The 142,674-nt window shown below is 44.8% G+C and overlaps 7 protein-coding genes, 3 long non-coding RNA genes and 1 pseudogene across 14 annotated transcripts; 5 read left to right on the top strand and 6 right to left on the bottom strand.

Annotated features, from left to right (window-relative positions):
* Positions 1-31,981: 31,981 nt before the first annotated feature.
* On the top strand, positions 31,982-34,225 carry LOC120640787. The gene is made up of 3 exons (XR_005661993.1): positions 31,982-32,146; positions 33,192-33,263; positions 33,781-34,225. It is a non-coding gene; the product is annotated as an uncharacterized LOC120640787 (long non-coding RNA).
* Positions 34,226-37,117: 2,892 nt separating this feature from the next.
* LOC120640786 lies at positions 37,118-43,434 on the top strand. The gene is made up of 13 exons (XM_039916704.1): positions 37,118-37,378; positions 37,503-37,628; positions 39,229-39,326; positions 39,935-40,021; positions 40,193-40,323; positions 40,403-40,475; positions 40,558-40,603; positions 40,691-40,800; positions 40,926-41,033; positions 41,135-41,194; positions 41,630-41,691; positions 41,843-42,155; positions 42,786-43,434. Exons 1-13 carry the CDS (start codon positions 37,189-37,191, stop codon positions 43,005-43,007), a joined length of 1,626 nt encoding a protein of 541 aa, XP_039772638.1. The 5' UTR covers positions 37,118-37,188; the 3' UTR covers positions 43,008-43,434.
* An 11,363-nt stretch (positions 43,435-54,797) lies between these two features.
* LOC120640785 (protein TIFY 9-like) lies at positions 54,798-57,555 on the bottom strand. Its single transcript, XM_039916703.1, has 5 exons — positions 57,368-57,555; positions 57,094-57,236; positions 56,906-56,999; positions 56,658-56,715; positions 54,798-55,292 (listed from the first exon to the last, which is right to left on the bottom strand). The coding sequence occupies exons 1-5, from the start codon at positions 57,492-57,494 to the stop codon at positions 55,190-55,192; spliced, it is 525 nt and encodes a 174-aa protein (XP_039772637.1). The 5' UTR covers positions 57,495-57,555; the 3' UTR covers positions 54,798-55,189.
* Positions 57,556-62,479: 4,924 nt separating this feature from the next.
* On the top strand, positions 62,480-81,232 carry LOC120640784. 5 transcript variants are annotated; one of them, XR_005661992.1, is made up of 10 exons: positions 62,480-63,263; positions 63,355-63,429; positions 63,533-63,756; positions 63,874-64,069; positions 64,586-64,687; positions 64,830-64,996; positions 65,098-65,143; positions 65,962-66,481; positions 80,410-80,504; positions 81,001-81,232. It is a non-coding gene; the product is annotated as an uncharacterized LOC120640784 (long non-coding RNA). The 5 variants fall into 5 exon arrangements; XR_005661989.1 differs by having other exon boundaries at positions 63,355-63,756; XR_005661991.1 differs by lacking the exon at positions 62,480-63,263 and having other exon boundaries at positions 63,274-63,756; positions 65,962-65,992.
* A 4,127-nt stretch (positions 81,233-85,359) lies between these two features.
* Positions 85,360-87,972, bottom strand: LOC120640782 (annotated as a pseudogene).
* Positions 87,973-88,040: 68 nt separating this feature from the next.
* On the top strand, positions 88,041-93,084 carry LOC120640783 (histone H2A.Z-specific chaperone CHZ1-like). Its single transcript, XM_039916701.1, has 2 exons — positions 88,041-88,818; positions 92,757-93,084. Exon 1 carries the CDS (start codon positions 88,257-88,259, stop codon positions 88,791-88,793), a length of 537 nt encoding a protein of 178 aa, XP_039772635.1. The 5' UTR covers positions 88,041-88,256; the 3' UTR covers positions 88,794-88,818; positions 92,757-93,084.
* Positions 93,085-104,752: 11,668 nt separating this feature from the next.
* On the top strand, positions 104,753-109,930 carry LOC120640780 (transport inhibitor response 1-like protein Os04g0395600). Its single transcript, XM_039916700.1, has 5 exons — positions 104,753-105,036; positions 105,948-106,849; positions 107,474-107,963; positions 108,046-108,868; positions 109,470-109,930. The coding sequence occupies exons 2-4, from the start codon at positions 106,398-106,400 to the stop codon at positions 108,826-108,828; spliced, it is 1,725 nt and encodes a 574-aa protein (XP_039772634.1). The 5' UTR covers positions 104,753-105,036; positions 105,948-106,397; the 3' UTR covers positions 108,829-108,868; positions 109,470-109,930.
* Positions 109,931-110,247: 317 nt separating this feature from the next.
* On the bottom strand, positions 110,248-111,953 carry LOC120640082 (cysteine-rich and transmembrane domain-containing protein WIH2-like). The gene is made up of 4 exons (XM_039915972.1): positions 111,899-111,953; positions 111,754-111,819; positions 111,206-111,410; positions 110,248-110,751 (listed from the first exon to the last, which is right to left on the bottom strand). The coding sequence occupies exons 1-4, from the start codon at positions 111,951-111,953 to the stop codon at positions 110,697-110,699; spliced, it is 381 nt and encodes a 126-aa protein (XP_039771906.1). The 3' UTR covers positions 110,248-110,696.
* Positions 111,954-112,284: 331 nt separating this feature from the next.
* On the bottom strand, positions 112,285-115,684 carry LOC120640779 (sec-independent protein translocase protein TATB, chloroplastic-like). The gene is made up of 6 exons (XM_039916699.1): positions 115,289-115,684; positions 115,018-115,139; positions 113,802-113,861; positions 113,607-113,727; positions 112,882-113,001; positions 112,285-112,764 (listed from the first exon to the last, which is right to left on the bottom strand). The coding sequence occupies exons 1-6, from the start codon at positions 115,449-115,451 to the stop codon at positions 112,619-112,621; spliced, it is 732 nt and encodes a 243-aa protein (XP_039772633.1). The 5' UTR covers positions 115,452-115,684; the 3' UTR covers positions 112,285-112,618.
* A 9,411-nt stretch (positions 115,685-125,095) lies between these two features.
* On the bottom strand, positions 125,096-126,854 carry LOC120640778. Its single transcript, XR_005661987.1, has 2 exons — positions 126,368-126,854; positions 125,096-126,261 (listed from the first exon to the last, which is right to left on the bottom strand). It is a non-coding gene; the product is annotated as an uncharacterized LOC120640778 (long non-coding RNA).
* A 4,916-nt stretch (positions 126,855-131,770) lies between these two features.
* On the bottom strand, positions 131,771-138,109 carry LOC120640777 (uncharacterized protein At2g33490-like). The gene is made up of 11 exons (XM_039916698.1): positions 137,764-138,109; positions 136,643-136,715; positions 136,460-136,537; positions 135,970-136,031; positions 135,761-135,829; positions 135,568-135,596; positions 135,286-135,493; positions 134,963-135,193; positions 134,228-134,281; positions 132,727-133,687; positions 131,771-132,145 (listed from the first exon to the last, which is right to left on the bottom strand). The coding sequence occupies exons 1-11, from the start codon at positions 137,869-137,871 to the stop codon at positions 132,135-132,137; spliced, it is 1,884 nt and encodes a 627-aa protein (XP_039772632.1). The 5' UTR covers positions 137,872-138,109; the 3' UTR covers positions 131,771-132,134.
* Between the last annotated feature and the right edge of the window lie 4,565 nt (positions 138,110-142,674).

Below are 142,674 nucleotides of genomic sequence, written 5' to 3'. Positions count from 1 at the left end.
ACTACAGCAGTAGTATGGATGGAAGGTTGTTGCGCCTGTCTGTGTTCCGGTGTGGCTATCGTACGGACGTGCACAGGACAGTGTCAGTGTGGATCCTGGCAATTAAGAATTATCTACGGTACCGGCCGTCATTGTCTCCATACATTGGCCCTGTTTGGATACTCTAACTTGGTTAGAAGTTAGAGTTAGTTTCTAGCTCATGACTAACACAAAACTAACTCTAACCAAAAACATGTTTGGATGCAAGGGTTAAAGTTAGATTAAATATACTTTTCCAATCATTTGATCTCTCTCTAGCAGGATTTGGTGTGGCCAGCTTTGTGTGCCCTCCTCCTAGCTCCTCTCTCCCTCCCACACCACCCCATTTGCTTGGCCGCAGAAGGAGAAGGCGCACAACTGCCCGCGGTGCGCCTCCCTCCCTCCCCTCTTCCATCGCCGGCGATCCTCCTCCCTCGCTGGGCCGGCTGTCCTTCCTTCTCTCTCGCTCTCGCTTCACCCGCGCGCCCCCTCCCCTGCTCCGGCCCTCCAGCAGCGGGACCCCGGACCACCTCGACCTCGCCGGCATCGAGCTCGACCGGATCCGCGGCGCCGAGGTCCTCCTCCGGCGCCTGACCCTGCTCCCTGGCAGCGAAGCTCCAGCGCGCGGGCGGCCGCCCGTCCCTGCCCCGGCGGCCGCGCACGCGTGGCCCGGCGCCTGCCCCTGCCCCTGCCCTTAGGCGGCGGAGCCTCCCCGGTGGAGCTCGTGGCGGCCCGGCTCGAGCTCGAGCTCCGCCCCGGCGGTGGGATCTCCGGCCGGCCGAGTTCACTCCCCGTTCCGGCGCTCCCTCCACATCCGGCGCGCGTGGACGGAGCTGGCGGCGGCGCGCGGGTGGAGCAGGCTGCCGAGCGCGGGTGGCTGCGCGCAGGCCGAGCAGGCGGCAGCAGGCGCGCGCAGCAAGCACGCATGGCGGCGAGGGCGCGCCGGCGAGCGCGCAGAGCAAGCACGCCGGTCCCACGGTGCCTCCCTCCTCCCTCTCTCTTCTCCGGCCGCCTCGAGCTCGGCCGCCTCAAGCTCGGAGCGGCGGATCTTGCGGGGCAACGCGGGTGCTCGGAGCGGCCACCGGTGGACTAGCGCACGCGGACGGCGGCGCTCAGAGTGGCGACCGGTGGACGAGCGCACACGGCGGCGGCGAACGGCGGCGCTCGGAGCGGCGACCGGCGGACGAGCACACTCGGAGGAATAGCGGGCTGGTGGCGCCCCTAGGTCCGGATCGGGGATTCGGGGTGCGGTGTGGAGGGGGAGGGCGGCGGCCACAGATGGATCCGGGGAGGGGAGAGAAAGAGGAAAAAGAGTGGGCCCCACCTCAATCTAACCCAAATAAGCACCCCTTAGAGGGGATTGTTTTTTGGGGTGGGTTAGATGCATCTAACCCACTCTAACCCACTCTGTTTGGCTACTTTTGGGTTACATGACTCCAATCTAACCCAATCTAACTCTAACTCATGGATCCAAACAGGGCCATTAACAACTCCAGTGCCCTATTGTGATTTGGCCATGTTGAACGATCCCACTTCACGTCATCCAAGACCAAGTGGTTGGCTGAGGGCTGGTTTGGTTCCAGGGATTTTTTTTAAGTCCCTGGAACTTTTTAGTATTTAGAAGTATTAAATAAAAGTTAATTATAAAACTAACTGCAGAATTCTGGGGCTAAATTGCGAGACGAATCTAATGAGGTATATTAATTTATGATTAGCGGATGGTACTGTAGCATCAATGTAGCAAATTATGAATTAATTAGGCTCATTAGATTCGTTTTGATGTGATAGGTACTGTCAAAAAACATTTATAAACAAATTTATTTAATACTATAAAATAGTAAGATTCTTTTGATGTGATAGGGACTTATGAAAAAAAAGTTTCGAACCAAACAGTGCATGAATCCGAAGCGAATGCGACGAGCAAGTTGGTGATGACATGTGACTCGGAGGAGAGACCCACCATCATGTGTATTATCGACCATGGTGATGTTCTCATCAGGAAATGTCCCGCTATATTGGTAGTGTAGAGAGAGTCTTTTCATCATCTAAGATCACTTTTAGCACCTATTTAACCCACCTTGGAGGTTCGAAAATCGGCTATTGTATTCTTTTATTTGACACGAAATTAACATGCGAACACCATATATGTGCATATGCAGCAACTCCATTCTGGAAGCGCCCTTTCACCTCGACAGGACGATCGACAGGTCGACGAGACGTGGAGTTCCACCACATCAGTCGGCATCGATCGATCCATCACGCGCGCGTGCGTGATGGCCGGCCAGGCCAGGCCCTCATCGGCTACCGTCGAGAGCGTCGCCGTCCATGCACGCGGCACACACAGGACGGAGAGCCGTTCATGCTCTCGATCCGTTCATGGGAAGCCGGCCCGGCCGGACGCACGTCATCATGCGTGTGGCAGGAGGCATAGGCACAAAATAAGTTGCGAGTGTGGCAGCAGTGAGCAGTGCAAACACTGCTCTCCTCGATCGATCTCTTGCTCTGTTCAACGAGAAGAGGACAAGGATGCACGAGGGTGGCTCTGTTCAATCATGAGGAGGTACAGTCCGATGTACACATGTACTGCCGCCCCGATCATAGAGAAGCATGGCAGGTCGAAGTTCCCACGGTTGCAGTAATCAACACTTGACATGTGAATACTTGGATCGGTCGTTCTGTAGAAAAAAATGCTGTGGATTTGTTTTCGCTAAAAAAAGGAATGTCACTGACTCACTGTGTACTAGCGTGCCAAGATAAAAAAACGGTCTCGAGCAAAGTTAACAATACAGCGGGATGCCGATGTCGTAGGTAGCTTAGCACGCTCGTATAGTATTTAGCCCTTCATTATGAATACATGGTCCACTTGTCTCTCGCAAAGCTTACAGCCCGCTACTTTACCTCAGCGTTCAGCCTATTTATTACAGCAAGTTATAATACTTGCTCTTAAACAAAAGTATAACATTAATTGCCTCTTCGGAGGAGTCTCTTTGATGTTGCCTTGTGACCTATATTCTCGAGGAGGTGGTGATCATGGCAAGGTGCGCGTATTCCGCGCACCTAGCATGAAAAACCCAAGTGCAATATTTATTATATGTTCGCATGATTTTAGTTTTCAAGCAGGAACCTTATGTAAAAAAGTGTAATCAGATCGCATCGGCGATTCTTTTAGTGTATTACCAAGGGTATAAAAATGTCATCTTGGTAGTATCCATAAGTATTAATATCGACGGCTCTAAATTGATGAAACCAGGTTGAATGGTTAATCATGTGCGCACTAGGTGATTTTTTCAATTAATAGAATCAAGTAGAGAATAAATATTTGAGTCGGAATCTTATTACTACTAATTGGAGACTCTTTTGAAGTTTCCATGTGAAGCCACCAAGAATCTTAGGTAGATACTCTAAAAAAATAGAGAAATTCTCACAAAAATAAAAAACATCTTGTCATCAGTCCGACAACTATAATCATAATAGTCTCTGGATCTGTTACCTTTCCTAATAAATAACCCACCTCTATCATTATGAAAATAGACTAAAGTAAAATATGTATCTAAATTACTCACCTCTGCCATTATAAATAAAATATAAAGTAACCCCTAATCTTTATGTGAATTACTCCCATATGCCATTACAAAAATAGACTAAAGTAAACCCTAAACATGTATCTAAATTACACACCTCTTCCATTATAAATAAAATATAAAGTAACCCCCTAATCTTCATATAAAATACTCACATGTGCCATTAAAATGCAAATAATTTTCTAAATTTGCATATAAATTATTCAAATATGTCATTATTAAATGTTAAATTTACCCTAAATGTGAATCTAAATTATATAATTATAACAAAATGTTAAAGTCTAGCAATACAAAATTCTAAATTACTATTTCTATCATTATTAATATATTATTTAGATTATTATTGATATAAAAAGACTAACCACAACTATGTGTCACCATATATTCATATATGATGGAAGAGACAAGAATATCAATTCACAAATAAATGGTTCAATTAAATATATATCAAACGTGTATGGAGGTGTGATACAAAATAAAATCTATTGAAACTAGATAATGATAAATATATATATGTGTGTGTTAGAATATTTATTAGGTGAAAAAGGATGGGAGATAGGTAATTACAATTATTAGCTAGAAATTTTATTTTTATATTAATTATAATTAACCTGTGTGGAAGCACGAGTTGATAGGCTAGTATGATAGAATCAAATAGAGAACAGGTATTTAAGTGAGAATAACCTATAGGGAACCTCAAAATATATAGACCCTTGGAGTGATTTCTCCAAATTTTCTCCCCTTTCTATGTTTGTCGATCGGACAAGCCAAGGTTAATTATTGCCCCGTGGGGAATTACAGAATCACCCTTGGAGCTCTGCTGATGTGGACGGAGGCTTGTAACATGCGAGTCTGACTGGGACAGAGAGGAGAGCTGCTGCCGCAGGTGATGGGCACCAATGTGCGTGCATGAATGGTCCGGACCCGGAGCAAGTGAAATGAAAACAAGGTTGACCGCTCTGCGTCTTCCCGTCACCTTCCTTCCTGCAGCTGCTGTAGCTGTAGGATGCTGCTGTAGCTGGTGGCGATGTGACATGACCAGATGACCTCCTTCCTGCTGGAGAGATGGAGAGAGACAGAGGTGTGCGCTCTGACCCGACCTGAGCGCGCGAGCGAGCGATCCATGGACATGGACATGATTATCCATGGCGAGCCATGCACTCGATGCATCACCTGCTGCTGCTAGGCAATGGGCAATCATTATATATATATGGCCGAGTACTAGTACGTAGTCCTACAGGGTAGAGCAGTTGAGGACCCTGCGCCGTACCCCCTGCCCTGCTGCCTCTATGCTCCATCTATCCTGGTAAAGACACGGAGGAAGCAACCCTTCTCTATTCTCTCTCTCTCCAAATTATTACTACACTGAAATTCATTGCGTATCAGGTAGTCAGAGAGGGTCAGACCGCACCCGGACCCGGTATTGCTAACAAGTTGTTGGTTTTGATACTGCAGTATATTACGTTGTTACTTGACAGATAATGTTCAATCATGGATTAATTAGACTTAAAAAATTTATTTTATGCTAATTAGTTAGACTATATAATTAGTTATTTCTCAACTGCATTTAATGTATGTGTCTAAACATTCGATGTGAATAACATTTTGGCCCCCTTTAATTTTCCGTGTCTTGACGCTATGTCTATCTATGCTTGTCTAACGCTCTTGAGTCGTGACTTTCTCAGCGCTCGTCTCCACCACTTGTTATTAGCTCGCCGCCTTATTTTTGAACTCCACGTTCCCACGCCACGCGCCGTACGTATTCTTTCCGCATGTATCGCTGCAGTTTCTCGCTAAATAAACAAACAATGAATGATAAGTATATGTAAGCAACGATTTGGCACCGAAGTTAAAAGGAGCAGACACGCACGGTCGGCGGACCATCTGGCAATGTGTGAGCGTGCTATTTATACTGACTTACTGTACTGCTCAAATCACAAGTGTGATCGCTGACAATAAGTCGACCATCTGGGGGCATTTGTCACAGCCAGCAGGCCGACCATGCAACAGCAGGGTGCAGCTAGATCGATCGATCGAGCCGCTCGCTCATCGGATCAGACGAGCCGCATGCAGCTAGCTAACCTTCTCTGCTGCCTGCAGATGAGCAGATCCATCCGCGAGGCGCCCATGGGTGTGTTTAGTTCCCACCAAATTTTTAAACTTTCCATCACATCCATCACATCTCCTATCACATCGATACATTAAATATAGCAAATAACCCATGCATGGAGTACTAAATATAGTTAAATAAAAAAACTAATTGCATAGTTTTGATGTACGTTGCGAGACGAATCTTTTGAGCCTAGTTAGATCATGGTAGAACAATATCTACCACAAACAAATAAAAAGTGATACAGTATGCTACAGTGACTGATGTGATTTTTTCTCCCATTTTCACCTCATCTAAACACAACCCATGCCGCCCTGCCTGCACTTGCAGTAGTGCATCTACTACCGGAAGTCTGCGTGTGTCTCTAGCTCCGAGCCTCTAGTCCCTTAATTGCCGCTGCAATTTTTTTGAAATAAAAATTGCCACTGCAATAACCGTCCCGGCCGGTCATCGTCTACATACGACCTAGCTACTACTGGAAGCAGTGACAGTGCCGCAGCATGCACGCCCAGCGCGCCATCTTGGAGGAGCTCCGGCAGCATGCCCCTGTCCGGCCTGTAGCGGCGATCCATCCTTCTTGCCGGCCCGGCCGCCCTGCGTGCTGCCGGCTGCGGTGGCGCCGCCGCTACCTAGGTCGTACTAGCCTCTATGGTAGCTTTCCGGCCGGCCGGAGAGCCCGAATGGTGGCAGTGGTGCGGGCTCGAATGCTCGATGCCTCGATGCAGCATGCATGTGTGCAGGTATATATAGTACACGTAGCATATATAGACGATCGATCGGATTCATATCTGTACGGGTGTACGTACACCTGGCAGTGCGCGTGCGCGGCTTTGGTGCTGCGCTGCTGCATCAGGATCGGCATCGATGCAGGCAGGCTGCCACGCCCCCTCGACTTGTATTGTTTCAGGTAGGTACTAGGTGGGTAGGGACGTAGGCCGGGTAGCCTTTCGCACAGAATTCTAGGAGGGGAGCAGCCCGCGCTGCGAGTGAACTGGGCGTGCGTGCGCGATCGAGCGCGCTGCCGATTGGTGCACCTCATCTGTCAACTGTCATGATCCTCCAGATGCAAGGAATTGCACAAAGTCCACGCCACATCTCAACAAAAAAAAACATACGTCGATCGTTTTTTTTTTACATCACGACCCACCGTTTATAGTTTTTCAGTGCACCTAAATATACGTTGTAGTTTCTCAAAAAAAAAACGTTGTATCTAAACTAGTAGTATGTATCTAGAAAAGATATCAAAAACTTCTTATATTAAAAGTGAGGGAGTAACAAATCTACGAGCACCATCTGAACATCAAAACGAGATCCAATATTCCTTTCCTTTTTTTGGGATTTACCTTAACATCTTTTACTTCTAATTTTCGGTAAAAAAAGAGGATGCATTGTTTTTCAAAAAAAAATTCAAAAGCTAGCAGCAGGGCTGCCATATCATTTAAGAAGAAGAAGAGTGTTCAACAGTTACGAGACTGATATTACATAAATAACTAGAAGACTTAGAAGAAGAAGATTGTTTTTCAATTTAACATAATCCCAGCCCTTGCTTGGCAGGAAAAACCAACCCCATAACCTAGCAACAGTCATATCCCAACCCCGTTAGCTTCCTCCATTCCTCCTTGCCTGCTTGCCCGCTCTCTCTCTCTCTCTCTCTGCAGCCAGCCATCGGCCACATGACATGATGGAGTTCTACAGGCCAAGCGAGTCCTCCATCTCTGCCTTTGTTTGTGTGCTCCCTTGGGCCGGCCTATCTCTTCTCTTTTGTCCCTTCTCTTTCGTCTTCACCCCCTGAACTGCAGGCGCGCGGGGCCGAGCCGCGAGACACGTCCACGCATCTGCTTTTCATCAGTCGCCGGCAGCAGGCCCCAAACCCCCAACTCGCAACGACCGAGCTCATCGAGCATAATTGCTACTACTGTATTTGTGTGTAAATCTGGAATCATGTGCCTCCACATGGATGGAGTGTGCGAAGCTGCGCCTTTCTTGAAAAGAAAAATAATAGTGCAATCTTTTGAAAAAAAAACAAATAATGAACAGCTCGAATAATGTATCCGGAAAATTCCTTGCATAACCAATTGTATCGCAGAAATTAGACACCCCGAAAATCACTTGATTATTATGACCCAATCTTTAATTGAAGCGCATTTACCACTCTACAAGTCCAGCCTTGTCATTCCATGACCCACTCTACAAGTCCAACTGAGCACTTTTGCATTGGTCCTATTAATAATGCCCCTGTATATATCCCCACAGCAATCATGCATGCCATGCTTCGGCTCGAGCTCAATCATTTCTACCATCCACTCCATGCAAAAAAGAAAAAGAGCACCCATTTTTGGAAGCAGCAGAGAGCTGGGGAGATCAAAAGGGGTTCCCCTCTTCCTTCAATTACCTGAGAGGGAAAAAACGAGCATATGCAGGAGTTGATTGGATGCTCTGGTATAAGGTCACTAGCTAGCTTAGGGCAATGCCACTGGGACTCATCAGAGAGAAAAGATAAAAGGTGTTGTATTATTACATATAGCAGGGTGGGCCATGCAGATGCATGCATGCAACACTGTAGTAGTGTAGTAGTACTGTAGTAGTACTGATCTAGCTGAGGCCACTGCATGCCCCATTGTCCATTCTCATCATCATGCAAGCTTCCCCAAATGGCTCCTCTCCTCAATCATCACGGGAAATTATAGCGGTGGGTCTCCCTCTCGCTGTAGCTAGCACTCACCCTTTTCTCATTTATTAGTATGGCGCCGACTGGGCGACTGGCCTTCCACTAACTCCTTGGCTCCAAACAACAGTCCTCCGGCCGGGAAAGAATGCAAGTCTAGAATTTCTCACGCAAACCAATAAACATGTGGAAAGACATATATACCCCTAGTTCATTATACCCCTAGTCCATTATTATTGGAACGTGCGTTTTCTGGAACACACGAGAATCGTTGCAGACCGTGCGATGCGATGTTAGGCTGACCACAGCGGAGGGAGTAAGAGCAAATTTGCTCCCTCCTTGTTTCCCACGTCTTCTCTGTCTACAGTGACAAACAGTGCATCTACAGTGGCAAACAGTGTATTTGCCTTTTCATTTCCTCCTTCCACTGTGGACGGTCTTAGAGCCTCTATTGGCTTGTTCTTTGCTGGTGGGAGAGGGTATCGTGATGCTTCTTGCCAGCTAGTGGGTCTGGAGCTTGTGGGACCTATGTGGCATCGTTCGTTCAGCTCAGGGGTCATCGTTCGTCAGCTCAAGGGATGTGCACCATCTGGCTGGTTGCTCTAAAAAAGGTGGATCCCATGCTAGATGGTTATATTTATTTTATCAAAGTTGCATTCTTTTTTGGACAATTTTTGAATGCTAGACTTGCATTCTTTTCCGGACGGAGGAAGTATCATACATGCTTGGCAAACAGTATGTAGCCAGTACCACATGCTGACACGCACCAATAATATTGCTGACATAGTACCTTCGTCTGTCTCAGTCTTTCAGAATATATCTATTTTTGTATTTTCTTCAAGTTAAATATTTTTAAACTTTGACCGACATACTACCTTCGTCCCCGTCTTTCATAATATAGCTATTTTTATATTTTCTTCAAGTTAAATATTTTAAACTTTGACTGACGTACTACCTTCGTCCCCGTCTTTCAGAATATAGCTATTTTTATATTTTCTTTAAATTGAATATTTTAAACTTTGACCGTGCACTACCAGAAAACGGAAATTTCATGACGGTGAAGTATTTTCGTGAGAGGTATTAAGGAACCGTCATGAAAATTTTTATTTTCGTGAAGGCGCATCAAAACCCACCATGAAAAATATTTTCGTGGAGGTGTTCCATACATCGTCACAAAAATGTACTATGTTCGTGAAGGTGTGCCATATACCGTCACAAGAGTGTACTATTTTCGTGATCTTATCGTGTCAACTCTCATGAAAATAAGCTATCCCCCTCACGGAAAAAGTTAACTGATTGAGATGAGGTGATGAGGAACATAGAAATGGTTGGTCTTTCTCTTTTTAATTTAGAACTAAAACTTGTATATAGTATTTCTCTATCATAGAGAATCCAAATTTGATGATTCTTTTTTAAAAAAAATCTAAAATCAAGCTCTTTCATTCAATAGATTTTGTTTGTATAGAATTATTATTCCCCAAATTTTTTTATGTATCTTCTTTTTTCTTCTAACTAATTATAAAATAGAAAACATTTTATGGAACAATAATTGCTAATGTAACTTCATATTTTCTAATACTAAGATAAACATAAGGTCGTGCCAAAATTTAAGGAGCATACAAGTTTTAAAACGTTCCAAGATGTGAAAACTATATCATTTAAGTTCTAGTATATGAAACTATAAAAGAAATGTGTCCTAGATATGAACACTGTATACTCAAATTTTTGTAAAATCTTATGAAACTTTTATGGCAACATTATGGGCGGAAAATATGTTGTCACGTCAATTTGTAGAATTTTATGATCAAATTTAGATATTATGTTAATTATTATGTGGTGACTTGGATATATAAGTTTGAATTATTCATAGAAGATAAATGTATTTTTGATCTATCTCCAAGATATGAGATGTAATGGAACATATTAGTCTAAATATAATTTTTACAGAATTTTTCAAATCTTATTGGAGGTTCACGTAGTTAAACTTGAAATTACTTTTGATAAGGACACAAAGTCATTTAAATGATGGAAAATATCAGATCTACTTAATAATTATTGAAACTCCTACGTAACAACGTACATATTGTGTATTATAGGTAAAAAATATATTGATATGTATAATATTATTATTCTATGTGTTACTTCATAACAGTGCAATAAATAAAAGAAGAAAAAAAGAAAAACATTGACTAATTAAAGCACATTTCAGCTCTAAAGGGCCCAACTAATTCTGACCGTCCATTCCCGATCCACGGTAATCTAGTGGCGAGGGCCCACTGTCATCCACGGTAAAAACCCTAACTTTACCCACAGCAATCCCACCTCTCCCTGAAGCCGCCGCCACAGCCCAAGTCCCCAACCCAAAAACCGCTCGGCCCCCTCCCTCCACCCCCCCGACCGCTCGCCCCCCCCCCCACCCGCCCTCCCGCTCGCGCGAGCGCGAGACCGCCGCTGCCCCCCTTCCCGCTGGCGCGACCAGAGCCGCCTTCTGCCGCTGGATCTGCTCTCGCTCCTGCCGAACCTCGTGCTTGCGCCGCCACCTACTGCTGGTGCTCTCCCGCTGCCTCCCGTCGAGCAGGGCTGCCGTCGCCAAGGTCCTCCCCCCTCTCAAGCAGCCTCTTCGCCAAGGTCGCTGCCAACTGCGCCGTCCGACTTCGCGCTGGCGACCAGAGACCTCGCAGACGGGACGGACAGAGGCGCCCTCCTCGATCTCTTCACACCACTGGTTCAGATCCCCTTTTCGCTTGCTTGATTTTTTTCTGATTCATTCATGGGCGATGCAACTTGAGGTCAAGAGGAGGATGGGTTAAGGAAATAAGAAGTTAGTAATCTTTTTGTTCTTTGCTCATGAAGGTTCCCTGATATGGTTACAAATTATTAGCTAATTTGGCAACTGCAGCTTCCTTATTTCTATTGTTCCAAAGGGTTAGTATTGACCATCTTTCTTTGTTTTTGAAACAGATATGTATGAGCTGCGGCTTATCCACACTGATCTGAAGTCAGAAAACATACTTCTTGTTTCTTCTGAGTATACAAAAGTTCCAAGTTCAAAGTACTTGTTCTCACCCATTTTTAGTGATCATATGCTATTTCATCAATAGGCTTACTGTATTAGCAGTTTTCTTGAATGATTGCTTGGGGTTGTACAGAAGAGTTCGCAAGATGAGATGCTATGTTCTGTTGCACTTCACATTTAACACTGTTTTCTCCTTCTATCGACCCCTCTAGCCTTTTGTAGTACTTTTTTCAAGTTTTTAACCTTTGCTAAATAGTAAATACTAAACCTACATATATTGTGCAGCAATATAGAACAGAAATTTAATGTTTTGGGAAATAAGAGTGAGGTTATGCCTTTTCTTCTTTCTTTTGTGAAACTTTTTATTTGTTTTATATCCAGAAAAGCCGGCAGAGTTTTGGATAGGAGCGCTTGAAGACTAGCTATCAATGTGCTTGAACCTTGAACTTATTTCTTTCGGGTTTCATCTCTAGCCTACCCCAACTTGCTTGGGAAAAAAGGCTATGTTGTTGTTGTTATCAGGTTGATGAACTCTACTCACTTGACCTGGATGTGCTCAGTGATCTACAGTATGTTATCCTACATCAAGCATTACCGTGCTGCTGCTGCTTCTTTTTTTTCCTTCTAAAGCATTGAGTATAGTAGCTTTCTCTGAATTCTTATGTAATTATGCTTGGAGTCAAAAAAGAACTTCACTAGGAATTATATAAATATGTTAGTTTGGATTCTAACCATTGTATTTGATTGCAGATTCTTTCGATGAACCTGTGGATTGGCTTGCTTCCTTCTCGTGTGAGATTGCGACTTAGGAAATAGGACATTCTCCTAGGATATAATAATCTATTATTCTTTTGGGCTCTTTTGTTCAGAATGAATTGATCTAACTACTTCTGGTTGAACTTAGTTGATCCTAATGTTTTGCTATTCTAGTTGCTAATGTAAAAATGGCATTGTGGCCTTTATTAGGCACGTGTGACTTGTATGCCTTAGTAATGTAGGAGCACTATCTATATGGACCTATGCTGGAGGGTTATGTATTCTGGAATAACAATTGGATCATACATATATATTGTACGAGATATTGATCATTTATCTTTCCCTATAAATTATATTATTGTGTGCTGTTTAATTTATTGAAAAAATGTTTCTTGTTGGATCTATATGAATTTTCGTGGTGGTTTAACCACTCACGAAAATGAAGGGTTTCCTGGTGGTGTCATGTTTTCATGGCGACGCAACACTCACGAAATTGAAATATTTTGTGACAATGTAAATATTTTCGTGGCGGTTATGAACTATCATGAAAATATTTTCGTGGCGGTTAAGAACTCATGAAAATATTTTGGAAACCTGATGATGGCTCATTTTCGTGGCGGTGAGTCCCCGTCACGAATTATTTTCATGAGGGTTTACTCCCACGAAAACTCTATTTCGTGGCGTTGTGTTCGTGAGGGTTATTGTGTAACGGGTGGCCGCCACGAAACAATTTCGTGACGGGATTCATAGTTTTCGTGACGGTTTTTCACTCCCACGAAATTATCATTTTCTGGTAGTGGTGGATGATAAAAAAATAAAGGTTGACAACATATAAGTAATATTAATTTATTCGTAATGAAATCAATTATCATTTCTATTTAATAGTAATTATTTCATAATATAACATTTCTATTTAACATTAATTATTTTTAAAGATATTATTGATCAAAGATGAAAATATTTGAATTGACCAAGTTCAAAAGCTGCTATTTTTTTAGACGGAGGTAGTACAAATTATCGTTAAATAGAAATGCCTCCGTAAAAAAGATAGTGATCAAAATTATTTTTTAGACCGTATCGATATCCGAAACAACTTGGTTTACCAATCAAAAAGAAAGGAGGGAGTAAGGAGTTGTTTGATTCTAGAGACTAAACTTTAGTTCATATCACATCAAAGAGAATTTTAATATTTAAAAATATTAAATAAAAATTAATTATAAAATTAATGGCACCGTATCCCATGGAAACCAAGGTACCGGTGGAAACTATGAAAACTCCAACGAATGCCACAGGATCCCCATCTGAGGGCTAGGGGAAGAGTTGGGGAAATTTTGCATTTTGACGCCCGCCTCTCCCCCACCGGCCACCATTGCCTGGTACTATTGCAAATCACCCCATCCATCCGACGCGCCGTCCGCCGTTCCGTCCGCACCCATTCCGTCTCCCCCAGGCAGGGCCTTCCCTAGGCGCCGCCGCCCTCGAGCTCCAGCCGCGCCGCCGTCACGTACGACCTCCAGCACGTTCGCGGCTCCTCCAACGCCGCCTCCCTCGGGTACAAGCTCCAGCACAACCGCATCTCCCCCAGGCCTCGCCTCCGTTCCGGTGTGACTGCCTGCCCTATGTCGTGATGGGGCGCCCTCGTCTCGATTTGCCGCCGCCGCCCTCTCGCCGCGCCGCCGCCGCCCCTTCACCAAGCTGCCGCTGCTGCTGTGGATTTCGCCCCATCGCTGTGCCAAGGCCCCCATTGTAATACCCCGGGTGTTTACACAGTAATTTAATTAGGTGCCTGCACAGTAATTGTGTAGGTTTGCTATACATTATGTGCTTGATTTAAGTAAAAAGGATCTTTTTGTAATTATGAAAGGTTATATGTGTAATTATGATTTTATGTAAGGTCCTTTCTGCAGTTGTGTTGAATAGGTTGTGTATTTATAGCTTTAGTGGAGGGTGTTTTTGCAAAATTGCAGTGCATTTAATGCATGGCAGCCATTTTTGCTTTTGAGTCTAGAGTTGAAGTGATTTTGCGTTGAAAAAGACAAATTTCCTAGAATTCAAAATCTCTTCAATGATTTTAATTTTAGCTCTTGAATCTTTAGTCAAATAAATTTTTGCACAACATCAAAGTTGTAGATCTTGAAAAGTTGAACAACTTTCATGTTGGGCACTTTTTCATTTGAGCTTTAGTTTAAAAGTTATTGCTTGTTTATAGAGAGGTCCCTGGAATTTTTGGTAATTACAAATCGACCCTTATGACCATCTCCCACCTCCCTGCTCTGCTTCTCGCCGCCGGCGCCACTGACAGCGCCGCTGCCGACGCCTTCCCGGCCATTCCGGCCATTACTCCGCCGTGCGCTGGCGCCCATGCGTCGCGGACGACCACCTCCCCCTCCTGTTGCCTCGCGCTGGCCCTCTTCTTCCCTTGCCACGCACCCCGCCGCTTCCAGAACCACCCCGTCGGCTGCCACCGCGACGCCGCCGTGGAACGGCCGCTGCAGAGCACGCCGCCCTCTTCTAGCGAGCGCCTAAGCACTACATAAACCCCAGCAGTCGATTTCGTTCGTCCCTTCGCTCTCTCCTCGCTCCCACGCCGCAGAACGCCTCCGCCGCCCTGCTTGAACCCCGGCGAGCTCACCCCGCCGCGGAGCCGCCACTGCAGGCCAGCTCCACCCCTACAGCCCCCACCATTAGCGCCGCCTCGTCCTAGCGCAGCTCCCAGGCCACTTCCCCTCGCCCAAACCTCACCGGAGCTACCCCGCCGCCGTGCTCCGAGCCCGCAAGCCACCGCTCGCCGTCGACACCCCACCTCCGACCGCCCTAGCCTCGATTCCAAGCACCCAGAGGTGCGCCTTGCACCCGTGAGGCTCACGCACCCCTCCACCCTCGCCGCCGGTGAGCCCCTCGCCGGGAAACGGCCGGTCAAACCCCGCCTCCCCTCTCTGACCCGGCCGGGGACGTCGGTGTTAGAATTTGGAAAAGCCCAGGGGGCTGTCTGCGAAGCTCTAGACTCAGAGGAATAGTGCTCTAAGGACTTGTTTGAAATAGTTTGCTGTGATCTTTGAAATTCAATATCAATTTGTAGAAAATTCGTAAAATAGCAAATCTTGATGTTTTGGAATCCTCTTGAAGAGCTCTATGCAGTAGAACCATAATATGTTAGGCTTTAGTTACAAGTTTTTGCTGTAGATTTTGTTTTGTGTTATTAGGTATATAAATACTTGTTCTTTAATCTTTTTCTTATCTGATGCTTGAAAGCTTGTATTGCTCTGAAATTTTTGTGGGGGTTGAATCATGTTACACTAGTTTTTATATAAAAATTTCATGATCAGTTCTTTGTTGTAGCTATTTATTTGATTTAATCCTTGTTTAGTATACTTTATTTATGATAAATAGTTTCTGTTCTTGTAAATCCTGAAAATATTCCTGAGTGTTCATCTGGAGAATATTAGCTTGTCCAGGAAGTTTGAGCCTTAGTTCATGACTAGAACAGGAGCTAAAATTGAAACTTGCTAAACTGATGTCTGTTTTGTTTATTTTCTCAGAATTAATTTCTTGTAGATAAAATCATGAAAAATTCACAGTAGATAAATAATCCCTGTGTAGATCTTCTGTTAAATATTGAGCCTCTTCTTGGCTTTATTTTGATCTGTATAATTCAAGATTGTGCTAGGTGTTGCCTGCATAAATGATTTGTTGTGATTAAATGGCTACATGTCTTGGCATGATTTTTACTGGGTAGCTTAGTATGTTCATGTTCTGTTTAGTGTAATTTTGGTAGAATTTATTAATATTTGTACTCTGAGTTGTTGATTTATTTGCAAACCATGACTTAATCGTATAGGAAATCACCCCACTTGTTTATGAAGTTAGTCAACTTCATTTGTGCCGTTAATCATGATGCCTTGTGTAGTTAAATTTGGTATTTAACTACTCTATAAACGATTGCCCATGTATGTTTATAATGTTGTTCTTGCATTACATATAGACACGACTGCCTTATCAGACGGGACGTACGAGCTGATCCCGGAATCTGACGGAGGTGATCTCGAAGCTCAAGTGAACACTGCGGAACTAACTGAAGCCCCGGACCAAAGTTCGGAAGAGCCTAGAGCTGAAATAGTTAGCAATTATCGAGAAGGCAAGCCCCGGACATAACCTATACTTCAAATTAATATCATTTACTGTATTATTTTACTTGCGCATTTACAGTTCATAGGAGTTGAATTGAAACCCTAGATGCATGATCCTAGGAACCTATGTACTGAACACTAGACTTGAGTTCAAATAATTGCTAAGCTTATAGGACCGGTAAAAGTCGAGTGATTGTCTGTCGCTCGCGAGCTTTATAGGAATTAATTGTTTACTTTCTGTTATCAATATAAGGACGATGGACGGGGTTGTGATGACCTTATGTGATACCCCGTCTATGTTGATGAACTTACTAAGGTCGCGGTGTGTGGTAGTGCCGGTTAAGTTTTTGAAAGTACTAGCCACATGCCGTAAATATGGTACGCGGCAAGCCTAGTAGCCGATTGGACCGGGGAGTGGATATACCTTTCACTCTCTCAGTAGGGATAGGTTTTATTATTATGTTGCGCAACACTACGACTTCAAGGGACAAGGTTCGGCCTTGGAGCCCTGTAGTCGGGGAGAGTGACACTATCCACAAGCCGGAAAGAAAGGTCAACGGTTGTTTGGGAATGACCCGACGGTGTTCCAGACGTGTGTGTTAGGTTGTCCTTGCAAGGTTGAATTTCGATTCAGAATCGTCCGCCTCTCACGATGAAATGTGACTGCTTAATTGATCTGCCACACAGAGTAATAAGAGCAACAATATTCTTATTAATCTTGATGTTTGCTTAGAAGTTCCACCATGATTGGTTAGTAGCTGCTTACATAGAATGGTTAATCAACTAGAATCTTGAAGCTAAAACTTGAAAGTAAGGACATACTCTTATTGCTTTTCAGCAAAAAGGAATACCAGAGCCTCACAAAACCTTGCATAGTCTAGTTAAAGTGGGCTACTTATACCCGTTGACGGTTAAGTCTTGCTGAGTATTAGAATACTCAGCCTTGCTGTTGAAACCCTTTTTCAGGTATGAGTTTTGAGGATCAGATCGCTAGCTTGACCTATCCTTGCTCGTTGCCTCCTGGCTGGTCCGTAGAATGGGATACGTCTTCGGCCGGCAATGACTATGACGAGTGATACCATGCTTGGGCTAGCTTGGTATACTTTTGCGACGTGTTGTAGTCATCGTGTTTCATCTTCCGCTGTTTAGACTCTGAACTTATAATCATAGCTTGTATAACTGTTATTTAAGTTGGCTTTGTAATAATGTGTTTAACTGGTTTGTAATCGTTATTATGCCTGAGTTGTAAAATTGTGGTTGTAATATCTCTGAACTCGCCTTCGTGCGGGGTATGCTTGTTCGATCCGAGAATCGGTGGTTGTATCGGGACGTTACCCGACAGACCAAAAATTGTTCCGTTTGAAGTGCGTTTAAGCTAATGTTGCCTTTATGGTGATGGTTTACGCACTTGAGCCGGGATAATTTAGGCGGTTCTGCCACAGCTGGTATCAGAGCTGCAAGCGTACATCAGAGGTGTTGGAACCTTAAAAACCATTTTCCATATAAAATTGGAACCATAAAGAATTTCGGAAAACTACGTTGGATTCGTTAAGAGTTGTGTTTAGAACGTAAAGTCCTAGGGAATTTACGGGAATTACTAGGTGGTTATTTATGTATGGTTTATGTTATCTGACTTCCAGCACTTTACTTTTTGTCAAACCATACTCACAAGCAACTCTTAATTCATGTAACGACGCACCTACGTTGAGGTAAGATGGTAAGGATCCTCAGTCAGCTGAGGGAGTCTGACCTTCTCGCCGGCGATGCGAGCCGAACGCTGCCCTCAAGCAGTGGCTTACTTGAGGTGCTTCCAATATACCGACTATTAGTTGACTATATTGGAAGTAAAGTGTGCTCAGTCAGCTGAGAAAGTCTGACCTTCCCGTCGGCGATGCGAACCGAACGCTGCGCTCAAGCAGTGACTTACTTGAGCTGCTGCCAATATACCGATCTCGATCGACTATATTGGGAGTAAAGGAACTTGTGAATACGCCTCTGAGTAGCGTATGTTAACGTTGGCCATACGGCGGAAATTGTATGGCTGCCGCTTCTATAGTGAGCGGTAATGTTTGGGAACGCTTTCATGAGTGCTGGCATGAAAGGTTCATTGGGTATATATATTTATGTTCTGTCAATCTTAATGCAGGTACGCTAACCACGATTCGATAAGATAAGAACGGTTAGAATGTATCGACTAGCTATATAGGGAGAGCCGTATTTATCTATACCACCGTGCTAACCACATAAGCCCAACCATAGTTTGCAATTGTTTATCTTGTGAGGTCGGTCAGGACGTGCATGCATATTTGGTTGATGTTTGATTGGTTCATAATAGTTGAAGTTGCTACATGAGCTTGTTGAGGAATTTCTAGTATGAATCCTTATAAGATAAGTGTTAGTGTGCTTAAAACATGAGTGAGTGAAATTCTGATTTTAGTAGAATGCTTGTAAAATGCTTAGGCTGCCAATCTCATTTTACCAGTGAGAACGACTGAAGAATTGAAGAACTGAACGACAGAACAACCGAAGAACTGAGCATGGCTTCTCAATTCATCACATTTTCACGACAAGCCTGATATTGTGGGAAGATAAACAATACATGACAATTTCACGTGAAACATTCAGTCCATCATAGTATCTACCTTGAGCAGCCTCATTCAATCAGTGACTGGCCTGCTGGAACTGTCACATGATCATGGCCATGAACAGAAGAAGATGGTCAGCATTTTTGCTTTACTGTCCAGCAATGCAGGAGGGAAGAAAAACTGAATCTTGCTGAATCAGTGGTCTTGTGAACTAAAATGATTGTCCCGGTGTTTGTACATTCAGTCCATTTGTACAAAAAGGAAAACAGAGCTATTAGGAGTCCATTTGTACAGTGAAGTTTGTACTATCTCGTGAATATGAATGAAATTTGTCCAAAGGTTTAGATAATTTCATATTGCAGTGGATGCCTCCAAGGATGGAACAAGTGCATGATGAGGCAGTCGAACAATACTTCTCCAAAACCGTCGACCCGCAGTGGGATGACTTCAACCTACCAGCCAGACGTTCCCATGGAAGAATTTCAAGTCCAAGTTTTGTGTTCAGTCCATTTGTACCAAAAAGAATTGATGAGATTGAATTGTGTTATGTCATTTGAAATGATTTAGATTGAATTGTACTATATCATCTGAAAATATGTAATGGAATTGTGTTATGTCATTTGATAATGAGATTGACTCAAGTGCAAACTAGATTCTTGCTTGTTGTGAGAGTTTTATACAGGTGAAAACATTCTGCATTAGTCTCATCATGAGGGGGGAGACAATATAACAGAATGCTAATAGGCTAACAGAATTTGTATTTTGTTATGTCATGTCAAAAGACACAGTACCAACCAAACTATATGAACAATAGTAAAAGAACAACTGTATATCGGTGTCCAACAGTACAGTGATAAGGGTCATAATGAATGTTTAAAAACATTCGGCAAACAGTATATTGCTTAACAAAAGAAAAAAAATAAGAGCCCAGCAACACATAAAAGAAAGGCAAACCATCCACCTAGCACCAATAAGGTTACAGGAAACTGAAAAATCAGCCAACCACATTGTTTGGGCAATTGCGTGTATCATGATCAGCTACTTGCTTACATTTCCTACACTTACGCTTCTTCTTACCCTTACTTCCACTTCCGGTCTTAGGCTCCTTGCTCTTCCTAATTCTTTTGGATCTCCCTTTCGACCTGATATCGTTTGGTGGATGTATATCGACTTCAGTTGGAATTCTATTACCCAGGAAAGATTCATATTCATCCTGTTTATCAACTCTCGTAGCAGGCGTGATCTTCTAGAGAGGTTCTACTAGGTTCGATAAATTCGAATATAAAAAGTACATCCCTTGTTCAGAGTTCTTGGCCATTTGGATAAGGTCTTCAAACTTGTTGCACGATTCTGAAATCTTTTTCCGCATTGCCACCTCCCTAGGATCCTTTGGCTTTTCATCCAGTAGGTTACCTTCATGATCATAGAATAGTTCCCTGTAAAATTGAAGAGGCCATTAAGACTGATAGTATAAAATATAAAAGGGGCTGTATATAAGGAAAAAAATACAACACACACCTTTTACATCTTGTCTCCCATCTCTTCAAAATATAACTCGATGGTACCTCATTTTGCTTCTCGGCGCGAAGCACTTGTATGATATGCCGACACGGGATGCCATAGGACTCATATAATTTACAGGAGCACCTACCGAACATGTTTGTCTTGTTCATCTGAACAACTCGCTCTTTTCCAGATAGGCTACTGATGGTGAAACATTTTATATCTTCACACTCTTCAATACCTTGAACAATGCAATGGTCTCTTGCAACTACGATTTGTTCCTGAAATTTACTAAAGACTTCATGTGTATATATCACACTACATTGCTTCTCCATGGGCCATGGTGTCATCATTTTAGGAGTGGTGTGAAGACTTACATTGTCGGCTTTCAACTCCTCTTGGCGCTGGCACTCCAAAGCTGTGTCAAACCTTAGCCAGAACTCAACAAAGCTCAACTTCCTATGAATGAAACGGTTAAAAAAGGAATTTTCACTCTCCGATCGTGATGTTGTCCTAAGCATTCCTGCTAGAGGTATGTCCAAAAAGTATACCGGAATCCATGATTCGCGAATGCTAAACCTAGAGGAAAACCAATCATTTTCCATTAATCCATAATCTGTCATGATAGAATTCCATTGTGACACAAATTCATCTGAATTCTCGTACCCCCAAACACACTTGTTTAGTCTTTCCCAAAACCCTTCATTTTCTCTTAAAGAGGGCCCGACCTTCTCAGGTACCTTTCCCATGATATGCCACATACAAAGTCTATGAGCTGTATATGGTAGAATCTGAGCAATAGCAGCCTTCATGCTCGCATCTTCATCTGTTGTGATTAGATGAGGTGCTACTCCGTCCATAGCCTTAAGAAAGGTCTCAAACAACCATACATATGACTCAATCTTTTCATCTTCTAAGAATGCGGCCCCAAGGAAAACACTTTACAAGTGATGGTTGACTCCAGTAAATGGCACAAATTTCATGTTATAGTGGTTGGTGGTATATGTCGCATCTACCGAAACCACATCCCCAAAAACACTATAGTTTTTTCTGCATATAGCATCTGCCCAAAATACACGAACAAGTCATCCTTCATCATCCACCATAAACTCATAAAAGAAGGCAGGATTTACTTCCTTCTTTCGCTCAAGTTGTGCCACAAACATTTGTGCATCTGCATCCTTGATTTTGATTCGGAGGTCACGATAATAGTTTTGTAAATCCCTCTTTGTGCACCCGACATTCTCAAACCCACCCTCACTAACATGGAGAAGTCGATATGCCTGTGAGGTGCCAATGCTAGCCTTATGACAATTGAACAACGTACTCTTAGCCCTCTCACTGACTCTCCGGTTGGATCTTAGCAAATGCCTTTTATCTGGCGACACAAACCCATGGCTGTGCTCCTCAACCATTGAAATAATTCTATACTTCTTGTCACTGCCAAGCTTGACAACAATATGTGCCTGACATCCACATCTGGTTTCCATCACATTGTGTGTCTTCCTTTTTTTTTCCTAGATTCATCACTTGCATTTGGTACGTTCTCCTTTCTATACCCTTCCCTTGAACAATAATACCTCTTGATTAATATTTCCTCATTTCCCTTCTTGTGCTGACCAACACGAACTGAGAAACCAACTTCATGTGCATACGACTTGTAGAATTCCTCCACATCTTTGAGTGTATCAAATATCATTCCAAGTTTTGGCTTCAAATGTTCTTTGGGATTTGTGTTGCTTCTGTCACTTGTACAAGAGACCTACGGAAGTGATAAATTGTATGAACTCATAATAAAATCACTCCATGCCATGAAGAGAACAGTAGAGGAACTTACTGCTGTACTCAAGTGTTGTGGTGTGCTTGGACGGTCAGGGTGGGCTTCAACTCCGTTGTCGACGTTGATGCCATCATGATCATCCACTGTAGGCATGCATGCACGTTAGCAATTATCAGATTAATTTTGAACAAAAAAATAATGCCGGCATGAATGGCTGTCACTACCAACGCCGAAGTTCACGTGGCTGCCGGCCGCCGGCTCCATGGCGGACGGCCGCTCCATGGCGGCGACGAGCTCCATGGCGGACGGGCGGCTTTGAATGATGGGAGCGTCGAGAGCAGCGCTGTTAGGTGGATGGCTCCATGTCTGTTGGGCGGCGACGAGGCTGTCAGAGTTGGCGCCTTCTCCCGAAGACGCAGCTCCCAACTCCATCGCGTTGCCGGCGGCCGGCGGTTCCATGGCCGACGGCAAGACCACGGGCCGTGCGAGAATGGACGTGGGCGAGGTGGCCCCGCTGCGGAGGGCGGCGGCGATCCGTTCCGGTGCCCTTCAGCCACGGGCGGCGGCGACCCGTGCGTACTGGCCTAGGGCTCGCGCGGATGTACGTGCCCAGGAATCGAGCTTCGAACTGGTCGAGGTACCGCAGGAACTCGAGGACGTGCGACCCCAGGGCGGCGACGAAGGCAGGTAGTGCAGTGGAGGGCGGCGGCGCAGTCGAATTCTGTGGCGGCGACCTGAGGGCGGCGGCGCCTCAAGGGAGGCTGCGGCGACCCAGTTCGAGTCCGGCGGCGGCGGCCGAAGGGAGGATCTCGGAACGACGCCTGGGAGTCCGACTCCCGTCGCGTGGATCCGTGTGACGGAGGGGTAACGGACGGACGGATGGGGGGATTTGCAAAACACAAAGGGAACTGTTGGGGGAGGTGCGGGCGCCTCGATGAAAAAAAGTCCCCAGCTATGTCCGCTGCCTTCGGATGGGAATCTAGTGGCCTCCGTTGGAGTTTCCAAAGTTTCCACCGATATCTTAGTTTCCATAGGATACGGAGCCAAAACTAATTGTCGGAAGCCAGCCGTCCACTACAAACCCATGCACGCTAGACCAGCGGAGGGAGGGCTGGGAGGCTATGGGAAGAGATCAGGGCAGGGCAGGGCAGGGCAGGGACAGTACACACTACAATTTGAATCCACAGGAAGCACAGCAGCAGCCAGCAGGGGGCGTGTACGTATGAAGAGATGAGAATGATGGCGCCCCTTGATTTGCGCTGCGTCCATTCACGCCAACCCCTGCCCTGCACCGCACTGTGCCAGCCGGCCGACCACAGCATGCTGCACCACCGCAGAACGCGATGCAAGCATGCATGCAGCGCCGCAGTAATGCACGCACTGACCACTAAGTTTATTTGATTTTTTTTTTAAAAATAGCGGAAACAAAATACATGCACACAGAACAACGCAAGGCATGCAGCACTTACATTGTGCCCACTGTGCATGTATGCATTTGTACACTACTGTGCAAGTGTGCATATATATGCTGATGTGTTTTTGCAATGACGTTGGTACTAGCTATAAGCTACCACTGTAGAGTACTACGGGGGTGAGCGTGTGAGTGTCTGTGTGCGCCTGCTCTGCGATGTGGCCATGTGGGTGAGCAGAGAGGATCTTCAGGATGCATGGCAGCTACATATACTAGCGCGTGCGTGCATGAATGAATCAATCGGGCCTTGTTTAGTTACCTTGTGTAAAATTTTTGAAAGAGTATTTTTTTATATTTGAAGTATTAAACATAGACTAATCACAAAATAAATTACAGAACTCGTCTGTAAATCGCGAGACGAATCTAATGAGCCTAATTAATCCATCATTAGAGATTGTTTACTGTAGCATTAATGTAGAAATTTAGCGTCTAATTACGGCCTAAATAGGTTCATTACATTCGCCTCGCGATTTACAGACTAACTGTGCAATGCGTTTTTATTTCATCTAAATTTAAATCTCCATGCAGGTGCCAGAAAAAAAATTGAAATTTTGAACTTTGCAAGTAAACAAGAGCCAGTCGATCGAGACCAACAAAGAGGAGGGTCAGAGAGCGCGTCAGGTGGAGGCGGCAGACACCAGCCAGCCCAGCTAGGTACTACAGTGAGAGGACGTGCCATGGCGGCCTCTAGCCTTGGATCGACCGATCTGTCGCCTTTCGCCTCGCATCGTCTACGCGTAGCCATCGATCTCCGCAAGCACGCTCAAGCAACTAGCTAGCCAACTACTAGTACTACTAGTAGCTAGCTTTGTGCCTCTACGGCTCTACCCTGTAGCTCTGGGCGGGTATATGCATCCATGCTTGCGTGTCCTACCTCCTAGTAAGTCCCGATCCGGCCGTGTGTTCGATCTCTTCAAGTGGAGTCAATTCCCTTAATGCCATTGAAAATTTAGTCAATTCCTTGAATGCCATCAAAATTTAGACCATTCCTTCATTGCCATTAAAATTTTACTCCGATCCCCTCAATACCATTACCGTTAGGTTTAGAGCAAAACACCGTGAAAACACTATGTTACACCGTTATAGTTCCTCTGCCAACTATTTTTGTTCCATTTTTACCCTTAGGAATCTTATCTTCAACCCCAGTCACATCTCACGAAAGGAATACCCTATCCTCTCGGGCCGATCTGCAGACCCCGCCCGCCCCCGACGAATTGCAGCAGATCCGGCGGGAGGGACGCACGCGGGAGGGGCGCCGAGACAGGGAGCACACGAGTTGGTGGTGCCGCCAGCCCCGCCATCCCTCCCCCTACCCTGCGCGCCAATCCGGCCCGACAGGGGCACCGAGCACCGAGCAGAGAGCCCGAGTGAGCAGGGGCGCCGACCGCTCGGCAAGGCGCTCCACCTGCCCGAGACCCTGCTGTTCTGCGGCGGCGGCGGCGACACGCTTCTCGGCACCACGTGCGAGGCCATCCTCTGCGCCTTCGTCGCCGCGCGGGGCTCCAAGCTCGCTGACATTGGCACGGCAGCGCCGGCGGCCACCATTGACGGAGCTCGAACAGCTCGCCTTCGCCGGCAAAATCCGCGCAGTTCCCTCTATGAATTTCAAATCCCTCGCACTCTAAGCTCCTTAACCTCCCTAACTCCCTCCACGAGCCCTCAGACCCGAGCCTCGACCCCACCTCGCTGGGAATAGAGGATTTCCCGGCCGTTGGCCTCCATTACCGTTCAAGATGCGCCCACAGTGGAACTCCATCGTCAGGCCACCGTTTCCTTTGTCCAATGGCTCAAATCGACCCTAGGTGATGCAGTGAAGCTCATGCTCTCCTCGTTCTTGCACGTTCCCGCAGTTTCCACGCTCGTTTTTGGGTGCCGCCGCTGTCGCCAAGCCATCGCCCGCTGCTGGCCGCCCCTGTGCCGCCCCAGGCCGCGCCGCCGCCTCCCCCGAGTGCGTTGGCCGCGGGCCTGTGTCGTACTGTGCCACCAGCCGCCGGCCTCGCCGCCAGTGGAGACAGCTTGCCACGCCGCCGACCATGACCTGTCCATGGTAAATCAAGAAGGGGGTAAAAAGGAAGGTTTTAGTCCTCCCTTTTACTTACACGTGGGGTCCGTAGTAGCTTCCGTTATGTTAATAGCAGAATTGGATGGAATGACATTGAAGGGATAAAACATTAAATTTTGATGGCAACAAAGGGATAGATTAATTTTCAGTGGCATTGAAGTGATTGATATAAATTTTGATGGCATTCAAGGAATTAACTCCTTCAAGTGTGCATGCGGGAAGCAAGGGAGCTTTATTTGGCTCCACGCAGGCGGCGGCACTTGCATGTTTTTTTCTGAGAAAAGGAGGAGAGAGAGAAAAAAAATGATTCGCACGCACAGAATGAATAATCAGGTATGTGGAATTAAAAAAATGTATTTTTGGCCAAAACCTTAAAAAAACCTGTTTTTGGCCAATATATAGAGCTATTAGTAAATAAATATACAAACCAAAAACACGTAAACTATCGAAAAAAAATTACCACGTGTTTCTCGAGTAATGATTTGTTTTAACCAAGCGTCTACTTTGCAGGGTGGCCATTGAAGTTTTTTGGTCAACCCGTGCGTATAGAAATATTATTACGCCTTGTGTGACCGGTCAACGTGCAATCGATGGAAATGGACAGCACGTATGTGTAACATCGATCCAGTGAGCAATCATAGTACAACAGCTCGGACAGAGACGCATGCGCGCAAATATGCCGTGGTGATGAATTCAGGGGGCCTTGCTGTGGGCCACAGTTGAGCTACACCTATCGCCGGAGGTGCCGGCTATTCATCCTAGCCAGCTACTCGTTGATCGCACGCACTACCACCAGGCACCAGCAACTCGTCTGGTCGTCGATCGACGTTAATGGACTGTACCATGCATAGTATGCACGCCCGGCCGGCCCCTCTTTATCTCTGAGCAAGATTCAAAAGCCGTTTGGAGTCATAGAAAAATGAAACGATTAAGAGCTTGCTTGGATGCATGTCTTATTAATTAATCTTGAACAAAAAAAAGCATGCATGTTCAGACCATTGATTAAACAAATAATAAAAAAGGGTTACTTTACTTGTGGCTATACAGTATGTGTGGCTTGCATGGTCACGTACGGACCACAAGAATTTGGCTTAATTTTTTGAGAATTAATTTAGCATGACAATCTATAACATTGGCATAATGACAAGTTTTTTTTAGATTACACAGTACAACTCAGACACTTACAACTACGCACACTCACACCCTATAAACACATATACGCAAACCTTACCCCTACGAGCATCTGAGTCGGTAAATTCTCGAGATTGACGAAGCCACCACAGGCGTCTCGCTGTCGACGGAAACGTCGCCTACCACTGAAAAATGCACAAAACCGTTAAATCCCAGAATATTCACTCCCACGGAGAATCGAACTCAGTAACTCAAATGCTACCGAGACTCTGGTAACCACTAGACTACGTGTCCTTTCGCAGGCACAATGACAAGTAACGAACGGAGAAGACGTAGTGTGCTGTATGCGCCGGCTGCTAGTGTAGTGGACTAGTGGTGGGCCGGGTCCCTGAGAGAATGACAACCCGCGGCAGAGTCCGCGTGCGCGCTGCTCCCTGTGCTGTTTGTTGGTTGTATGTGGCTGTGTGCGTGGGCCTGGGTCGTCGCCACTCGCCACGACCACGATACAGGTGTTGGGAAAGGGCCCCAGCAGGGCCCGTGGGCCCTCGTGGCCGACCGAAGCCCATGCATGCAGAGTCGCAGAGCACGGCGAGGCGGGTCCATCTGTAGGTGGCAGAGGGCGGCAGGTAGCTGCAGGGTCTGGGTGGTATTTAGGTCATGTTTGGTTTCCTATCATACCTATTGCACACGATTCTTGAAAAAAGAATCTTACATGCAAAAAGTACTAAACGAAGTTTATTTGAAAGCCTTTTTACGGATGAGTGTAACTTTTCACGATGAATCTAATGATAGTAATTAATCGATGATTGGCTACAGTGATGCTACAGTAACCTTCCTCTACTCGTAGGTCAAAGGTCTCATTAGATTCGTCTCGCAAAATAGCGCAAGACTGTGGAGTTAGTTTTGTAAATTACCTTTATTTAGTACCCCTAATTATTAGTCAAAATTTTTGTGCTATTTGTGCTAAACCAAACCAAACAGGGCCTTGCTAGACATTCCCTTTGCTTTCCCTTGAGGTCCCCTGCCTTGGATCCCGCCGCAGATCAGCCCCTGTGTCAGCCACCCAGGGCCGTGTTTGGTTTATGTGATTAAATTTTTTTCAAAAAAGACGAATGTGTGCATGAAGTATTAAACGAAGTTTATTTACAAATTTTTTTTATGGATGGGTGTAACTTTTCGAGATGAATCTAATAAGCCAAGTTTTCATCATGATTGGCTACAGTGATGCTACAGTAACCGCACCTAATAATCCCCCTAATCGTACGGTCGAAGGCCTCATTAGCTACTGTAAGTGCTACAGTACCATAGTTTTGGAGGTGTTTCGGTAATTAGACTTCATTTAGTAACTCTAATTAGTGGTTAAAGCTACTAAAAGTTTTCATGAAAGTTTTTTCACCGGTAACCAAATATGGCCCAGGCCTCCGGGCACCGCACCTGACCGGCAGCCGGCGGCCGCAGCCGGCCCCAGCTGCGTTGCATTGCGTGCGTGGATTTCCGCCACCGTTTGATCATCAGAGCTCGATCAGTGGCCCCGTCCGGTCCATGTGGTGAGTCAATGCGGTGTACGGTCCTGCAGCTTGCCGGCCGCCGGCATCTGCCGGAGGCAGAGGCTACGTCGTCGTCTACGTACGTGCGTAATGGAGCAGTACCATTATATTCGGATTCCATTGTCGCAGCTGGTAGTAATACTGTAGATGCACACAGCTGTTTTGATTATTATAAGGAACATAATTCTGGCAAATGAGACCTGCTTTATTAGTTTGCATTTCGTACAGCTGAATGGCGTCGACGACAGAGGAATGCATGCTCGTAATTCTACAAAATTTCCTCGATCGTCAACAGAAAGAAACTTTGGTTAGCTGATCTCTAAGGGGAAGAAAGAGAGCTTGACGTAGTACATTAGTTATTCGCTTGGATAAATCCTCGAAAGACGTACGGACCTGTCCCGGCCTGCATGCATGTCGATCGGCCGCCTCATGCAGCACAGCACAAACACGCACGATGCTAGCTGCTCCCCGCATGCAGCAGCTAGCAGTAATAATCTTTTTTTTTCATATGATGAACAGCAGGCGGATTAGTTTAATCACTGTGGAAATGGAAGAAGCATTGCCATTCCGTAAGCCTATATACGACCCACCTGCAGTGCGGGTGCCTGCACCTTTTTGGTCACGCATGGCACACTCGCTGTACGTCCTCTAGCAGCTAGTACTAGTTTAATCAATTAATATCGTGATCACAGCATGGCTGCTGCTTAATTGTTGCGTCTCGCTCAAGACGCCGACGCCGACGTACGTGTCTCGACCGCCGCATGTGTTGCATTGGCAGGCCGCCGAGAGGGCCGGGGGGGGGGGGGGGGGCGTACGTACACTGACAAGAGGGCAGGAGGAGTAAAAGTTGCGTTGGTCCATACATGCATGCGATTAGCAAGGAATCTTTTGTGGTGGCCGCGGCGTACGGACGCTGCAGGAACATCCATCAAATGCACCCACTACTACTACTCACTACAGTGTACTGTCGTCCAGTGTATCATTTCCTAATCTTAGCTTGTGTCCTGCTAGTAGAAATTAAGAAACCAGAGAGTGCAAAAACTACTGTCTACTAGGGCATGCACACTCCACCCTAGTAGGTCGAAAAAGTTTTCACTTTTACTACTGTACCATCCATCTCCCCCATGCATGCATGCATGCATGGCACTCATATACTACTACGGCTATCTAGCTGTTGGTGTGAGTGCATGCATGGATGCCAATAACCCTAGCTAAAGCAAAAGCTGGGCAGTGTAATTTTACTGCGTACTGATCCAACCGTGTCTTTGAGGTAGTAGTAGGTTGTTTTTGATCCATCTTTATATATCCATGGAAGTTAGTGCCCATAACTAGTTGAGTAACAGAAACAAAAAGCGCCACTGATGGTCTATGCGGGGGGGGGGGGGGGGGGGGGGGGTTGAGGGACAGGAGGAATATACTTATTTGCAAAGGGGCGCTTTGCTTAAAAAAAAGCTAGCGGGATTAATTATGCAAAGCCAGCAGACACGATGATTACCTGCACTCTGATGCATTGCATTGCATGCAGGCAGGGCAGGCAGGCAGGTTTGGGCCAGAAGCTAGCAGCAAGCTTACTACAAAACGCATGGATGCATGGCTGGCCGGCCGGCCGGCCGTCAGGGAATATTTGGGGGCCAGGCGCATTCATGCATGCATGCTTTTCTCTGAGGGCGAGCGAGCTCCCGGTCTTTTGCTCCCTACGATTAGCAGTAGCTCTCGTACAGAAATGAAATGTAGAGTACGTCCTCTACATTTCATTTCTGTGACACTGCCACTGCTGCTTGGATGCAGGTGCGTAATGCAAGGAAATTTATTACTGTTAACTGACAAGGTTGCATGGTACAGCACACAGCACAGTACAGTACGTACGTGTGCCGACACTGCAGCCCTGGGCCGGCAGGGGAAGAAATTACTCCCTCCGTCCCAAAAAAAATATAAATCTCGCTTTTCGAGGAGTCAAATAATTTTAAATTTTACCAAATTTATACAAAATAATATTAATATTTGTGTTACAATATAAGTATCTTTAGATTAATCATGTAATATACTTCTATACTACATCTATTCGGAAACACAAATGTTAGTAATTTTTTGAATAAATTTAGTTAAAATTGAAATAGTTTGACTCCTCGAGAAACGAGATTTACATTCTTTTTGGGACGGAGGGAGTAAGAAACAAGTGGTTGGGCCTGGCACCGGCAGTAGGGTTGTGTTTTTTTTTTTAAAAAAAAAAGAGGAAATGCCGCGGCGTGTATGCTTTCCATGCGAATGTGTGGGCTTTCCTGTGCATGGTCAAGGCCATGAGTATGGACATAATAGAGCTTTCCATCCATGCATGCATGCCTTTGTTTCTGTTGCATACTTGCATACTCTATTCCAGCCTTCAGTGGTTTGGTTTCTGATGTTATCGATGATCGCTGTCACACGCACATGTTGAGGTGCTTCATGTCGTCATCTTGCTTGCTGCTGCAAGTCTTGCCTTGCCAGCTTGAGTATCATTGGTTTGGGTCCTGCTGGTGGTCTCTTTCTTGGTAGTACTGGACCACATACTGCTTATATGTTGGATGTTGATCCGGGGGACCAGATTGAATTTCGCACTATTTGCACGAAGAGGTTGGTTTGCACTTGATATGTTCCCTGATATCTTTTAGAACATGGACTTATCATACATTAAGGATCTGTTTACAGTTTTTTATTACGATCCAACACAAACCTGAAGTAGAGTAGCAAGTCCAAAAATATATGTTAGCAAAAATTTGAAACAACTATATAACTCCAGAGGAATCGGCAAGTTTAGGGGACAGGGAACCACCCCTTTTGGCTAGATATAACAATCATCCCATTGGTGGAGAACCATAGGCGACATGCTTAAGATTCAAGAACGCACATGAAAGTCCCGTCAGACATCGTACCGAAAAGAAGCGCAGATTAATTGGTAGCTAGATATATAAAGCTGGGAAAAGACGAGCGTGCACACTGGGCAAGGAATAACCGTACCGGTATGTAGTGCCTTCTGATGTGGATGCTAGGGCTACATGCAATTACAAAAGAGCTAAATTCCCATCATGTGTTAAGGCGTAAAGCTGCTACTCCTTGCCCTGACGGCCCTTTACATTTGCTAGCTACTTAGCTAGTAGGTCAGTTGTGGTCGTCTGTGGATTCTTGGGTTGGGGACACACATACAGCATGTGGGTATGCATGCATATGGTAGCTCGTAGGTATGCATGCTGCATATGCATTGGATCAGATGACAAAAGGGGCGAGCAAGAAATAAAGAACAAAGATGAAAAAAGCTACTAGAGAAAGAGCCTTCCATCCACCACAAAAAAAAATCGGTGGGAATTGGATCAGCGTTCGTGGGATCGGTCTCTTCCCAGCAGATTTGAAATATTTTTGGATGTATCTTAACGCGTACCAAAGGGCTCTTTTAGTACCGGACCATGCAACCGGCTAGTACCAGGATACTATAAGGCCTCGTTCGGCAAGGCCCGGAACGGCCCGGAATGAGGCCCAATCCGGGCGGATTGGGACGGCCCGGAATGAAACCAGGTTTGGCCCGGAATCGCTGTTCGGTTGGCCTATCCCGGAATTAAACATGGGCCGGATCAGCCTCCCATTCCAGCTCCAAGGCCCGGAACAAAGCCGAACCTCCTCCCTCCCGGAACAAAACCACGCGAGGCGTCGCGAGTCTACGACGCGAAATCAGGAGGCGGCGGCGCGAGGCGACGGCGACGGCGCGGCGGCGCGGCGGCAACGGCGACGGCGCAGCGGCGCGGCACTCCGCCGTCTTCTCGCCGGTAACGCATCGGCCTCATCTTCCTTGCCATTTCCAGTGCTAGGGTTCTCGGGCGCTAGAGTTCTTGCCTTCTTGCTAGATCCGTCGCTAGGCCTGCCAGTCCGGGCTAGTGACGATGAGGTCCGGGCTTGCGGCTGCCTTGGCGTTCCTCCCTCTCTCTTGCTTTCTCTTTCCATCTCCAGCCTCGGGTGGGCTTAGATCCTTTGCAAGATCTGCTTGCTCGTTCCACCGGAAATATTCCGCGGCCACCACAACCACCACCGGCGCAAGGCAACAAGAGGACATGAGGACGTGTGTTGATTTGCAAGCGACTGCAAGCGGCAGCATTAGCTTGTAGCAAAATTGGACATGAGGACGTGTGTTGATTTGCATGCTTCCGTAGATGGGGATGGGATGGCTGCTACATTGATACCGGTGATGACTGATGAAATGACCAGTGACCACCACCATTGGATTAATATGTTATATCAATTTCTATACTTCTTCTGACAAGACACAACGAGCAATTGTTACCGTGGTTGTATAGTTTAATTTGCTAGGTCTCTAATTTGGAGAAACTGCTAGTCACCAGATCAAATCCAAACTAATTCAAATACTCTGCTCAGCCGTATACTCAATTTAATATAATTTTTCATAATTTTGATGATTCCATCACATAACTCATGCTTGTTTTCTAGAGAGTCCTTTTCAATCCAACCTTATGGCAACCTAGCAGCCATGCCAGCTTGATTCTCCGATTGTCGTCGAGCTATTTTAGATATTAAGATATCATTTAAATATATGACCATGTTTTCAGTTATTTACTCTTATGTACTAAATTGCTTGGCAAATTTTATTTTTTTTATCAAATTGCTCACTGTATTTTAGAAAATTATATATTAAACCTTGGCTGTTATGTTCCCCGGTCATACTGAAACATTAGAGGAGCTAGGTTAGCCGATCGATGAACTTGATGGACATTTTAACCTTTAGTGTTTATTATCTTTCCTAACTATAGATGAAATCAGAATAGAATTTTATTTAATTTACCTTGTGCTTTTATTCAGATTGTACCAGCAGTTCCTAGAATTGGTGAAGACGAGCCACCTCCTTCCTGGGACCCGTTTTGACTCCGAAAGGTACTCCAGTAAATATATTTTGCCCTGTTCTATATGACTGGCCTGTTCTCTTGTATGAGTCTATATATAACTGAGTTTTGTTTCTTGCATTCAAGCTTCCAGATAAATACGGTACACCTGCTAGCTTGCTGAATGTTTGATAACTGAACTGTAGGCAAACACACATCTCATTATCATATTCAATTTCAGATTTAACTATTTCCCTTCTATGCAAAATCTATAGCTCATGTCTGGTACATATTTGTTTTTGACTGGTGTTTTGCATAGATCTATGTTAATGCATAGTTTGGCACCTGAATGGGTCTTAGTGTTGCTGTCTGGTATCAAAGTGGATCACAACTCTGATCCACCTAGTGAACTGTACCAGCAAAAGTATTGTTTTTTATTTTACTATCTAATAATGACTTGTATCTATATTGACTTACATCTGCTTAGTGCTAGATTTCAGTTTCAGTGGTAGAAATTTACAATCATTAGTGCTATTTAATTTTTGGGTTCACTCTCTATTCTTGTGCAGCTCAAGAACACATCTGACAAGAAGAAGAGGTTTCAAGGTCTAAGTTATACCTTATCCATGTCACCTATATATATAGTGGGCTAAATAATGGAGCTTGTTTCGGCCGAGGAGTTCAATGTTACTATGTTTGCAATTTTGGATCAGTACGTTACTTCTCTAGCATATTGTCACCTCGTTGAGACCTAGTTCTGTTTTGCCATAACGTGCTCTTTCTATCTTTATACCTTATATGGCAGTCAAAGGTTTTCTTTCTGTAAACGAATGCTTGAATCATTTGTTGACTAGTGCTTTGATACTGCTTGCTCCAGGCTCAAATAGTGCTTGCTCCAGCATGTGTTTGCTTTGATATGGCAGTATGTATTATATATTTTGTGATCACTCCAGAATGTGCTTTCTTTGATAGTGCTTTGAATGCACTACGGAATGTGAAAGTTTGTATTATATAGTGCTTGCTGCAAGTGCCCGGCCGGAATGAAACCTTGTGTACGACCGGACAATAATTTTATAGGGGGTGGATTGAAACCAGTTGGAACTAAACCAGACCAGGATTAGTGAAGCCAGGAGGATTCACTCGATCCAGGCCTGGCTTGAAAACAGGCCTGGCTTGAAAACAGGGCTGCCGAACGAGGCCTAAAGGTTTCCCCCCACTAGCTAGTAAATTAAATAAAAGGCGGAAGGGATCCATCTCCAAAGATGGATATACAGCTTTCAGTTTGCTTTTGGCGCGCGGCAATATGCATGTCTACAACACGTACACGGATCGATCAAGCGTGCGTTGAAATGATCACATCCTCAAGTGCTACGGTATCACTGTATGTACCAGCAGTGAGATAGAGAGTGCTTTGCCAATCGCCATGCCCCATGCATGCCTCATTGCCACGCCACTAGCTCTACACCAATCACCAAATGGGCGCAGGAAAAAAAGAGCAGGCAAGAGACATCACAGCATTCCCCACTACTACTACGCTCTTCAGAGTCCAGACGCATCATAGGCCATCACTACATGCATGGAAAGATCGAGAAAACAGAGCGCAAGATAAAAAAAGGTGGGTCTCCATCGTTTTCATAAGAGAAAGAGACGACGCATCGCTATCGCTTTCGCTGGCCGTGCATATATAGCTGCTCATGCTGCTTGATCGTACAGAAAAAGGGGATCGGCCAGAGAGCTAGGCGAAAAGATGCTTGTGCGTGCATGGCCCATGCAGTAGTACTATACTATACTATCACTGCTAGAAAATCTCACATTAGTACCGGTCAGCAACCCTCATTTAGTACCGGGCGGCTGACCGGTACCGCTTGGCCGGTACTAAATGGCACACCATTTAGTACCGGCCAAAACGCCCGGCACTAAAGGGAATATTTAGTACCGGTCGGTAACACCGACAGGTACTAAATGGTTTTGCACCCAAAAATTAAAGAAAAAAAGTGTTGAACAGCTAGGTCCGTGGGAATTTCGCGCGAATTATGCGCGTGCGCGGTCCGTGGGAATCGAATTCACGACCTCCAGCCTCGCGCGAGCCTTCCTTACCGTCCCACCTATGCATCACTTGCGACTAGGTGGGAGAGGACCATTTAGTACCGGGCCAAGCCACCGGCCGGTACTAAATGAATGTGTCATTTTAGTACCGGACGGTAACACCCACCGGTACTAAAATGCAACATTTAGTACCGGCCAGTGGCTTGGCCCGGTACTAAAATAGTTTTGGGAGCTTTCAAATTTGAACCCGGTACTAAAGTGGCGTCGAGACAACTTTAGTACCGGACCAAAGCATGACCGGTACTAACTACTGGGGACGAATGAGCCATTTTTCTGGTAGTGTATACATTTTTGCATACATGCATGGCTCGCAAAAGATGCTACAAGGCATGCATTTCTTTATTATCCGATCCATAGATAAAATAAGGTTACTTTTTTTTAGATCAATAAAATAAGGTTACTATGTTTCGAAACGAGACCAAACACTCAAAAGCTAGCTATAGTCCATCTTTTTAATCCTCATGAGATGATAGGCTGGGCTGGGAAGCCCAAGATAAGCCAGGACAATTGGCCCGTTAAAGCTAAGCCCATGTCATCAATCAATAATAATATGATCTCATTTTTTGTACAATATATATACAGACTGGCAGCACCCTCCAGTGCCATGACGATTGATCTATCCACGCTCACAAAACAAATTAAACAGCGTGATTCTCAAAAAAATAAAAAATAAACAGCGTAATATATAGCATGGGAAAGAGGTCGCTTCTTAATTTTTTCTGTAGTACTCTGCTGTACAAAACAAATTGTTCTGAATGTCATTTCATCTCATCGAGTCTCTCTGAAGTACCCTGCACTGCATTTTTATGTTAAGTTAATAAGTTTATTAGTTGGACATCGAGCCCTATATGTACAATGCTTTAGATAGTGGCGGATTAGGATAATTTTTAGTAGGAGCTTATTTCCTCCTACAGACAATTTCAGTCTCTCCTCGCAGCGCATTCATGACAAAAAATTGTAGAAGAGATTTGGAAGGGGCTCCATAAGTCCAACACAAGGGACTTAGGAGGGCTCCATGAGTCCAACATGCGCATAAATAGCTGCACGTAGCTGTTGTATGTGGCAGACAATTTTTATGCTTTATTTTTTTTGGACCTTCTTGTGATAGATGATGCAGCCACAAAAAAAGCGCCTTTTAGCTTCGAAATCATCAACGCATGAAAATACCCAACAGTATTGGAAGAGTAACAACAATTTTTTTAGTTTTAGCAATGTATATACTTGTAAATGTTTTTCTTACTAATTGGATTTCAAACGCCAATGTAGAACCTCTAGTTTTTTTTTAATTACACAGTACAACTCAGACATTCACGACGCACGCATATTCCACACGTACGCAGACCACGTATCCGTATTTGTCCTGTTGGATCCATCGCCAGGAGTTTTAGGTGGGCGCTGCTGGGGTTACGCGAGTGAACCCCAACAGACTTATCACCCACTACAGATTTTATGTTGTTGGGCCTAAACTGGCCCAACAAACTAGCTCATAGTCTATTTTGTTCTGGAACTATTTTTTAATTGTTCAGTAATACAAAAAAATTGTTTGGAAACAAAAATTTTTTGTTTCAAAATAAAAAAAAATTATTAGGCCTTGTGCGATGGTTTGACTGCTAGTAACCCGAGCGACTCCTAACATTGCCGGTTCAGAGTCAAATCAAAAACAACGATGAACCCCAGCCCATCCTATCTACCAGCCCAGCCTACCCAAAGCCCCATCCCAGCCCATGGGCCTCAAAGCAGCCGGTTGGCAGAAGCGACACCGAACGAATTGGGAGGAGATCGCATATTCGCCGCCGCCTCAGCAGTCAGCTCTCGCTATCCACCCTCCTCTCCTGCGCCGCTCGCGTGCGCGCGCCGCCGCCCCGGTCGCGATGGCCCTGCGCCCCCCGGAGCTGCGGTGGCTGGGCTCGCTCACCCGGCCCGGCCGCCTCGCCCCGTCTCCGCTCGCGGCGCTCGCCTCCCCGCGCCGCCGCCGCCGCGCGCCGTCCCCGTCCCCGTCCCCGCCCCCCTCGCCCTCGCCCTCCGACTCCTCCACCCCGTCCACCGCCCCCGTATCCGCGGGTAGGCCTCCCCCGCCGCCGTTGCGGTTGATGGCTTGGCGGCAACGGAGAAATGCTATGGTTGGTAACCCCGAGGGTTTGCTTTGCTCCGCTTACCGGGTGTGGCCCGTGGGCATTCTGCGCAGGCGGGCCTGGCGCGGAGGGCTTCGAGGGGCCGGAGTGGAAGAAGGTCAGCGCCAAGAGGTTCGGCATCGAGGAGTCCATGATCCCCGCCGAGGCCTGGAACGTCCTGCATCGCCTCCGCAGCAGAGGTGCGGCCTCGGCCTTGATGGGGCCTGCCAGCGTTTGGTTTATTTGTTGTGGTCAATCCCGAATTCTCACTGTTGAAGTTGGATTTCAGCCCGAGGTCCAACGATTGAACTAGCAAACTCAATTATACTTAGGGCTTGTTTGGATGCAGCCCTGCAAGGCAGCACGCCGCCCAGGCAGCGATCCTGACCCCAGGCCACCAAAATCGGACGCCTGAGCTCGCTGCCTGGGCCAGGCAGCTTTGCCAGGGCACCAAGCAAACAAACCCTTAGTTACTGGTCAGCTATCATAGCAATTGCAGACTGGATTGAACACTCTGCTCATAGCCTCGTATGGAAGCAGAGTTAATACCTGCATTTGATTACATTAACTTGACCAGAACCTTCAGTTAGGTGTACTGTAACTGAATACAAATACTGCTTTATTGACTTTGCGTACAAATTTGAGTAGCATGAATAAAATCAATTTTAAGAGAGAAACATCTCTGGCAGACTTTATTTTTGTGATAGATACAAATGTTATTACTGGAGAAATGTCTAATTGGGTAGGAAACTGTAAACCACATTTGTATCCTGTTGGGTACCAGTAGTCAATTAATATGGGTAGTTCATAGTGCTTTTATATCATGTCAGATACAAATAGCCAATTAGTTTGTACGTGGAAAGTATTGGCATTTTGTGGTGTTATGGTTGTCAGAGGTCACAACATCGTCCTGAAATTATTGTTCAAGACCATACCTGATCCTGCAAGAGTACTATGAATGCTATCTGGTCGTTTTGTTCCTAATAATGTTCAGGTATTTTGATTTGGTGCTATTTTAGATGTTTCTACGAGTAGACTAGTGATTTCAACAATATGGCTATTAGTTGAACTTTTTGCACTAAAAAACTAGGGAAATAAAGATCAACTTGACTATTGTTTGTTTCTATAAAATTAACCACCCAGTACTCATTGCACAACTCAAGTCGAGGCCTATGACACATTGAAACACCTACATCTTACATAACATTATAGGATGTGTGATTTTACATTGATCCTACCACAACCTTGCTAGGAACAGGACTCTATTACAATCCTACCATTTACGGCTGATGGTATGGTTTATGTTGTTTTGGTGATGGGTTATAGGATCCAATGCCTAGTGTCATAATTGTAAGATCATTTCATTTTGATTTTCTATCTGTTGATTTGTAGTTGTGTGGAGATATCAGACTAATTGATGTTTTTAAAATACTTCCAAAATAGTTTTTTTTTTCCAATATGAAAGCTTGTTCATTCCTCGATTATATTGCTCCAGGAATTTGTGGAATCTAGCTTGTTATATGTATTTAATGTTAGCATGTTATGAGTTAAAAATTAATAAATTACATCTTGCTTATTTCGACATCTAGGTTGCATGAACCTCATGTCATTTGATGTAGGTGATCTAAATATATGCATGGAAGCTTTGAGGGATGCCTTGTTCCATAGTGTTGTATCCATCGGATGATTTTAGTTCCACTGTATTTTTCTCTCCATCTGTTAATTTGGTGCTTGAGTACCCTTATTGTTGGGGGGTTGTTGCACTACTGGTTTTGTTTATATGTTTCACTTTTTGTGCAGGATATGATGTGTACCTTGTTGGCGGTTGTGTTCGAGATCTCATAATGAAGAAGACACCGAAAGATTTTGACATAATAACAACAGCTGATCTTAGGCAGGTTATAACTCAAATTAAAAAGGATGCTAGCATGATGTAATTCAATTATTGGAATGAAATAGCCCGCTCAAGTTTTGGGGCATACATTTCTTGGAGCTATTGATTCATTGGATTGTGCAGATACCTAAATCTATTTTATTATTAGTTAAGTTTCTGTTATAGTTTTGCAAATAGCTAGTACTAAATTGTTGCTAAAAGCTATAAAGTGTGGCACAGTTGTGACTTATTTGCTGGCTTTAGCCATAGAGGTTCTTTTGGTGTATTAGGTGCAACATTTCTGTTTTGAAATGAAGATATATACTTTGACCTTGTATATACCCATATATATTCCAAAGCCATTACATATCAGTACGGCTTATGTACCAGTGCCAAATAAGTTATCAATGTGTATGCTTGTTTAAATTTATCCTACTTATGTAGTGCTTATTTAGTTATCACATGTTATTAATTTGGGTTAAAGAAACACCTTTTGTGTAGTTTGACCCAGATGGTGATCAATTCATTCTGATTGTGAAGTTTCATGTTCAGAATTTGTAGTTTAGCTTCCAAAGAAAAATTGCTTATACAATGTGTTTGTGCCAATTAAGATTATTATTCTAAACTCCGCAGGTGAAAGACACTTTCTCAGGATCAGCTGTTATAGTGGGAAGGCGTTTCCCCATATGCCATGTACATGAGAACAATTCCATTGTGGAGGTTAGTGTTACCCTTTAACCGATTCTAAATAGCATCACCCTCTGCACAATACATACCTCTAGTCGTCAGCTACTTCTTGGCAAACCGCACACTTTATTGTTGTCATTTGTTGATTCAGTTTTTCCATTTGCATTCGAGTATCCAGATATATCTCATTCTTCTTATTGGTAGGTGTCTAGTTTTAGTACTTGTGCAAGGGGGTCAAGTGGCAGCCCGGTTTACAATTCAAAGAGTCAAAACTGTAGCAAGAATGATTTTGTTCGCTGGAAAAACTGTCAAGGGAGGGACTTCACAATAAATGGGTTAGTGTTTCTGTATTTTTGAATGTAACTGGATGCCATATTGCAGGTTGTACTATTTTCTTTTGTTTTGAATGTGCAGGTTAATGTTCAACCCATATTCAGAAAAGATCTATGATTACTTGGGAGGCATTGATGATATTAAGAAAGCTAAGGTCTCTGGTAGTTGTTTGTTTCATTTACATTAGTTTAAAGTCCTTTTTCTGTGCTCATTTTACAGTCCTGTCCTTTCAACAGGTTCGTACTGTAATTCCTGCTGGCACTTCGTTCCAGGAGGACTGTGGTCAGAATCCAGAGTTTAAGCATTTATTTGATTGTTATTCTACTCTCTGTGTGATCATTGTCATTAATACAAGCATGTAATTAACAGCCCGTATTCTACGTGCAATCAGAATTGCAGCTCGGTTAGGGTTTAGCTTCCCCAAAGAAACAGCTTATTATGTGAGAACACTTGCCTGCTCGGTGGCAAGACTTGACAAGGTCTGATTCTGGCATGGACAATCTGGTTTCATTATATCAATGACACTTTGACTTATCTAACGAACTGCCATGAAGTTGCTCGTATGTTTTCCTCTTACTGATTAATTTTTTTTACAATTTTGCAGGGAAGAATACTCATGGAGATGAACTATATGCTTGCTTATGGTTCCGCTGAAGCTTCTTTAAGGTTGCTTTGGAGATTTGGTCTCCTTGAACATTTGTTGCCCTTTCAGGTAAGCCCATGGCATCAGGAAGGGACATATATTGAAATCAAATATCTGTTGAGCTTTTGGTTCTTGTGCTTTTGACTAAATGATTTGATTTGACTATACAGGCAGCTTATTTCGCTTCAACTCGTTTTAAGAGAAAGGATAAAGGAACCAATATGCTACTTGTAAGTTTTAAATTGGTTACTAGTTTACTGTAGTCATGTAGATATAAAGGAATTGCACTTGCCACATTATGATTGAAAATAATTCAAATCTTTAATTGACACGCTGTAAATGAAATTGAAACTTGTGTTTGTTTTGCTCTTCTCGCTACATGTCCCACTTTGCAGAGAACATTTCCTCATGTTCAGTAGAAATTGTGGCAAATTGTCATTCTTATATAAATTTGCATGAAGATTTTATGATTGCATATCTTGGTGGATTCAGATTGAATATTCAGTCAGCAGTGGCACTTTTTTGTTTTGTTAGCATGCTACTAATCCAAATACGCACTATAGATTTTTTTTAATGTCATTTTAGTTGCTGTTTATGTTCAATATGTTTTTTATGTACTTGGTAGGTTTGCATTAGGTTGATTATGTTATCAATTCTTTGCGCAGGTTTTATTTTCTAAGCTGGATAATTTTCTTGCACCCAACAGGCCATGCCATAATAGTCTATGGTGAGTAAATTATCCAACTTATTATTAGCAGACAAGGAAAAAATTTTCTATTTCATTTCTAGCTGATGTGGACTCTTTACATTGTCGAAACTGGAGTAATTGAGTTAGTTTTGTTCTTCCCTAACATATTCTACTTGCTCTATCACTACAGGATAAGCCTTTTAGCCTTTCATGAAGCTTTGGCACGCCAACCATGTGATCCTTTGGTGGTGGCTACTTTTGCACTAGCATTCTACCTGGGAGGTGATATGTCATTGGCAGTGGATATTGGAAAATCAATCAACCGGCAACATGATACTAGCTTTCGAGAGCTTTTAGAACCCCAAATCGGGGCTGATAAGCATTTGGTGGATGAGGTACAAAGCTTTGCTGCATTGATGAAGCGGGTGCTAGCTGAAATGACTGATGAATATTTTGTCGCAAAAGCTATGGCGAAAATTCCTCAAGCACCATCCTCAGATCTTGTAAGCACTACCAACTCTAGTCTTCCATTTTTAAGTTAGATGTTTAATGATTTAATCTGCAAGAAAGGTACATTGAAGTTATGGAAGTGTGACAGATATAACATTAATTCCCATTGTCAAAAATTGTAATTAGCATGAGAATTGAGTTGGCTTTCATTCTGTTAGTATTATTTTGTTCTAAGGTAAGCAAGTGTAGAATTTATTGTCGTTTTTGATGCTGTCAACTGTCCTGATCCTGTAGTTAAAGTCACTGGAGTGGGAAAGGCAGATACCAAAATAGTTAACATTGTTGAAAATAACAATGATAAACATGATAATTGAGGCTTTGGCTCTCATTTTGTCAATAAAGTAAGCAAAGAATTATGTGCTACACGTGATGCAGCTAACCATCCTGATGGTTGTGCTTAAAATTCATGGGAGCGGGGCAGAAATAAAGTTAGGTTACAATGTTGAAAATAACTAAGCAAGACATGAGAAATGAGTTTTTGGTCTTCATTCTGCTATTTCTTGTTTATTCTAAGGTATACAAAGAATAAAAAGTAGTGTTGCTGGTAACTGTGCAAGTGCTGGTTTATGACACTAACTGTTGTTTTTATTTCCTGTTAAATAATCGGCTTTATCCTACTCTAGGTATTTATACCGCTACAAGCATACTTGAAGGTTGTCAAATTCATTGAGTGTGTTCAATATGGCAAAAAGGAGCATGGCTATGAACCAAAAAGTGATGGGAAAATCAATTACCATAACCTGTCTTATGGTACACATGCCGAAATAAGAAATCTCTTTACACTGGTAGTTTTTGACACACTATACCCCACAGACATGGAGGGTCAACATGATGGCAGTTCTTGAAGGTAGATCGTGATTAGTACTAACCATTCAATGCATTCAGGAGACCTGAAGCTCTGCTACATCAATAATAGATTACCAGGGCCAGAAATTGAGCGGCTGCAGCAAAAGGCGGAATATCAGTTGCCATTGCTTGTTCTAATGCTGCTGGTATGTTCTCATCGTGGGCCTACGTCATGCTCCTCAGTCCTTACCGTGACATAGCAAGAGCTCAATCGTTCTGGGTGGAGTTGGTGGTTTTCTAAATAAAACAAACCCAATTGCAGGGGCTTTTATAATGTGAAAACCATTAATATGTTGAATTGGTTCTTGGACCCTTTCTGGACAAGGGATACGCCCTTCAAATTAGTCCCCAATTTTTTTTTTCAATTGCCAAATCAAACCCAATTGCATGCTCTATTCATCAAGTTATCATTAATGATTCTTTTTAGCATTTCTGGAGCTAGCCACCTAACCATCCAGCCCAAATAATTTGAATCAATGAGTCTTTGAATAATGTAACAGCAAGGGATATACACCCTTCGGATGCATTAGTTTAGGCCATTGTCTGAACAAGCTATGTGCCTATGTCAACGTCACATCTTCGTTGCAAATTTGAAAAAGTGAAATTGTTTGTGCACAGGTAAAAATAAAGTTTAGCAGCTCAATCACTGTTTGTGGACTGTTCTTTTGGCTGCGGGTATTGCTTTGACGGAAGACCCGTCGGAACATGGTGCCATTCCGATGGAGCACATGCGGGTAAAGTTTTAGCCCTCTGACGGATCGAAAAATCAACGACGCCTCCATCGGCGACCACGATAGGGCCGGTGGGATGTCCCCGAACAACTCTGCTCAATTCATCACCCAATCAAACGCTTCAACTCTGCTCAATTCTGAGGGACGCGACCAGAGGGCGGTGAATGGGAGCCAATTAAATTTTTTCTCAAATCGGAAGTACGGCTTAAGATCCCAAGTGTGCACCCAACCCAAACCTCCTAGGTGAAGTGCGGAGTAGTTATGGAGAAGCTACACCAACACAAAGCAACTTTAGGAATAAGCGAGACAAAACGCGAAAGCAAACACGCAAAAACAACGCTAGAAAACGCACGGTATAACTCACCGGTTGATCCGACGAATATGAACTTGAATACGTCGGTTAAACCGGTGAGACAGAGCCGGCAGCTGAGAAAAGCTATCACTGGTTGATCCGATGCAACGGTTTAAAAAGCGTCGGTTCAACCGGCGATAGTGCATCGGATGATCCGACAAAATCAAATTATAACGCCGGTACAGTTGTCCAGAGTGACCTCAAAATGGACAAACTGAACACCGGATGAATCGAGGAAATCGTTCACGAGCGCCGGTCAGTTGTCCAGAGGAACACCAAATTGAAATGTGCTGAACATCGGTTAAACCGACGTCAAGGAAATTCTATACGCAGGTTGAACGGGCAAAACAGCAAACCCAGTGGTAACGCCGGTTGATCCGATGCACGTAGAGTCTAAAGCACCGGTGCAATAAAAAACCTAGGTCGAAAACCCGAATTGAACACCGGTTGAATCATTGGCAACGCCGGTTCAACCGATGATAGGAAAAATCCAACTCGACGCAGAAACTCTGTTTTTGCTCTCGGTTCGATCCAAGACTTGACGATTGGAGGATCAAAACAAGTCCAAATCTCACCAAATTTTGCAGGCACGATCACAAAGACCTTGTGAACATACCCACCAAAGAAATCGACGAATCACTCCATGGTTTGGGAGGAATCGATGAATTCCCGAGCAAGAACGGGGTTTTCTCAAGAACGCAAAAATCTCCAATAGAAGGAACTCGTGATTTCAGGGAATTTAGCACTAGGCTAGATGGATTAGAAGCACCCCAAGGAGTCACAAAATTATCTAGAAACCGCCCTCAATCTCATGCACAAAGAACAAAACGGGAGAACCAAAATTCATCACACAAAAGACATTCAAAGTACAAGATTGATTCAAATTCAAAAGCCCCGAGGGCACAAGGAGGAGAGGGCCTCCTTTCCCGATCAATCTTAGTACAAAGTCTCAAGAATCCATGGATGAAATTCTACCCGAGAGAGAGGAAGAGGGAGGAACAGAGAAGAGAGGGAGGGGCGCCTGGGAGAGAGGTCTCCCGAAAAGAAAAGCCACCACCTTGCTGCTGCCCTCCTCTCCCTTTTAATCTCCTAACCTCCCTGGCTAAAGACTAAACTACCCCTAAGAGCTGAAATTAAACCAGAAGGCCCGTAGGGGCAAAACCGGAAAAAGATACAAGGACTCATCCGACGGCCAAGGTTCTTTCTTCGAGTCGAAGTCTTCTCCGCGATGCCGCCGTTGGGATGAGGATCCGGTCCACGGTTTTTGGAGGGCCCGCGAAACCCGGGTAGGTGGTCGGTTTTGAGAAAACCGCCAAAACTCCACGCGTGGGAAGATTCCCGCCTCCACGCCGTGGCCCTGGATGCCGTTCCTGCCTCGGCTTTCTGACGGCCCTAGACGCCACCCAACGCCCGTCACCTCCTCGCCCGCAGCGAGGCCCTAGACGCCGTCGACACCCGTTCCTCCGCCAGTCCCGAGACCGACGCCGTGCCTCCATGACTTGGCGTCTTCAACCGCCGTCCGCCAACTTGGTTTTGTGGCGCAAACCAAGAAACCCGCCATCCACTGGTGCTTGCGCCCTCGATCCAGGAGTGGACGCCACAGCTGCTGCCCGGCCCGAGCTCCGGTCCCGGCTGCCCTTCACCGCCGTCCACCGCAGCTCTCCGTCGACACTCGACGCCCGTGTACCTACAACCAAAGACCAAGCACACGATCACACCGCACGGTTGACAATTCACTCATCACAGCCAGGAGAGGGTACTCAACATTCCTCAATCTCCCCCTTGATGAGTGCATTGTCAAGACACCACTAACGAACCAAGAGAGAAGCAAAAACCGAGAAGAACAAAGAAGATGAAGAACTTGAACAAGTGACAAAAGCTCGAAAGAATCAAGAACAAGTCACTTGACCAAGCAAAGATCGATTCCCCAAGACAAGGGTAACGACTCGACGCAATCGATCAAACACAAACATGACTCCTCAAAGATAGAGGCAGGGCTCGACACAGTCATTCCAGAAGTAAAGAGAAAACCAAGAGCTAAACAAAGCAGAAACTCCCACTGAAATGCATTTCCCCCTCACCAGTGCAACTCTCACCACATGTATGCACTCTCAAAGCCCTGTGCACAACAAGTTTTTGAAACTCTCAAAAATCAAACAATTCTCCCCTTGTTCGATCACTAAACTTTTCCCCCTTGTTGGCACATGCACACATCAAGGCTCAACAGACCTAAAGCTCCCCCTGAAACTGAGACCCCCCTGAAAATATGCTATGCAATGAATGCAATGCAGGAGGTGTAAGTGAAAGCATTCAGGGATACAAGGATATGAGCAACATCTAGTCACAAGCATGTGTGCATCCATAAACAAGACCTGCATCTAGCTTAACAGGGTATATCAAATCAGTCTATAGCTAAGCAAGTTCAGTTTAGCAGAAATAAAAGCATCACCCATGATCTAGCACTAACAAGTAGGGAATGGAAACCAGTGCTAATCAAACTCATACAGGTGAGCCAAAAACAGCCAAAACATATTGCAAACACCCATTTTGCAATCAGATTATATCAAGCAATTATTAATGCCAGGGGTTGAAAGCTTGTCATGCTTTACTTAGCAACGAGACCAAGTCTATGCCAAAGGCAATCAGAAGCTTAAGACAATCGTTTCAGTCATGCACAGCCTTGCCCGGGTTCTCACAAGGGCAAAGTGAGCCGTCCCGAAAGCTTGATCAGTGCGACAAGCAATCCCATCTGGATCTTTCCATTCCATTTCAAGCACAATTCAAGCAATTTTATCAATTTTACAAGTTAAGTATCAAGAAGCTACACTAGCATGAATAAGATAGCAAAGCATATCAACACGCCCTAACATGCTAATAGCCAAGACAAGGTGACCATGTTTTTTGATTTTCAAAACAAAAGCAGCTATACTCAGAGGATGTAATATACACAGAAGAGCAAGCTGAACATGATCACGTTTATAAACTCACACTAGCAAGCACCAGGAGGTTATAGCAATGTATACAAGAATGCTAGTGCAAGTGAGGCAATGCAAAAATGCTGAAATGTACAATGCAAGTGCAAAATGCAGCTACCAAACTTAGAAAAAACGAAGAGAAAAAGAATCAAGCCCTACAAAGCTAACCAAAGAAAAACTAGCAACTAAAAGGGGTAACAGACCCCAAGCTCCCCTCGCAAGCGAGCAAAAGTCTCATGCTTAAGTGGTTTGGTAAAGATATCTGCGGTTTGTCTCTCGGATGGTACATGGATCATGTCTATGTGGCCTCTCTCATGGTTATCTCGCAGGAAGTGGAACCTGATGTCTATGTGTTTGGTTCTGGAATGGAGCACTGGGTTCTTTGCAATGCAAATGGAAGACATGTTGTCTACAAAGATGGGAACCCTACCAAAACTCAACCCATAATCCTGCAAGGTTTGTTTCATCCAAAGAATGTGAGAGCAGAAGCTAGCAGCGGCAACGTATTCGGCTTCTGTGGAAGAGAGCGCTACACTAGCTTGCTTGCGAGAGGACCACGAAACCAGCGATGTACCGAGAAAGTGACAAGTGCCAGAAGTCGACTTGTGATCCAACCGGCACCCACCAAAATCGGCATCCGAGAAACCAACTAAAATAAGAGATGGATCCGCAAAATACCAAAGACCGAATTCAGGAGTGAACTTGAGGTACCTGAAGATGCGTTTCACCACTTGCTTGTGAGAGGTGCGCGGTGAAGCCTGATACCGCGCACAGAGGCCGACCCCGAACTGAATGTCCGGCCGGGTCGCCGTCAGGCACAGAAGGGAGCCTATTATGCTCCTATACTACTTCTGGTCCACCTCCTCGCCATCCAAGTCCGTATCAAGAGCCGTCGATGTGCTGATCGGAGTCGGCTGAGGAGACAAGTCACTCATGTCGAACTTCCGTAGCAAGTCCTTGGTGTACTTGGCTTGATGGACGAACGTGCCCTGGGAAGTTTGCTTGATCTGAAGCCCGAGGAAGAACTGCAGCTCACCCATCATGCTCAATTGCTCATCTCGAACTTCCTGGACATCTACTCAGAAAACTTGGAAACAAGAGCGTGAGAAGAACCACCAATGATGATATCATCCACGTAAATTTGAACCAACAAAAAGTCAGAGGCAGAGCGCATGAGGAACAAAGTTTTATTAACACATCCCATTTAAAACCTTGAGCAAGCAAGAAAATTTTAAGCCTATTGTACCAAGCTCTAGGCGCCTGTTTCAAACCGTAAAGAGCTTTCTGAAGTTTGTAAACTCAGTTTGGAAACTTGGGATTTTGAAAACCATGGGGTTGTTTCACATAAACTTCCTCTTCAATAAAACCATTTAAGAAGGCAGATTTCACATCCATTTGGAAAACTTTAAAACCCTTGGAAGCAGCAAATGCAAGAAAAATTTGAATCACTTCTAAGCGTGCTACCGGGGCAAAAGTTTTCTCATAATCTATCCCTTTTTTTTGGCAAAACCCCTAGGCTACAAGTCGAGCCTTGTTCCGCACTACCAACCCATCTTCACCTTTCTTGTTCTTGAAAGCCCACTTGGTTCCAATGGGGTTACAAGCAGGCGGAGGCTCAACCAAAACCCAAACCTGATTCCTTTCAAAATTTTCGAGTTCCTCATGCATGGCATTGACCCAATTGGAGTCAGAAAGTGCGTGTTCAACATCTTTGGGCTCAAAAGAAGCAACAAACGCCGAATGAGCAAAGCCAGCGATACATGTTACCTTAGACCTTATGACTCGCTCGTTGAGGTCACCTTGCATCTGTTGAGGTGGATGACGACGCTGAATGTGTCGCGGTGCTTCCCTTGTCGAATTCGCCTCCTCCTCAACCAAAACTGGTGTAGGCTGGGTCACCTCCTCGATCGGTCCCCGAGAAGTGGATGTAGTCGGATCGGGGCCGTCATCGTCATCTGAGCTCGTGGCAGAGGCAGCTGGGTCCACAGCACACGTGGTAGCCTCAGCATCACCATCGGCAGCTTCTTCTTCCTCATCTTCAAAGATGGAGGTGCCGAAGTCATCATCTCCTGCAACTTCAAAGACAGAAGAATTGCACGGTGCAGTCTCGTCAAAAGTGACTTCACAAGTCTCTCTAACGATGTTAGTATCAATAATCAGCACACGGTAAGCTCTAGAATGAGAAGCATAATCAATAAAAATACCGTCAGACGATCGAGACTCAATCTTATCAAGCTTTCCTTCCTTTAGCACAAAGCACTGGCAACCGAAAACTCTGAGATGGTCAACACGGGGCTGGCGTCCAAATCACAACTCATAAGAAGTCTTGTGCATGAAAGCACGCAAGAAAATACGATTGGACACACAACAGGCGGTGTAAACCGCCTCAGCCCAGTACTTTCTAGGAGTCCTATGCTCATCAAGCATCCTTCTAGCCATCTCAACCAGCGTCCGATTCTTCCGCTCTACAATCCCATTCTGTTGTGGAGTGTAGGGGGAAGAATACTGGTGTTCAAGACCTTGATCACTGCAAAAGGTGTCAAAAGGAGCATTTTACAATTATGTGCCATTGTCACTGCGAATCGCTCTCATGACATGGGGTAGCTCGTTTTTCAACCTCAAGATCAAGTCTCGAACAAACTCGAAAGCCTCATCCTTGGTTCTCATGAAAAAGACCCAAAAATAGCGAGAAAAGACATCCACGATCACAAGAACATACCACTTCCCACCAACCGACATCACCCGAGAAGGACAAACTGTGTCCATATGTAGCAACTCTCCAGGGTGAGTGGTCATCACTAGATTAATCGGCGGATGAGAGGTGACAACCATCTTCCCATGGCGACACGGGTGGCAAACAAGATCCTTTTCAAACTTCAATTTGGGCAATCCTCGGATCAGGTCAAGTGAGCTAAGTCTCGACAACAAGTCAAAGCTCAAATGTCCAAGTCTCCTATGCCACTTCCACAAATCAGAAGAAGGACCAGCCAACAAGCAACAAGGAGGACCAAGAGAAGTTCCAGAGAAATCAACCAAGAAAACCCGATCGTGAGGTAAAATCCGGCAAACCAAATCTCCTCTGGAATCTAAAACACGAGAACAACCCTCTTTGAAGCGAACTTCAAACACCTCATCAAGAAGTTGCAAAACAGAGAGCAAATTGAACCCAAGGTTCGAAACCAAAGCAACTTCTCTCAGGGTAAAGCGATCGGAAACACGAACAGTGCCAATTCCACGTACCTTTCCTCTTCTATTGTCCCCGAACACAATGTACTCCTTTGAGCGCATCGGGGTGAGGCTGGAGAACCACTTGTCATTCCCGGTCATATGGCGCGAACAACCGGAGTCCATGATCCACCTGTTCTCCAAAACTCCAACCTGCACATCAGTAGCGAGACAAAGGGTGAGCAAATGTCTCAACACTGGGGTTAGCAAAGTGTGAAGCAAACCAGTGTCGAGCCATTTGTTCTACAGAAGGGTTAGCAAAATCAGGCAAAGCATATCCCCCGTCCCGTCTACCGCGAGGCTGACGACCACCACCGTGAGGAAAGCGTGGTGTCTCGTAACCTCCTCCAAAGCCTCGGTCCCGTGGTCTATAGCCGTACTGAGGACGACCAGGAGCACGACCGGCAAAGTGACCACCCACTGGAGCACGGTAATCACCACCGTCTCCCTGTCCTCCACCTACACGGCGCGCCCTAGCATCTTGCCTACCACCACGCCGAGGAGGACCAAGTACTTGAGCAGAGTACATGTCCAAGTTACGTCTCTCCTTCTCACGCCTCACAGCCCATTTCCTCCTGAAGCAAAACTCCTCCAAGTGACCGTCTCTGTGACAGTACTCGCAGTGGTACCTCACCTCTCTCTTGGGAGGTGGAGGCCCCGCCTTTGGACGGGAAGGAGCAGCCCCCTTCTTCTGGGCAACCTGGGCTGTGGCAGCAGAGAGCGTATCGAGGTGATTCCTCAGCTCATTAGGCTTTGGAACCCAAACCTGCTTCTGTGGAGGAGCTTTTGGTGGTTATTTAAGCACACCATCCATGGGGTCAACAAGCGAAGGCTGCGTGCTCGTGCTAGCAGTGTTTAGATCACTCGGAACTCCAGCTGCCTTGCCGATCTTACCATACATCATGTCAAAGTCTGACTTTGTGTAGGTGTAACCGACCCCAAACTCATCACCACACTTAAACTGCTTGATCATCATGCCCAACTGCGGCTCACTACTAGAAACCCAACTAAGAATCGCCCTAAGATATGTGTTCTCATTCTCCAAGTTGGCTTTCTCTACCGCAAGATTATCCAAATCAGAAATCAGACCAGGGCAAACATGACAATCAATAGGTGGTCTAGACTCCCCGACCTTAGTCTTCCCCAAAGACTTAATCAAGGCTTTCTTCTCATCTAGCTCCGACCTAAGCGTGGGACAAAGCTTACAAGCACCAAGCAGGACATGCCCAGACCTAAGCTCCTCTAGCTCACACACAACAGTAGCAAAGTTAGACTGCAAAGAAGCTAGATCAGACTTAAAGATGGAGCACTAATCACGTTCAAGCACATCACTGACGATAGGAGCGTTCTTGGCCAGTTCAAGCTCATGCTTGGCCCTAGCTAGCTCGTGAGACACGTCAGCCAGCGAGATCTTGGCAACATCCAAGTTCGCTACGTTCTCATCATGCTTGGCACGGAGAGCAACAAGATCATTCATGTGAGATATGCAGCCAGTGCACTCATCCTCACCAGATTTCTCTCTAGCAGAAGCCAGCTCAGCCCTAAGCCGCTTACGCTCTCTAGCTGCTTCCTTAAGCAGTTTTTTCTGATTGTCGAGAGCGGCGTACAATTCCCTAACCTCAGTATCAAGCAGGTCGATAGTGGAGTTTACCTCTGAATCACTCTCGGATCCAGGAGAAGAGTCGTCGTGCGTCGGTGTAGCATGTCCACCTGGAGACGCACGAGCACCATTGACCTCACTCGCCATGGTGCAGAAACTCTTACGTCGACCGGCCGCCAAGCAAAGGCCGATGAAGCCGGTGGCTTCCTTGTCCCGCTTCTTCTTCTTCTTCTTCTTGTCGTCGTCGTCGGAGGTTGATGAAGAAGAGCACTCGGTGTCGGAGCTCTTGTCAAGGTCGCTGAGCTGCGCCAAGAAAGCATTCTCCCGCTTCTTGGCCTTGTACTGGAAGCGCTTCTTGATTGACTTCTTGTCGAAGCACCCTCCCTTGTCCCGGTCATGGCTGCAGTGTTTGTGGCACCGACGCTCCTTGTTGGAGCCTCCCTCATCGCGGTCGCGGTGGCGGTAGTAGTTGAAGTTGTTGTTCTGGCCACCGCCGGATTTCTTGGGGCAGTCGGCGATGAAGTGGTTCGGATCGCCGCAGTGGTAGCACCCAGGGTTCTTTCGCCTCTTCCTGTTGTGGTAGACACGCTGAAACTTGCTGATGAGGAGGCACAAGTCGTCGTCGCCCAGCGTCTCCAACTGCTCATCTGTAACAGAAGACAAAGAGGCAAGAGAAAAGCCAAGAGCAGAGTTAGCGTTAGAGCTCGATCCACCTGGGCCAGTCACAAGAGCGATGCTCTTGGAAGGAGGGGCACCATTGAGCTTGGCTCGTGTCTGGTTATCCACCTCAGTGCCCTTGAGCTTGCTGAAGAGCTCATTCACGGTCAGAGTCTCATAGCTTGCAGACTCGATGATCGTGTTCACCTTGAGATCCCACACAGAGCGGTCAAGTGCGTAGAGCAACTTGAGAGCCTTCTCATGCTCTGTGTAGTTAAGGGCATCAGCAGATCTGTTAGCACAGACTTTGTTCACAATCGATTGAAACCGACTGAACATGTCGCCAATGCTCTCACCCGGCCCCTGTGTGAAGTTCTCATATTCACGCCGGTGAGTCTCGAAAAGTCTAGCCTTAACCTGAGGTGTGCCCTCGTGGTAGTTCTCAAGGCACGTCCAAATCTTGTGGGCTTCCTGAAAACCCTGGACGCGTGAGAACTCCGCACGAGAAACGCCAGCGAACAAGGCATTGACAGCCTTGGCGTTAGCCTCGTGCTCGGTCACTTGAAGAGGAGTGACCCGAACGTAAAGCACCTCGTAAGCCTGGTTCTTGGTTATATCCCAAACCTCGGCTCCCAAGCTCTGCAAGAAAACCTGCATGTGAACCTTCCAGTAAGCATAGTCCTTGCCGGTAAACACAGGGATCTTATCAAGACTTGCCATGGTCGCCAAATGATTTTCGAACCAGTTAGGGTAATGAAAACCTTAACCAAGCTCTGATACCAATTGAGGGACCGAAAAGACGACCAGAGGGGGGTGAATGGGAGCCGATTAAATTTTTTCTCAAATCGGAAGTACGGCTTAAGATCCCAAGTGTGCACCCAACCCAAACCTCCTAGGTGAAGTGTGGAGTAGCTATGGAGAAGCTACACCAACACAAAGAAACATTAGGAATCGAGGAATTCCCGAGCAAGAACGGGGTTTTCTCAAGAACGCAAAAATCTCCAATAGAAGGAACTCGTGATTCCGGGGAATTTAGCACTAGGCTAGATGGATTAGAAGCACCCCAAGGAGTCACAAAATCATCTAGAAACCGCCCTCAATCTAATGCACAAAGAACAAAACGGGAGAACCAAGATTCATCACACAAAAGACATTCAAAGTACAAGATTGATTTAAATTCAAAAGCCCCGTGGGCATAAGGAGGAGAGGGCCTCCTTTCTCGATCAATCTTAGTACAAAGTCTCAAGAATCCATGGATGAAATTCTACCCGAGAGAGAGAGGAAGAGGGAGGAACAGAGAAGAGAGGGAGGGGCGCCTGGGAGAGAGGTCTCCCGAAAAGAAAAGCCACCACCTTGCTGCTGCCCTCCTCTCCCTTTTAATCTCCTAACCTCCCTGGCTAAAGACTAAACTACCCCTAAGAGCTGAAATTAAACTAGAAGGCCCGTAGGGGCAAAATCGGAAAAAGATACAAGGACTCATCCGACGGCCAAGGTTCTTTCTTCGAGTCGAAGTCTTCTGCGCGATGCCGCCGTGGGGATGAGGATCCGGACCGCGGTTTTTGGAGGGTCCGCGAAACCCGGGTAGGTGGCCGATTTTGAGAAAACCGCCAAAACTCCACGTGCGGGAAGATTCACGCCTCCACGCCGTGGCCCTGGACGCCGTGCCCGCCTCGGCCTTCTGACGGCCCTAGACGCCGCCCGACGCCCGTCACCTCCTCGCCCGTAGTGATGCCGTAGACGCCGTCGACGCCCGTTCCTCCGCCAGTCCCGAGACCGACGCCCGTGCCTCCACGACTTGACGTCTTCAACCGCCGTCCGCCAACTTGGTTTTGTGGCGCAAACCAAGAAACCCGCCATCCACCGGTGCTTGCACCCTCGATCCAGGAGTGGACGCCACAGCTGCCGCCGGCCCGAGCTTCGGTCCCGGCTGCCCTTCACCGCCGTCCACCGCACGGTCCATCGGCCACAGCACCTCCACGACAGCTCTCCGTCGACACTCGACGCCCGTGTACCTGCAATCAAAGACCAAGCACACGATCACACCACACGGTTGACAATTCACTCGTCACAGCCAGGAGAGGGTACTCAACATTCCTCAGATTCCCCTTCCGGTCAACGCTTGCAGCAACGTTCCGTGGACAGTTTCTGCTTGTTTCTGTGGCCTCGCTGTCACGGTACTGAGTTAGAATTCGCTAAATGAAGTAAGCCATGAACTGAAATGGGGTCTCCACGCGAAAGGCCAGGGAGAAGAAAAACTAAAGCAAATCCAGCTTAGCTATTCTTTACAATCAGCTGCATAATTATCACTATCAAGCAAGTGCATACACGACACAAAGGATGTCACACACACAAGCACACGCGCGCACACAGTATAATCAGCGCCCTGATTAAAAAAATGAATACATCAAGCATGCACATGCCTACTATCAAATCTAGAGTTAAGTGGTTAACCCTTACCTCTAATTATGAATGAATATAATTACACCAATCTCAGGCGACTTATATAGCCCTGTACTGGGACTTTTTTATTTGTAGATAGATACAAGCGTGTCACCACTACAATCACCAAAGAATCCTTGAATTAGTAGCTGATCGAACGGAATTATCCAACTCCAAGTAGGCCTGATCGACGACTAACTAATTAAGCTGCTTCCTCCTTCACACGAAACGACTTGGTCGCCGCCGCAGCAACGCGTCCGGTCGCTCCAGACCCCGCCTGCAGGTACGGACGCGTCGCCCTCAGCCTGCACGTTTAATTCACCGCCACACCACACGTTTAAAACTGAACAGACCACAAGTGACTTTGAAGCTACAAAGTTTGGTCAAAATTTATCGATCCTGAAAATTAAGATAGAAGAAAAAACATGCCACATGCTAGTAAAAAAAACTTACAAAACTGGCATGCATGCATGTGTGGTGTGGCTACTACTTTCTGCTTTTCTGGACCAAATAAACCAACGAAATCAGACGAGATCATGGATGTGATCAGGAGCAGAGATGCTGCTTTTTGAACAACAGTCGGAGGAGGGAGCTCATCAGTTGCCGTCTTTGATTCGGTAGGTGTTGGGCCATGAGCTATACATCGCTGTCCGTCACGACCAAAACGTGGGCTTTGATCGAGCGAGCGATCGAGCTGCCTCCAAACTGACCGAGAAGATTTCGTTCATGCTGGTGCAGATCAAATAAAGGACCCACACGGTTTCTGCCATCGATTATTTGTGCTGCCATCGTCGTCGTTGGTGCTAGCAAGTGATGGCACGCATCTTCTCTTTTAGTTAGTTTGGTTGCGTGTGACTAGTTTATCTAGACTCCGTTGGTGATTAGCAAGCTCCTCTCAAGATATATACTCCCTCCGTCCCAAAATAAATACAATTCTAAGACCGAGCACGCAAATCAATGCTGTGTGTAAAATTATCAAAATATCTCTTGTCTTTTGTGATGAGTGAATGAGGTGTTAGTTGTCTTGTGTCTAGTTTATCTAGACTCCATTGATGATTAGCTCGCTCCTCTCAAGATGTATACATAGAAATGTAAATCAAATAGATAAAAAGAACACACTATGTGTTGTGTTAAAACGGAAGCTTTCCTGTTTATTGTAAATGCAACGATTGGACTTGTAGGTATATGGTTGCTTTGGGATAGAGCTTGTGATATGCATGAAATTCGGTGAATATATGGCATGTGATGATGCATTCAGAATTTTCGAGGTAGATTCATAAATGATAGAAATTAGTCTAGCTACCACAAACGACCACCTAGCAGCCAAGGATCCAAACAATCACTTTCTATTCCTGCCTGTTTTTCACCTACTGTTCCCCACTTTTCTGCATACACAAGTCATCGGTGGAATATTCAGAAAGTTCAGAAAAGGGAGAGTGGGCACCTGCTGCTCCTTTCTTTCATTCTCTGTCATCGAAATGCAAAACACATCGGTTTATACTAGTCTAAGTTGGCATACGCTCCTACTTCTACCTGGCTGACCGAATCACTTGCGCGATAAATTAGCTGATGCAAGTTTGATTTGTGAAGTCAAACAAAACCCTAGGTATGTTTGCAAAACAAAAAAAATCGTAATAAGTAGGGAATCGTAAGATGCTATGTATGCTCACCTCTCTTTCCGCTTCTGCAGGAACTGCTGCAGCGATTTGGTTCTTGTGAGTGGCATGTCTGCAAATTAAAACAAGAACGAATTATCTACCATTTGAGAGGGAAAGACAATCATCAATAAGCTACGAGAAATCAGGAGAAATCCTTGAACATGTTTTTCCCCTCTGTTGCTGGTAACAATTATCTAGCTTGCAGGCTTTAATTAATTTCAAAAGAAAAAGAAAAAAAAACTTAGTTCGAAGCAACTTACCTTTGGCTAAATTTCCAGCAAATGCATCGCCACGGACGACGCGGCCCCCATTGGAGGCAGTAACCTCCATTGCCATCTTCATTATCGCTTCAGCCTGCGAAAAGAGCGTAAGGAAACCTCGTTGGATTTCAGTCTGTGACCACGACGAGCTACTGAAACGAGAGCGAGCTAGTCGATCAATGGCCTGCCTTGTCCTGGGAGACGCCATCGAAGGTGGCCACGGCGCCGTTGTAGAAGAGCGTCATCGGAGCCGGCGGCGGCGCCTCGCCGCCGCCGATGACGCGGCGCAGCCGCCGCGCTCCGATGCTCGCTATCGCGCTCGTCTTCATGCCTGCGTCGATATCCGGACGCGCCCATGTCAACAACCCACCACGCTTCTTTACAGCTAGCTAGCTAATTCAATAATCGCCAGCTGCTCTCGGTTCCGACGAGGGAAGAAGAAATTAAGCACAGGATGGGGACCTCGGATGGAAGAGGAGGCGGCGCTGCCGGTGCTGCCATGGCGGTGGTTGTCGTGGTCGTCGGCGGTGGTGGCGGCGGGACGGAGGCCGAGGAAGTCGAGCTCCATGACCGGCGCTCGCGACGCCATGGCGGTGGCAGCCGGGAGGAGAGAAGTAGCTATAGCGGGGGTGGGTTCGTGTTGAAGGTCTGCTCGGTTTAAATCGATGGGGCGTGTTCAATTAATTAATTATTAATATACTCCCTCTGCCAAAAAAATAAACCGTCATAAAAATTTTAGAATAAATTAAGAAAAAAGTAAAATGACCATGTATATTCTCCTTATTTATTATTTATATTTGACACTAATTGATTTTTGCATGTACACATAGACTTTCTAAATAGAATAAATAATTTGTTTTTTGAACAAATTTTGAATGATAGAATCACTTATTTTTTGAAACGAAAATAGTATGGCGCATATATATTGCCACATGTCACGTTGCGGCATTTCTCTGATCCCTCGTGGCACGGCAGGTGTGAACACCCATGACGCCGTTTACGGCAGCCAGGAGAAAACCACCGTCCGCGGGGGAAAGAAAAGGGAAAACATATGACGAGTCTTAACTATAGTTAATCACTCTGTTCGGTGCATTCAGCTAATAGTATTTTTCTCTCACACCAAACCAGCACCAGCCAGCAACCACCAGCCAGCCATCAATATTTTTCTCTCACAATAAATCAGTACCAGCCACCAGCCACAGCACAACGAATAGAGTGAATTAGCACACATTTTTTTTAAAAAAAACAAAGTCCAGAGTCCAGACGTAGACACGGGGTCTACTTTTTTTTTACCTACGTCGGTGTCGGTGATGTTCTAAATAGGTCACAAGACAAGATGGCGACGATTTACTTTAAACAATACCTTTAGTATTTTTGTGCCAAAAAAGAATTGCTTTAGAATTTGAAAATGAATTACCGTTCCACAGAATTAGTTAGTATAACTGATTATTGGACCAGGAACGAGCCCGTTTTAACCCTTCAACTAATGGCTGAGTGCAATTATTTAATTTTGGCCTGCTGGCAAGCCAGAGCATGAATCTCCAGCGACCTGCCTTGGGGTCGTAAAACCGATTGCTTTTCAAAGGAAATTTCAGCCGGCACATGTTTTCCGTTGCTGTTCTAGGGAGTGTCGGGGAACTTTTAGGCCGTTTCTTTTTTCACTTTTTTGAGAAAAGATGATAGGCGTCAGTTTTCTTTTCCTTTTGAGACTTTCCGTTATCTGATTTTTTTTTTCATGTGTGGATGCGTGATAACTCATAATATTTTTCTTGTTCTTCTGCGTGTTTGCATGTATTAATTTCAACAATTTTTTTAAAGTACCTGCAAAAAAGAACATTTTTCTCTTAAGAAAACCCAACATTTTTTAAGACAGCAAATGGGGCGTTGCTCTAGATAGCGTTTGGTTGAAAAGCTGAGATAGGATAGAAGGTTCCATTTCAGATTTTAGTGATGAGAGAATTCTATGTTCTGTGTTTGGTTGGAGGGATGAAATGATTCTATTCGTTGTTTGGTTGAATGGATGGAATAGTCCATTTGCCACCGTATAATTCACCCTGTGAATGGGTTGAAACCAAACTATACCCACACCACTCCATTCTCATGAGAGAAATTATATGACCTCACTCCACTCCAAACTACCACCACCACACACCAATCCAACCCAAATATTTGAGCTCATAATGTAATAAACTATTAGCCAAAAAATAGCTGTAAAAATCCGTTTCTCAATCATCTTCTTCCTTCCCCTGCCCCTCCTCGGCAGCACCCCGCAGGCTGGTGCCACCGCTGGTACCCCTCTTGGAGCACAGGCCGTCTCTGTTCGCTTGCCCCCCCCCCCCCCCCCCCACCACCACCACACACACGTCGAACTCGTGCTCCTTATCTTTGGCAAAATTTTTGTTAAAATTTGAGCTTGGCCCATTGAGTATTATTCCCGACTAAATCTCAAAGGTCCATGTGGTGCAAATCTTTAATCCCACATTGCTAGTGGAAATTGAGGAGACCGTGTGGCTCTTCTATATATCTAACCCATAGGTTGCAACCAGAGAACATATCAACTCGAGCTAGGATTTTGCCTCTTCTCGCTGCTACGTTGCCTTCGTAGTCTACTTCATCCCGAACGCCGGTGTGCACCGGCGGACGGGAGAGCAGGTCTCTGCAACCTTTCGCTCTTGTGATCCTGCACCGGGAGATGGCGAATAAGGTTTTTGGGAAGCGCCCAGCACAACTGCTCAAAGATCTTCATCACGGCTCGTCCTTCGTCCAAGTCAGGCATTGCGGCGAATCGTCATCTGCAACACTGTCTGCTGCACTCCGTTCATAGGACCGTCTTCGTTCGGTCATCGTCATTCGTCTTCCCAAAGGTAAAGACACAGTATGTGCACTGTCGTTCAATCCAGTTTTTAATCATATTTTCTAAGATCATGATCATATTGTATTTTGCTGTTAGTATGATAGAATTGTTCATACTAGATCTTGTCATGTTCATAATTTATTTATTTCAAAATTTAATCATGTAATTGCCTAATTATTCAACAATCCAAAAATCTTATTGTAGGTTGTCTGTTGATTTTATAATGGTTGGATTTGCTGATGCATTGAGGCCAGACAAGTTTTCTGGTGTACACTTTAAGAGATGGCACGTCAAGATTCATCTTTGGTTTACTGTGCGGCATGCATGTGAAGCGAGACTTGGTATTTCAGTAGGTGAACATTCTCCTAAGAAGAGGCAGAAACTCATGGATGCCAACATCTCTTCGTGGGCTACGTTATAAGTATTCTTGTTGATTGTCTGGTTGATGTGTACATGCACATAATAGATGCAAAAGAGCTGTGGGATGCATATGCAACTGATGCGGGTTGTGAACTGTATACTATAGAGAGCTTTCATGACTTCAGGATGGTGAACAACCATTCCGTGGTAGGGCAGGCTCATGAGGTACAAGTTCTTGTCAAGGAACTCGAACTCGTGAAGTGTCCTTATAAGTTTGTGGCAAGATGCATAATTGCAAAGTTGTCCTCCTCATGAAGAAACTTCGCCACTGATCTGAACACAAGAGACATGAAATATCAGTTGAAAACCTAATAGCATCTCTTGATGTTGAGGAGAAAGCTCGGGCTAAGGATGTTTATGAGAAAGGAGGCGAGGGTATTTCTAGCGCCAGGTGCAGAATAACCACATGTTGACACCGTGTTTTGGCACGTGTCATTCTGATGGATAGGGAGCCGATGAGAATGGGCCAACGTTAGGAGCAAAGAAATAATAGAGGCATATTGAGTCTTTGGGCCAGAGATGGCCGTCGCAGCCGATGAAGCTAAGGAGCTGGTGAGGCTATGTCGGCAAATTATCTTTTAGACTTTGTATCGTTTGTGTTAGGCAAGTTTGTTTCTTGATTCTCAAGATTGTAATCTGGTCGTATTGGCAAGGGGTCTAGGTTTAGGCTATAAATAACAGACCTCCGATATTTGTAAACTTTGATCAACCACATCCAAACAATACCTTTAGGTTCAACACATCTACTTTTCTCGCAGGTCGCCCTAGTTCCAGTAGTTTTTTTCTTTTTACGAGTTCTTCTCAGCAAGCACGTTCATCGTTTGTTGGTATGTTCTGAGTCGAGTTGCGTAAATAGATCTAGGTTGACGGCGCATCGCTTTTTCCTCTATCTATAGCGCTCAAAGTTATCGAGCAAGATAGATCCGTCCGGTGGGGTTTAGTTTGTTCATCAATTTATTGATAAAAGTTATCAATTTGTTAGGTTAATTAATCCATTAATGTAGCTTGTTGTTGCTTTTATCACAAATTATCGACATTTGTCTAGATCTTGCTAGGTTAATCTTTTAATCTAGTCTGTTTTAATTTTTTGTCACAAGTTATCCAGCTTAGATCTATCTTGATGGGTTATTTCCCGTGACCTGATCACGCAGGCCGATTTCGACTCGGATCTAAATGTTGCTCACGAGCTATGTTGCTTTAAGAGTAGCTCGTTTTTCTTGATCGGATGCACAATAGCCGATTGCTTGTGTCATCAATATCGGCTAGCTAGCCGATAGTCTTTTGCATCTAACGTCTACTCTCCTTTTCAATTGCAGATCAAATTGATTGTCATGTCTAGCGCACCACACACGTGGCTGTTGGATTCGATACGTCGGAGCGAAGCATATCTCCTTGGCCCTAGCGTACATGGAGTGCGAGGACTTCCGATCCCATCCGGCCGGGAAATTTTCGCGTCAACACACTTCTTGACATGTCCAATGTGACATCACACATTCAGTGGGACACGTCATCAACATCCAACCGTTGGTCCCGCTTTCTTGGATCAAGATCGAGATCTAGAGAGAGCAATGTTTTCAAATCGTATTATCGAACCTAGTCATAAGTCTACTGATAAGATGATTAGTCGCAATTAGTCGTTGATCAGCTCGATTAGTCGAGCCTAGTCGGCCCTAGTCGTAGTCTAGTCGTCCTATATATTCTAGGATTGATACTATATATCGAACCCATATACAATATAGTATGTTGTTTAAAGCAAATATCAAAATAATATTGATGGTCAGATATTTAGATGGTCACTAACTTTGTAATTTGTGAGTTTTCATTTGTGAATCTATACTATAAGGATCCATGACAATTGAAACATTCCTCACCAAGTTTAGCCCCTATACCCACCTCACAAATCACCTCTTTGAGGCCCACGTGTAAGGCCAAAAGTTTGACAGGGGAGGATGGCAGGACAAAATCGTCGCGCATCCCCGTTGAGTCGCAGCGTCGCGCCCCCCTCCGCTGTTTTTTTTTTCACCACGGGGTTCTCTACCCACCCCCTGCGTACCCGCGATGCTATTGGAGGAGCTTCAATTCTTGCCTTCCGTGATTGCAGCGTCGAGCTCTTCCTTTGATCCCTCCCCTCCCACCCGCGGCGTTGCACCCCTTCCTTTCCCTTCTCCCTGCCACCCTGCCTCGCTGCGCCGGCCCTCCTCGCTCCTCCTTCCCCACCGCACACCCCTCCTCCCTCCCCTGCTCGGTCCCTTGCGCGGAGGCGATGGCGAGGCGGCGGCGGCGGCCATGGTGCGGCGGAGACGCGGCGCGCGGCAGCCCATGGCGAGGCCGCTCCTCTGCTCCGCGCCGCCCCTCTCCTGGTCCGGGCGGTGCGGGGTTCGCGGATCCAGGCGGCGGGGGAGGACCTGCGGCGAGCAGGGCCCCCTTCTCGGCGTATCACTGCGCGGCCTCCTCCGGTGAGGCTTCGACGTCCGCGACGGCCTCCCCATCACCGGCGGTAGAAGAGGGGCGCCCCTCCCCTACCCCCTCCCCTTCTCCGGGCGGTGCGGGGTCCGCGGATCCGGGCGGTGGGGAGGACCGGTGGCGAGCAGGGCCCCCTTCTCGGCGTATCGCTGCGCGGCCTCCTCCGGCGAGGCTTCGGCGTCCGCGATGGCCTCCCCATCACTGGCGGTAGAAGAGGGGCCATCGGCCGTGGCGCTCGGACTCGGAGGTCCGGCTCGCCAAGGCCGGTCGCAAGGACCTCAGTTCCTCGGCCGAACGGCCTGGCCCCGGCGTGCCGCCACAACGTGGCTGGCGGACGCGGCACTCGGAGGTCCGCCTCGCCGAGGCCTAATCGGGGACGATGACGTGGATGTCGCCGCACGGGAGCCGCTGCTGGAGCCCTGGTTAAGGTTTTTGTCCACGGTGATCTCGGGCGACCGGCGGCGTTGGCAGGCTGCTCCGCGCAGCTCATGGCCGCCGTCTGTTGCAGCGTCACTGGCGCAATGCCGTCTCTTGCAGCCTCGCCGGCGGACGATCTAATCGACTCGCAGCGTCTCCTTCAGCCTGACGATCTCCTCGACTCCTCATGCAGCATCGCCACAGGTTAGCATCCTCATGCAGCGTCGTCGGTGGCCAATCTGCATATTTTTTTAATTGATTTACTATCAATTAGAACTTCAAACCTGTCAATTAGGGAAGCGAGGAAGTGGAACCTGCCGATTGCTAGCGTGTGGCTGCGGCACGTTGCATTACGAATCCCAAATTTCCAGTGCGTAAGCATATCTTGAACACGCCTCCTTTGCATTCAGGTTTTAGTTCGATCATGAGGTCATTGTGAATGAGTATATATGTAACAATGTCATATGCTTCAGGCCATTTAGTACATGCGTATGGGTATATATGTACCAATGTCATATGCTTCAGGTCATGGAGTACATTCATGACGTTTTGACGAACACATGCTATCAGTTGCAAGTAACAGCAATTCTCCCATTTGGTGGATTCATCATAATGTGAATATATAGGCCGGCGGATGCGGCGACGCAGAGCTCGGCGTCGGAGGCCAGGAAGGCGGCACGGCACTACAGGAACTGGGGTAAGCCTCCGCTTCGTAATCTATTTCTTCCTCCCCGATTTCTTTCCTGCTGAACGCCGAGACGTGCTCTGATCCTAACTTTTTAACCTTCTGATGATGTTGTGTGTAATCGTGCAGTTATCATGCCGCCATCTGCCCTTGATAGAAATTGGAGATGGCCCATCCCGTTGACTCCTCCTCTACTTTGCATGTTCCGTTATGTTTGATTTTGAGGGATGGCTCACGTCTTCACCTCTGGTCACAGATTTATACAGGAAAAACTGGATGGGCGTGGCCTCCTTGTATTGTTAGCGGCACAAACTTCTGCATTTAGGTAATTTTGATTTAATGACAAGAATTTCTATATGATGAAGTTCATCTTATGTTTATTGACTGTACTATCTGATTTGTTGACGTGCCTTTGCCCTTCAATATTCTAGGCCCTTATTAGCTCAACCACGAGTGCTAGGTTTGGGGCCACTATCTTAAGTTGTGAATTTCCGATTAACAAATATTGCGATTCAGCTGGCTAAAAATATTTGTCTTATTTCAATCTACCACACGTAGCTGTGAAATATATGAATCTAATGCAGTTAATCATATATTGTAAGTTCATGTTGCTCTTAGGTCATTTTTGTTATCAGAAGTTTCTATTTATTAATTAATCTTGACAATTTCTTGTGTGGACATAGAGTTATATGAAAATCTGAAAAATGGGGCCACTGTGGGCTCACCTTTCACATTTAATTACTATATAGCTTCAAAACAGATATTTTCATTTGGTGTGGTCATTAAGAAATATTTGTCATACCTATATATTTCATGGAGTGATGCCTCTCATATCTTTCAGGCTGAAGGACAATGGACCCGAGGAGGCTAAGACTTGATGAGTTCTTACTGATCAGATCAGCTATATATCCTTTCAACAATTATTAAAAGCTATAGATAATAGGTAAAATCTGGTCCATCTTTGACCTTGCTGATTTATGTCACCAAGCTTATACTTCAGTGGTTCTGAAGTGAACCTTCGCAATTCATTTTTTAATTTCATATGATAGTTATTTTCCTTTTAACATGTTATCTACAATTAACAGGAGACAAGCTGGAATGGCGTAATCTTGGCCTGGTGTTTAGATAACCTTGTAATCTCATCTTTAGGCATATTTTGTACAGAAAAGTTTTGTGTTTGCCTCCCCGATTTGGTCTGATGGATGATCAGGCTGCCGAGGCATTCCATCCCTTCTCCATTTAATAGACTAAGGTGAGTCGTCTAGCATTGCTCCATTTAAATGATGAATCACCCTTAAATATCAGGGGTTGGAGACTAACATAACACTAGAAATTTTTATTGGTTGAGTTCAGCATTTATCACATTGCTAAACACTTTCAAGCTGCTGGACCACAATATGTAAGTTTGGATTAGTCGAGTTACTTGTTGGTTCTGTTTATATTTAATTATTTACCATAATTTCTGAACTTTAAAAGTTCTCAAGTGAATTTACTTACTATAAGAAACCAGTGCTTCCATGTAATAAATAATTCAAATTGTGTTCAAATTTATGTAATGTCTGTTCATATAATATAATCTTAACATATATGGACATTTATTGGTACATGGTAAAATGGCAAATTTATTCTCTATATGGTAGATTAGGTTTTCTGATACTCTACTGCAGTGAACAAGGGTTACACAACGTGCCAGTTTTGATTTATACTTTTATGATACTAGCACTGGGAGAATATATATATATATATATATATATATATATATATATATATATATATATATATATATATATATACTTGAAGATTGATATTTATAAAGGTAATTTGTATGCCTGAGTTGCTACATTTCATATGATGAAGATTGATGCTTATGGAGGAAATTTGTTTCACCCTTGGCAATGCACGGGCATAGGAATATAGGATGCTGAGCACTGAGGCAGAACTCTACGTTTGATATTTTGGCATTTGCTGGAAATGCAGATTGGAAAATATTTCCTCAATGTGTTTAGAAATATCTTAGCCGCATCACATGAAAAACTATTTGAAAGAGGGTTATGTGGTATTTGACATTCTGATGCAGTTAAATTTTGTCACATGAAAAAATATTTTGTACTGCTTTCAATAGAACATTTTGAGCCAGTTGATGTGGTTTATTTCATTCTCATTAGATGTAACCAAGTTTAATAATCTAATTTGTACTGCTTTCTATTTATTTTTCAGGAAATATTTGGTGCTACTAGCTCCATAATATGTGAATTGATCTCATCTACAGTAGTACTCTTTGCTTGAACCATACCTTTTTTTTAGATTATAGTCACTCAGCTAGATTAGTTGACTTGTTGGAAAACATAGCAAGTTAGTTGACAGAAAGCCACTCAAAGTAGGTCCCACTCAACTGAATTGTGAGCTTTATCTATACTGTGAATGTGGTTTGTATGATTGATGTGCTTGTGTTCAACTTTAAAACTAATTTGCAGCCAAATGAGCTTCTATTTTTTTATTTGTTTAAATGATCTTATTGGATGACCAGTTGGTAAAAGGAGCTGTTAACCAGTTGGTAAAAAGAGCTGTTAACTTCAGCCTGTCTATATTGTTAACCTGATTCCTCTAATGTGTGTTTTTATTCATTCATAAACGTATTTTTTTCCTGAGATACTGAATTCATGCATTAATGTGAACTGGTTATGTCTACATGACAGCTGAATGGAAAAAAAGACAGATACATTGAATTGGTAACTGAGTAAGTGTTTTATTTTTCTCAAACCAATAAAACTCGTGCCTGTACTAGAACTCAAAATTAAAATTGCTAAAAACCAGCTATCATTCAAACAAGTCAGCATGAAATATCTTTGCATTGTTTATCCTGGTCCGCATTGTTGCGTATTCAAACACCGCATTGTTGCATATTCAAACAAGTGCACACAATTGTAGTCTGGTAAGCTGGATTCAGTGATGTATTTCCAGCCAGATCATGCAATTCGAATATCTAGATGATCAGACATTCTGTTAGCCAATAGTTACTGCTGTAAGATTTTAAGCTGTATGTCTAATCTGGAGGAAAAAGAGTACTTGTGAAGCGTCCCCTCATAAGAGAAGACTTAAATGTGATACAAACATCAGTCCCAGGAGGCTGATGACACATTTATTACATCAGATGATTCATCGCCGTACAACTCTACGCGGTAATGGGCAGAGAAGCGCCACTATCGCGAGGATTACAACCCACACCCACACAACGATATTAATTATAAAAAGGGGGTCATCAGAGTCTTGCGCCATGCGGTATCTCCTGCGGGTGACCCTAATCCACAGGCAAGGCTGGGTGCAGGACGGTACCCTACTCGACGTCGTCAGGAACAAAGTCTGGGTCTTCCTCTGTAAAAATTAAGAATGGGGTGAGTACAAACGTACTCAGCAAGTCCAACCACACCCACGGAGGGGGAATAAACAGAATATAATGCACAGGGTAATTCAAGGATAAGGTTAAGGTTTACTTTTGCGGAAAGCAATATTTTATGCAAGGGTTCATTTGAAAGAAAGCATTTCCAAAACCATTTCTCTTGTACCGATTAACACGAAGGGTTGATCCACACAGGATCCAAGTTTTAAGCTGCTACTCGATCACCTTAGTGTCGGTGCAGATCCCAACAAAGCCATTACCCACCTTAGCTAGACCTGACTAGCCATCACGGGATGCACCAAGGGGTCATTGACCTATCACAGAGGTTTTAACCGGGGCATAAGTCACACAGAGCTAATCTCTTCTTCTTGATCACCCGTTGCTCTCAGCTCTCCTGATGGCTATCAGACTAACTAGTGGGGTTTATGCTAAGTCGTTGCCCATTCAACGGTCGAGTGGTTTGCACGATAGTGAGTTAGGTGAGATGACACACCAACTCGGTCCTTAGGGGTGACAAGATGGATATCTCCCTTCCTTGCTCTGCCACACAGGCACGAGCACACCAATCGGCAAATCACACAGAAATGACATCCATCCCGTCTAAACTCATCTTTCAAAATTACACATTTTTCCCTTCCCACACACGCACACATTTTCTTTATAAAACAAATTGTATTGTGTTTACGGTCCTAAGCGCTCTAGCAGCGATTAACGTCCAAACACATTCAGACATTAATCTAGGTGGTCAAGGAATGTTTATAACAAATCAAGGGGTGGCTATCCAACCGTGTTTTCAGCAAGCAAGTCATATGCAATTTTGTAAAAACAGGCCAATAGGTTGTGTTTATAAAAACTAGGACAAAAGCATGCATCAAAGGGCGGGATTGAACTTGCCGTCTTCAAAGCCTTCGGGGAGGTCTTGGTCGAAGCACTGTCCTTCGGGTTCGGGGTCGCGGAACTGGTCCTCGTTCACCTGCTCACAGTACTGCTCGTCGACGGGTTCTCCCTCGTTCACACCGTGATCTACGACGCATACAAACATGCACACACTCAAGAAAAAGAAATAAAATCTTTATCGTTGAGCTCGAATCGGAAACAATTAAGATATGGAGATAGATGTAATATTGTTGGGCGATTTCCTAATGGCAAGGCCAAAACTATGCTAGAAATGACGTGGTGAAGTTTTGGATCGATCGGGGGTTGTTGGGCGCATAAAATGATAGGTTTTATAAAGGTTCAGGGGTTAAATATTGAGTCGGGGACCTATTTGTAATTATTCTCGAGAAGGCAGGGGCTTGATTATGATTTTTTGAAATATCTGGACTACTCTAGAAAGGTCGAGGGTTTATTTAGGATTATGTTTATATGAGGGAAGGGTTTATTTTGAAATAGAATAAAGGGAAGGGGTTCTTTTGCAAAAAGGTTAGAAAAGGGGGAGGGACTCTTTAGGAAATAGAGGGAAGGGGAGGGGGCCAAGGGCAAAAGTGCCCTTTTCTCCTTCCTCCTGACCGGGAAACAGGGGAGGGGCGGGGACGGCTCTGCGCTGGCCGATTCCGGCGGCCCGGAGCTCGGCGGCGGCCGGGGATGGGAAGAAGAGGGAGAGGAGGAGGAGGAGATCCGATTCCCCTACCTAGCTCGAGCTAGGGTGAAGCGAGGTGGCGGGTTCACGAGGGCCGGCGGCGGCGGGTGGGGATGACTGCGGTGGCGGCGCTGCGGGCTAGGGAGGAGAGCTAGGTCCGGCGGGAGAGGTTGTGGGGAGGGTGAGCCGCACTGGGAGCCTATTTAAGGGCGAAGTAAGGCGGTGGAGGGTGGAGTGCGGCGGTGGCGGCCGGCGAGCTCCACGGGCGCCATTAATGGCGATTGGCGCCGCGGCAACATGATTTGCGGTGGCACAGGGGTGATGAGACCGCTCGGGTAGCGGCGAGCGGCGCGCCGAGTACTGTGGCACGTGGGGGGCGGACACTGTGCTTGTCGCCGAGCGGCGCTAGCGGCGTCGCTGTGCCGGGCGGCGCGGCGAGCTCAGCGTGGTAGTGTGGCGAGCAGCGCATGGGGCGCGTGGATGGGAAGGCGGTGGGTGGATGCGCAATGTTGGGCGGCGTGGACGCGTGCGCGGGCGAGCCTGCGTCGCAGCGTGCGTGACCCGGTGCGCCGCGGCGTGGCGGCTCGGGCGTGCGCGCGTGCGTGCGCACACGCGGGAAGTAGGCGGGGCGCGCGGCACATGAGCGTGGGCGAGGAACAGGGCCGGCACTGGGCAGGCGGCCGCGGCGTGGCGTGGCTCAGTGCGCCGCGTGAGTGCGCGTGGGCGTGGATGGCCGGGAGCAGGGGTGCGTGCGTGCGGATGGGAGCAGGCCGTGGCAGTGGTGCAGGCCGAGGTGCGGGCGGGGGCCCAGAGCCGAGCGCGCGCGGGCTGGGCAGGGCGCGGCGGCGAGCGGCGTTCGGGGCGCGCGCGCGGGAGTGGGGCAGAGGAGGGGAAGGAGAAGGGGGAAAGGGAGGGAAAAAGAACAGAAAAAAGAAAAGAAAAGAAAGAGAGAAAAGAAAAGAGAAAGAGAAAGGGAAAGAGAGGGAGAGAAGAGAGATCGTGCGCGCGCCAGCGAAATCCGCGGCGGCGACCACGGGCTGGTCGGCCACGCGCGCGTTGTCGGGCGACACGTAGGGCGTCGCGTGGGGTGGGAAAAAGCAGATGGGACGACAACCAAATTCAGGTGTCGGGATGGCGAAAGTCGCCGAGAAGGGTTTCGAAAGAAATTAGGAGCCTCGGACGGAAGAGATGTTCTGAGCTCAACGACGAAAATTAATTTTGAAGAGAAAAAAAAGTTTTAGCGCGTGATTTAATTTTGATAGATTTTCGGGATGTCACAAACCTACCCCACTTAAAATGAATCTCGTCCTCGAGATTCGGCTGGCTCCTAAACAGGTGGGGAAACTCCTTCTTCAGAACGTCTTCGCGTTCCCACGTAGCTTTTCTATTCCGTGTCTGCTCCACTGAACTCTGCAAATCCGTACCTTGAAGTTTCTTGTCCTCCTAGTGATTGTGTCCAGAATCTTAACCGGTATCTCCTGATATCGCAGGTCTGGCTGCATATCTATCGCTTCTATTGGCATGTGTTCTACCTCGGGTACCCTCAAACACCTTCTTAATTGCGAGACATGAAACACCGGGTGTATATCCGACATTTCTTCCGGTAGCTCCAGACGGTACGCTACTCCTCCGACTTTCTTCAGAACTCGGTACGGTCCAATGTACCGAGGGGCCAACTTTCCTTGTACCTGAAACCTCCGGGTTCCTCGAATGGGTGAAACCTTGAGATAGACGAAATCTCCTGGGTTGAAACTTATTTCCCGTCTTTTCTTGTCCGCGTAGCTCTTCTGTCGAGACTGGGCTGCTTTCAGTTTTTCTCTAATCTCGGCAACTCTTTCTTCTGCTTCCTTTATGAGTGCGGGTCCGACTAGGGCCCGTTCCCCAATTTCTGACCACATCAGGGGGGGGTTCTGCATTTTCTGCCATAAAGAGCTTCAAACGGTGACATGCCTAAACTCGCTTGATAACCGTTGTTGTATGAAAATTCCGCATAGGGTAAACTCTGCTCCCAGTCCTTGCCATAGGTAAGGACACATGCTCTCAACATATCCTCCATGATCTGATTCACCCTTTCTGTCGGGCCATCCGTTTGCGGGTGATAGGCGGAGCTAAAATCCAACTTGGTGCCCATGGCTTTATGCAAACTTTTCCAAAACCTAGAGGTAAACTGGGTCCCTCTATCTGAAACAATCCTGCTAGGTACACTGTGCAACTTTACTATGTTTTCCACATAAAGCTTTGCTAGCTTTTCTCCACCGTAATTTGTCCGTACGGGTATGAAATGGGCCGATTTAGTGAGTCGGTCCACTATCACCCATATGGAGTCGTGTCATTTCTGTGTTTTGGGCAAACCCACTACAAAGTCCATTCCTATCTCATCCCATTTCCAAACCGGGATGGGTAGGGGTTGCAACAGCTATATTGGCTTCTGGTGTTCGGTCTTGATCCTTTGACAAGTGTCACAACAGGCAACAAACTATGCAATATCCGCCTTCATTCCATTCCACCAATATTTTTGTCTTAAGTCCATATACATCTTGGTGGATCCTGGGTGAATGGAATATGCCGAGTTATGAGCCTCGTCCATAATTATTTGTCGGAAGTCTCCTTTCCGGGGCACACAAATTCTATCTTTATACCATAAGGTTCCCTCATTATCCACTCTAAAATCCGGTGCCTTGTTTTCTCCAGTATGTTTGCGGATCTTCATTAAATCCTTGTCCGAACCTTGGGCCTTTCTGATCCTGTCCTCTAGTGTGGATTGAATGTTCAGCACGTGGCTGGAGCTTCGAGGGACAATGTGCACATTCAATCGTGCCATTTCCTCTCGCAGATGATCATCCTTGGGTTCATAGGATTTCCGGCTTAAGGCATCGGCCACTACATTTGCTTTGCCGGGGTGGTAATGGATTTCCAAATTATAATCCTTAACCAATTCCAACCATCTTCTTTGCCTTGAATTCAAATCTGGCTAGGTGAAGATATACTTCAAACTCTTGTGGTCGGTGTAAATCTCACACTTATTCCCAATCAAATAATGTCTCCAAATCTTAAGGGCATGCACTATGGCTGCCAATTCCAAATCATGGGTTGGGTAGTTCTGCTCATGAGGCCTGAGTTGGCGGGAAGCATATGCAACGACTTTCCCGTCTTGCATGAGTACACAACCCAATTCTTGTCGGGATGCATCACAATAGATGACAAAATCCCGATGAATATCCGGTAGGGTCAACACTGGGGCGGTCGTCAACCTATTCTTCAATTCTTGAAAACTTCTCTCGCATGACTCTGTCCAGGTGAATTTCTTCTCCTTCTTGAGCAGCTCTGTCATGGGCCGGGCTATTTTGGAAAATCCTTCAATGAATCTCCGATAGTACCCAGCTAATCCAAGAAAACTTCTGATTTCATTAACATTGGTCGGTTGCTGCCAGTTGGAAACTGCTTCGACCTTCTCGGGGTCCACTGCTACTCCTTCCGCGGTCAGAATATGTTCAAGGAAAGCTACTTTCTCCAACCAGAATTCACATTTACTGAATTTGGCATATAGCCTGTGTACTCACAATTTTTCCAGTACTACTCGCAGATGTTGCTCATGTTCCTGAATACTCTTGGAGTAAATAAGTATGTCGTCAATAAAGACTACGACAAACTTATCTAACTCGTCCATAAACACTTTGTTCATGAGGTTCATAAAATATGCAGGTGCATTGGTGAGTCCAAAAGACATTACGGTAAACTCAAACTGTCCGTAGCGGGTGACAAAAGCTGTCTTTGGAATATCGCTTTCTCTGATCTTAAGCTGAAAATATCCTGACCTTAGATCAATTTTGGAGAAGTACTTGGCTCCTTTTAATTGATCGAAAAGGTCATCAATCCTGGGAAGGGGGTACTTATTCTTGATGGTAACTTCGTTCAGTGCCCGGTAATCTACACACAACCTCATACTTCCGTCCTTCTTTTTGACGAATAGGACTGGGGCTCCCCAAGGCGACGAGCTTGGTCTGATGAAGCCAATTTGTTGTAATTCTTCCAGTTGCTTCTTTAATTCCGCCAATTCGGAGGCTGCCATCCTATAGGGTCTCTTGGCTATAGGGGCGGTTCTAGGGACAAGGTCGATAACAAACTCTATATCCCTATCTGGTAGCATCCCATGAAGTTCTTCCGGAAAAACATCTGGGTACTTATTTACTACTGGGACCTCTTCCAAGGGCTTGGCTTTCATGCTAAACACCATTGGGTCTGATCCACTTACCCGGGTATGGCAGGTCACTCGTACTCCTTCCGGGTTTGTTAGGTGTACCACCTTGTCAGTACAACCTATGAGACCATTGTGTCGGCTTAACCAGTCCATTTCAAGGATCACGTCTATTCCCTTAGACTTAAGTACTACTAAGTCTGCTAAAAATTCTACCCCACTTAAATTGATCCTTACCCGTAGACAACCTAATTGACACTTGATGTCACCTCCAGGCGTCCGGGTTAATAGGGGTGTTTTTAGTAGTACTGTAGGTATATTGTGCTTTTCCACAAAACTCGAGGATATGAATGAGTGTGATGCTCCAGAATCAAATAATACCGTTGCAAGAGTTGAGCTGACTAGGTACTTACTGAGCACTACGCCCTGAGCTCCTTGAGCCTCCTGTGCGTTGATGTGGTTGACGTGGGCTCGTCCAAATGACTGCTGGGGCTGCCTCATCTGCTGACTGTTGTTGTTGGTGTTGTTGTTGCGGATGGGCACTCGGTTGGCACCTGACAGAACTGGCCTTGGTCCATTCACTGTATTGGAGAAGGCTGATGTAGCAGGCTTGTTCTTGGCATATGGGCAGTTGGCAATGAAATGCCCTGTCTCTCGGTAGTTGAAACAAACCCTAGCATTGCTGTTGTTGGTGGTGACTTTGCTTGCATTGCTCTGCGGGGCATTCACGGTGTTCTGGCTCCTAAACTGTGTGTTAGGGGCATGTGGACCTGTCACCTGAGATTGAGTCCTATACTGCATAGGGGCCTGGGATTTTGGTGCAGTATAGCTGAAGCTTCTGGGTTTCTGGAAGCGATCCTGCTGGCGGGACTTGCTTTCCAAAAACTTGCGCTTGTTATCCTTCCTTTCTTCAATTTTGGCCCTTTCTGTAAGTATCACCTTGTTCATCAGGGTGTTGAAGTCCAGGTAGATTTGTGGGGTAAGCAGGGTCCGGAGTTATGGTTTCAATCCTTTCTTGAACATGTCCTGTTTCTTCTCATCATCATTCACTTCTTCTGGGGCATATCGGGCCAACTCCATGAATTGATGGGTGTACTCTTCTACTGACATACTCCCTTGTTGTAGTGCGCGGAACTCATCCGCCTTGCGCTTCATGGTAGCTGAGGGAATATGATATCGGCGGAATTCTTTCACAAACTCTTTCCATGTGATGGTGGAGGCGTCTTCGGCAGCGGCACAGTAATTTTCCCACCAGGCTAAGGCAGTCCCGGTGAGTTGGTGTGCTGCCAGAAGAACTTTGTCCCGATCTTGGCATTCAAACGGCTCGAGCTTCCTCTGGATCACACGAAGCCAGTCGTCTGCATCCAAGGGGTTGCTGGATCCGGCAAAAGTGGGCGGCTTGGTCCTCAAAAAAGCCGTCAGCTTGTCGTTCATGGTTTGCTCTCGTGGCCGCTTGTTGACAATGGCATTGGCCAGTATTTCCAGTATGAGGGTCTGGTTGTGGATTATCTGTACCAGGTCTCTGAGGGGCGGTGGTGGTGGTAGTGGCCCTTCTACTTGATTTTCTCCTCTGTCCTGGCTCACTTCCTGTTCTTCTCGAGGAGGGTTCTACCCATTAGGCTGTACTCCTGCATCGGCGGCTGTAGGGTTCCGGATGCGGGAGACCCTCGTAACGCTTTGGGAAGCCATCTGCAGATTCGGTAGAGTTTTTGTGAGATTCGGATTAAGTGATGTTTAAGTTGTTTAATTCGTATCTTCGAAAAGGCAGAATCTACCTTCTGTCGATAAGCACTCAACTAACAAGCACACAAACATAGCAAACAACACGCACATCAACTTCATTACTGCAAGGGAGGGTACAACACGAGGACAAGACTAAAACGCATACTACACGTTCGGATACAGGTTCACACTTAAGGGTACACTTAAGCCAGCGGGGCTGGGAGGTACAACACTAGGGTGGCGTCAGGCACTCTACTCGCGGGGCGAGCCTTCTTCTGGGGCGGAACGTGCTTCCAGGGGAACAGACAACTCGCCGTCCTCTAGGTTCCCATTTTCCAGGGGTTGCATAGCAGCTTCTCTTTCACCGACGGCAGTAGACCCTTCGGGGTTCTCGGGTGGGGCTTGTGGGGTTATCACGAGTGGTCCCCATCCTATGACGGGTGTCCTGAGTAGAACATGGTCTTCCCCAATTGCCGGGACTGGGGTTCCACTTCTAGTCTATTCTTGCATACGCCGATCTCGGGCTTGCTTGCGGCTCTCCTGAGCAACTGCTTCATTGCTGACCGCGGCTGCGGCTCTTGCCTCGGCTTGGGCTGCTCGTATCTGTTGTAGTCTTACTGCGAGTTCTGCTTGCTCGGCTCGATGGGTCTGCTCCCTTAGGATGTTGGCTTGCTCGTCAAAGAGCTGATCCAAGGCGGCTAGGTAAGTAGCCACTTGGTACAGGGGGTCTTCTTCATGGCGGCGCCGTTCCAGACTTCTCATGCGTGCCTCCCAGACTGGGGTTCTGATGGCCGGCGGAAAGAACCTCATTGGTGTGGAGGCGAGGTGTCTTTCAAAAATCTGGCATAGGTAACGGAGTGCCTTTCTGATGGCCAAGGGATATGTGTCTTGGTGCCTAAATCCTGTAGTGGTCACTCGCCATGGCTGGATGTCGGGATAGCGATCACTTCTGGCGATGACTAGGATCACCCTACAGCGAAAGGTACCATGGTGCTCGTACTCTCTGTTGTAGTACCTTGGGCGTTCCGTAACGCCAAGGCTTTCCAGGGCGTTGATCAACAGGCTGGGGAAGCCAGGTGCAGCTTGGCAATTGTCCTGGGTCCATCCTTCCTCAGCCATCTGAAAACAAAGATAGGGTGAATAAACTTGCACAATTATTTGGGGGTACACAAAGGGAGTAGATGATATTTATTATTGCAACATGGTGGGATACAGACTTCATGGATACACGATTATTAGGGCAAATGTTCTAGCTTGGGGTGCTACTCCTATCATGGGGACTCTTCCTCGATCAGGATAGGGCGCTTCTTCAGTGGAAGACACTGATCCATCACGTCATCTTCGGTCTGAGTACCTCTATCCCAATGGGTTTTTTCGGGTTCTTCTTCTTCGGTCTGAGTGCCTATATCCCAATCGGTTTCTTTGGGTTCTTCTTCTTCTTCCTTAATCCACCCACCTATTCCTCTGCGAGCCTCGTATTCTTGCATTCGGGCTTGGAGAGCGGCTAGGGAATTCTCGGCGCGTGCGGCTCTTGTCCGTTTTTCTTCCAGTTCTGCCTCACATTCTTGCATTTGGGCTTGGAGAGCGGCTAGGGAATACTTGGCGCGTGCGGCTCTTGTCCGTTGTTCATCCAGCTCTTGGGTTGCCTTTTCTGCTCTGTGGACTTGTTGCTTCAGTTGTGCTGCTTGTTCGTGGTAGAGCTCATCCAGGCCGGTGAGATAGATGGATAGGTGGGAGACCGTATCTTCTAGATCTTCTTCTTCTCTTCCAAGTCCTCTCATCCGGGCAATCCATGTGCGTCCTCTTCCTTCAGTAGGTGGGAAAAATCCCATAGGAGTCTGCTGAAGATGATGCTTGTAGATCACTCGCAGACGTCGGAGGGCTTTACGGGCGGCCTTCCGGTAGGTGTCAGGAAAACGGAATCCAGTGGTGGAGATGAATCAGGAATCCACATCAGGGTAGCGGGTGCTTTTTCCCACGAAAACCATTACGTCGCACCGAAGAGTGTCCTTGGAGTCGTTCTCCCGGTAGACGTACTCTGGTGGGTCCACAACTCCGATGCGTTCCAGGCTAAGTATCAGTAACTTGGGAAGGCCGGGCTCTGCATGGCAGATTCTGCTAATCCATCCATTGTCAGCCATCTGGAACAGGGCAAGAACCAGTGGTGAGTGTTTGTGTGAAAGAAGGATTAAGGAAGGAAAAGTCCTAGTGTGAAAGGGCCTGAAAATGGGTTTCGCTCCTACGGTCACGTCCTACGGCCAACCTACGGCTCTGATACCACCTGAAGCATCCCCTCATAAGAGAAGATTTAAATGTGATACAAACATCAGTCCCAGGAGGCTGATGACACATTTATTATATCAGATGGTTCATCGCCATACAACTCTATGCGGTAATGGGCAGAGAAGCACCACTATCGCGAGGATTACAACCCACACCCACACAACGATATTAATTATAAAAAGGGGGTCATCAGAGTCTTGCGCCATGCGGTATCTCCTGCGGATGACCCTAATCCACAGGCAAGGCTGGGTGCAGGACGGTACCCTACTCGACGTCGTCAGGAACGAAGTCTGGGTCTTCCTCTGTAAAAATTAAGAATGGGGTGAGTACAAACGTACTCAGCAAGTCCAACCACACCCACGGAGGGGGAATAAATAGAATATAATGCACAGGGTAATTCAAGGATAAGGTTAAGGTTTACTTTTGCGGAAAGCAATATTTTATGCAAGGGTTCATTTGAAAGAAAGCATTTCCAAAACCATTTCTCTTGTACCGATTAACACGAAGGGTTGATCCACACAGGATCCAAGTTTTAAGCTGCTACCGGACTCCTCATCCACCGTAGCACACAGCACAACTGCCGGACATCTTTCCAAAACAACTACGCCAACCCATCCCAAAATAAACACTAGTTATGTGACCACACCGTAACTCGCCCAGTACCGTGGGCACAGCTATTCGAATAGATTTTAACTCTGCAGAGGTGTGCAACTTTACCCACCAGCGGGGTACCGCAACTCGATCACCTTAGTGTCGGTGCAGATCCCAACAAAGCCATTACCCACCTTAGCTAGACCAGACTAGCCATCACGGGATGCACTAAGGGGTCATTGACCTATCACAGAGGTTTTAACCGGGGCATAAGTCACACAGAGCTAATCCCTTCTCCTTGATCACCCGTTGCTTTCAGCTCTCCTGATGGCTATCAAACTAACTAGTGGGGTTTATGCTAAGCCGTTGCCCATTCAATGGTCGAGCGGTTTGCACGATAGTGAGTTAGGTGAAATGACACACCAACTCGGTCCTTTGGGGTGACAAGATGGATATCTCCCTTTCTTGCTCTGCAACACAGGCACGAGCGCACCAATCGGCAAATCACACAGAAATGCCATCCATCCAGTCTAAACTCATCTTTTGAAATTACACATTTTTCCCTTCCCACACACGCACACATTTTCTTTATAAAACAAGTTGTATTGTGTTTACGGTCCTAAGCGCTCTAGCAGCGATTAACGTCCAAACACATTCAGACATTAATCTAGGTGGTCAAGGAATGGTTATAACAAATCAAGGGGTGGCTATCCAATCGTGTTTTCAGCAAGCAAGTCATATGCAATTTTGTAAAACAGACCAATAGGTTGTGTTTATAAAAACTAGGACAAAAGCATGCATCAAAGGGCGGGATTGAACTTGCCGTCTTCAAAGCCTTCGGGGAGGTCCTGGTTGAAGCACTGTCCTTCGGGTTCGGGGTCGCGGAACTGGTCCTCATTCGCCTGCTCATAGTACTGCTCATCGACGGGTTCTCCCTCGTTCACACGGTGATGTACGACGCATACAAACATGCACACAATCAAGAAAAAGAAATACAAGCTTTATCATTGAGCTCGAATCGGAAACAATTAAGATATGGAGATAGAAGTAATATTGTTGGGCGATTTACTAATGGCAGGGCCAAAACTATGCTAGAAATGACGTGGTGAAGTTTCGGATCGATCGGGGGTTGTTGGGCGCATAAAATGATAGGTTTTATAAAGGTTCAGGGTTAAATAACGAGTCGGGGACCTATTTGTAATTATTCTCGAGAAGGCAGGAGCTTGATTATGATTTTTGGAAATATCTGGACTACTCTATAAAGGTCGGGGGTTTATTTAGGATTATGTTTATATGAGGGAAGGGTTTATTTTGAAATAGAATAAAGGGAAGGGGTTCTTTTGCAAAAAGGTTAGAAAAGGGAGAGGGACTCTTTAGGAAATAGAGGGAAGGGGAGGGGGCCAAGGGCACAAGTGCCCTTTTCTCCTTCCTCCCGACTGGGAAACAGGGGAGGGGCGGGGACGGCTCTGCGCCGGCCGATTCCGGCGGCCCGGAGCTCGGCGGCGGCCGGGGATGGGAAGAAGTGGGAGAGGAGGAGGAGGAGATCCGATTCTCCTAACTAGATCGAGCTAGGGTGGAGCGAGGCGGCGGGTTCACGAGGGCCGGCGGCGGCGGGTGGGGATGACTGCGGCGGCGGGTGAGGTTGTGGGGAGGGTGAGCCGCACTGGGAGCCTATTTAAGGGCGAAGTAAGGCGGTGGAGGGTGGAGTGCGGCGGTGGCGGCTGGCGAGCTCCTCGGACGCCATTAATGGCGATTGGCGCCGCGGCGGCACAGGGGTGATGAGACCGCTCGGGCAGCAGTGAGCGGCGCGCCGAGTACTGTGGCACGTGGGGGGCGGACACTGTGCTTGTCGCCGAGCGGCGCTAGCGGCGAGGCGGCGTCGCTGTGCCGGGCGGCACGGCTAGCTCAGCGTGGCAGTGTGGTGAGCAGCGCGTGGTTGGGCGGCGTGGACGCGTGCGCCGGCGAGCCTGCGTCGCGGCGTGGCGGCTCGGGTGTGCGCGCGTGCATGTGCACGCGCGGGAAGCAGGCGGGGCGCGCGGCGCGTGAGCGTGGGCGAGGAACAGGGCCGACGCTGGGCAGGCGGCCGCGGCGTGGCGCGGCTCGGTGCGCCGCGTGCGTGCGCGCGGGCGTGGATGGCCGGGAGCAGGGGTGCGTGCGTGCGGACGGGACCGGGGCGTGGCAGTGGTGCAGGCCGAGGTGCGGGCGGGGGCCGGGAGTCGAGCACGCGCGGGCTGGGCAGGGCGCGGCGGCGAGCGGCGTTCGGGGGGCGCGCGGGGGAGTGTGGCAGAGGAGGGAGGAGGAGAAGGGGGAAAGGGAGGGGAAAAGAACAGAAAAAAGAAAAGAAAAGAAAGAGAGAAAAGAAAAGATAAAGAGAAAGGGAAAGAGAGGGAGAGAAGAGAGATCGTGCGCGCGCCAGCGAAATCCGCGGCGGCGACCGCGGGCTGGTCGGCCACGCGCGCGTTGTCGGGCGACACGTAGCGCGTCGTGCGTGGTGGGAAAAAGCAGATGGGACGACAACCAAATTCAGGTGTCGGGACGGCGAAAGTCGCCGGGAAGGGTTTCGAAAGAAATTAGGAGCCTCGGACGGAAGAGATGTTCTGAGCTCAACGACGAAAATTAATTTTGAAGAGAAAAAAAAGTTTTAGCGCGTGATTTAATTTTGATAGATTTTCGGGATGTCACAACTTGTGTCTATCTATGTCTCACTATCAAGTTATATTGTGTTGATTGTGTGTTCAACTGTTCATTGGTTTTATTTCATTGGAAAATAAGGGGTCTTTAATGTGCATTTTCATCCAACATTATTTATCCAACAGCAATAGATAGAACTATAAATTGATGTCTTATGCAACACAGTTCTAAGGGAAGATCACTTCAGCAATTATTTCTGTACCACAGGTAGAGAGACAAGAATTAAAAGGGAAGATCACTTCAAAAGTTATTTCTGTACCACAAGGATAGAGACAAGAATTTAAAGGTGGGGAATCATCCAGGTACATATGGAGTCCAGAACCATTTTTTGTTTTGCGATGAAAGATCTATAACTATATCTAAGTACTAACTATGAATTGTGAATTATTTTTGAAATGTTATTTAACTTGGTTGAAAAACTAAAATCATGGTAATATTGTAACTATAATTATGGTAATACTGTAACTGTAACTTAGCTGTATGTGAACCTGCCTTGTTTATGGGTTAGATACAATTACATGACATGGCATTTCAGAAAATAGGGAACATGACCTGACAAATATTGAGAACAGAGGGAAAATCCAAAGGGAGAAAAGTGAGCTCGGCCACCAGCCCAAAGTCTGGAAATTTTAGATTAATTAACCTTTCCCCCACTTTGCCGATGTAATTAGTCTGGAAGTCATAGGTGTTTTGGTATTTCTTAAGACTGTAAACATGATATACTTGCAATGTTACCAGCTTCGGAAAATCTGATTTTATTGTAACATGATTTCGTTAAACTATTTTATCAATCTTAAGCAAAAGCTACTACCCAGTGAGGTGGAATGGATGGGTGACCTCAAGGCTCACAGGGACGACTTGGAGAGCATGCAGAAAAGCTCTTTGGCTGGAGACTTGTAGCTGTTTGTAAACATTCGCATTTGATATGATTTGGAGCACTTTACTCCGAAGATAATCATACTGCTGACATTCATCTAGAGGTTCTGAATTTTCAGTGATGTCATGTCAATCCAATAATTGAAAAGAAACATATCGTGCTCTTGGGCCTTACTGTGTTTATGGTGATTGTGATAGTGTGACCTTTCGTATTGTAAGAAATTTTATGTTTTTCATATGGGAACGAATTTGCTTAATATGCCCTCTATATTTTGAATCATTTTGCTTTAATCATTAAACTTTGTATCCATATTTAATATGCATTTTGGGTGTTCCAGTTGATCTTCTGTTCTGAGGTTATATTTGACGGGTTGCTCCAATTTTGATACAAAGTTGCCAGAGGGCAAGCATCGATACAGCATACCCACATGACATAGCACGCCTATCACGTCGACGACGGAACCATGAGGTGATTTCATAGCACAATCCAGCGAGAGAAACAATGCTTATATTGCCACGGTAGCGTTCAAAAATTAAGAAACTCCAAAACTTACACACGTATTTGCCATATATATATATATAGCAAATGTGAGACGGGAACCAAATAAAAAAAATCATGAAAACTAAGGGATCAAATAACACGCTTCATCCTTGCTTCTATTACGTGCAAAAAAGGAGACAAAAGTACGCTACTATATCAGAGGAAGATAAGGAGAAATGTGTGAAAGCACATGAAAATTAACAACGGAGGAAGCCAAATTCCATGAATCAGAAACAAAGCCCAACAAAGAGCCAAACGATTGAGGGTAATCTGATTGGCTATAGTTTTAAGATGCATTCACATATTTTTTTAGTTTCATATATTTCTGTGATTTGTTACAATGTACCTTAATTTTTGCAAGAAACAAACACAAGTGGCAGTATAACCCAAAGTCCCAGACACCAATATTGAGCAGATTGGGAGCAACCATAATTGTGTTGGCCATGCTAGAGTTGTGTTTGGATCAAGAAAGCTTAAAGATAGAGAGATGATGTTGCGTGCATGTTTGGGTTCTCTTGGTGAAGCCATGAGTCGCCTACATTTCGTAGACCTCTCTTTCATAGAAGCTTGCACGCATAAGCAATTCATAATTCCACCCATTGCTTGTATTAATATACTGTTGTAAGTACAAATTAATGTGATATTAACATATGTGGCTTGTCAAGTGGATTATTAAACACGTGCAGCACATGCATGCGCACCCTATATAAACAAGAAACTAAGTTATGGGGATTTAAGGGACATTTTTGGAATTAGGAAGTAAATGGGAATTAGAAATTAATTATTGTGCAAGAGTGATGTCAACAATATATAATTGAGAAATAACCAAATAAATAAGGCAAGTATTATATTTTGTATTTTGTAGTTAAAATAAAAGATGATAGATTTTACGAATCAAAGATAGTGAAGATCACAATATTTCTAAAATATGAATATAATGGAATACATCGAACATCATAATTGTTTTGCTAAAAAAAAGTCATGTCTACTGCATAGGCATGACATCAATGAGTATTGAGCTTGTATGTAGGTACAGAGGCATTGCGCCTGGCAGATTTGCAGAAGAGATGACGATGATGGCCTTGTTTGGTCATGTGCATATAAACATGCACATGACCATGGTTGATTACACTTGCATCGTTGCACATGATGGCCTGGTGCCGGTTGCTTATAACTATTGACGTCGGCCGTTGAGAAGCATGCATCAATGTGACAGTGTTTGACAATGTAGGAAGCATGTAGTGACGCTAATATAGGGCGAGCGGCGGTGCGGACAGGGTAGGCATGTCCAGCGAGCAGTGGGAAAGTATGCGGCAAGCCAGACAGCGCCTGTCGAGGCCCTAGGAAAGAACGCAACTTCGCCTCCTACTCGGCGAGAGCTATTTGGAGCGTTATTCAGTTCATTTGCAGCGAATAGAACACAATGCATTATTGGAAAAGCAGCCATATTCGTAGTGTTATCATATTTCGAACATATTTTTATAATTATATAATATACTTATACATACCATTATACACTATCTTATACACACCATTATACACTATCATATACACACTATTTACCTATTTTTATAATTATATATTTTTTATATTTCAAATATGTTTTTATTTTTACCACAATTGAGACCTCATTGTTTGTTTTGATCATATATAGTTTCTCAAAAATGCTTGTTGCAACTAAAATTTAATATAATTTTTTTGCAATATTATTCTTCAGACACGTGCGATGTCACACGTGCACCCTACTAGTTAGACTAAAAAAGCACTAGACTAAAGCCAAAACAACAGCAAGATATATAGAAGAGATCCACTGTCCGTCAGAAAAACATTGCTGCAGAATCCAAACTCCAAAGTATCCAAACATAAGAAATTCAGACCGGCAAGTTGTTGCTTGCAGGGGTGGCCGGCGGCTTGCAGTGCAGCAGCCGCAAGCCTAGAGCTGGAAGTAACGCTGACACTTGTATACCTAAACCTGGGTCACCAAATTACCAGCCCAAAAATTACCCAGACCCAAAGTTTCTGCACACCAAAACTAGTTGTCCACATGCTAATTGGACGACTAATCATGATTAGTTGATGATTAGTCGGACGACTAGAATTCTAGTCGAGGTAATTGAGTCGGTGGCTCTTATCGGTAGCGGCGGACCAATAAGGGCAATTAGTCGCGACTAATCGCAATTAGTCGGACGACTTGAAAACACTGATATAGAGAGAGATATGAGATCACGGACAGGAAATAGCAGAACCAAGATGACGGGGAGAGAAGAGATAAGGCCCTGTTTAGTTCCTAAAAAAATTCCTACAGTGACCGTCACATCGAATTTTTAGACACATGAATGGAGTATTAAATGCAGTTGAAAAAAATAACTAATTACACAGTCTAACTGATTAGCACGAGATGAATCTTTTAAGCCTAATTAGTCCATGATTGGACATTATTTGTCAAGTAACAACGAAATGTGATACAGTACCAAAACCCAAACATTTTCGCGAACTAAACACAGCCTAAGGATGAGAAATATCCTTGATATTTTACGGTATAACCCTCAATAGAGATAGAAATCATAAAGGTCCGTTAGATAGGTAGGAGGGCATAAAATGAAATAAAAAATTAAATTAGGAAGTGCACAAGAGGCGCCATTCATTTTGTTTGGAACCATAAGAAGCTCTAGCGCTTTGCGATCGGCTTGGTGTGGCAGAGTCGCTCAGTGGAGCAGTACCCATCCGCCATCGATTCCCGTCGGGAACCAACACGGGTGTCGCACCAGGGATTATTCCCTATAAAGGGGTGTGAGTGTGGGTGAGTGTGTGCGTGTGTGAGCCCAGCACTGCCTGCCCACGTTTGATTCCCGTCGGGAACGAACGCGGTGTCGCACCGAGGATTATTCCCCATAGGGGTGTGTGGGTGTGGGTGTGAGCCCGGTAGGTGTGTCCCCAGACTTCTCGGTAGCCCACCTGCGTTCGAGCGCGGTCGGCGCGGGTGTCCAATTGGGCTAGTGCTCTTGGCATCTTTCAGGAAAAAAAGCTCTAGCTCAGCGTTACAGTAAAGATAATATAATTATGATTTATCTAGGCCCTTTCAAATCTTTTTGTTCATGGAAAATTCATAGCAATTAAAATGTAGAATATTTTTTACTTTAACTACCATGTAAATCAATTATTATCCTATTCTACTCACTATACAAATTTCTAAGAACTATGAGGGTATCATAATATTTTATCGAGGTTTCTTAATAAGGGCATTACCCTATTCTGAACGTAGAACCCTAACAAAAGCTGCTAAAGAGAAATCAATCTTGGAAGAATTTTCTAGGTGAAAATTGACTACAGGGAAGAACTGCGCAAGAGAAATGTGTCAACACGTTACCCTCATGATTAACATGTCTATATAGAGTTATAGTCTCCCTGCACTCAAGTTCTTCCCTGTAGTCAATTTACACTGCACTCAAGTTCTTCCCTGCACTCAAGTTTACCAGTTGGTTTCCATGCTTAGCATTGTGGACATCGTTTTATCACCAAATTCAGCTATACGATGGCCTAGCAATGTAGGCATGTTACTTTTTATTTGTTTTGCATTCCTAATAGACATGAGCAAACATTTCAACAACGCAAACTTTATTCAACCCAAATAGGTCAATGCAAATTGATTGGTAATACCAAACTGAGTTGTAAAAAGTTGTGCGCGCGCCAACTAGTTTAGTGAAGATCCTGGCCAAAACGTTCATTCACCAGTTCCAACATAAAACCAACAAACTAATTGCTATTGATCAATCTGGATTGTATGCAGTTATGAGAATGTATTCAACTACACAGCAGTGCTTCCCAAATAATGCAAATAGACCGAATGGCTTCTTTGCAATCTACTCAAGGACAGCTTATACACTATGTGTGCCCTCAATTGATAAGAAACTAAGAAAGTAGTACAGACACAACTTGTGGGCTAGTTAAATATACAAATCTAAGCCAAAACGACTTATTATGCAATACACTTATATACTTATATAGTCTTCTGCAGCAGTAAACTCCCAAGTTTGTTTAGCCTGCCAGAACAATGCAGCTCAGTCAGACAGTTGCCTTCTTATTTCTTCATAGTCCACTCTGCAACTAATGGACAAAGGAAAAAAGGTTTCCCCTGTGGAGCAATAATAATTCCGCTAAAGATTGAATAACCTTCGGTCAGCTAAAAAAAGGGATTAACAAGAAATACAGTTGTACAAAACTCTTAATACAACAAAATTCCAGTTAAAATTTAAACCTCTGCATGGTACTTTATATACTGTCATATATCTTGTTATTAATTAGCCTACGAAAGTGAGGAAAGTATTGATACAACCACAATTGACCCTACTCATTTCCCTAACACCAATTTTATTTTTTTATTTTGACTCGCATCAGTCTGGTAACATATCTTATAATAGTTGTATGAGGTTCCATGCTTTGGACGTTAGGTGTGCAAAAAATCTAAATAACACAGTTCTTGATTGAAAAGTTTTTTTTGGGCAAAAGGTTAATAAAGAGGTAATACTAACTATGAGCAGTTCAAGATTTGCTGTTGCATTTTTAAAATTGCTCGGCCTCATGAGAAAGGTACATGGCAGTAATTATTTTTCCCTTTATGGGGGTAAATACTGTTGCAAGCAAGCACTATGTGTTATCACTATGTAATAGAAATAGGTCTTCTTACCAATAAACAAATCCTCAAAGATGTATATGCTAATTTCTGAAGGGAAAAATGCTTTGTGTACAACCATTCGGGTAAAACTCCAAGTATTTAGACCATCCTGTCGACCCTACCAAGTGATCTCAATTGTTGGATCCTAAGTTGTACACTAATGGTTGTGCTTTGTACACGTAGCAGCGCTTGAACCATAGGCAATGATTTTTCTGTATTATGCTTCTTCAATTTTAAGTAAACAGGTCAAATAGTTTATTATAATTCAGGACAAAGAGTTTCATCAGCAACTAGCAAATGCTTATTTCAATATAATAATGCTACGCGCATGACACATCAAAACAAAAAATGCTTCCTCGATCAATAGTAGACATATATAATGAGAAACAATAGTGAAACAACATTCAGATGAAACTAATTATTTTTGAGTTGCCAAAAGAAACAAAATGTGACTGTAAAATTACGTACCTATTGATTGATCTTTGTAAAACTTGGTGTAATCCATATGGGATTAGGCCAGTTCAACCACGGTTGCGAAGAGACCACATCAAGAGAAGTGTCGTCCTCTAAATTATATATCCCAACATCTCGACGGATGTTTTTGCACTCGACTGGCCAGTATTCAGCGTCATCGGTAAAATAAACATGACCTGGGAGCAGCTTTGGGTAATCTCTTGTCGAAAGGCAACATGTGTAGCTGTGCCCAATGAACAGAGCATCATTCCCCAGGGAATCTACACTGATGATGCATTGATGGTCAAAGACTAGCTTATAGATTTCAATACCATTCATGTGCATCTCCTTCCCTTCACACGGGTTGTCCGTGAATCTCCAGATCTGCGACACATCGCCGGACAATGTCCGAGCAATGTACACGTTATATGCAATGTATGGCAAAGTGTCCTTGAAAACCACATCACACGAACACGAGGCACAAGAACCTTCAATTGTATAACGATGGATACCACCCTGGCGAGTCATCGCATAGAAAGCATTGTTATGGTATATGCTGTCGGAGTACTGTGCGTACAGGGGTGAGGTGGTGATCCAATGCCACTGCTGGCCCCCAACTCTCGCGAAAGAGAGCTGCCTCCTGGGATTGCAGATGAGCATGGCGATGCAGTCACCTCGCGACGGGTCACAGGACAAACAGGACAAGACCGCCTTCATATAGAGGACTTCCCTGAGCTCGCCAGCCTCGTAGGGCTGCGGCGGGCAGGTTTCTTTCCTCGGGAGCGTGGCATCGTAAAAGGAGAGGTCGTACCTGCCGAGCTCGCCGGCGTCGTCGAGCACGGGCGTCGTCGAGCACGGGCGTCACATGCTCCATGGTCGCGGTGGGCGGGAGGCCAATCTGCTCGCCGGTGGCCGGATTGAGAAGGTAGAGATCGGAGCGGGCGTCGGCTGTGACGAGCCAGCCGTGAGAGGAGCCCCAGATGTACCGGCCCGCGACGGGGGGCTCGGGCAGGTCAGGCAGCCCGTACGACCTGCCGGCGGCGAGGCTGCAGGTGGGTGTAGATGCGGACGCGGCGGCGGAGGTTGCGGTGGCCCGCCACGACGCGCAGACGGCGGCGGAGCTGAAGAGGTCGGGGAACTCCAAACAGCAGAGGACGGAGGCCAGGATATCGGCCGGCAGCTTGGATCAGTCGGCGGCGTCGGAGGCCGGCGGCGGCTCCATGTCCATGGGGGCGGCTCTGGTTGGAGGCGGCGGCCGGTGGAACATTCCTTCCCAATCTTCCTTCCACAGGCCCGCAGCATGCCCAGGCCCGGCAGTTCGGCCCACCCAGGCCCGGCAGTTCGGCCCACCAAACCGCGTCAAAGGCTGCGAAGCCCACCTCCCTCTCTGTCTCTCTCTCGCCTCTTCCTCTTCTTCCTCAACCCCACCACTCTTCATTCACTAGACGACACGACTCCCCGCTCACCCGTCCTAAAACCCTAGCTCTCCCCCTTCCCCACCGCACCCCCGCGATGGCCACCGCCGACGGCGAGCCCCAGCCCGTCGTGGCCGAACCCGCCCTGGCCCCGGCTCCGGATCCGGCTCCCTCCCCGTCCCCGGCCAAGCGCAAGCCCGAGGAGGACGCGGAGGCCGACGCCGACCTGGCGCCCCCCAAGGCGGCGCGACCCGATGCCGACGAGGAGGCCGCCGCCGAGGCCGAGGCGGCCAGGGCCAGGGCCCGGGCGGCCGACAAGGGGAAGGGGAAGATGGTGGTAGAGGAGGAGGAGGAGGAGGTGGACGACGGCGGCAGCGATGACAGCAGCGACAGCGACGACGAGGGGGAGGGCGGCGGCGGCGGCAGCGACGACGACGACGAGCTCGTCGAGGACCCGCTGGCCGAGGTCGACCTCAGCAACATCCTCCCCTCGCGGACCCGCCGCCGCGCGCCGCCGCAGCCCGGGGCGTACCTCGTCGCGCCGGAGGATGCCGCCGCGGAGGATGACGACGAGGACGATGACGCCGACGTCGTTCCCGAGGAGGTGGGGGCGGATGGGGAGGAGAGCGATTAGGGCTGCGGCGCCACGGGCTCACTAGGTAATTCCTTTGCTTCGTCCTCCTGCTGCGCTCAAACGCATCCGCGGACACCGCTAGTTGGACGCATTCTGTTTCAAGGCGTTTATTTAATCGCAATAATCTATATGACGCTTTTAAAGTTCCAATTATTAAGTTCTGTAGGGTTCAAGTTCAACTACAGCGTGTTACTTTAAACTTGGCTGTGCGCACTTTGATGTGCCTAAGGCCCTGTTTGTTTTAGCTTGCAGATTGTGGATTGCAGCTTGCTGGTTGTTACAATCTGCAAGCTAAAACATGAAGGACCTTATCTATGTTGTGTTGTGTCTGTCGCTTGGATGCATCTATGGCTTGTGTTTCTGGTATGGAAATGTGTCCTATGTTATGTAGAAATGCACAAAGTTTCCCTGCTGTTGGATGACATCATTCAAATTGCATTGTTTGGTGATGTTCCCAAAATCGGTTCAGTCACAGCCTCATCTTAATTTGTCCTCTTGCAGTGGTTTTCCTTTTGTCCTTGGCTAATGCGTGACAGTTGCTCATTTACATAATAGAGCTTCAACTCGCATTAGATATATTTCTATATTGTTCAGGGTTCAAGTATCTGCCGCCCTCTCATGTTGGAGGGAGGTCCTAACTTGTTTGTGAGCCAGGGTTAATGCTGAAGCGAGTTTATTGCTGGCATGCTTTGTCTAAGTGAGCCTGTCTTATGGAGATTTGCATGCTTTAGCCCCCAAAGGAACTGGTTCTTATGCTCTTTTGGAACATTTACATCAAAATAGCGCATGAGGCAATTGCAGAACAAAAATTTCATATGAATTAACTGGATGAGATTGTTACACTTTTGGAAATGAGAAACTGTTAAGTCATCGGGCATGTGGTATGCTGCGCAAAAGGGCTGTTAGTTTTGTATATTGTACTTGAGTGTTTAAATGAACTATTATCCAATCCTGTCAAAGAAAAAAAAAAGCTAAATTGAGTTTGCGATATGATTCTTCTAGCCTTGATTTGACACTTCTATAAATTGGCCTAGGTAGCTATGTGGGTGATGCTGAGCTTTAAGGGAAGCCCTGCTGCTGTGATTTGGTCTGGCATCTGCCGTTTAGTTGTTGGCACAACCTAGGCAGCCCAAGGGGCAGCGTGGTTGGATAGACAGGCACTGTAGTGATAGGTGGTACTGAGTGGGGTTGTCATTTGTGGAGGAGGTGCTTGGTACAAGAGTGATAAGGGGGGAAGGGCGGGTAGCACCAAAAATATGCAGGACCAAGGGTAAGAGGTGGGGAGGGGAGGGGAGGGAGGGGGAGGGGATGGTACTTTGGGTATAAAGATTTTTGGGCAGGCTAGATGCCAGACAACTGTTACATCTGCAGTATCTGTTCCTGACCAGAACATCATAAATAATATTCATAAAATTGAAGTGTAAATGTCTCTTCTATTCAAAACATTCGTTTTTCATTTCTGTGTTAACTGACTAAGCCCTAGGCACTACCCTGCTGGCTGCTTAGGCCCTAGCATTTTCTAGAACTCTATTAAAAGAGATGCAGGAGTTACATTTTGGAAGTGTTAAGTGAGCCAAACCTTGGACACATGAAATGCTTATGTCATCTTGGTGATTAATATATTTTGCCTGTACATCAGTAGTTTAGTTTACATTACAAAAACATGAAAGGATATATGAGCTAAGCTCTATCTCAACTTGAAGGTTTTTTTTTTAACTTGAAGCCCGGGCTCAAGATGAAGTATGATTCTGAGTTGAGCGAAAATTTATAGCTATTTCAAGGATATGTGGGCTTTGATATTTTTGCCCAGCTTCATCTTAACACAATATGTTTTGTATATGCATCTGGTTCAATCAAGTCATCCGTGAATAATTGTGTTTCTAGACGTGTGCTCTCTTGTAACCTTCTTGAAATAATAAGAACATATTGCATTACTGATGTTCATGCTGTGAGATGCTGCCTGATTATGTGCTCAAATTTATGCTTCACATAACTTTTCTGACAGAACATATGCTTTTGCTTTACTGTTGATTTCCTTTTTTTTGTTGTGAAATTCATATTCTAATGCATGCACTAAGGTTGTCTTGTGAGCTGTACTTATGTGAATTTGTTATCTCTTAGTTTCAGTTTAGCCCTGTTAGTTTTCTTTTATTATCAGCTATTGATTCAAGCATGGGTGCTAATATCAAACAACAAACATCAACACTATCAGTTGTTCAACACAGTTATCTTGGTCTAGACTGGACCACAGGGATGCCGCTAGTGGGCTTACCATGCACTTACAACAACAACAACAACAACAAAAGAGCCTTTTATTCCCAATTCCCAAGCAACTTGGGGTAGGCTAGGGCTTACCATGCACTTTATGTAAAAAAGCTGCTAGATGAACTAAATAGCAGTTATCAATTGCCCTCCTGAAATTTATTTTCATCAGTTACTGGCTTACTGCCACCAAAAGAAAAAATATAGGATCCCTTTTCAGTTACTGCTTAGTGACCCTTGCAAACATCTTGTAAGCATTGTTTTGTTTTGAAACATGTGAAAGTATTCACACATAAACTACGAATAATAACATGGTACTTTTGCTCCATATCCTGGCATACTAATGGCCTTCTTACTGAATTATAAGCTTCTATTGATCATAACAGCAGATATGCAGTTTTTCTTCAATTTTACAGCTACATTCTTCATAGAGCATACACTTGCTTACATAGAGCATGCAGTTATTTACGTTGTTGGTACTTTACATGTTAACTTATATGCTTTCTGTTTGAGCAGTGGTTCTTACATATAGTCTATGAACTAAATCTGCACAGCTTTGATTGTGCCTCTTGACCCCCTTCCACACATTGCTTTCTGCTTGAGCAGTGGTTCTTATCTTGCCACATGGGTATATTAGCTAAGCCAGCCCTATGTGCTTCCACAGTTCCATATGTTGTGACCCGTGATCCACCCCCATAGCAGTTAGTGTGTACTGTTTTCGCCGCTGTGTATGATAGCCATTGATTGTCCTTTTATGTGAATTTCCTTTTCGTCATTGTGAATCTCTGTCTTATCCAATGTGCATGTTGCTTTGCTTGAAGGCATTAGATATTCTGGTTGACATTGGAACTTCTCTGTTAGTATGCATGTCCTCATTTCTTAAGTTCTGTTTGATCTGAGCTGCCCCTTGCACCCCTGTTTCATCTACAATTAAACAATTAAACCAATAAGTGATGGCTCTAGACAGCCATGCCCAGTGTCCCAAAACAGTTTTTTGTATCAAATCACAGTCCAAATATGGACAATACCAGTAGATATCATATAGGTATTGGGTGCAATTTATATGTTTTTGATGAAATTTGCTCAAGGTGAGTCTTGAGGATGAAGATGCAATACCTCATTAAATTTTAACATGGTCAGATGGTGATCTGTATCAGAACAAGAAAAATCCCAGGCCATGGTCATCTATCACCATAATTTTTACCACCAGACACTAGGTGTCCATTTTTACATCCAAATCTTGGTCTAGTGCAGTTGTCAATTTGCAACTCTTTAGTTGGTTGACTCATAATGGTTGGATTTAGATGTTGCAGGTCTATTGTTTGTCAATATTCAATCATTTTGTTTCACCTATCCATCAAATGATTAAAGTGCTGTTCATTCATTCCAAAGAACCGCATAATTAGCTGGGACCCTCCCATGTGTTTCTAGTAGCGGCCAATTAATGTGCTGCCAAAACCTTCTCTGTTACTGACCACTCAATAGTTGATGTGCTTCCATTGATCGATGATTTCTCAGTTGGGACAATATCAATAAAGCTCTTTCTTGTTGGTCCTATAAGCACATGATTGAAACGTGATCTGCTCAATAAATGTCCGCATTGTTGGAGAGATTGGAGCCACGCCTTTTCCAGTTCGTTTAGGTAGGAAGCCAATAAACGCTTCTGCTAATATTGTTTGCCTTTTTTTTAATTCCTTGCAGAAAGGAACGGTGGTTTCTGGTGCTGGAGTTAGATATCATCCTATGTGCTGGGACCTAACAGATTTTCTGTTGGGCTTGGTCGCTGATAACTCGATCGTCATTCTGCAATCTTTATTAGAGTTTAGAGTTCTGTCTGTCACCATGATTTACTGCATCATTAGAGTTCGAGTGCTGAAGGGACACTTTGGTAGTTCTAATTATGTAAGGCTTAAGATTTGGCAAACGGTTATGCTGTGATCATGGTTGAACAGTTAACGTCGCACATCTTTTTGTACACAGTAATTCCAGACTTTCAGTTCCCAACGGTTGTTTACCTTCTGCTTTCGCAGTCATGGTGTGGTTCTCGTGTAGTGTAGTTGGAATCTTAGAGCATCTCCAACAGATTGCTCACCCCTCTCCTCAGTATTAAAAAATTGATGTTTTGGTGATTGAGGTGTTCCAGCAGATTACCAATTCAATCTCCATTACTTGTAAGTTTTTTGGTAATCATCAACACCCCCCCTCCCCCCAAATGAAGGGGATTTTTCCTCTACCCTATTGAGCAGGAACTATTATTTAATAACAAAGTAGTTATTGGTAATGGAGAAATATTGATGTTTTGGGTATGGGGTATGAGTAATTTGTTGGAGATGCTCTTAATCTTTGGTTGATGGTGATGATTTGGTTGCACTTCAAGAATATCGTTTGTGCTGCTGTTATTTGTCTTTGCTTTTTGACGAGCGGTTGGGTCTTCGTGTCTATAAATCGGGGTCATAGAGCAAGGGAGGTGTTGCATGGTTTTGCATTATGGATAGGTCTGCCTTTAAACCTCGTACAGGATCTTAGAATTAGGCACTGGCCAAAATCAGTTGGGCCTTTTAAGTCTGATCTTCCTGTGATATGGGAATGTTTAGAGGACCTACACATATACACTGCATTTCCGGAAAATGCTAAAGTGTAGATTCTGTATACGATACCAAGACAGAATATCTTAAGTTAGATTAAATTTAGGGAAATTGGTGTTCTTACCCCTATTTTGATTATGAATTGTGATTTTACTTTTTTTTTACTTTTCTGATTTTACCTTTATTTTATGAAAATGAAGAGAAAATTATCCATACTCCGTGAGCAGCACTTAACGGTGTGAAATTAGCTGGTAACAGAAGAGTTTACCATTACGAATTTGCCCCTGTTTTTATATATACTTTGTGATTTTACCCCCACCCCCACCCAAATTTTGGCATTAAACATATGGATGTAAATACTTTGTGATTTTACCCCTACTTTGGCATTAAACATATGGACAACATTTTATCATATCTAAGAATAATTTTATTAACTAAAATCAATAAGATTAAAATTGAGCAATAACAAAAATTTTGACAAAAAAAATTGACAGCATCATGACATAACTTGCGTGTATAAAAGTCCAGAACACATGCCATAGCTAATGGATCTAATTATTTAGAATGTTTGTTGCCAAACTTAGGATGTTAAGGTGTAAAATATGAAAAAAAATGTATTCACGGCTGTAAAAAAACATATTAGTGGAGTTCTGATGGAAAACATCTTGAAGCCATAATATCTTTTATCAACTAATACACATTTAAAATATTTCTTTTTCGACTTAGTTGCTGCAGAGCACCCCTGCTCAATAGTGTGTTGACTTACGAGTAACTATGCTTACATAGAGATAGATCAAAGCCGTCACTGTCACTGATACGCACCTGTGTTGTACAATCCCGGATAACTGGGTGGAGGCGGCTAGTCGGATAGTTGCTAGCCAAGAATTAGCTTGGGTTGTCTCTTTTTTTTAGATAATGGAATATATTAAGCATGTTTCACCCTCTGTATCGATTGATACATATAACTGTTCGAAAACACAACCGCACCGCACAACACGTGAGTAGCAAAAATGAGAGACTAAAACATGCTTAAACACAAGCAATCCGATTAGTTGGATATATAGTTCTAACAGGTGGATGCTGCAAACAAACCCTTAAATTTAGATGCGGAGCGGAGCGGAAAATTTAGATATGCGGAGTGGTAACAAGTTTTTACACGCCCGTATAGACAGTGTAACCTGATTACAGCTCTGCCGAAATGAACAGAAACTAACGCAATCTGTTTTTTTTATCAAGCATACCTGTATTAAAGTGCTAAGGAAAACGTACCAGAACTAGTACGAATACAGGTACACTGTAGGAAGATACGGAGGACACCCATCCAACCCTACAAGCACAAAGGACCTCTAGAAAAATAGAAATTACAACGAAGTCCTTGAACCACCTGTTGACGGAAGGCTCCCGAAATCGTCCCCGGGAAGCGCCGACTCCGGCCGCCACCGCCGAACCCAAGGCCAGAGGGAGCTCCTTCGCACGCAGGCTTAGAAGTGAACCGCAGTAGAAACTCATCCACGCGGACGAGATGGAGCCGTCGCTGAACGCCCATCGGTCGGGGCCACGCCCCAAGCTCCGTAGACCATGGATGCAAGCTCACTGCTGACGACGAACGCCGTCGCAGGGAAACCGAGCCCAATCCATCCACCTGGCTTCCACATCACCCGCAGCATCCTCCGCACCCTCGCAACACAAGGCCGGCGAACTCACCTCCCTCTCGGGCCGAGAAGCCGCCGGCAGAGACCTCCTGTACACGGGCTCCACACTGGGAGCACCACCTCCACACACTCATCGACGACGCCGGAGAAGAGCACCGTCGAGACGGGGATGAGCACAAGAGGACCTTATTCCATGGTTGCGCCGCCACCTCAGCAGCGTCGCCGGAAACCTAACCCTAGACTTACTACTAGGACTACCACCGACCGGCAAGGGACTAGCGGTCTCCACCACCTCGCGAAGCCCAGAGGGCAATCGGAGGCGAGGAAGACCGCCGTCCCCGCCGGCGGCGACCGGAGCGCTCGCTTTCACCCCGCTCAAACAGTAACCGGACGAGAGAGTTCGGGAAAGAATCCGTGTATAAACGGATCACGTTACATATTCGTGAACCAAACAAGGTAAGAGAGCACTATTTTCTCTTGGGGCCCCTGCCATGTGTTTTTTTTTATCAAGCCCCTGCCATGTGTTGCTTAACCATTCACATTAATTTCCTCTTCTTTCTCCCGTCCCGTGCTTTCTATCCTTGGCCGCGATTGCCCCAGTAGGCAGCAGTAGCTGATCGATGGGCATGTGATGGATGGACCCCAGAGAGAGAGAGAGAGAGAGAGAGAGAGAGAGAGAGAGAGAGAGAGAGAGAGAGAGATGAATAATAAAGCGTCGGTTTCATGGTGGTCCTTGTTGCCCATGATTGGAACGGAATAAGTTCTCCCTCATGGCATGCTTCCTTGCAGCCATCACAGTGCTCGATCCCTTTCCCTTCTCATGCTGGTCCTCGATCATCTCATCTTGGTGATCAGGATCAGGATTCCACGAAAGGGGGGAAAGCACGGGGGATATGCACGACTATGTAAACCTATCCATCTGTTTTGATGCGCATTCAAGTTAAGCTGAGCTGGTGGGGAGAGGGCGAGATGTGATGATAGATATGAGTGTATGGATATGCACGCAAAAGCCATGCAAATGGATCGTCCCGCAGCACTTATCAACTGAGGCGCGCTGTACTCCCTCCTTACTGAAATTTAGGGCATTCTGAGATTTTGTAGACAGATTATGGAGGTAGACAAAAGATGCATATATCCCTCATTAGTACATTGTTCAGTCAATCAGTTGCTTAGTTTTCAGCTGCCCACACCAAAACCAAAGAGATTAGTAGGCCTTTTTTTACTCCATGGCCCACTGCAATTGATTTTCTTTTACAAAGCTAGCACCAAAACTAAGGAGATTAGCATGACTTTTTATTCAAAGAACTCTATGATATCTTATATTTACATTTGAGTACAAATTTCAAACCCTCAGATGTCTTATATTCCAGGACGGAGAGAGTAGATCTTATGATTTTCTTAGATGCAAGATATATCTCTCCATTACAATTACGCGACAGAGTTTTTAACTCCCTTTTTCCGTAGCGAGTACGGCGGGTTTATTTTTTATTCTAAGCGTATTGGTGCTTATTCACTGATTGGATTGTGCCACCTATAGTGGAGTGATTTTGTTTGTCCAATTCACATGTTGTGTACTATCACACACTATAAACTTGTGTTACAAGAGATAAGAGGTACTCCTCTATATTGCAAAGGAAATCGTTTAGGACATCGACACAATCTCAAACAACAACTTTGGCCACTAACTTTTTACTGTAAAAAGTTTATAAAATATAGTCAATATATACTTTTACGAAACTAGATTTCAAGATGAATCTACTTATATTACTTTTATATTTTCAAACTCAACCTAAAAGAATTTATTTATAGTCAATATTTAAAATGTTTGACTTAAGACAAACTCAAAACGACTTTCTTTACAATATGGAGAGAGTAGTTGTGCTGCGGAACCCAGGAGATTTTAAGATACCATATATGTTACATATGCTTCACCTTTATTTCCTTTACTAGCTAGAAGGAATCAAACTATTTTCAAAGGCACCCTAGAAATTTTCAGGTGAAATCCTACGTTTTAAATGGGACCGGTCTACTCGGATGCGTCCATTATTATTGTATATGTTATAGGTTTTTAATAAACCGGATTGCCAACAGCAAGCCTCCTGTCCGCTGCTTGCCTTCACGGACATGGCCGAGATTTTCCATCAGCATATTCGATACGGCTGCATTGCATTGCATTGCATCCACCATTTTCACTTGATTGGGTGTGATTGAGTGCTCATGGCGTAAGACCAAAATTCTCTTATTCCGGGAATAGCACAAGGAGTTGAGAGTACCAAACAGTACTAGTGAAAGTAGCGTGTGGTAGTACCTTTTTATGCTCCCTTCTGATGAGCTTTTCTTTGAGCTCTGCACCTGATTGGTTAAGGTGTGTCAGAAACAGAATCTTTCTGTTTTTTATATTCTTGTAGGGAAATAAAGCAGAGCTTTTAGTCCATCAAATGCCCAGGCTAGGGCCAGAGAAGGTTGCTGTGGATCTATACTAGGATCTCCCTCAGGTTAGTTGCAAATGCACCATTATCGTAATGCCTAGGCTAGCTCCCCACAAAGATGCCCTTTCCCATCTTTTCTCCCCCTTCCTTTCCCCCCATTTTTCTTCTTTTACTATTTTGTCATCTTTTGACATCACATGGCTGTAGACCTAGAACCCATGATGTCAAGTATATTAATATTTTTTTAATTTTAGTGGTTAACTCAGGTTGGGTAGAGAGATATAGACAGGTTGAAATGAACTTAGACAAATCAAATGAGTTCACTATGCAATTTATTTATATGCTGCAACAATGCATTCGAACGCAGAGAACACGAAGAACATCACCCGCACTGAACGTAGAGCGATTGCCCGAACCGGTATAGATCCTTTATCTTTGAGTTTTAGCTATGAAGCTACAGAGAAGTGCGGCACAAATTACTAGCATGTGATCGAAACACCGACAGCTCAGGAATTACATAAGACCTTAAGATAAGTGATGAAAGCGATGGTCGAAAAGTTAAGGCAAAGGGTGTGTTGGGGCTGATTGAGAGAGTTTCTTCGAACGAAACATCAGTAAGAAAGTAGTAAAGAAATCATGTCAATGTGGGGAAAAGCAGAGGTGTCAAAGGGGCTGATAGGTTGGGCAAGGTAGTGATATATAACTTTTTGTTTCTTCATTTTTTTGACATATAACATGTATTTTGTTGGTACAGCTGTAATCATGTATTCTGGGAGTTTGATTATGTGGTATCTAAGCATATTCGGTGTCAAAGTATAAATTGTTGTACGGCTTGTTAATTAATTGAAGCAGGGACAATATAATAGTTCTTGTCACAAATAAGAGAAGTCGCTTTGGAGAACGACATGGTCAACAAGACATTGGTTTGACAACTATTACTTTAATTTGACAATTAATTAATAGCATACAGTGCATTCAAAATGTAGCACATTTACAATATTTTAAAAGCTACTTTTGAAGATAAAATGTGCTACAAATGTGTTTAGAATTTGACAACTATTCATTCACTTTTTCCGAAGCAACCTCCGAAAATGACAGGAAATTCCTACTATATATTCACTATAGGTAAAAAAGAATTAGTCCAGTTTAATTACGGGGAAATTAAATTGGGCCCAAACCCTAATACTACTTATTTCCAACTGAAAGTTTGAAGTTGTTACCGAAAGAAAACAGGGTATTATTGAATTGTCCCTGTATCATCAACAATATTGCAATGAATGTCGACAGTAACGAAAAAATCTGATGATCTAAGCATGGCGCGTAGGCTCATAGGTGGAAGAGTTCCTTCCAAACAATCAACATTCGTACGCATATATACAACACTAGAGACAAAATGCGCCGACAACAAAGAAACAACCTTTACTTTAGAGGCACTTAGTGGCTAACGACCATTCCTTACCTGCTAATCATGAGAGAGAGAGAGACCGAGGGTGTGTTTGGCAGAGCTATCAGAGCTGATTCTTTGCTGAATCCAACAGGAGCTCTGCCATATAGATTTTAAAAGAGAAGTGATTCTCTGTTGATTTTGTGAAATGAAATGTTGAGAGCTGAAAAAAATAGCTTTTCTTGATTATGTGAAGTGATTCTCCATCCTAATTTTAATAGTTTAGGCTAAGAGTCAAAGTGAATCATTTCTATCCATAGAATCACTTCGTTCTATCAAAGAATTAGCTTCCATAGAGGATCAGATGCAGCACTACCAAACACACGTTCTGGCGCTATTGCTCCTGCTCCTCGTCAAACAGCGCTGGCATTCCTGCTGCATGCACCGTGGTGATGTCCTAGCCAGCAGCTAGCTACCCACATGCTCCCACGCCAGCCCTCGATCCCTTTTGCTATTCTAATTAATCTCACCCTGCCCAACTGGTGATCTTTGGCAACGCCAGCGCTAGATGTGATGTATTCTACTGGGAATCCTAGGGCATAGCCGCTTGCAGGTTAGTGTGGCATAATCAGGGTCACTAGCTTGCATTGGCAGCTGCCTGCTGTTATTTTTTGGTTATCATCGCCTCGTAACCCGAGCTGCCTTTGCTGTTAGAGATAACTTAGTTTAGGCGTCCAGCAGCGACCTTTTCCTAATTAATCAGGCCTCTGGTATTCTAAGACTCGGATGTTGAGCTACTACAGCTAAGTAGCTATGGCACGGGCGAGATCAACCTGCTGCTGAGAGCCTCCATTCCGATCACCTTGAATTTCAGCAGATGAGCAAATTGTTCTTGGTAATAAGAACTTTGCATAAACTTATAATAAACTTTACTCCCTCCATCTCATAATATATCCACATCAATATTTTTAAGTTGTCCGACTAATTGTGATTAGTCGCAATTAATCATGCTTATCAGTCTGTCGGTACCGATAAGGGCCACCGGCTCGATTAACTTGACTAGAACTCTAGTCATTCCGACTAATAATCAATTAACCGTGATTAGTCATCCGATTAGTGTGCGGAGGACTAGCATTTTAATGTATAACTTTAGACCTGGAAAACTTTTGGGCAGGCAATTTGGTGGCCATTAGGTTTTGGTATATAAATCTCTTTAGGCGAGCGTTACTTCCATGCTTCTAGCTGTAAGCCGTCGTCCGTACGTCCGCTCATCCGCACCGCCGCCGCCCATCCCTACTACGCCCGTCCGCACCGCCGGCCGCCCATCCGTACTTGCAACGCCCGAGCGCCGCCTGCTGCGCCGTCCCTAGATTTCTTTGTTATTTTAGCAGCAATAACTTGCCAATCTGGATTTCTTGTGTTTGGATACTTTGGAATTTGGATTCTGCGGCAATGTTTTCTTGACGGCTAGTGTATCTTCTCTATCTTGCTATTGTTTTAGCTCCAGTCTAGTGCTCTTTTAGTTTAATTCCCAAATCAGAACTCACAAATTACAAAGTTAGTGACCATCAACATTATCTTGATATTTCCTTTAAACAACACACTACATATAGTATATGGGACCGATATATGTAGTATGGATCCTGAAATATACATGACGACTAGACTACGACTAGGACCTACTAGACTCGACTAATCGAGCTGATCGACGACTAATTGTCTTATCGGTACCCTTACGAATAGGTTCGATAATGTGATTTGAAAACATTGGTGCACATTTATTAGCCTTTCTCTGAAAGCAGATTTAGAAGGCTACTTGTTGGAACTCAACATATAGCTATGTTTGGAACAAATTTAAACTCTAAAAGTAGCTATATTTTTAAACGGAGGAAGTATGGTTCAAAAACAAAAATCGGCAAAACCTCCCCCATTTTCAGACGAAAAGGCAACACATCAAAAAGATGCGCGCATATATGATGTAGGATCGCAGTGCCTTTATTTAGAGACCCTGAAAAACCTAGAAATGTTATTTAGAGACCATCGGCGGTTGAATGAATTTGAGGCTGCATGATCCAGTGATCCGATCCCACAAGGTCTTGTCCAATTCCGGCAAGCTAGCGCTGCCGAGTTTAAGATAGGGTCGTGGTCGTGGACACGATCGGCGACTGAGGAGGGGGAGATGATCTTAGTAACCAGCAGCAGTGCTTTTATCATATATCAAATCAGCACAAGCCAACAACCACCAACCAGTCAGTAATATATTTTTTTAATCCATGAGCCATAGTCGAGCAGAGTGGATATATATGCAGAGAGCCACGTGACGGCAGAGATCGGGACACCGCCGTTGATAAGAAATGAGACAGACACTGATGCCAAGCGAATGGTGGAACTTTGAGACGGAAGTGAGAAGAGTCTGGCGGAGGGAGAAAGAGGATGGAGAGAGTTAGAGAAAAAGAAGGACGATGTCAGGATTTTGTTAGGACAGGGAGAAGATCTTACACGTCATCTTTCTATCTATCCATTGGGTAAAAGAAAAAAAAGAAAAATCGTGTGGTATGCAGTCTATCATGGGTGTAAATGATATGGATAATATCCGTTCATACTATTCATTCTATCCACTATCTCTTAACACTGGTGGCGCAAAATTAGGCAAGGATCTTTTGAGTTTGAACTCATTTAGAGAGGTTAATATTCATTCGTATCTGAATCCAGATTTCAGTATCTGACACTATATCCGAATCCAAAAAGAAATTTATATTTTTATGATATCAATATCTATTTATATCTAATTTGAAAATTTTGACACTATCCGTACCCAATCCAAATTCGAGAAAAATAGTAACTATCCGTAGTTATCCAACCGTATCCGATCCTTTCACCAAAACTTTAATGTTACCCCTAAAAAAACTGTATCATTTATTTTTATAGGTTTATATTATTATCGTTTTAGCACAAGTACTGGAATTATCCGGGGCATTTCCGTCCCCGAGGCTCCAGTCAGAAGACACTGAGGCCACGCAACCTAATCTTCACCCACAGTCTCACGTCAGCGCCTGAAAGCAACCTGATGGCCTCCACGTGTCACCAAAGACTTCGCGCGCCACCAATCAGAAGACGGCATTCCAAGAAGGGTCATGCGCTAGCTAATACTATACGCAGCAAGTGCCTTCACGAATGCGATGTGTTTTGGAAGCTCGTGCTTGTAAAACCATTACATTAGCGCGCATAATTGTGATGGGACGTTCATAATAATGTTATCTTGGTTTGGTTGGCAGGTATTATTATTTTGTTCTGTTGTTTTCCGCTCATTTTATATCTCGGTTAAATCCGGTAGTATGCAGATGGACTAAAATAGGAGGACTAAAGTTTAGGCCGATATTTACTAATAGACTAAACATGAACTAATTTTGAACTAATCAAGGCTAATGAGTTATAACTACCAATTAGCCATTATCGACGCAATTAGATTGACAATTAGTTCATACGTAGTTCTACTTTTTTTTTAGATCATACTTAGTCCGTGCCAAATCCAAGGACTAAAAAATTAGTCCTGAATCCAAATGAGGCCTAATTGCAATCTAGGTACAAGGATTTTCTTGTGCAGATACAAGGAACCGACGCATTTTGACCATATATTATGCTTTTGCTAAAGCCTAAAGGTCAATAGAACAACAGCAGCAGCTCATACGTGCAAGCAAACTCCACCTACGAATCAAGCACGGAAGTGGTACCTTAAAAAAACATTGCTTCGATAAAATGAGTCCATGGACCATTACGTAAGGCTTCCTCCAGCAGTTGCCGCTCGTACCGGCGACTTCGCCAGCCGGGACAGCAGCAGCAATGTCTTGGAAGTTGGAGCGCGTGCGTGTGCGGGCTAGAACGCTCGCTCTCGCCAAGCGGTGGCTGCAGCGCTAGCATTCACTCTATTTGCTGCAACTGGCCAATATTATTTTTCTCACACACCAAACTAACACCAGCCATCAGCTACCCGTCAACAACAGTCATGGTTCCGCTAGGCGCTAGGCGGATTCTAGACGCTGACCCTTAGCTTAGCACCTAGTCGGGATTAATCGCGCCTAGGCGTTGCTAGGCGTTTTCCTAGGCAATGAATAATACATGTATAAATACTTAAAACAAAAGAAAAAATAGAAGATCAGTGCTCATGAAATGAGAAGAATGGAGAAAAGGCCCATTTGAGACAAGTGGATCTAAAGTTGGCAAGAAGGCACAGCCCAATCCATCGATGCCTCTCTGCTCCTCCACCGGGCACCGCCGCCTCCTCTGCTCCTCCACCGGCCGCCGCCGCTTCTGCTCCTCCTCCACCCGCTGCCTCCTCTGCTCTAGCTCCACCTGCCGCCGCCTCCTTTGCTCCTCCTCCATCCGTCGCCGCCCACCCGCTCGCCTCTGCCACCATCTCCGCTGACCAGGCCGCCGCCCGGACCCGCCCATGCTTCCTCCTCTGCAGCCTTCGCCCTCACCGGCGCGGATCCGAGCCTGCGCCCGCCGCCGCCCGCACAAGCCCATGTGAGCGCCCGCCGCCGCCCGCAGCTTCTCCTCCCCCACCAGCGACCTCAGCCGGACGCTCCTCCACCCCTGTCGGCGCCGCCAACGAGCTGCCGACGCCTATGGGTCCGCCTACCCCATAGGCGAGGCGCTGACCCTTCGACTCGCGATTAGGCGCGCGGAATCGCGCCTAGGCGAGCGCCTAGCGGAACAGGGGCAACAATATTTTTCTCTCACAACAAATCAGCACCAGTCACCAACCACAGCTAGCCGAATAAAGTGCGATGTTTTTACACTGTTCATCAATTAAACAATTCATTTAGTAGGCGACGTCGCAATGCCATTGGAGGAGGCCTAAGCATATTTCACTACGTTGTGGTTCGATGCAATGAGTCCATGGACCATTATGTGAGCATCCTATAACTGAAACACACGGACAGCCTTCAAACGAAGCTATGGACGGCCTTTGTCCACAACACTGCCGGTGATGGGTGGTGGATGCTGATGCTGGAAAAGGACCGATGGATTTGGAAGAGAGAGCGAACGAGCCGTAGATCGAGTGGCACGCTCGCCAGGTGCGCGAGCGCGCCCACCCGCGTTGGATTCCCATCGGGAGCAACGCGAGTGTTGCACTTGGGACAGAGCAAGTGATGGACGTGTGTGCGTGAGTTTGCACGGTAGGCGCGTCTCAAGACTAATCGAGCAATCTAATTTGTGTTAAGTCCGATTAGTGTGTGCTTTTGGTGCTTTCAAAAAAATAAATTGGAAGAGAGAGAGGCTGAGGTCATTTGGCCTGCCTGCCTGCCTGTCACGGAGAGGCGCCATCTAATCATTAAGGATTTGGGTGAATGAGAGAGAAGGAATGAATGAATTGGAGAGATGGAGATGACGAGGATGGCGCATGTGGCAACAGTAGAGGAGAGAGTGGATGTACTGTACTGTATACGCCCCCCGGGGCCGGGGGATTGTATACAGGAGTAGAATAGAGTAGACTATTGGTACCGTCTCGGTATCCGTATGCATGCCAGTATGCCACTATTGCACATCACACCACACCAACAGGCGCCGGACGTGACAGGACCAGTGCTTTTGCTTTGCTTTCCCTTCCTTTCCAGTGGCCGCACCTGCCTCCCTCCCCCGTCTCTCTCTCTATTTCTCCCCTCTTCCTGCTCTCTCTCTCTCTCGCAGTCGCTGCCGCATCTCTGCTCTCCCAATCGCCGCTCCCCTCCTTCCCTCTCAGCGCAGCAGGCCCGTGTGCAGGTGCGGGGGGCAGGGACGGACGGACGGGGGCCACCGCAGCTCCGCGCCGGCGCGGCCGCTCAACTCCGGCGCGGGGGTCAGGGCGGGCCCCCATTGGCGCGGGGCGCCGCCGCTCCCGGAGGCCGGGCCTCCGCCGCGGCTCCCCCTCGGCGGTGCTCGATCTGCTAGGTGCTCTCTCTCTCTCTCTCTCTCTCTCTCTCTCTCTCTCTCTCTCTCTCTCTCTCTCCCCTTGATTCGTGGTTCTGCTCCGGCGATGGATGGTCCGTGGGATTCGGAGACTTCCGGACTAGGATGAGAGCTCGGGTTGTAGGAGCTCCTGCATCTGGGAGCTCGGGGCTCTGGATGGATGAGGGTGCGGATCAGAGGTGGGGCTCGGTTGGAGACCTTTTTTTATTTTTTGGGGGGGGGGGGGGGTGGGTGGCGTTGGAGACCCTCAAAATAACAGTAGGGGCTGGGCTGGGCTCGGCTGAGGACTCCGTTGGAGATGCGCTCACTAGTCACTGCCATAGTGCCATCACGCCTCATGCCTTTTTTCTCTCTCTTCAAATTCTTAGTCGTTTTTCATACCTTACAATAGATTCCAACTCACTTAAATCTATATAGTTTGCTCGAAGGCGGGTAGCATCTTACTAGATGCTAACCGGGCAAATAAAATACCTTTTGTTGTATCCTTTTGTGGTTTGTATGCTAGTTTCCAACTTATTGAGTGGTGACATTTGCAAATCACATGAGACGGGTGGAGTTTGAGATTTTAGAGAGTTTTTGTTCTGGACTGAAGTTGGTTTGGTCAAACTTAGAAGATATGCTATCTGTTTTACATACTAATACGCTCTTTGGTCTACTAACGTTCGGATGCATCAAATGTTGGATAGCACGTTCTCAGTGCTCTAATGCTCGAATATCATACTTTACCTCCAATAACAATGTGGCACTGTCTTTGTTGAATAAAATCTGAGAAAAAAAATGAACGCGGGCAAGGAAGGGAAAGGAGTTAATCTTAATCATGTAGCAAAAAACTTCTTCAAGTGTATTCCACCTTAAGGCGGCAAGAGCTGAGGAGCTGCTAATTTTTTTTGCAGGTTTCGGTGGAGGGATCGGGCCTGAGAGGAGGGTGATTGCCATCTCCAGCTCATTTACAGTAATTCGGGCCTACTCCCATGTCCAAATCGGGCATGGGTCACGGATGCAGCAACTATCGGAAGGGGCGCAGCCTGCAGATCTGAAAGCCACCTGGTTTCCTTTGCTCAGTTGACCTGAGTGAATGGCATTGCTTGCCGCTGTTTGACTGTCATTACTTCCTGTTTGATGTCTGTTCAAGAAATCTAGCATGAGGTGATGTGCTCAGAGGACTTTTAGTTCTTGTTGCTGTTCTGTGTTGAATAACCCGGAAGCTCGAAGGGAAGTGGATCACATTCCCACTCTGTTGTTGTTAACTTCTTGGTCTGGCTTGGATAACCTCAACCTGGAGGCTGGAGGAGATCAAATCCAGTTCCTGCCCTGGTAACAAGGTGCTCCTAGGGGAGGGCATCATGACCTACTTCCCTGAGGAGGTGGTGGAGCACATATTCAGCTTCTTGCTGTCGCACAGTGACAGGAACACGGTCTCGCTCGTGTGCAAGGTTTGGTATGAGGTTGAGAGGCTGAGCCGGCGAGCTGTGTTTGTGGGGAACTGTTACGCAGTGCGCCCTGAGCGCGTAGTGCTGCGGTTTCCCAATGTAAGGGCACTGACGGTGAAGGGGAAGCCGCACTTTGCAGACTTCAACCTTGTGCCACCTGATTGGGGTGGCTATGCGCGGCCATGGATTGAGGCAGCGGCAAGGAGCTGTGTGGGGCTTGAGGAGCTACGGATGAAGCGGATGGTTGTGTCGGATGAGAACCTTGAGCTGCTAGCTCGGTCATTCCCAAGATTCAAGGCCCTCGCCCTTATCAGCTGCGAGGGGTTCAGCACCGATGGGCTAGCTGCTATTGCGAGTCACTGCAAGTGAGCTTTGTGTTCCCGTTCGTCAAATGCAGCATTTTGATTCTTCCATGCCTGTTTGTTAAGTGCATCATTTTTTTGATTTCCTGATTTGACAATGGTGCCCAATTGGAACTGCTTTGGCATTTTATTAGATGTAATGCATTTGCTTATGCACCATTAGTTGTGATTTTTTCTGGAGCCTATCTTCCAAGTGTATTTTCATTTAGGGTACAACTGTTCAAGTCATATGTTGGTCTGCTACGCATATAGAATACTACTGTTCTCCTGGATGAGCTGAACTATGATGAACCAGTTAATTCAAGTGGTATTTGATTGTTCTATTCTTGTATCTGCTCTTTAGATGATTAGCATTTTGTCATGGATGACTTCTAGAATTGTTATTTGGCTTGATGAATAAATACAGTTTTGGCATAGTGTATAGAGTTAGCTAGGTGTGATGTGGCTATGCTGCACACAAGTGTTTTCTTGGACTAGATGCAAAAATTTTATTGAACGAATTATCATCATTACTACTATCAGGAGTAATTGATTGATTTTAACTGAATACATAAAGCTTTTCTTGTTATATTGGAATCTAGTAGTTAATGTGCTGACTTTGTTTTCTTCCTTCTTTCTGTTGTCTAGGCTCCTGAGGGAGTTAGATTTGCAGGAAAATGACGTTGAGGACCATGGGCCCAGGTGGCTCTCCTGCTTCCCTGATTCCTGCACTTCGCTTGTGTCCTTGAATTTTGCGTGCATCAAAGGGGAGGTGAATTCTGGCGCACTAGAGAGACTTGTTGCTAGGTCTCCGAACCTACGCAGTTTGAGGTTGAATCGTGCTGTATCAGTAGATACACTCTCCAAGATACTAGCGCGCACCCCAAATTTGGAAGACTTGGGGACTGGTAATTTGACAGACGATTCTGAATCCTACTCGAGGCTGACTAGGGCACTGGAGAAATGCAAAATGCTGAGGAGTTTGTCAGGATTTTGGGATGCTTCTCCTATTTGTGTTCCTTTTATCTATCCCCTATGCCATCACCTAACAGGCCTAAACTTGAGCTATACTCCCACACTGGATTATTCTGATCTGACTAAATTGCTCAGCCGCTGTGTGAAACTCCAGCGTCTTTGGGTGAGTTCTCTTCTCTTTGCTTTGGGCATATCATTTTTATATGTTACAAGAGAAAACGTGTAATGATTTTGAGCATTCACAGGTACTGGATTGCATCTCTGATAAGGGTTTGCAAGTGGTGGCCTCCAGTTGCAAAGATCTACAAGAACTCAGGGTTTTCCCATCAGATTTTTATGTTGCTGGTTTTTCTGCTGTGACAGAAGAGGGACTTGTTGCAATATCATCAGGCTGCCCAAAACTGAGCTCTTTGCTGTATTTCTGTCACCAGATGACCAATGACGCACTAATTACCGTAGCCAAGAACTGCCCAAATTTCATAAGATTTAGACTATGTATACTTGAGCCAAAGAAGCCAGATGCCATAACAAACCAGCCGTTAGATGAAGGCTTCGGTGCAATTGTTCGTGAGTGCAAGGGGCTAAGACGACTGTCAATGTCAGGTCTTCTCACTGATAAGGTTTTCATGTATATTGGAAAGTATGCAAAACACCTTGAGATGCTTTCTATAGCATTTGCTGGAGATAGTGATAAGGGGATGATGCATGTGATGAACGGATGCAAGAATCTCAGGAAGCTTGAAATTAGAGACAGTCCTTTTGGTGATGTTGCACTCTTGGGGAATGTTGCAAAGTATGAGACAATGCGATCCCTTTGGATGTCATCATGCAATGTCACATTAAAGGGGTGCCAAGTCCTTGCGTCGAAGATGCCGATGCTCAATGTGGAGATCATGAATGAACTAGATGGAAGCAGTGAGATGGAGGAAAACCATGGTGACGACCTCTCTAGAGTGGATAAGTTATATGTTTACCGCACAACTGCTGGAGCAAGGGATGATGCACCAAATTTTGTTAAAATCCTATAGAGCTAGCTGCGAGTAGCCTGGTATCTTCTCACCCTAAAAGGTGACCCTTCTTCTAGATCTAGCTTCTTTTATATGAAATGTGCAATCTGCTTGTCAGTTTCTATCTGCTGCTCTGCTAGCCCATTTCTAGTGTCCTGTTTGAACTTTTTTAAAAGAAATCTTTTTTATGCTTAGTAGCTCTGTTGAACACTGCATGTTTCAAATGCATATGATATGCTCCGCAACATGCAAACTAGCATCTGTGGGCTCTCGTTGCTCATTATGTTACCATAAATGTTCCATTCAGTAGCAACTGAGTTTACCTGTTTCCTAGTTTATACAGGCATTAAGGTCAGGTGCCATAATAGTCCAGATCTCAAATACTGCATGAGAAGCTTCTGCTATGACCATTGATTAGCCGAGTACGGTTTCTGATAAGATGGAACTGGATAGTACTTGAACAAAACTGGATAGTGCTTGAATGTGATGTTTGGTGCCAAATCTGTAGCATTCCCTTTTTGTTCCTTCCTCAGTAGATTGATTGCAGCTGCACATAATTTCCCTCAACGTGCATATCATTCAAGATTCCAGTAGCCATAGGGAGCAGCAGAACCTGATGTGTCTAACCCTGTTTTCCCACTCCCACTCGATTGCTTTTACAGATGGTCGGTGGAATCCGGCATGCCCGGGGCCGCGGCAGCAGTGGTAAGTTCCTGAACCAAATCCCCACCTTTGCAGGGTCAGGAAAAGCCACACTGGTGTGCGCCCTTTTCTTGGAGCACCATGGCCGGGATCCATCATCATCATCCTCTGTACCACCGCCCCTGCTCAACTTTCAGTGCCCGGTCGGATGGCCACTGAGGCCCTTCATCACATAAATCCTGTGCATTGGAGAGGACCGGACCTGACCAACTTTTTTTGTTCACCTTTCGCACCCCCTGTAATCTGTAGTGTACCATTTGCTTCTGACATTGGCACAGTGGATTGTGTTGCCAGCCCTGCTGTAGCGTTTTGTTTCGTAGCCTTGAATCATCGGGACATAGACATTCCGGGGGCGACGATTTGTTCTGTTTTCTCCTGTGAATGCAGTGCGTGGAATAATTTGCGGTTTATCTGCCTACAACCCTGTGTCCATCACTGTGTGGTTTTGAAATGTTGGTGTGGTGCCCTGACGGTCATGCTGGAGCTTCAAAAGTTGCGAGCCATGGCAAACCGTGAAGTGAAAGCCGAGTGCGTGCGTGTGGACGGACTTGGGACGCGTCGGCGGCGGCGCGCGCGCACACCGGCCACGGTGCGAGACATGGGCGAGTGGGAAGCCCCAGCGCAGTGCCACCGCTCCAGTGTCCTGTCGCTGACACTGCAATGAGCTCGGCACTCAGCTTAATGGAGCCATGCGCTCGCTGGGGCTCCCCACCCGCCCATGTCTCGCACTGGCCGCACCGGCGGCGGCATGCCGTCGTCGTCGCGTCTCAATCCGTCCGCTCCGTCGGGCAAAAGATTGGGGACCGGACCTTCCGAATTGCAGAATGAGACGCCGATGATGGCGATGCCAGAGCAGGAGCCTTGGTCTTACATGCCCGGCGTAACGCGACGTCGCTGCAGAGTCATCATCCACCAGTCGCCTCGATCTGCTCGGGCTCGACGGCGGCGGCCGCAGCTTATTTAATTTGGCGCATACACATCCCATACAGACATCACACGGCTGCAAGCAAGCTTGAGTTTCAGAGAGCGACAAGCTATAGGCTAATAGCATTGGTTCGTGCCGAGCAGCAGCACTGCAGCATGCTTGATCGGCCGGCACGAGGAGGATGGACTGTATCAGCATCGCCCTCTAGCCGGTGCATGTATCTTTGCCCTCTCCAACCGATGGACCTCCCTTTCCGTAGGCATCAGGGGCAGCAGCAGCACTGCTCCAGCAACCAGCAGCAGCACAGCCCCGCCAGGCTGCAAGCATGCATGCATCAGACCACACTCTAGCACTAGTCCATGTGACAAGTACAAATAAGGGCAGCTACCACTCACTAGTGAGGAAAAAACTAAATATAGTCGTTTTTAGTTCCATCCCAACTCATTTTAATCTCTGGAACTTCAACTAAGTCTACACAAAGAAAAATTAACATCAAATAATTACAGTAAGAATATATATATATATATATATATATATATATATATATATATATATATATATATATAATTCATCGTGGACTTGAAACAAATGTTCTCTAACTGAGTCTATGCAAAGAAAAATTAGGTCTCCAAGCAACGGCATGGATGTTCAGGGAACACTGCATCTGGGATTGTGGACGCAATCGGGAAGAACAAGATCAGCATGGCATGGCACATGCATGCATCGACGCATGAATGGAGAACTTCAAAAAGATGAGCAGAAACAACGCACCATCCTCCGAGGAAAGTGATGCAGTCGGCGTCGTCCTGGTAGTGGAAAGGCCCCGCATCGGACGGAGCCGCCTGCCCCGACCAGGGGTGCTCTGCTCCGCCGAAGTAGCCGTGGTACTGGTAGCCCCCCTGCGGGTTCGCCGCCGCCGGCGGCGGCGGCGGCGGATACAGCCCTGGCTGCGCGTGCGGGTACAAGTAGTCGTGGACTGAAAGAAAAATAACGGAGACAAATGAGGACGGGCCGGGAATCAAGTATGAAACGATCGCCTTGGCCTTTATGGGAAGAACAGTTCACAAGGATTCAGGAAACTAGATGTCCATCATCCAAAGAGGAATCTGAATGATTGAAACGCTGCTGGTTGAGCCATCAACGACTCTTTTGCCTGATTTCACGAGGAGTGAAGTTCGTCGGGGAAAAGGAGAAAATAATGTGCGGATTGAAGGGATCCTTGCAGGAAGTCTAGTACAGTACTAGCAACAACAGTTCGCAAGAACAAACAATCGAATTTAATCGTGCGCGAAGAGATCGTGGAAGGGGCACAATCTTGCCTTGTGGCGAGTACGAGTCCTTTGAGCCTTGCATGCTATAGTCCATCTCTCTCTCTCTCTCTCTCGCTCGGTTTGTGTGTGTTTATTTTCGGAGGACTTCTCTGTATGTTTGTGGCAGACTGATGCAGGAAAAGTACAAGAAAACAGGGCTGGTTCTCGATGCTTGTGTTGGGATCAACAACGACTCCATGCGGCGCCATTCCTTGCTAGAATTGTCCTCCTCGTCGGCACCGCTTGTGCCTATCCATACGCCGAAACTCACATTTTGGTAACAAACGTATACCCTTTTCTTCCAATTTTTCCATCCTGGCTTTCCCCTCAAGCGATAAAAAGAAACAAGACGGCACATTCACCGCACTGGATTCGGAAAATTGAGAAATGGACGGATAAAAAAGCTGGCATGTACGACACAGCAGCATTTGAGAGATCGCATCGTTGCATGTCAGGCTCGTCATTCATGCGTTTCAACTTTCATCAAACAGTAGCAGACCTTCTATGAACTATACTGACGGGCAGCAAACATTCAGAACCTGATGCTCAGAGAACGGAATCAATCGCCTCTCCGTTGAGTCATGATTAAACTCATTGCTCCATACAACAAACTCTCGTGGCTACGACAGGCTCAGAAATGTTACAAGGCTGACGACGGCACAACAGCAGCCGTGGCAGCGTGAGACGCACTACCAGGAAATATACACAGCCTTCTTCAACATCTACAACAGCAGCACAAGATAAACAGAATAGGCCTAAGCACTATAAGCATTTCATACAACCCTCGCCCGCCTCAGGGAAAAAAAACTGAGCAAAATTCCTCGCCCTGATTTGCTCTTCCCATCCACTGGCTTTATCGCTCGCTTTCCGCCTCTCAGACTGATTTGCTTCGCTCGCTTTCCACCTTCTCAGACTGATTTGCTTCGCTTGGACCAGACTCGGTTGCAGGAGCAGGAGCTGCGGGACCATCATTACCTCCTGATGTAGCAGCGCCGGTACTTTGAATTGGGGGTGCTGCTTCTGAAATTGGGCAAACACGGGGTTGGAACCTTTATTATTGGTGAAAAATACCTAACTTTCCTTCAGTTACAGAAAATGTGATACACTTCAAAAGATTGCTAAACTAAAATGACAGACCTTGCTCTTGTGATGGGGCAGGTTGAGTATTCCAGGCAGCAGCCGCTGATGCAGCAATTTGTTCTTCAGTTACTTTCATGAGTTCCTCGCTAGTATAAGGAGCAGCTTCAGGCTTAACATCTGCACGCAGGATGTACAGCAATGAGCCAGTGCCATAGCAATAGAGAAATCAATGACTTAAGTAGACTAGTGCAAGTCCATCTTCTGAGTTCTGAGCTTATAGTGAGAGCGAAGGATAAAATTTTCCAGGTTTCAACTACAATTTTCCTTGACAAAATTCACAGCAAGGAGCCTACATATATTTTGTTTTCCAAACCAAGAATCGAAGGCCAGGAACCTTAAGCTCACTTGAAAGAATTCATACTTGACCAATATCAGGGAAAATGGTAATCAGTCAACTAGATTATTGGATATCATCTTCCAGATGTAAATGGCTTCTGGTTATTGTTACTGAATAACACATAATTTTGTTTGTTGGTTAGTATTCAGAAAATGGAATGAGAAAGGAAGAACCATAACTGAAACAAATAATGGACAGATAAACAAATGTTTGCCAGCAACTACTAGAGATGGGAAGTGGGAACATTGAATATGCATCAAGGGGCATCTGTGATGTTTGACTGGCATGCATGATTCTCTAATATGGTTTATATAAGAGAAGTTCTTTAACAAAAGTGCGCATTATTCCACTGGAAAGAACTTCAGATGTAGGGAAATCAACTAACTTGGGTTGGCGGCAGGTTGTTCGTTGTTATTCGTGGTTGTGGGCCTATAATTCGTGGAGGGGGGAACCTCATCAATTCCAATTTCTCGTTCAAGTGTGCTCCTGAACTCCCTTGATACATCCTAAGTGCAGAAAATCATATTACATTACATAACAAGCTCATCAAACATATTGCAACAACAAATCAAGAACCAACCTGTAACTCTCTAATGGTTGGTTGGAAAGCACGCAAAGTCTTCCCCAAATTCCTGGCTACCTGCAAACAAGTTAGCAAATGAGACCAAAGATCCTTGTGTTAGCACTTAGCAGTGCATCCAGAACATTTCTTTTTGAAGTGCTAGCTAGCCATCATATGTTTGGTAGAGAACATACACTGAAATGCAAATTATTCTCAACTACAGAAGCGTAGAGAAAATCTTTTAAAAGCAAATGTGGAAAAAGTTATAGAACAGAATGTATTTCGACTTTTGCTGTTGGGTGATCAAGTAGGAGTACTAAAATTGATCTTGAGGTGTGCACACATGTGCCACAATATCTTTTGCCTAAAATTATTCAGCATAGGGCAGTGCAGCCAACATTTAAGAAATTACTGGCACTTAAAAGCTGATGATATTTGATAATGCTGTGAATTCAGTAAAGAATTACAAAGCAAAGGTCTAAATGTAGACATGAAACAGTGCTTGTAAGTCATGCTAACAATTCCATAGTCAGCAGTGTTCCACAATTAAAACTACTGATCAAGGAGGAACCTAACGGCTTAATACCATAAATTATCAGCCAAGATCAAGATAAAATCAGACATAGGTTAAATTTGTAATTTCCTGTACCCAACAAAAGAACATCTTTAGAGGGGAAATTATTTTGGTTAACCTCAAGTACATTCTCTAAAACCAAAAGTTGATTAAGAATGACATCAATTCTAATTCCTGATGAAAGTATGAAACTGCAAACAGCTCGGCTTGGCATGCTCACATGAATAGTAGCTCAACAACTCACAACATGGCATGCTTATTAGTCCCACAAAATGTATCATCAGTTATTGTTCAACTGGTCCACAGAAATTGCCAAACAAGAAAAAGAGTTACACCTAGTTAAGGCAGCTGATGGATAAAGCCAGAACTAAGCATCTCAACGGATCCGAGTGGCCTGAACAGATAGTTGGAAGAAATGCACTAGGACGAATGTGAACGGCCAAAGGGCTTTAACACTGAGTTAAAGAATTTACTTGGTCTTTACATAACACTACTGGAGTTCAAATTTTAGGATTGATAAAGTTCTATACCTAGGTCAATCTTGTCGGTCACTGGTCAATGTTTCTCAATTTCTAGCACCTCACAAGCACAATAATAAAGAGTAAAATAGCTCCCAGAACAGAAGGAATAAAGCTGGCAAGGTTGTATACGCAGATTCACCTCTGCTAGACCCTTGGGGCCGAACACCAACAAGGCAACCACTCCAATGACCAATGCTTCGGGAGCACCAACCCCAAACAGGGAAGCGCAGATAACGCTTCTGCGGCTCGATCTTCTGCTCCCTACATTTACACGCCAGAGAATGATAAAATCAGTGCGGCGCTCCCACAAGAGCATAAGGTGGAGAAAGATTTGCATCAGCAAAGCACGCAAGAACCCCACAACCAGAGCAATCCATTCAAAGGTAGGGTTTTTTCCCCCTTGCTCTTACCGACGAAAGAAGACAGCATCTGGGTCCGCACAGAGCCCCACACCGCGCCGCTCCAGCAGAGGAGAGGTCGGCGGCGGCCGCGCGGGAGGAACTGGAGGCGGCGCACATCGGAGATGGAGACGAAGGGGGGAGCCGGGAGGAGGAGGCTCGCCGTCGGCGTCATTTGGTTGGGGTTCACAGATTCGAGATAGGATTTGCTTGCGGGCGGCTTTCTCCGTTAGCTTAGCTGCAGGCCTGCAGGGTGCTCTTAGCCCAGCTGATTCGTGGAATCTGAACCGTCCGTTCCCGATCCAACCGTTGAGATGGTCTGCAAACCACTCACTGACTAAGCGCTCACTGCCTCCGAGCATCTCCAACAGCTTCTCCAACGGCGCGCCCGGGAGCTGCTAGACGCCACCACACCGGGCCGCAGCATCGCCGTGCGGCGGTGCAAGCTGGCGCTCGACGCGTTCCGGAGCGGCGGCGGCGGCCTGGGGGAGGCGCGCGCGCTCCTCCGCGACGCGCTCGACTGCCGCAACGTGCACCACCCCACCATCTACCGCGCCTGGATCAGCATGGAGGAGCAGGCCGGCAGCGACGCCGCCGGCATCCGGAGGCTCTTCGAGGCGTGGCGCTGCTGGTACCGCCACGACGACGAGGGCGGCGGCGGGAACAGCCGGGACGAGGGCGGCTTCTGGTGCCACTACATCGACTTCGAGCTCCGCCGCGGCGGCGGCGCCGCGGGCGCGCGGGGCGTCGGGGAGCGCGCCGTGGCGGCGTGCCCGCGCGACCCGGCCGTGCACGCCAAGTACGCCAAGGCGGAGCTGCGCCTGGGGTGCCCCGGCCGTGTGATGGGAGATTGTTATAATTTATGCTTGGCCCATTAAGGATCGTGTGGTCTAAATTTTTAATCCCACATTACTAGTAGAAATTGAGGAGACCACGTGACTCCTATATATCTAACTCATAGGCTTCCCCGAAGAACATCAATCATATTATTCCTCTTGTAAGCCGCCGCCAGGCGTTGTACACAAACACCCGATATAGTGAAATTCTTGTTAGCTGGCGCCCGTGGTTTTTACCCTTCGCATTGGAGGGGTTTTCCACGTTAAATCCTCGTGTCTTTCTACGGTTTGATCTTTCTATTTTTCATCGTTTTGTTCGCCGTCGCTTCTAACAAGTGGTACCAGAGCCGTGATTTCAAGTTAAGGTTTCGTGATGGCGTCGATGAAGTATGATCTACCGATGTTGGACTACAAGACAAGGTTCTCGCTGTGGCAAGTCAAGATGAGAGCTATTCTGGCGCAAACCAATGATCTTGATGAGACGCTGGAAAAATTCGGGAAGAAAAAGAAGGATGAGTGGACCGATGAGGAGAAGCGCAAGGACCGTAAGGCTCTTTCTCTTATTCAGCTTCATCTATTTAATGATATTCTACAAGAAGTGCTGCAGGAAAAGACTGCTGCAGAATTGTGGCTAAAACTGGAATCGATCTGCATGTCGAAGGATCTTACCAGTAAATTGCATATGAAGTTGAAGCTGTACGGCTTAGGATGCATGAGGGTGATTCGGTGATGGGTCACCTATCTGTCTTCAAGGAGATCGTTGCTGACCTAGGGTCGATGGAGGTTAAGTATGAAGATGAGGACTTAGGTCTTCTTTTATTATGCTCTTTGCCAAGTTCTTATGCAAGTTTCCGTGACACCATACTATTAAGCCGTGATGAACTAACCCTTGCGGAAGTTTGTGAGGCACTCCAGTCTAAGAAGAAGATGAAAGGCATAGTGCAGACAGATGGCTCGTCCTCTAGGGGCGACGCTTTGCATGTCAGAGGCAGATCAGAGCAAAGATCCTCAAGTGATAACAACGATCGTGGCAAGAGCAATGACGGTAGAGGCCGCTCCTAGTCCAAAGGTCTCAAGAAGAAATTCTGTAAGTATTGCAAGAAGAAATCTCATATGATTGAGGATTGCTGGAAATTGCAGAATAAGGAGAAGAAGAAAAATAAATCTGATGGTAAGGCTAGTGTTGCTTCTGCTGGTGAAAACTCTGAGTCAGATTGTTTGGTTGTCTTTGCTGGTTGTGTTGCTGGTCATGATGAGTGGATTCTTGATTCTGCATGTTCTTTTCATATCTGCACTAATAGAGATTGGTTCAGTTCCTATGAGTCTTTGCAGAACGGTGATTTTGTGCGCATGGGAGATGATAACCCGTGTGAGATTATTGGCATTGGCTCTGTTCAGATCAAGACCCATGATGGCATGATAATAGAGTCTGGCCTTATTTTCTAAAAAGCAAAGATGATACTTTTGCTGCTTTTATAGAATGGAAAGTTATGATAGAAAGGTAAACTGGGAAGAAGGTCAAGGTTCTTCGAACTGATAATGGTGGAGAGTTCTGTTCGGATGCTTTTGATGATTATTGCAGAAAAGAAGGCATTGTTAGGCATCACACCATACCATACACTCCTCAGCAGAATGGTGTGGCCGAGCGTATGAACAGGACTATCATCTCGAAGGCTCGTTGCATGCTGTCCAATGCCCATATGAACAAGCGTTTTTGGGCTGAGGCTGCTAATACAGCATGTTATTTGATCAACAGATCGCCTTCTATTCCACTCAACAAGAAGACTCCTATTGAGGTATGGTCTGGTACACCTATAGATTATTCACACTTGAGAGTTTTTGGCTGCACTACTTATGCTCATGTTGATAATGGAAAATTAGAGCCTAGAGCTATTAAATGTCTGTTTCTTGGTTATGGTTCGGGAGTAAAAGGATATAAATTGTGGAATCCTGAAACTAGAAAGACTTTCATGAGCAGAAATGTTGTTTTCAATGAATCTGTGATGTTTACTGACAGTTTGTCCACAGATGATGCTTTAGTTGAGAAATTGCAGTCACAAGTTAGTGTGCAGGTGGAGCTTATGGATGACCAGGAAAATGAAGTTGTTGGTAATGATGTTTCAGATAGTGTTCCTGATACTGTTCAGCACTCACCTCCAGTTTCACAGTCTGATTTGCAGCATGAGGAGGATGTAGATTTACCTATTGCTCTTCGCATATCAAAGAGGAGTTGTGGACCTCCAAACCGTTTAATTGAGGAGTGTAATCTGACTTATTATGCTTTGAGTTGTGCTGAACAGGTGGAGGATGCTAGTGAGCCAGCAACATATTCTGAAGCCATTGATTCTGATGATAAGGAGAAGTGGATCTCAGCTATGCAGGAGGAGATGCAGTCTCTTGAGAAGAATGGCACATGGGAGATTGTAAGCTTGCCTGAGAAAAAAAAGACTGTTCGCTGCAAATGTGTCTTCAAGAGAAAGGAGGGTTTGTCTTCTAGTGAGCCTCCAAGATTTAAGGCAAGGTTAGTTGCAAAGAGTTTCAGTCAGATTCCTTTTGTTGACTATAATGATGTGTTCTCTCCAGTTGTGAAGCATATCTCAATTCGGACTTTCTTTAGTATTGTTGCTATGCATGATCTTGAGCATGAGCAGTTAGATGTGAAGACTGCATTTTTACATGGAGAGCTTGAGGAGGAAATTTACATGGATCAGCCAGAAAGATTCATAGTGCCAAGCAAAGAGAATTACGTTTGCAAATTAAAGAAGTCCTTGTATGGTTTGAAACAGTCTCCTCGTCAGTGGTATAAGAGGTTTGATTCATTTATGTTGTTACATGGTTTTAAAAAATCTGAATATGATAGCTGTGTTTACATTAAGATTGTTGAGGAATCACCTATATACTTGTTGTTATATGTTGATGACATACTTATTGCTGCCAAGAGCAGAAAAGAAATCACTACAGTAAAGAAATTGTTGAGTAGTGAATTTGATATGAAGGATCTTGGTGTTGCTAAGAAAATTCTAGGTATGGAGATTACTAGAGACAGAAAATATGGTTTATTATTTCTTAGTCAGCATAATTACATTAACAAGGTTCTTCAGCGTTTCAATATGCATGATTCAAAGCTAGTTAGTACTCCTATTGCACCTCACTTTAAATTGTCAGCTGCTCAGTGCCCTAGTTCTGAGGAGGATGTTGAATACATGTCAAAAGTCCCATATTCTAGTGTTGTTGGTTCTTTGATGTATGCCATGGTTTGCTCTCGCCCAAATTTATCATATGCTATGAGTTTGGTTAGCAGATACATGTCTAATCCTGGTAAAGAACACTGGAAGGCAGTTCAGTGGATTTTCAGGTACCTCAGAGGAACAACAGATTCTTGTTTGAAGTTTGGGAGAACTGATCAGGGACTAATTGGTTATGTGGATTCAGATTATACTGCTGATTTGGATAGGCGCAGGTCACTCACAGGTTATGTGTTCACTGTTAGCAGTTGTGCTGTGAGTTGGAAGGCTACTTTGCAGCCTATTGTTGCTATGTCTAACACAGAAGCAGAATATATGGCTATTGCTGAAGCGTGCAAGGAGTCAGTTTGGCTGAAAGTTTTGTTTGCTGAGCTGTGTGGAGTTGATTCTTGCATTGATCTATTCTGTGACAGTCAAAGTGCTATTTGCCTCACTAAAGATCAGATGTTTCATGAAAGAACAAAACATATTGATGTCAGGTACCATTATGTTCGTGATGTTATTTCACAAGGTAAATTGAAGGTATGCAAGATCAGTACTCATGATAATCCAGCTGATATGATGACTAAACCAGTTCCTGTAGCTAAGTTTGAGCTTTGCTCAAGCTTAGTTGGTTTAACAGTTTAGCCCAAGAGGCTATTTGGCGCCAGAAGTTCTGTTCTTTGTTGTGTTCAGGTGATGATTTTGATATGCTACAAGAAGGAATTTGTCTCAAGGTGGAGTATGTTATATTGTGATCCAAATTTTGATGGGAGATTGTTGGAATTTAGGCTTGGCCCATTAAGGCCCATGTGGTCCAAATTTTTAATCACACATTGCTAGTAGAAGTTGAGGAGACCACGTGACTCTCCTATATATCTAATCCATAGGCTTCACCGGAGAACATCAATCCTATTATTCCTCTTGTAAGCCGCCGCTAGGCGTTGTACACAAACACCTGATATAGTGAAGTTCTTGCTGGCTGGCGCCCGTGGTTTTTACCCTTCGCATTGGAGGGGTTTTCCACGTTAAATCCTCGTGTCTTTCTACGGTTTGATCTTTCTATTTTTCATCATTTTATTCGCCGTCGCTTCTAACAGGCCGCGCCCGCGCCGTGCTCCTCAGCGCCCTCGACGCCTTCGCCGCGGACGCCGAGGCGCGGGAGTGGCTGGAGCGCGAGGTGGCGGCGTACGGAGGCGACTCGATGCGCCACGGGAGCCACTGGAGGAGGCTTCGCGGCTTCTTGCCCTTCAGCTCCCGCCGGTGGCCTCGGCCGCCGGCACAGGGCTACAATCTGCTAGCCGCAGCGTGATATGCTATAGGTTGCCGGCAGTAGCGATACGATGTGCTCCTACTAGCTAAAAATATGTAGATTAGATTATGCATGTTGGAGCCATGAAGTATTGTGATGGATGTTGTAGCAATTTCTACGCACATTTTTCGATAATAGTGTGCACGGTTAAAACGTACTCCCTCTATCCCTTAACATATGTCGCTCGGAACCGTGTTTGCGAGCAACACATATTAAGGGATAGAGGGAGTACACAAGAAAGTTTTTGCCATGGAGACCGTTGTTGGATGGTGTCACCACAATGACTCTAGCTGGAAAATCAAAACAATCATTCTGCTACATTTTTTCTGCTAATTGGCATTCCTTCTTTTACCACAAGCGGATAGTATGATGAGGCCATTGTGTCATTGTTAGTTAAGAACTACATGTATTCTAATTTTTGCTATCAATTTTCGTGTACAAAGTAAAGGTCTGAAATGATCTAGCCAAGTGAACGAGCTATTAACGCTTACGACAGACAGTTTCTATATATGGAACTTCATCATCTATCATTTGAAAGTAAATAATACAAACTGTACTTGAAATAACCACACGATCTTTACATTCACAAAATATGTAAGATTTATCTAACTAGCAAGGTGACCAGCGCTAATAGCATGGGTATCTAGCTTTTTTATGATAATACTTGGGATATTTTAACTTAAAATTAAATGTATTCAAATGATTTTGTTTTATTATTCATTATCATTGTTTTATCAAAATAGCCTAGTTGAAGACATCACCTTTTTACCATCTTATTTCATTGGGCAAAACATGTACATGATAAAAAGAGAATATCTATGTATAAACATAGTTTAGATGCATATGCCTTATTTTCATGGTGCTTTTACGTACTCTTGGCTGATCAGTTCTTATCAGTGTACCTCAATTTGGACAAACTAAGAAATTAAGAGTGATACACTAAAAGTAGGGAGTATGTTATAATTCTTTCAATCCCCCTTTTCTTGCTAGTGTCCCTTCTCTTAATATTGTATTTGATTCTTTTTTCCATTTTTTTTTGTCTAAACATTTAGTTATTATGAATTAGATTTTACAGGAGTCATTTGTTTACATCTTTTCCTTTCTGATGCCTATGAAAATAGTCTCACAAAAATACGTATGGAAATATATTGATTTGCTGAACTTGTTTAAAAAAACTCCGGGAGCTATTTTTAGAGGCATACAATCTTATTTTATTATTCTAATTATAAACTTGTATGAAAATCAGGATGCTAATTTCACTTAATTCTATTGTCTTCTTGGACTCACTATGGATCTTTAATCTTAGTTGTTTCATACTTTTTGTGGTTTCATGAAAAACCTTTACTTCTAAAATTATATATTTTACTGACATGTAACAATGCCTCGTGCATCCTCCCGTAGCTTGAAAGCCTCTCTACCTTCTGCCATCTAATTTACCTATTCTATTTCGTTTCTCACATAGGACACAGTGGATCTTCTCGACTCCCCTCATTGCACCTTGATGATTCTAAGGACACTAATTCACTCTGGTACTTATATACTACGCATTTAAGGTAATCATTATATGTGTGTTATCCTGAGATGCTTTTAGTTTACTCTTGTATCATAAAAAATCGATTTGTTATGACATGGATCCACTAGGATCAATGGTGAAGATATTTATGCTTTTTGACCTATTATTGTGGTAATTTATAAACCCACAAATTAGTCTTTTGGATTCATTTAACATTTAAGTATTAAGGTGTGTTTGAATCTCAGAGTTAAATATGGGCTAATTGGTAATCTAATTGCATTGATATATAATGCTTAGTTGGTTGTTACAGCCCGTTAGTCCTGTTTAGGGCTAAACTCCATGTTTAGCCCATTAGGGCACCTAGGGATAAATCTTAGTGCTCCTATTTTAACCAATCCAAACACTTTTAAACTATATTTTTTCATTCCAAGGCTACTCCATATGTTACTTTTGGAATAACTTAAGTTAAACCTACTAACAACTCTATATTATCAATGTCTAGGCACTGGGTCGAAATTGAGTTGTTTATCAAATACCACCGAAATCAATGTCTCACTACAGCTGGAGCCCACATACACATGAATTTGGGATCAATACCGACGGTATGAATACATCATGCTCACATTATTATCAGGTGAACGACATATTGTCCATGTTTAGAGTTGCATGCATAGTAGGAGAGGCGAACATGATTGTATCAAGTGGTGTTTGCATGGAGGGTGTCATTATTTTTTCCTTTGTTGTTTGGCTTTTGTCCGAAAATATAATGCAAGATGTCTTGAGTTGAGTAGCACACGTATCTTCCATGGGTTTCCATACCTGTTTTAAATTCTGAAATTTACATATTTATTAATCATATTCCACAGGGACTCTTCGGTTAACTACTAGTTTCCTTATTTTTCTAATTCTAAATTAGCTATTTACTAATTGTATTCAGTATGGACTCTTTGATCATCCCCTAATTTTTCTCAATATTTTAATTCTGAAATTAGCTATTTACTCATCGTATTTGATATGGACTCTTAAGTTAGTTTAGACTGTTAGATCTTCATAAAATCCGATGGTTTAGATTCTTCTTTTTTTAGATTAATGTGTGAATTTCTAGACCCTATCGGCGAGTGTGGTAATTTTTTTAACACTCTCTTATTAATATAATAATAGACCATCGACCTCTAGTGATGATTTTCATGTAAACAAACGGACTTTTTAAGGCAGATGTAGGCACTGACACAGATTGTAAACCTTGCAAATGGTCACCCGTCAGCTAACTTTTTTTTCTTAACCCGTGTGTATTGGTTCTTTTTTTTTTAACATAGTGTTGTGTGACTTTCTTCCTCTTTGGCAATGCAAAACCATCATGAGTGATGGAATTTCTTCCCTTAAGATAATGCATGCCATTAAGTGAGATGGGTTCTGTCGTCACCTTCTAAATATATGACAAAACGCTTCATATGTTACACAAAGTAGATCAAACGAGTAAACATAATAGTTCAAAGGCGCACAAACCCTCAAGATGATGCGACTTATAAACAATGGGGGCTCAAGCCCTCTTCCTCCCCAAGATCAATGATACCCCTAGGCTCTCCCTCCATTTTTCAGAAGAAAGATGAAGAAGAGGAAGAACAAGAGAAGGGGAGGAACAGTAAGAGAAGGGAGATGATCCCCTCTTCATATGTTGGCTGGATTTGCTTTAACCCTATTTGCCCGTGGAGCCAAGCAAATTAATTTGATCAAATTGTTCAATTATTATACTATGCAGAATGTCGACAGCACGGTTGAGGATATTGTTAGTTTGGTTTTCGATGAGGCCACTGCTTGGGTTCAGGCAGGCTACTGTACCCTAGAGCCTTTCCTCCTAAATTGTGGGCTACTGTTCCGTCACCCTATGGGTCGTGAAAGCTTTATTGTGTAATTTTCTTTCGCTGTATCACCGGGAACTGTGGTTCCTGTAGTTCCTGCTTGTACTCTCTTCTCCTCTTAATGAAATACGTGCCCAGGCACGTTCGCTAAAAAAAATACTATGCAGAATGACACAAGAATAAAGGGGGGGGGCAAAGAGGAGAAGCAATTAGCAACACCTTGTAATGCTTGCATATGCAATTAGCAATACCTTGCATATACAATAATTGGCTTCAATTAAGTAGCTGTTTAGGGCAAACGCGGAGGAGGTTGGGTGCTTAAGTTTGCACATACGGTAGGAACACAAACAGTAACAACAATACAGTAATCGATTGCAATTAGCTATGTAATTAAATGTGGTTAGGCTAAAATGATCTATATATGTGCTCTCCCATCCACGATGGATGGCTTAGCAATAATTAAAGCCATGTCTTCGAACAAATGGACCTCAAATACCAGATCACTATGGTTATTTGATTGAGGATTTGAGGGCGGCCTTTTGTGAAACCAATAAATGCTTATGTGTTCAAGTGGCACTTGCCAAAGAAATTAAACCGGGTTTTATGAGACTTGGACCGTATTTCAGGCTGAGGGTAAAAAAATCCCCTCGCTGGCCCTGTGTGCCAAAGCACTGGTTGTGAGCCGGCCCCAGGTCGGCCTGAGGACCCTTACATGGCCCAGGCAGATAGTCCCCAGGGGTTACGTCTCCCAGTGTCAGGGCGGGGCCAGGGTTCGGGGATTTTCTCGGTCGGGGAAGCCGAGTCTTCTCTTAGATAATACCGGTGGGGCGGTCTTTCCCCACCCGGCCGAGTTTTTATGAGACTTGGACCGTAAAAACCTAAGGTTTCATTTCTTTGGCAAGTTATCCATACAACCATATGTTCTTCCAAAACAGGAGGATATCCTGTCACTGCTAGCAATAATTAGTTCTGATTAATTTGCTGACACCAACCAAGTTCTTATATATGCTTAAGTGTTTATGTGCCGCACTTGTACCTGCTCTCGTCCTTCTCTTATATATTCCACTCATGGTCGTTTGAGGAATTGTCCTTCTCTTATATATTCCACTCATGGTTTGAGGAATCGGCTCATCCGAGCTAGGTATAAAGCTGCTCCCATGAAAATTTTGATGGGGTGACTCTATATACCCATCATGTTTAAGTTAGTCATGTCTGTACAAGGCATGGGGAGCTGATTGATCAACTTGTATTCATCAATCAATTCTCTGAACGAAACAAAAATGGTGATGGATCAGAATCACTCCATTCATCGAACCAAATACCCTATAGGCTATAGCTGCCCTTGTGGCCAGTCGTCCTATGCTCGTCGCCGGTGCAGTGAGTTTCATTCATCACAGCCTGTAATCACAAATATTGTAAAAACCCGCTTTCTATTCCTTCTTATATGATCTGGCACGCTCCTGCCTTTAAAGTTAAAAAAATATAGCTGCAGGCATGTAAATTTGTGGTGCTCGACTTTACGTGTATGTTATTCCTGTATGCGTTGTTGAGTTTAATTATTAGCTGTACTTATAAGTAATTTGTGTGTGTGCGCGCGCGCGATGTTCTTCATTTCTTCATCAGAAGTGTGTCGTGCTCATAGCTAGTACTACACTGTGTACGTGCATGCGGATCAGATTCGTCCTTATCCATGTTGTCTGGCTGAGTGCCTGCCACAATTTGAGATCAGGAACAACGAAACTGGGAGAGAATATAGGATTTCTCTAGCGAATTTGGAGTTTATTTTCCAAAGAGATTTGCATGCATTGACCTATTTTCCTTGAGTCCCTGTCATAATTAGCTGCTTTATCTGCTATATACAAAGGAGGCACACGTGTAGAGATCCAAATTCTAATAAGGTCCAAATGCACGTTGCAGTCTACTCCACAGCCGGCTGATCAGTGCTCATTTACATGACTTGGAGATTCTATTGCTTTGCAGCTAATTAAATCCACACGTATGTGCATCTTTGTTGGAAATTTTAAAATGAAAATGCACATTTTAATCTGAGTATGCATACAACCACTAGAACAACAAAAGTATTACCCCCGTTATGAACTAATTAGTTTATCCTAAACGTCATATATTTAAAATTGGAGGAAGCACTCATTAAGCAAAACAACAGAAAAAAATTAAAATGTTAGAAGTGATTCCAGTCATACTTGCAGGGCCAAGTGTCCAACACATGTATTTCTGAACGATCTGCAATCAGGGGCACATAGCAGCAAATTTGAATAAAGTAGTTTTAACATTACCCATTACATTATGTATGAATCAGAAACTCATAATCGTCGTTGAACTGCCATACCTGACAAAGCAAATATAATGAAGCACCAGGCAAATATATATCATGACTAACAGAGAAGAAGAAGCCTCCCATGAGAGGCAAAAGCCACTCAGACTAGCCAAGGTGACCGCCCACAGACCTAGCTGAACCGGCTATGCAACCGGGACTCACAAGGCCATGTAGGCAAGTCATCCTTGGCTACCAAAGGCTGGCTATGGCCCTCATGGAAGACCCCTCTTCTTCCTTCGTCCTACAACTGATCTGCAAGGTAGCCACATTGATGGCTTGGTATTTATAGCAGGAAAGGGAATGCAGAAAATGAACCGGACCGCCCCACCGATACTGACTCAATGCATATCGGTTCACACCATCCTCAGCTTTCCGGATACTGATCACCAATCGTTGATTCCAATTATTTGTCAGTACTGGAATATATTCATCTACGGCGGCAGCTGAGGTTTCGGCTTCAGGCCTTGCACATTTTTGAAAGAGATGAAAGGGCAATCAGTTGTATATTGAATAACACCAATAGGCTTTCTGCATTTCCATTATGAGAAAACAGAAATGTCCTGGTACAGCCACCCTCCATCTCCATATATGCAAACGATTCGCGCAATCCAAAGCAAATCTCCATATTCTCTTTGGATAGTATCATTGGAAGGGAATTCATCTCCCTGAGTCACTAAGTCTTTTGCGAGGAGTCAGTGTCATGCACCACCCTTTAAAGTTATTTGTTCCCTGCAATTTGAGTTTGACCTGCATTATTGATAATACTGGGGTTAGGTTCTCTCACATGGTGGTGGATGGTAGGTCTAAGCATACAAGAATCACCTCACAAGAAAGTTACTTTGAATTAGAAAAACAGCACTGCATCAATTTCTTGGCTAATGCATGATCGCACTGAAATGCAATTCACGTGTCATGGTAATAATTATCAATTATGTTGATTTGTATTCTTCCTGACAAAGGTTCATTTGTGTTGTTCTTGGCTTCTTGCTACTGAAGATTTGTGACCATCCAGGTGTTAGCACGCACTTCTCACTTCTCTGAAACCTTTTCCCTCCTTTTATAAGAGCATCTTGGCCTTATCAGTTATCAGCCTAGTAAGGGTTAGTTGACTATTTGATGACTTTCTGCTTGATTCACTACTTTTCTGTGTGTCAATCCATTACGGAGAGTGCCCTATTCCTGCAGTAGGAAAGGAGACAGAAACCGAAGTCTTTGGAAGGGGAATCACCAAACTTCTGATGATGGGAATGGTTTAATTGAATACTTTACCTCCATGCTTAGAAAATATGGACCATGTTTCTTCTGAAAATTTGTAACGTAATAAAGATTTATTTTTATAAATCTACCATGCGAGAACATCTTTGATACTACTACTAAATCCTAAATTAAATGAGTTGAAATGGTTGACGATTTTGCTGAGTGTTAGTTCATCTATACTTACGATGTTCACCAGGAATGACAAAAATCAATGGCTATCACCATTTCAGCCCTGAAGTTTCTATTATGATGCAAAAGATATAGTGGTGGTCTGGATCTCAAAACCTTTAATGATTAGTACCTATTTTCTTTCTGAAATGCTGTTGCAGAAATTTGTATTTGTTTTGAAGTTTTAGGTTCTATTTTTGTATTCGCAGATAGCTCCACTGAAGCTGTTGGGAATTGTATTGGTATTCAGCAAGTATGGCGGGTTATGAGGCACAAATTGGATTGAGATATGGGCTATGGGAGTAATCAACAAAGGAAAAAAGGTTCTTAGAAAGGAAAAGTGATTGTGATCTCAGATCTCATTTTGTGTGTAGGAAGCACAACATCTGAAGAAAAGGAAATGAAGTGGTTTATCTTTTAAAAATTACAATTTAGTTTGTTTTAGCCATATGAAGTTTAAGTTGTTATTTTATTAGAATGCCAATGTGATATTTAGTTGTTTTCAAAGATTTACGAAAAAAAATATGAAGATCTTTCATAGAATTCATAATTTTATTGTTGGAGAAAAAAGAAAATTGATTTTTCAAATTATGATTTTTTTCTTAGATAATCAAACATAGTTTTAGGTTAGTTAGGTTTTAAAATTAGCTTTATAAATCTAGTTTTGAAAACTCTAGATTCAAACAACCCAGTAATATGTGTTGTAGGTTGTTATACACTCTGTCACTGAAACTATGCTTGTTTTTAGTATTAATTAATAAACATATGTTAAATGGCAGATACTTTTTTTTTGGAAATCAAATGGCAGATACTGATGTATATGGAAAAGATATTCTGAGAGCACGTCTACATTGTTGCAGGAACAATAAAGAACCATATGTTCCACTGGAATTTCAAAGGTACCCACTTTTTTTAATTTGGGCATGATGATAAAGTTGAGAACATTCTAGTCCGCAACTATGAAAAGGGAAATTACTTGAACTACTAAAGACCGCAATTACCAACCAAACAGGAAAAAAACCATAAACTAGCCTGTTGTGTATGTGTTTCACATTGGGGAAAAAATGCATGCTTGATGTAGAAGATGCATTTCGTTCGAGCTTTCAAAAGATCATGCTTGACACGGCATAAATAGAAGCTTGGAAACATACATGAACTTCTAATGCTACCAAAGCTAAAGAAGCAGCAGATAAACCAAAAGTGGGAAAATGTCAAGTGAGAAACCACACATTCGATAGAATGGTGGAAATCACCTTCACAAAATATGTGTCAAAGTCTTAAGGATTCTATTAATTAAGAAAGGACATAGGGAATAATTTTGAGATCAAACTTTCTTTCCTTTGTAAGATATAAATCTGGCTCATAATAGGTGCTGGACTACAGACTGCCTTGCAAGAAGAGACATCCCTCACCCTGCAACTTGTCCTCTTCGTGATCAGGCTGAGGAAACAATTAACCACCTGATGATCTCTTGTGTTTTCTCAAGACAATTCTGGTTCCACATTCTGCAACTCTTTGGCTTAGACGTCGTTGCTCCACAGCCGAGTGATTCATGTTTTGATGATTGGTGGGCCAACTCAAGGTAACAGGTCAAGTTAAAAAAGGACTCAATTCCATCATTATTTTAGGAGCTTGGACACTATGGATCCATCGCAACCATTGTGTTTTTGATGGCGGTACCCCCAACTCGGCTACCGTCGTCTCATCCTTCAAAGAAGAAGTGCGGCAGTGGGCCTTGGCAGGGGCTCGAGGAGTGTCTCATCTTCTCGCTCTTGCCTCTCCTGTTTCTTAGTTGGATGTGTTACTGGTCAGGTTCTGGTAAAGTTTTTATCTTACAGAGAGTTTCAGCTAGCTTTTTTGTTAAGGGTGGCTACAGACCCTCTAATCTGTAGCTTTGTGTACTGGAGGCTCTTTTTTCCTCCTTTTCTTCTTCTTACTATATTGATGTGCAGCTCTCCTACACGTTCGAGAGAAAAAAAACAAATAGAGTAACATTTTTCTTTAAAAAAAACTCAACCCCGGGGATAGACCGTCCCCACGGTTCCTTCAAGGATTAAGAAAAGGTTATGGAGGCCGACATTAGCCAAAGGCAGCCTCTCTAGCTGAACAACCCAACTTCTTTGCCCTGGGTCAGCTTGCACCACAACTGGGTGCCCAACCACTAAGTTGTCAGTTCGTTCATATTGTTTTTTTATCAATATCATATTTTATAATAATTTGAGTTTGGTCTTAATATTTGCATAGTTCTACAATACCATCTCCCCCGCATGTACATGTGACCTGTTTTAATATTTTGAAAATTCTACACAGTTTTGCGCGTGGGAAAGAATGGGTGATTTCCACCTGGTATTTCGCCAAATGGGTGAGGCCATTTCGCTCGACTGTACAGTCACCATTAACCAATGATTCAGGTCCAAATCAAACAGGATGAGACGGGGGCGTCAAATTGGCCCTCCACGTCTAGATGGAATTGAGAAGTTTGTATAGATTACCGTATAGACTATTTCACAAATATAGTCTCCAATTGAGGCAACACAATTTTTAAATTTGAAGTTGAAGGATGAATCACATCCGCTTTGCAACTCTTACAGATCAGGAAACACATTCTAGTCGTGTGAGGACGACAGTCTCTAGTTACTAAGGCTCCATTTGGTACATCTTCATTTCCAGGATTGTTAGGTATTCCTAACTCCAAAAATATCCATCAGAGTTGTTTGATTGAGTCAATTTCTTTCCAGTATAGACTAAAAATAGTGCCTCAAGGCTCTTGAATATACAAACTTCAAATCTGGGGTGGACCTTAAAAGCTCCAGCTGTGCCAAGCGGGGCCTAACTTATGTTAGAGAAGCAGCAACAACAATGGCTTAGAAAATATTGGACCTGGCATTACCACAAAATGACTACATGATCAAAATGCTCTTCAATGGCAACTTTATGCATGTAACCTCTCCATATGGAACCAGACATGTGCAGAGTTCGGTCGAGGAGTTACGATCTCCCGTTCATAAGGAAAATTTGGCCACTTCATTTTTTGGTTATTAACCATAACAAAAGGGATTCAAAAGGTCAGTATGGACTGCCTTTCAGGTCAAGTAAATAATTGAGAATCCACACGAATTGTCAATGGTTGGACTACGGCTACCATTCTTACTTCACTGATGCTTTTTTCAGGGGGTCATACTGACAATGCCCCTTCCCCCGGGGATTCAAATCTCCCCTGCTTGTGACCAAAATGCCCCGTCACAGGCACAGCATGTCAGCATGTTCAGGCCAAGGCCTAATTTGCTGAAAACCCAACTCAACTAGAAGGGCCAGATTTGATACTAGGAGCCAAATTGGCTTCTCTTTCACTATGCACAACCGCGCCTTCCTTTCCGACAACAGCAGTCATTGCAAGCATCCTCAACAAGGATCACACGATACTATGGTACATGAGATGGGAAGATCAAACGCTACTCATCAGGTGAAGTGAACATATCTTAAGATGGGAAGATCAAACACTACTGACAGATAGCTCAGATAAGAGTTCACCTGTTAGTTATGGTAGATGATACACTACTGTTATGTGGGGGCAAGAACTATCATCGCAGGCATAAGCATAACAGGGCTCCTTCAGCGGCAACAGAAACAAACCAACGTGGCTAGGCACTTGGGATATTCAGTTAGCTAAGAGATAGTTTGGTTTGGTTAGGAGATTTGGTTTGTTAAGATAGCAGTTTGGTTTAATTAAGATATTAGAGTTGTTACAAATAGGAGTTTGATTAGCTCGGTTTGTTTACGAGTTGTAGGCTTGCGGAAGAAGCACATGTAATCAGGCCAATATATAAGGCCATCAACTATACCTGGGAAAGGCAAGCAAGATTAATCTCTCTCTGTGTCTCTCTACCTCTGTCTTCACAACAAGCATAGAGCAGTCGGGGCTTGATCTCGGCCCTCTGCTGTCCGTTATCTGTCCAAGAACCTTTGGCCATACTAACTACATCCGAAAAATAGTTCAGACAAGCGTCCAAGTAATAAAGGATATTAAACCATGCTATTGTTATTTACATTTTTTCACAGTAAGAAACATAAATATTATAGAGGGAATCCTATAATCCACAACTACTTAAGGGGGCAGCCCGGTGCATGTAGCTCCCGCTTGCGCAGGGCCCGGGGAAGGGTCCGACCACTTGGGTCTTTTTGTACGCAGCCTTTCCCTGCATTTCTGCAAGAGGCTGGTACCAGGACTTGAACCCATGACCTCATGGTCACAAGGCAGCAGCTTTACCACTGCGCCAAGGCTCCCCTTTATAATCCACAACTACTTACATTCAAAATTTCCTAAGATCATTAACAGGTTCTGTCTTGCAAACTCTCACAAGGATTCTGCAAAGACAGGAGAGAAAGTAAGTCAGATATCAAATCAGAAATCATTTGTCACATTTATACAATCAATGTTGATATGCATGAATGTTGGAAGCTTCTCATAATAAAGAGTGAATTGGATTCTATTCAAGTGCTTATAGAAATGTTGAGAAATAGTCAATAATGGAATGAAGCTGTTGAGAAGCACTGATATTTCAAGGAATACATTATACATGTGAAATTATTCATCAGAAATTCCCAGAATAAAGTATATAATCACTCGGAAATTTTAATTTAGTTTGATTGTTTTGATTCTTGCAGTCAGAGTGGTTGTGAATCTACATAATTATACAAGCATTATTTATAGCCAAGAAAACTGGTCATCATTTCTCGAAGTAAATAAAACATTGAGATACCAAGCCTATAATAAACTATTAAACTTAAAGTTAATCATCAAAACCCTTGTATATAACTGATCATACATTGTTTCAGGAGAAGTCTGTCATTATCAAGCATGGTCATTATCAAAATGGGAAAAGACTATATGATGGAATTCTGGACATGATATGTTTATAGACAAATTTATGATGAAAAACAATTACCCTTCGTCCTTTCGTTGTCTACAGTTATTTCTGCTGTTGGTCTGCGGGAAACATCTGCCAGTGATATAGGTGTTAGTGGGGACGAGGATACTTCACTGCTCTCCCTGCTATGTCTAGACTCCAACAATTTATTCACAGTAATAATAGGAGTTCGTTGACTATTTGAAGGTATTGAATAACTGCGGGTCATGGCAGCAGGTGGCCGTGGAAGTGGCGATGCTTTATGTGATGGCGGTGAGACACGGGTTGGTGCATTAGGCATCTGCCGCCTTGAAACCAAAGGACCAGAATATCCAACCAAACCAGGACGGATGCTGGCTACATTCGCCGGAGGCCTGGGCAGTTCATGCAGCTCACTTATTTTGGGTGTTGTTACTGGGAGTGAAGTGACCCGAGGAGTAACTTTTGGAGGCAAAGATGATTGCCAACCTGGGCCATGTGAGTTTGTTGACAACACATGAGAAGGATAGTTCATTGACTGTCTGCGATCAGTTGCAGAAAACAAGGGATTGCTCGATCCTGTTTTGCTCGGAATTGGACCAGAAAAGGTTTCCCTGGTTTCCCTCTTCATTTTCTTAAAATCTGAAGTGGAGTAGGAATAAACTAGTGGTGCTGATATCCCCTCATTATTCGGTGGCATCTTAACAGGTCTGCTGTATATGGAACTCGGCTTAAAATCTTTCACCAGTGGAGAGGAGTGCCACAAATTTCCTGTCACATAAGATTTACTTGCAGGTAGATTTGAATGAGGTGATGTGTTGGTGACTACTGAAGCAGGGTTCATTTCATCGGCCGGTGTCGGGAGTTTGTAGGAATGAACAATTCTTTTTGACAGGTTCATTTTCCGGAACCTCATAGATGGATCAGGCACATTCTCAGCGATGATGGGTGCCGATTGGGTAACAATATCAGGCTTCACATGAGGAGCAATGAAAGTCGCCTTTATTTCTTCAGCATTTTCCTGTACAAACATTTGTTGGCTCAAGGAATTATATGACTCAAGATGCAGGGCCATCCAGACATACATGACAGAAGAACTGAGGCATGAAATATCATCGAGTCAACCTAAGGTGTGGACATTTAAATTTCTAGGTATAATTATCACATGTTATTTAAAACTTAACATAGCAAGGAGTTTTATATTGCTGTGCTCCATCAGATATGATATTATGCTAAAGTATTGACATTTTCAGTTGACTTAATTAAGCTAATCTTATTCTGTTTTATTTGACATTTAAATCTGGGACCTATTTAGACAGTACTAAGTGCGACCTTGTGACTGAATTTTAGTCCAACAAAAGTTTGAAACCCAAACACATGTATATCTTATTACCCAAAAAGGCATAAGAAGACACATTGGAGTAGAGCACAACATAAATTCAGCTATTATTTTGATACTCTCACCCTAGAGGATTCATGTCACTATGAACAAGAATAAACTCATTTATCAAGAACTATACCAAGAAAATGTACGGCACATAATTTGTGAGCTGAAGATTACCTGATCAGGTTCCTTCATAGGTCTTGGGGAACTCGTTGGTTGAGGTTGATCCAACTATAACCAGAAACAAGTAAATGTACCAAAGTTTTAAGAGGGTAAGAAAAGGAGGAGATAAACAAGTACTTTCAACAACAACAAACAACAATAAAGCCTTTATTTCCAAGCAAGTTTAGGCAGGCTAGAGATGAAACCACGGACAGTAGCCAAAAAAATTAAAAGGCAAGCATTTTCACATGCTTTAATCGAGACATTAAATTGAAAATTCCAGCTGAGATGCATGTTTCAAATAGATACATAATCTGAACTGTAGCATAAAAAAATTGTTTAGCTCTCCATATGTTATCAAACACGCTTTCATAATCTTGAAATTCCAAAAGTCAAAATTTCAACGCAATCCATTCCACCATGTTGGACACATAACAAATATACAAACACAGTCACCTCATCCAAAGCCCAGAGTAATTGCATTTGGTACAAGGACTATCTACCCTCTGAACTTTCTGCGTGGGTGTTCTAACCACTACCTAACCAAACCAAGTTTTTCTTTGAACTGAAGAAAGCTAACTGACCACAAAAGATTGAAAATAAAAGTAATTATTACAAAGTTCTTGTATACTGAGATGCAGAGGAAATGATCTAACACAGGAACATTAAGAGCAGATAAAAGACATAGGTTAAAAAAATGAAACATAGGTACATAAATCGATTGAATTGATCAATTGGATTAAAACTTACATCCATTGGACTTGTGGAAGAGGGAAGGTCTTTGTCCCTACCATTTATGCCGTAGTCAAAACTTAACTCACTGCCGTCACTATGGTTATCCTGGTAAGAACTGTAATCGTCAAAATCACTGTCATCATCCAGTCCATTGAAGTGGTAGTCAATATGCTGCTTCTCAGCAACTGCTTTGACATAAGGTTCTAGAGCCTCTAGATGCTTCAGCCCTCTCCTGAAAAAACTGATCTGAAAGTCCAACAAATGGTAAGATAGTTGTACTATTTCCACTTCATGTGCATCATCGTTAGTTTTAATTCTATGAAGACAAGTTAAGTTACCTGAGCAGCATGATGGCGAGCAGCCTGGGTTAAAATGCTTAGAAATTGACCTTGCTTTAGCGACCTCAAACGAAATATAAACAATGCTGCCTCCTCTTGGTACTCAAGAAATGATGCTTGCAGTTGTTCGGTGGAGAATGATTCCGATTTGGAGTATCTTGATCGCCCTTTATCTTTATAGGCTGCTCGCATACTTTCATATTCCACTCTGAGGGAGGAAAACATTAGGAGGAAAAGTACATGCCATAAAATGAATAAAATGGCATTCAAGTAAATTTGTACCTTTTCTGATCACATTGATCTTTCATTTCCTGCACCAGTACAAAAGAAATGTAAGGACTGTATGTGACATGATCACGTAGAGTATAAGGAACTAAGTCTGTCTTTTATTGGAATTTGGAAATGATGAGAAATGCACTATGGACAATAATTACAATTGAATGAAGTTGACAGAAGCATATCAAGGAGATCAAACCTCTACAACTTGTAGTTCCTTCAGAAGTGACTCCGATGGGTTTGTGATTGTATTTATAATATTTGTACGCTATTAAAAAATGGAAAAAAAACACTAGTTAGAATGTCAGCCAAAACAGAGTCGAAAGAATAAAGAATACAGTAAACAGTATAATGAATTTGAAAAAGTATGTTGTAATACAATTTTACAATGATGTCAAAAGAATTTACATAGCTATCCACAAACTTCTGCAGTTCAAACTGGGCCTTCCCTAGCATCATCAGCACTCTGCCTGCAGGTAAAAACAAATGAATAAAGAAAAGAAGACCACACACTTTGAAATAAAGAACTAGCTCAGTCGAAAAAAACATAACATTTTGTTTTCTATGCTCACTTAAAGCTAGAAGAAAAGTAGCATAATAGCAAGAGTTTTATATGAAGGATTTGATAATTCTCCTAGTAGCAACTAACAAGCGATAGTGTGGACTCTAGGATGGCAAAACCAGTATAGGGACAAGATGACCCATTTTAGAACTTGTGGAGGCTCAGTGGAGAAAAAAAATACTTTATAGAAGGATAGACAAACACAATTTTTGGGGCGATAAACTGGACATTTTGAGAAATAGCACAGTGCAAAATTTTATTTTCTCTTCCAAGAATAATTTCTGACCGCAAAAGTCTATGTATCATACGTGTCTAAATATTCAGACAATTACTCACCACTTTCATCATCATCATAATTCAATGCAGCTTTTTCAAGCAAGCAGGTTCCCATTTCCTCCATGGCTTCTGCAAACTCTGCATAAATGGATCACATGTAATTATAAGAACACTATGGAAACAATATACCTGGCTGTAGAAATTGAGGCGGTGTTGTTTCATTCAAAAGTTAAAATATCACACCATATACACTATTTGTTGTTGCAGCTGCAGCTGAAAGCAAGCTATCATAGCAGTTCCTCATTTCATCCATTTCCTGCAAAATTGCACTAAAGGTGGGTTACAAAATTCTTATTTGCACTAAAGGGTAGCTGTAGCACAACCCGCAGTGATGGCTTTATGCTTTTTTAATTAAAAAGGGTGGTTGTAGCGATAAGAATTGGAACGAATAAAACAAACCCTCATATTATTATCATTCACATGAAAGTGACTGGCTTGTGATTTCATCCAAACTTTCAAACAGCACAGTGAATTCTAATCCAACAGATTTGTGTACAACTCTAACCATGAACCAAATCCTCAACCAGTAGTTGGTTCAAACTTTTATCATATATGGTTGCGAAAACTTCAATCACTTCCTCTAAATCAGCCTGACGCCCATATCTGAACAGCTTTGACTGTCTTCGCTAAGATGCACATAGCATCAGACCATCAGCAGGACCTGTAAACATTGTCTATGAGATGGAATATGCTTAGATGGCTGAGCTCTCTTGGATTTCAAAAACGTGTTTCGTCACTGATGTGAATATATGAACGCCCAGCAGCCAACGCCAGGTTTAACAAATAATCCGTTACTGTCATAACGACTTTGAATTGCTGACTGCGAGACCAGTTCTAATAGCACCAAGCTTCGAGACGTGGACTTTGACCAGCATGAAACAAGGCACGAAATACCAAATGCTTCTGAACTCTAAAGACCACAACATAACACATAAAAGCAATCGAATCCAGACATTTTTTTCGCTGATTATACACGAATTACGTATCAACAATTTACTGAGAAGATTTTCCACAGCTAAGTTCACAATAAACGGTTAAAAAAAGGAATATGGCAAAATAACAACGGTACGGCGTATGAGAGAGGAGCAGAGAAGATCATTCGGTTCCAGGCAATCACTGCGACCCAGGAACAAAGTCACCGCGGTCAACACGGGCCGCGAAACCCAGCGCGCGCGGCAGAATCGCGGCTCCTCGACGAGGACACGCGATCCGTTTTTGGCGCGCAATTGCGCCCCGACAGCGCGCCACGGCCGAGGGGGAGGATCAGGAGGTGGGGAGGGGCGAAATCGGGCGGAGGCCGATACCTGGGCGGCGTGGACGAGCTCGTCGAGCTTGGCGGGCGGCGGGGCGTGGTCCTTCCGCTCCCTGTGGTGGTGGCCGAAGCCCCGGAACCTCCGCAATGGCGATTTCATCCCGCCCCTCCCCGAAGCCGAGCAGCCCCCAGGCCCGGAATCGCGGGCTCCGATCGGCGAGCGGCACCAGGAAGGCGGGCGGGGAAGGGGGGCGGCGAGCAAAGCGAGGCTCGGCGAGGCTTGGCTTTCGTCGTCGCTGCTGCTCTCGGGCTTTGGAATTTTGGGGACCAAAAATGGAGGTGGGGGAGAGAATAGTCAGTCGTCGGAGACGGGCACCAGGCACCAGCAGGAGGAGGGACGAGCCTTTAATGGCGTGGTCGTTTCCGGAGAGATGCATTTTGGTCTAGGTTTGACCAAACAAAATTAGCGTGACCCTAGAAACGGCGAGAAATGGGCAAAAATGGCATAAACTAAGGGAGATTTGCGAATAGACAATTTATTTTTCAAACTTACAGAATTAGATTCTAGAATATATCACGCTGATGGCAGGTTAACTAGTTCATTTTTTTCGTAATTAAATAATTTGTTTTAAGCAACATATATTTAGAAATGGGAGTCAATAGTACCGGCTGTTGTGACCATTATCTACACTCGAGAAATGGATACCGGTCTTGACACATTAACCATTTTTGTATATACTTGATTGTGTTTGTTGGGAGAAAAGAACTGAAACTCGATATCAACAACAACTCGTTGATGCTAAAAAAAAATAAAAATATATACAACGCACAAATTGGTCCCATGACATTTTTTTTCATGTTTCGTTCTTCCAATTTTAGCGAATGGATAGAACTCTCATGAGTCATGGCCGTTTTAGCAAAGCAAACAACATTTTTGAACAATTTTCACTCAGCAGTAGCTTTAGTGAAACTAGTCAAAATGATGCGGCTCTGATCTGATGAAGGGTACTACCTCCGCTGATTAATATACATGAAGAGGGAGTACAATATATATAAAAATCGGTGATAACAAAATAATCATGTCATGACAATAAATTTGGTAACATATGCTGAAAATCAGTAGTATCAAAATATGGGCATTTGGAATTATATTAGTACCACCCTTTGCCAAGTGAATCAAACTTTGAGAAAAGGCGACATAACCTAAATTAATGATTTAATAAATTGTTTTTATGTACAAGTAATCCACTTTTATCAGTTTGACCGTATAAATCATACTATATCAAGTAGTCGTATTATATTATCACAATGGTGTAGAAATGCATTCTATTCTATGCAAACGCTGATTTTGTACGTATACTCCAGTTGTGCTGGTGCGTTTTTGGCAACTTGGTTTAGCAGATGGACGTCATTTTTTTTCCTTTTTGAACAGTTTTCACTAAATAGTGGCCTTCATGTATATATATTGTAATTACATATCGTGTCATGACACCATTGAAGAATTCATGATTGACCAGGAAAAAAAAAACGAAGCACACATTTCCCATTCTGTTCCAATGTCGTGTCGTGTGTCGTGGGGCATCGCATCTCGATCAAGAGAGAGCAGATCACACGATCAACGCGCGTAAGACGTAACTAATCCATTTGAGGATGCTGCTGTTTTCCCGGCACTCCATCCTAACCACACCATCATCGCCGACTCATTGCGGTGCGCATTCTACGTGGCAGCCACGATCAGGATTCAGGAGGGAGATGAGGTGCACGCATTCTGCTAGGTGTCGCAAGCTCGCAATGGGGTTGAGTTAGTGGGTGTCTGGCTGCTGATGCATGCGTTGGTCGTCGCATACGTGCATGGGCCAATGCCACCCAATCCGATTGTAGATTGAAAAAAAAAAACACAAGAAGTAGTGACCTTCACATTAGCAATAGCATTTGCCTGTTTCTAGCTTCCTTTTTATAGCAAATGGTATTTTCCTAGCTTTTGTTTTTGTACGTGCCTTTATTTTCTCTAGCTTGTGTGGCCCCTGGCCCAAGAGCATCTCCAGCCCTCCCTCATTTTCCAATAAATTCCTACTATTGGGAAAAAGGTGTGCTCTAGCAGTTTTTTCATACATCTCCCCTTCTCCAATAACTAACTCCCCTCAAATAAAGCATCTCCAACAGTTTCCAATCTCTCTTCCTCGTCCTTATTTTTTTTTAAAAAAAAAAAGACAAAAAATACTCTCAAATAGTTTCTCATCTACTAACAATTGGCAAATTGATCTCCCTTATGCATAAAAATACACACCACTTCTCTCTTTCCGATCGCTCCTCCCCTGCACCGTTTCCAGCGGAATTATCCTTGTGGGGCCACAACTTCTTATTTTTTGAGTAAAAATTGGGAACAATTGGAGATGAACATTTTTTGTCTCCCCATACCTATTTGGAGAGTTGGCAAACAACAAATTATGGGGAGAAAATATTAGGAACTATTGGAGATGCTTAAAGGGAGGGTTCATGACACAATATGTTAGTTGTATTGGAATAAATTTATTGGAAGACTTGCAAAAGTAACTCCCTAAATAATCCAAAAACTGATATTAAAATATTTCCCAATACTAGTTATTAGAAGGCTGGGATTTTCCTTAATCTAAAAAAATACTAGTTATTATGAAAGAATTATTGAAGAACTGCTGGAGCACAGATGTTCTAAAGTGCACGTACGCCTCGGTCCGTTGCTAGCTGAGATGGCACTCTGCGGGCTTATCTCGACCTGTTCATGGTTTGGGTTTACCAGTTTTTGGTTTGTTTCCAACCCAAGCCAAGATAAAAATGTTGGTCCAGTGTGGGCTGAGTTTGAACGGCTTCTGACAGCTTAATTAATACCTTGGATTGGTGTGGGCAGATAGTTTCACGGGTTAACACACCAGTTTACAGGCAGACACGCACCCACGCGAGAGACTACGGCGGCCTACAGGCAAGCATGCCTCGGCAGCGAGCGCAGCCTCCCCTCGAGGCCTCCAGCAGGGCCGTCGCGTGGCATCTTTGTCCCGGCCGTCGGGCGTTGCCGCCGTCGACCGCAGCTGGTCCGCAGACTGCCGCCGCCGTCCGCTGCCGCCTGCCACAGCTAGCTCGCAGCAACCCTTGGGCATCGCCGCCTCTTGCCGCAGCTGGTACACCGCCGTTCGACGCAGCCGCCATACGCCGTAGCCGACGCCCGCAGTCGCGCCGTCCGCCGCCGTCCAACGCAGCCGTAGTATGCCTCAGCCGCCGCCCACCGCCGCGTCGTCCGTCGTCGTGCAATAGCAGCCATCCGCCGCCGCCGCAGCAGTCGTCTGCCGCAGCGTCGTCCGTCGCTGCAGCCATCCGCCGCGGCACCGTAGCAGCAGTCGTCCTCTGCACTGCAGCCACAACCTTTCTTTATTTCCCCTTAGATCTATTGTTTGGCTCGGTTTACGGGTTCACACCGAAAACCATGCAGAGACGCCTTCTGTCGGGGGTTCACACTGGTCCGGTTCCAACCCGCGCAGGAGACCGTGATGTCGGGACCATCTGGGTCCGGTGCGGCCTGGTAACTGAATTTGCTGAACCGACGAACAGGGCGAGGCTTATCCGTGTCTATGTGGTGGCCTTAATCACTGTTTCTAATGGGCTGTGTGACCCCAGCCTACAACCGTACAGCCCATGAGCCCATCCGAGGCTCCCGTAGGCCGTTGCCCATCCGATGTCGCGGGTTCCAATTCTTTTTTTCTTTATCTATCTATCTATACTATAAAAATCGAAAACAATTGAAAACTTTTTCACCCACCTCGGACCCACCATACCTGTAGCAGCACCGTCTAAATTAAACCGGCTTAAATGCACTAACCATCATCTTAATACTTAATCAAGTTACTGTGCACTTAAAACGGTGTAACCTGACAGGCTGTCGGGTAAAATCCCGATTAAACTACTGTACTCCAAGATCACAATTGCACTTAGACCCGTACGAAGACGAGCACAGGTGATACCAGCACACATAAATCTTCCAATTAATTTACAACACAGGTTTTACATAAAACTCTTAAATACAAACAACAGAGTTCAAACGCACAGCGGAAGTTTAAAACTGAGTTCGAAATACGATAACCACGACGACGATACAAGGTGAGCTCCACATCCTGCCCACCGATGTGATGCCAACCTGCCCAATCTTCACGGGGAAGACGGGGCCCACTCGACGGTCCAACCCGGAGGAAGCGGCTGTCCAACCCAGGACGCACAGATCTCCTCGAAGTCCGCAGGGACACAACCTGCTCAGAAGGATTGCAACAACAACCCTGAGTATACTAATACTCAGCAAGACTTACCCGACTCTGGGTATACTTAACCCATTACCTAGACATGCAAAGCTTTTTGGCTCTGGAGTTCTTTTGCTGAAAGGCTGCTAGAAGTGAATCCTTATTTTCAATATTTTAGCTCCATTTAGTATACCAAGTATTAACAACATTCGCCTAATCATCTAGAGCACACATGGTGGAACCGATTATCTTTCAGCAACTTCCAAACCAGTCTTTTTCATTCCGTTTTCATTCCACTTTCTTACTACAATGTGACAAAGTGACCAAGGTTCTCTTAACCGAGAGATGGCGAATCGATCCGATTTAACCTTGCAAGGTGGACCTAACTCACACGACACGCGTAAACCCCGTCGGGCCACACACGTCAACTGTTCCCATCATCACCCCGATGTCTGAATCACGCCTGCCAAAACCCGGGTGAAGGGTCCCTCACAGCAAACTCCCAGAGAACTAGGAGGCGACATACACTCCAACACCCGCCATCATCCCACTCCCAGAGTAGCAGGTCGCGATTCAAAGTATCGTTGCAAATCAGGTAATTAGCTTACCGGTTTCGACTACCTCCTACTTCCGGCATGTGGTTAGTACTGTTCAAACTCAGTCAACACTGCCAACAAAGGAACGGTCCTCAATCGACACAGGCG

This window comes from Panicum virgatum, chromosome 7K (assembly GCF_016808335.1).
Source record: "Panicum virgatum strain AP13 chromosome 7K, P.virgatum_v5, whole genome shotgun sequence".
Lineage (NCBI taxonomy): Eukaryota > Viridiplantae > Streptophyta > Magnoliopsida > Poales > Poaceae > Panicum > Panicum virgatum.
The sequence above is the reverse complement of the archived record's forward strand: the minus strand, read 5'-3'. Positions and strand labels throughout refer to the sequence as shown.

Coding starts and splice junctions, on each gene's coding strand:
- LOC120640786 (XM_039916704.1), top strand. CDS start 37,189: ATGGCCCTGCGCCCCCCGGAGCTGCGGTGGCTGGGCTCGCTCACCCGG. Junction 37,379..37,502: donor CACCGCCCCCGTATCCGCGG/GTAGGCCTCCCC, acceptor CATTCTGCGCAG/GCGGGCCTGGCGCGGAGGGC. Junction 40,604..40,690: donor TTCGTTCCAGGAGGACTGTG/GTCAGAATCCAG, acceptor TGTAATTAACAG/CCCGTATTCTACGTGCAATC.
- LOC120640785 (XM_039916703.1), bottom strand. CDS start 57,494: ATGGCGTCGCGAGCGCCGGTCATGGAGCTCGACTTCCTCGGCCTCCGT. Junction 57,000..57,093: donor ATGGCGTCTCCCAGGACAAG/GCAGGCCATTGA, acceptor CTCTTTTCGCAG/GCTGAAGCGATAATGAAGAT. Junction 56,716..56,905: donor TGCTGGAAATTTAGCCAAAG/GTAAGTTGCTTC, acceptor TTTAATTTGCAG/ACATGCCACTCACAAGAACC.
- LOC120640783 (XM_039916701.1), top strand. CDS start 88,257: ATGGCCACCGCCGACGGCGAGCCCCAGCCCGTCGTGGCCGAACCCGCC.
- LOC120640780 (XM_039916700.1), top strand. CDS start 106,398: ATGACCTACTTCCCTGAGGAGGTGGTGGAGCACATATTCAGCTTCTTG. Junction 106,850..107,473: donor GCTATTGCGAGTCACTGCAA/GTGAGCTTTGTG, acceptor TCTGTTGTCTAG/GCTCCTGAGGGAGTTAGATT. Junction 107,964..108,045: donor TGAAACTCCAGCGTCTTTGG/GTGAGTTCTCTT, acceptor GAGCATTCACAG/GTACTGGATTGCATCTCTGA.
- LOC120640082 (XM_039915972.1), bottom strand. CDS start 111,953: ATGGCGCCGCATGGAGTCGTTGTTGATCCCAACACAAGCATCGAGAAC. Junction 111,820..111,898: donor AAGCATCGAGAACCAGCCCT/GTTTTCTTGTAC, acceptor ACACAAACCGAG/CGAGAGAGAGAGAGAGAGAG. Junction 110,752..111,205: donor ATCACTTTCCTCGGAGGATG/GTGCGTTGTTTC, acceptor GCATGCTTGCAG/CCTGGCGGGGCTGTGCTGCT.
- LOC120640779 (XM_039916699.1), bottom strand. CDS start 115,451: ATGACGCCGACGGCGAGCCTCCTCCTCCCGGCTCCCCCCTTCGTCTCC. Junction 113,862..115,017: donor GCCCCAAGGGTCTAGCAGAG/GTGAATCTGCGT, acceptor ACTTGTTTGCAG/GTAGCCAGGAATTTGGGGAA. Junction 112,765..112,881: donor TGCCCCATCACAAGAGCAAG/GTCTGTCATTTT, acceptor GCCCAATTTCAG/AAGCAGCACCCCCAATTCAA.
- LOC120640777 (XM_039916698.1), bottom strand. CDS start 137,871: ATGAAATCGCCATTGCGGAGGTTCCGGGGCTTCGGCCACCACCACAGG. Junction 135,830..135,969: donor AGAAGTTTGTGGATAGCTAT/GTAAATTCTTTT, acceptor ATTTTTTAATAG/CGTACAAATATTATAAATAC. Junction 135,194..135,285: donor CTCGCCATCATGCTGCTCAG/GTAACTTAACTT, acceptor TTGGACTTTCAG/ATCAGTTTTTTCAGGAGAGG.